Source organism: Antechinus flavipes, chromosome 5 (assembly GCF_016432865.1).
Source record: "Antechinus flavipes isolate AdamAnt ecotype Samford, QLD, Australia chromosome 5, AdamAnt_v2, whole genome shotgun sequence".
NCBI lineage: Eukaryota > Metazoa > Chordata > Mammalia > Dasyuromorphia > Dasyuridae > Antechinus > Antechinus flavipes.
In genome coordinates this window covers 188,121,571-188,257,794 of record NC_067402.1, presented here as the reverse complement: position 1 = coordinate 188,257,794, position 136,224 = coordinate 188,121,571, and the positions used below count along the sequence as shown (strand labels likewise).

The 136,224-nt window shown below is 42.8% G+C and overlaps 8 protein-coding genes, 1 long non-coding RNA gene and 2 other non-coding genes across 19 annotated transcripts in view; 3 read left to right on the top strand and 8 right to left on the bottom strand.

The window, feature by feature from the left end:
* Positions 1 to 15,032: 15,032 nt before the first annotated feature.
* LPCAT3 (lysophosphatidylcholine acyltransferase 3) lies at positions 15,033 to 41,141 on the top strand. Its single transcript, XM_051962677.1, has 13 exons — positions 15,033 to 15,271; positions 35,280 to 35,387; positions 36,496 to 36,602; positions 36,983 to 37,076; positions 37,274 to 37,311; positions 37,731 to 37,909; positions 38,674 to 38,782; positions 39,358 to 39,444; positions 39,541 to 39,707; positions 40,069 to 40,216; positions 40,295 to 40,453; positions 40,547 to 40,675; positions 40,762 to 41,141. The coding sequence occupies exons 1-12, from the start codon at positions 15,118 to 15,120 to the stop codon at positions 40,661 to 40,663; spliced, it is 1,467 nt and encodes a 488-aa protein (XP_051818637.1). The 5' UTR covers positions 15,033 to 15,117; the 3' UTR covers positions 40,664 to 40,675; positions 40,762 to 41,141.
* A 141-nt stretch (positions 41,142 to 41,282) lies between these two features.
* Positions 41,283 to 46,345, bottom strand: EMG1 (EMG1 N1-specific pseudouridine methyltransferase). 2 transcript variants are annotated; one of them, XM_051962679.1, is made up of 6 exons: positions 46,102 to 46,345; positions 42,542 to 42,643; positions 42,305 to 42,446; positions 41,923 to 41,981; positions 41,682 to 41,831; positions 41,283 to 41,544 (listed from the first exon to the last, which is right to left on the bottom strand). In XM_051962679.1, exons 1-6 carry the CDS (start codon positions 46,267 to 46,269, stop codon positions 41,431 to 41,433), a joined length of 735 nt encoding a protein of 244 aa, XP_051818639.1. In that variant the 5' UTR covers positions 46,270 to 46,345; the 3' UTR covers positions 41,283 to 41,430. The 2 variants fall into 2 exon arrangements, with proteins under 2 accessions (XP_051818639.1, XP_051818638.1); XM_051962678.1 differs by having other exon boundaries at positions 41,283 to 41,831; positions 46,102 to 46,341.
* A 170-nt stretch (positions 46,346 to 46,515) lies between these two features.
* Positions 46,516 to 51,879, top strand: PHB2 (prohibitin 2). Its single transcript, XM_051962680.1, has 9 exons — positions 46,516 to 46,845; positions 47,128 to 47,212; positions 47,542 to 47,621; positions 49,544 to 49,728; positions 50,056 to 50,185; positions 50,281 to 50,384; positions 50,819 to 50,896; positions 50,986 to 51,062; positions 51,538 to 51,879. Exons 1-9 carry the CDS (start codon positions 46,719 to 46,721, stop codon positions 51,563 to 51,565), a joined length of 894 nt encoding a protein of 297 aa, XP_051818640.1. The 5' UTR covers positions 46,516 to 46,718; the 3' UTR covers positions 51,566 to 51,879.
* LOC127539523 (small nucleolar RNA U89) lies at positions 50,444 to 50,732 on the top strand. The gene has a single exon (XR_007947956.1). It is a non-coding gene; the product is annotated as a small nucleolar RNA U89 (small nucleolar RNA).
* LOC127538875 (uncharacterized) lies at positions 51,849 to 55,691 on the bottom strand. The gene is made up of 2 exons (XR_007947773.1): positions 54,308 to 55,691; positions 51,849 to 53,082 (listed from the first exon to the last, which is right to left on the bottom strand). It is a non-coding gene; the product is annotated as an uncharacterized LOC127538875 (long non-coding RNA).
* An 8,217-nt stretch (positions 55,692 to 63,908) lies between these two features.
* PTPN6 (protein tyrosine phosphatase non-receptor type 6) lies at positions 63,909 to 85,281 on the bottom strand. Of its 2 annotated transcripts, none has more exons than XM_051963314.1 (16): positions 85,178 to 85,281; positions 81,420 to 81,542; positions 80,994 to 81,188; positions 78,183 to 78,372; positions 77,734 to 77,850; positions 77,488 to 77,601; positions 74,050 to 74,146; positions 73,711 to 73,790; positions 73,206 to 73,355; positions 71,577 to 71,708; positions 71,257 to 71,411; positions 65,979 to 66,046; positions 65,582 to 65,733; positions 65,385 to 65,473; positions 64,382 to 64,514; positions 63,909 to 64,166 (listed from the first exon to the last, which is right to left on the bottom strand). In XM_051963314.1, the coding sequence occupies exons 1-15, from the start codon at positions 85,189 to 85,191 to the stop codon at positions 64,400 to 64,402; spliced, it is 1,791 nt and encodes a 596-aa protein (XP_051819274.1). In that variant the 5' UTR covers positions 85,192 to 85,281; the 3' UTR covers positions 63,909 to 64,166; positions 64,382 to 64,399. The 2 variants fall into 2 exon arrangements, with proteins under 2 accessions (XP_051819274.1, XP_051819275.1); XM_051963315.1 differs by lacking the exon at positions 85,178 to 85,281 and adding an exon at positions 81,691 to 81,804.
* A 1,095-nt stretch (positions 85,282 to 86,376) lies between these two features.
* C5H12orf57 (chromosome 5 C12orf57 homolog) lies at positions 86,377 to 88,576 on the bottom strand. The gene is made up of 3 exons (XM_051963338.1): positions 88,255 to 88,576; positions 87,768 to 87,944; positions 86,377 to 86,634 (listed from the first exon to the last, which is right to left on the bottom strand). The coding sequence occupies exons 1-3, from the start codon at positions 88,304 to 88,306 to the stop codon at positions 86,483 to 86,485; spliced, it is 381 nt and encodes a 126-aa protein (XP_051819298.1). The 5' UTR covers positions 88,307 to 88,576; the 3' UTR covers positions 86,377 to 86,482.
* Positions 88,573 to 88,634, bottom strand: LOC127539500 (U7 small nuclear RNA). The gene has a single exon (XR_007947935.1). It is a non-coding gene; the product is annotated as a U7 small nuclear RNA (small nuclear RNA).
* An 891-nt stretch (positions 88,635 to 89,525) lies between these two features.
* Positions 89,526 to 102,345, bottom strand: ATN1 (atrophin 1). The gene is made up of 10 exons (XM_051963310.1): positions 102,235 to 102,345; positions 97,725 to 97,936; positions 97,439 to 97,576; positions 97,173 to 97,286; positions 93,823 to 95,840; positions 93,463 to 93,685; positions 92,113 to 92,809; positions 90,919 to 91,062; positions 90,562 to 90,742; positions 89,526 to 90,076 (listed from the first exon to the last, which is right to left on the bottom strand). Exons 2-10 carry the CDS (start codon positions 97,749 to 97,751, stop codon positions 90,043 to 90,045), a joined length of 3,576 nt encoding a protein of 1,191 aa, XP_051819270.1. The 5' UTR covers positions 97,752 to 97,936; positions 102,235 to 102,345; the 3' UTR covers positions 89,526 to 90,042.
* Positions 102,346 to 106,479: 4,134 nt separating this feature from the next.
* On the bottom strand, positions 106,480 to 118,348 carry ENO2 (enolase 2). Of its 2 annotated transcripts, none has more exons than XM_051963321.1 (12): positions 117,983 to 118,348; positions 116,177 to 116,279; positions 115,685 to 115,780; positions 115,411 to 115,469; positions 115,015 to 115,084; positions 111,305 to 111,438; positions 110,863 to 111,085; positions 110,011 to 110,208; positions 108,742 to 108,943; positions 108,378 to 108,486; positions 107,922 to 107,980; positions 106,480 to 107,476 (listed from the first exon to the last, which is right to left on the bottom strand). In XM_051963321.1, exons 2-12 carry the CDS (start codon positions 116,259 to 116,261, stop codon positions 107,407 to 107,409), a joined length of 1,305 nt encoding a protein of 434 aa, XP_051819281.1. In that variant the 5' UTR covers positions 116,262 to 116,279; positions 117,983 to 118,348; the 3' UTR covers positions 106,480 to 107,406. The 2 variants fall into 2 exon arrangements, with proteins under 2 accessions (XP_051819281.1, XP_051819282.1); XM_051963322.1 differs by having other exon boundaries at positions 116,177 to 116,276.
* A 102-nt stretch (positions 118,349 to 118,450) lies between these two features.
* LRRC23 (leucine rich repeat containing 23) overlaps positions 118,451 to 136,224 on the bottom strand; it is a 71,844-nt gene continuing 54,070 nt past the window's right edge. For 3 of the 6 annotated variants that reach the window (XM_051963326.1, XM_051963329.1, XM_051963327.1), the window contains 6 exons: positions 126,216 to 126,379; positions 125,996 to 126,105; positions 124,214 to 124,467; positions 123,750 to 123,880; positions 122,932 to 123,068; positions 118,451 to 118,925 (listed from right to left, as the gene is read on the bottom strand). In XM_051963326.1, coding sequence (XP_051819286.1) covers positions 118,607 to 118,925; positions 122,932 to 123,068; positions 123,750 to 123,880; positions 124,214 to 124,467; positions 125,996 to 126,105; positions 126,216 to 126,332 — 1,068 coding nt within the window. In that variant the 5' untranslated portion in view covers positions 126,333 to 126,379 and the 3' untranslated portion in view covers positions 118,451 to 118,606. The other 3 variants (XM_051963328.1, XM_051963330.1, XM_051963324.1) reach the window with 3 other exon arrangements.

The window sequence follows — 136,224 nt, the reverse complement described above, 5'->3', positions numbered from 1 at the left end:
ATTTTTTTAAGCTTTTTATTTTCAAAATATGTACATAGATGGTTTTCAACATCCATCCTTGCAAAACCCTGTGTTCCAAATTTGTCCCCCTTCCTTCTCCCCACCCTCTCCCCTAGATAGCAAATAATCCAATATAGGTTAAATGTACGGTTCTTCTGTACATATTTCCATAATTTATCATGCTGTACAAGAAAAGTCATATCAAAAAAAAAAAAAGAGAGAAAGAAAACAAAATGCAAGGAAACAATACCAAAAAGAGTGAAAAAACTATGTTGTGACCACACTCAGTCCCTCCTCATCACCACCATAGTCTCTGGGTGCAGATGGCTCTCTCCACTACAAGACATTGGAACTGATCTGAATCATCTCATTGTTGAAAAGTCACATCCATCAGAACTGACCATGTTGTTGCTGTTGTACTCATTCTTTTCACCAGAATGAAAGTGTACTGTTTCTTTCTTTACTTCCAGGCTTAAATGGTACCTATGTACCTGCCACATTTCAGCAGGAACCTGGCCAAGACTTCTTCTAGCATAAAAGAACAGGATAGAAGAGAGAGGAACAAGTAATTACATATCACTCAATATTTGCCAGATACTGTGCTAAGCATTTTATAAATATCTCATTTGATCCTCATAACAACCCCAAAAGACAGGTGTTGCTATTATCCATCCCCATTTTAGAGTTGAAAAAGCTGAGGCAAAAGATTAGGGACTTTTTTAAGGTCACATAGTCAGTATCTGTATACAGTTGGATTTTAACTCAGGTCTTCCAGACTCCAAGTCCTGCGTTTATCCACTGAATCATCACTTGCCTCATGAGAATTAACCCTACTGTAAATACTTATATAAATTATAATGATTTACATATGGAACTTATGTCATTAGACAAGTTGGGGGATCCTAACTTTCTCTATTGCTCTTAAATTACAACCATTTGAATTATGGACCTTCTTTCAAAAGATAGTTCTTTCTCAATTAATTGGTTCCAGCAGTTAATACAACATTGTAATTAAAGAAATTGTATTGAGAAATTGCCTCTACCAAAAAATTGCCTCCTGAAATAAAAGTCTTCTAGAAAAAAAAATATTAAAGAGCTAAACTACAATGATCACAATTAACCTTGGATGTTAGTTATATCAATGGGAAACATCATCTATGGCCTAGAGGGTCTCCTCCTGGAAAAGGGGTGCCTAATCTGGACTTAGGTAGACCGGAAATTCATCCTTGGGGCAATCTGATTCTACAGTGAGAGCTAAGCTTTTCCCAAACTCTCTGGATCATTATTCCTCACTCCAGAACTTTATAATGGGAGAAAAATCTCTGAAAACAAAATAAAAACAGATCATATCTAAGGTATTTTCAAAAGGTATCAATAGTTTCTATTCTCAGGAAAAGATAATCAACGTACAAAATAGATATCAGGAGCAAGATAGTTATTTCTACCATAAGAGAATGCCCAAAACACAAAAGCCTACTAAACATACACATACAGATCCTGAAATCATAAAAACGATAATCCATCATCATCATTATAATTTCCATCAAAAGATAAAGGAAAATTCTGACAAAGCCAGCACAGTGGGAGGAAGTAGTACAGTCTAGTTTTCTCCCAACAAAACCAAAGAAAAGCACCATATTAGGTGGTATTGAAGAAATCCAAGAGCAATTATAGTGGATCATTTTTTTTAACCTTTAAATAACTTTTTATTGACAGAACCCATGCCAGGGTAATTTTTTTGCAGCATTATCCCTTGCACTCACTTCTGTTCCGATTTTTCCCTTCCCTCCCTCCACCCCCTCTCCCAGATGGCAAGCAGTCCTTTACATGTTGAATAGGTTACAGTATATTCTACATACAATATATGTGTGCAGAACCGAACAGTTTTCTTGTTGCACAGGGAGAATTGGATTCAGAAGGTATAAATAACCCGGGAAGAAAAACAAAAATGCAAGCAGTTTATATTCATTTCCTAGTGTTCTTTCTTTGGGTGTAGCTGCTTCTGTCCATCCTTGATCAATGGAAACTGAATCAGCTCTCTTTATCAAAGAGATCCATTTCCATCATTATACATCCTCATACAGTATCGTTGTTGAGATATATAATAATCTCCTGGTTCTGCTCATTTCACTTAGTTCATGTAAGTCTCACCAGCCCTCTCTGTATTCATCCTGCTGGTCATTTCTTACAGAACAATAATATTCTATAACGTTCATGTACCACAATTTACTCAACCATTCTCCAATTGATGGGCATCCATCCATTTCCCAGCTTCTAGCCACTACAAACAGGGCTGCCACAAACATTTTGGCACATACAGGTCCCTTTCCCTTCTTTAGTATCTCTTTGGGGTATAAGCCCAGTAGAAACACTGCTGGATCAAAGGGTATGCACAGTTTGATAACTTTTTGAGCATAGTTAGTGGACCATTTTTTCAAGTCCAAGTTGGCATAGGAAGAAAGTCAGGGACTGTAGGCACTGAGGAAAAGGTTTTAGTCAGAAAGCCTGGTACAGAACCATCTGATGATAATGATAGCTAGCATTTATATAGTACCTACTGTATTCTAGATGGGATGTACAATGTGGTTGGAGAAGACTAGTATCACAGGTGTGAGGGTTACTGAGCTCTTTTCAAGGCTGCTTTCCATCATTGATATCCACCTAGTTCATACAGCTCTCCCTTGTGGCTCCAAGAAGCTCTAGCACAGTGGCCATATCCTGGTAATTGTCAGTAGACAGACTAAACCAGATTGAGGGTAACCGAGATGTCTTGAACCCTTCAATGAGTCAGGGGTTGTCCATCCCAATGAAGACATCCCTTGGTGAAATGAGTGAATGAGAACAATTTCTTCCAAAATGCCATGAAGTTGGCTGAAGTAGGCATTGTGGAATGTTGAGATATTGGTTAAATGTCAAAAGCACCAAGATCTCCATTGTAGTCTAAATCATCACTAATAATCTTGACTTTCTCTTGTCACTGGATTTTGATGACTCTGGAAGAGGGAATGAGATCAATGACTTCACACAACTCTGCCTCACTTAAACCCAATTTATGCACAAATCAAAAGACATGATCCATGTCATTTTACCATTTTTTACTTATCTCAAAGTCCTATCATGACAGGTATGGAATATGGGCACACTTAAGTACAACACAAAATCCAGGAAACCTGACACGCAAACAACTCTTGTTATGAGATAACTCAGAAAATATTTTATCCAAATAGCAATTCTGAGTGAAACAAGATTGGCAAGTGAAGGCTCTTTGCCAGAGTCAGAGCCGTATAGTTTTCTGGAGTGTCTGCAGTGAGGGGGAGCACTGTAAATCTGGCATCAGTTTTATAATCCAAGCTAATCTAGAAAACAAGCTGGTATGCCTCCTAAAAGGAGTGAATCAAAGGTTCATGAAAACATGATTACCACTTTCAGGAGAGCATCACCATCATCAATGCTTATGCTCCTATCAAGGTGAACCCTGATGAGGTAAAGAAAAATTTTTATGAAGACTTGGAGACCCTCAACATCAATATGCTGAAAAAGGATACGTTTATAATTCTGGATAACTTTAATGCAAGAGTAAGAATAGACTTGGCAGGGAATCCTTGAGAGGAATGGAGTTGGAAACAGCAACAGTAATGGTCACTCACTACTAGTATATTTCATGACCTTTTCATTACTAATTTTCTTCTTTTACCAAAATGCAAACATTAGCATTTAATAGACTATGTCAGTGTAAGGAGAAGAAACAGATAGGATGTGAGAGTGATGAAGGCAATATGTGGTGCAGAGTGCTGGACTGATCATAGACTTATCTTCTCCAAACAAAATATTCACATTCAACCAAAGCAGAAACTCCAAGGCGAGATGACTACCAACAGATTAGAAAGCTTTTTTGGAGTGAGAATAGCTTGTTGCTCACTTGGAGGAGAAACTGAGCCAGCACATTGCTGGTAATAATAGTGAAGTAAAAAAGGAGAGAATATTTTTCAGATATCTGGTATACAGCACCAATTTCTTTTCTGGGCCAGGACAGTTGTAAATATCAAAACTGGGTTGATGAAAATGATAGGAAAATTCAGAAGCTGTTAAAAACAAAAACTCCACTGGGATTACCAGCAGGATAGTTCATCCCTTTCTAAGAAGTGTTTAGTTGCATCAAAAGTGTAGGCAAAGCTCAGAGAGAAGCAAGATTCTTGGCTCAGCTGGAAGATAGATGAAATTCATTTTTATACTGATAGCAACAACACAAAGCACTTTTGTGCTGCCCTGAAGGCTACTTATGAACCAAAGACCTATCATATATCTAAACTATTCAGTGCTGAACAGCTCAGAGTCATACTGATTAGCGATAAGGACATAATCCTGGAGATATGAGCTGAAAACTTGCAGTGTTCTCAACAGACATTACCAATCAATGCTGAAGATAGACTGTATACCTCAGATTGAAGTCAATCCCTCTCTACCTAAATTTCCAACTGAAGAAGAGGTTTTGAATGCTATTGGGTTCCTCTTGTGTGGCAAAACACCTGATACTGATTCTATTCCAGCTGAGATTTACAAGATAGAAGGGCTACTGCTCATAAAAAAGCTAATTGAAATTATTCTATGACAAGCACAGGGGATCTCTTAGTCATTGCTGGCAAGGTTCTTGTCTGAATCCTTATTATAGGCTGGTTCTTCATGTGACTTCAGAAAGGGCCAAGGAACAATTAATACAGTGTTTGCTGACCGACCACTGCAAGAGAAAGGCCAGGAACAGAAAGAACATAGGGGTATCCTCAGCATTCATCGATGTGACCAACATCTCTGATACTATCTGTTGTAAGGCCTTGTGGAAAATTATGTTAAAATGTCAGTAATGCATGTCAGTTTCATGATGGCATGCTTGCCCAGGTTCTGGAAACTGGGTGATGCTTTTGTGCTTTCCCAGGCACCAATGGACTAAAGCAAGGCTGTGTGCTTGCTTCCATGCTTTTTAGCATGTTTTCAGCAATGTTGTCAGATTCCTGCAATAAGGAGGAAAGCAGCAACAAGGTCAGCTGATGGGTCACATTGATGGTAAATTATTTAACTTGAAAAGGCTACAATGTAGCCAGTACTAAAGTGGAGGGAGAGTTGGTGCATGATTCCTTGTTCACACGTGATTTTGTAGTCAATGCAGTATGTTTTGATTCTCTGCTACTTGTGCTAATTATAAGCTAACAATTAACACAAAGAAAACACATGCTTTCCACCAGCCAGCACCATACTGTCTGTATGTGGAGCCATAGGTTGTAGCAAATGAAGAAATGTTGAATGCTAAGGATAAGTTCACTCCCTTTACAGTATGTTTTCCAGAGATGTCCACATAGATGGTGAGGCTGATGCATGCACTGCCAGAACTAGCTCAGCTTTTGGAAGGCCCCAAAGAAAAGTGTGGAAGAGAAGAGCAGGCTGCTTACCAAAGGTAAGGTGTGCAAACCTCATTGTTGCATGCCTGTGAAACCTCAGACAGTCGTACATATAAAAGACAGTTCTCATTAACAGAATGATTTACAATAAAATTCAATAACTTATAAATACTGTGGGCACATTTGAGGTTCATATACAGCATGGAAACAGAACAGTTTATAGGACTGCTCATTTGGCCTCTTCCTTTCACCTTAGCTTTCCATTGTCCAAACACTGTCCAGTATAAACCTGCTAATAAAAAGTCAAGCCAGTTCTCTTGTCAGTGTCCATCCTCTCCAAAAGCAGCAGTTATCTCTGACTTGATATGCCCCATGTTTACTATATCCTTTGGAATTATCTTGGATCATTGTCTTGATTAGAGTAACTAAGTCTTTCACAGTTGATAATCCTTACAACATTGCTTTTTTTTTCTTTTTCTACTTATACAACTTGCTATTCCTTTTATTTTTTTTTTAATTGTAACTTTTTATTGACAGAACATATGCCTGGGTAATTTTTTTACATTATCCCTTGCATTCACTTCTGTTCCGACTTTTCTCTTCCCTCCTTCTGTAATGCCAAAGAAACTGAGCAAGGCAGAGGTTAGAGACCAATTCAATAGTTTATTAAATGGAGAGAAATATTGGGACCAGATGGATCTTGGTCCCAGGGCTGTACGAGACTATCACCTCAAAGAATTCAGGCCTGAGTAATGGGACAGCAAGCTTTTTTATAGGATAACAAGAACAGTGACATAATGGGGGAGGTACTTAGGTGGGGATAACCTAATGGTGGGGGAGACCCCTAGGATGACACAATGGAGGGAGGTTACTGATATTCTAATGACATCTAAAATGGATAAATCTTTTTCCTGTTAAACATTAAGAAATGTCTATAACCTAAAGATACAAAACCTTCATCTCATCAACTGTTTAAGAGGGAATGATTATAGCCTGGGGTTTTGGGGCAGAGCAACTGAGGTAGACGTTTATCTCATCAAACATTAAGAGGGAAAGATTATAACCTGAGGCAGAATAACTACATAGGACAATTGGTGAAACTGGGTCTGAACCTTAAAAGAAACTGGGTCACGACATTAAAAGGGAACTTTGGTACAACACCTCCATCCCCTCCCGTATATGGCAAGTAGTCTTATACATGTTAAATATGTTATAGTATGTCCTAGATACAATATATGTGTGCAGAACCGAACAGTTCTCTTGTTGCACAGGAAGAATTGGTAAAAATAACCTGGGAAGAAAAACAAAAATGCAGTTTACACTCATTTCCCAGTGTTCTTTCTTTGGGTGTAGCTGCTTCTGTCCATCATTGATCAACTGGAACTGAATTAGATCTTCTCTTTGTCAAAGAAATCCACTTCCATCAGAATACATCCTCATACAGTATCGTTGTTGAAATATATAATGATCTCCTGGTTCTGCTCATTTCACTTAGCATCAGTTCATGTAAGTCTTTCCAAGCCTCTCTATATTCATACTGCCGGTCATTCCTTACAGAACAATAATATTCCATAACATTCATATACCACAATTTACCCAACTATTCTCCAATTGCTGGGCATCCATTCATTTTCCAGTTTCTAGCCACTACAAACAGGGCTGCCACAAACATTTTGGCACATACAGGTCCCTTTCCCTTCTTTAGTATTTCTTTGGGATATAAGCCTAACCACATTGCTTTTAATATTTATATTGTTCTCCTTATTCTGTTCACTTTACTTTGCATCAGTTCATATAAGTCTTCTCAGGTTTTTCTTTTTTATTTGTTTGTTTTTTGGGGTTTTTTTTTGCAAGGCAATTGGAGTTAAGTGACTTGCCTAGAGTCACAAAGCTAGAAGTGTTGGGTGCCTGAGGTCAGATCTGAAATTATGTTCTCCTGACTCCAGGGCCAATGTTCTATACACTGCAACATCTAGTTGCCCCTTTCTCAAGTTTTTCTGAAATAATTTTGCTTGTCATTTCTTAGAGCATACTATTCTACCACAATTACATACTACAAATTGTTTAACTATTCCTCAATTGATGAGTATCCCCTTGAGTTCTAATTCTTTGCTATCATAAACAAAACTATCATAAGGGTTTTTGTACAAATAAGTACTTTTTTCTTTTTCTTTGATCTTTTTGAAATATAAACCTAGTATCATTATTGCTGGGTCAATGGGTATGCACAGTTTTATAGCCCCTTGGTCACAATTCCAAAATGTTCTGCAGAAAGGTTGAGCTAGTTCACAACTCCAGTAACATTGCATTAGTGTTCCATTTTTCCATATTCCCTTCAGCATTTATCATTTTCCCTTTCTGTTTTGTACAGCAAACTGTTAAGTATGAGATGTATCAGAGTTGTTTTAATTTGTATTTCTCTAATTAGTAGTAATTTAGATGATTTTTTAAAAGCTTTTTATTTTTCAAAACATATGCATGGATAATTTTTCAACATTAACCCTTGCAAAACCTTGTGTTCCAATTTTACCCCCTTCCCCCACCCCCTCCTAGATGTCAAATAATCCAATATATGCAACATATTTATACAATTGCTGCAAAAATCAAATCAAACCCAAAAATAAGAAAGAAAGCAAAATGCAAGCAAACAACAACAAAAAGTGAAAAGGCTATGTTGTGAACCACACTCACTTCCCACAGTCTCTGTGAAAATGGCTTTCTTCATCACAAAGTCCTTGGAACTGCTCTGAATCATCTCAATGTTGAAGAGAACATGTCCATCAGAATTGTAGATAGATAATTTTTTTGTGGCTTTTATTAGTTTTGATTTTTTTCTAAAAACTGTTCATTTCCTTTGACCACTTATCCACTAGAGAATGATTTTTATTTTTTACAAGTCTGGCTCAGTTCCCTACATATTTGAGAAATGAACCATTTATCAGAGAAAATTGCTGTAAAAAAATTTCCCATTTCTTTTTTTCTTTCTACTTTTGCTCCATTAGTTTTGTCTGTGCAAAACTTTTTAAATTTCATATAATTAAAATAACCCATTTTACTTCCCTTGATCCTCTCTATCTCCTTTTTGGTCCCATTTTCCACAGATTTGACAGGTATATTTTTCCCTGCTTTCCTAATTTACTTTTAATATTGATGTGGATGTGGTCCCTTTAAGATTCCTTTCTTTCTGATTCCCAACTCCTCCTAGTTAATGTAATTACCTTTTGATTCACAAATCCTTGTCCCTCCGAATTCCAATAGAAGATCCAAACTTGTCCCACCCGCACCTGGATCTGAGCCAACTTTGGGGCTATACCCACAGGCCCCTCTAGCTAAATCTCCCATTATAAAAGGGCCCCGCTGGGAACCCTCTTTGCAGAAGTCCCAAACATGGCAGCCTTACTTCTGGCATGTCAGGACTTTCTGTCCATTGGACCCTCTGTCTAGTGCCCTTCTTATCTCTACCTTCGCTTACTTCCTTAACTATACTTTAACCTTACTTCCAAACCCCATAATAAACCTCTTTTATTAATCTAGCTTTTCGGGCCAATAAATGCTTTTTATTGGGGACTTGAGCAGCTACTAGATTTCATTTAATGCCATATCCTTGTGTGGAATCCAATGAGGTTGCAGGGGAGCTCTATTTGACTCCCTGTACCCCGATCCTGGCACTAGACCTCAATTAAACCCTAATTTCATTTAGGTACCCCATATCTATCCCTCATTAATATCATCCTTCATGTTTAAATCATTTATCTATTTTGATCATATCTTGATATATGATATAAATACTTGTGTATGCTTCATTTCTTCCAAACTGCTTTCCAGTTTTACCAGCAATTTTTGTTAGATGATAAGTTCTTACCCCCAAATCATGGATCTTGGGATTTATCAAATACTAGATTACTAGGATTATTTACTTTTGTATAATGTGTACCTAATATATTCCACTGAGCCATCATTCTATTGTTTGGATGCTTACTGGTTTTAATACAGTTCAAAATCTGGTACTAAATAGAGCAGGCCTTTTTATGTTCTTGAGTGACTATGGTGTCACCTGAGTGTCAATAATTTACCTGAGGCTGGAGACATACAGATAAATACATATACACATAAACACACACACATACACACACACACACACACACACACACACTATATATATATATATGATATATTTTAGAAGTATATACTACATACTTATGTATAGATAGTTTTAGGATTGACATTACACATAGCAAAAACAATCGATCAGATGAGGCTGTTCAACCACTTTCCAAATGTGGAAAGTTGAGAAATAGGGATGAGATGGCCAGTGATTTGGGGGAAGATTGTGTTAACCTTAGAGTTTTAGAAGTTACCAAAAATCAACCTTCCAGTTGGAGGTTTTTTCTGTAGTTAATCTTATGAGACATCCTGCTAGGAAATCTCTAAGACAATGGAAATCTCCAAGATAGAAATCAAAAGGCAGTTTATTTCTAGTCTGAGGATCTATTTCTGTTTACATTTCCCAGTAGCTCTATACCTTTAACCTTTACAACTTTTTCTGGAAAGATGTTTCACCCAAACTCACAATCTACTTCCTCCATAATTCTTTGCTGGATCAAACAGATGATCCTCAGGATTGTGCTGACTCACCAGACTTGGTTAGTGCACCTATGACAATCTGCATTGCTGGACCTGCAATAGTACATCCAATATTTTGAGGCCCACAGTAGCATAATTTGGTCTGCTCTTTCTCTAGATAATCATTTATTTAAGACCAGGGGGGAAAAAAAGGAAGAAAGAAATGCATTAGAGAAGAGAATAACAGCAGCTCCATGTATTTATGGCTACATGAAAACTGAGAGAAAGAATGGGTTAAAGAAGCTTGTCCCATCCAGGAACCTAGAGTAATTCTTCTACCTTCTTACTCAAAAGACTGACATAAAAATGGGTCTTCATCTGTTTTTGTCTTTAGAATGCACATTCAATTCCAACTTAGAAGCCAATTAAAATACTTTTCATCCTCACACCTTAAATCAAAAGAAAATAGTTATATAATAACTGCACATTTAATTATGGACAATCAGAGGCTTCCATTAACATTTCCAGAAGAAAGCTCACTAAACCTCATTTGAGTTGACAGCAAGCACAGCACAGTAGGAATACTCTAAGGAGTGGGGTCTCATAAGCTATCTGTTAGTAACATACTTGTATGTATCTGGGGGGAAATCAGGTAGTTTATGGGAAAAGGAAAAGAATGAGTCAATTCTAATGTATAAGTTTTCCTTTCTATAGTCTAATTCAGTTATATACCAAGGGAAAGGATATTTACTAATAATCCAGTGGGTATATGTTAACAAAGGCCTCATTCTGGGACAAGTGATAGAGAGAGCACAGACTTCAGATCTTGCAGAATAAATTTCAGTCAAGAGGGAGAAAAAGGGAAATTATGGCTATATCTCCCCATTCCTCTTTAGAGTTGTCTACCCATGTCAAAAAAATTAGGCACCTTTTCCTTTCCCCCTCACCTGTCCTCATTCTTACTATCAGACTGAGGACAGACTGTTTCTCCTTCTACCCTACAAGCTGTGATGACAACTATTAGCTTTGGCAAGAACTTGGGTCAAAACTTCTAGCATGAAAGCCTTATGTGACTTGAAATGGTGTCATTAATACATTGTAAAATGCTAGAGGAGCTGTGGAAAAATAGGTACACTGTACACAAGTAAATATTCTTTCCCTTGGTATATAACTGAATTAGACTATAGAAAGGAAAACTTATACATTAGAATTGACTCATTCTTTTCCATTCTGGAAAGCAATTTGGAGCTATGCCCAAGAGTTTTAAAACTGTACATAGCCTGTGACTCAGCAATGCCACTGCTAGGTCCAAACCCCGGAAACATAAAAGAGAGAAAAAGAAAACCTTTATGTACAAAAATATTTACAGCAGCTTTTTTGTAGTAGCAGAGAATTGGATACTGAAGGGATGCCTATTAATTGCAGAATGCCTAAAACAAATTGATGTTTATAGATGTGATGAAATACTCTTATTCCATAATAAATAAATGTGGAAGGGGACAGTTTCAGAGGAACCTGGGACGACTTGTATGAACTGAAGCTAAATGGAGTGTGCTGAACCAGGAGAACAATTTTTATTATAACAATAATATTATAAAGAATATGGGCTTTGAAAGTTTTCTGATCAATATCAACCAACTACAATTCCAAAGAACTCATCATGAATGGCTATCCACCTCCTGATAGAGAGCTGACAGACAAACTAAAGAATATTTTCTTTCTTGACACTGTGGACACAGAAATTTGTTTTGCACGATTCTACATACTTTTGTGTTTTATCTTTCTTACTTCTCAGTGGGCCTAGGTAGGGGAACAATAGATGGAGAGAATTCGATTTTTTTTTAATTCTAAAATTTATTGGACAAAAAAATAGCTCACATTTCTACTTGAAAGTTCATAGAAAATCTCAATTTAGGTCAACTAGGGTAAAATATAGATTTTTCTTACTATGTAAGTAAAGCAAAATGAAGAGTTGAGGTGATTCTACAGATAATTCTCATTAAAACTATCAAAAGAAAAAAATATATACAATAAGCACTTATATGAGTCATAATGAACACAATGAACCCTGGTTGCTCTGAATTACACCAATACACAACATCCTACAAGGCCCAGGAGCTTGGATCCCTGATAAGTGACTACTCCTCTTTTGAACTCATAAAGAGTTGAGATTCATACTAAGGTTAGCCTATTTTCTTTTCTTTTTGGTTTATTTTCTATAATAGCCTCTTATTTCTCCAAATACATGCAAAGATAGTTTTCAACATTCACCTTTGCAAAACTTTGTGTTCCAAATTTTTCTTCCTCTTTTCCCTCCTCTCTAAAAAGCAAGCAATCCTATATGTTAAAACATATGCAATTCTTCTAAACATATTTCCATATCTGTCATGCTGCTCAAGAAAAATTAGATCAAAAAGGAAAAAAGAAAACATGAGAAAGAAAAAAAACCAAGCAAACAACAAGCCCCCAAAATGAAAATACTATGCTTTAATCCATATTCAGTCCCTATTGTTCTCTCTGAATGAGGATGCCTTTCATCACAAGTCTATTGGAATTGCTTTGAAACACAATCATCACATAATCTTGTGGCTAAGTACAATGTTCTCTTGGTTCTACTCACTTCAGTTAGCATCATGCAAGTCTTTCCAGGCTTTTCTGAAATCAGCTTGCTTGTTGTTTGTTATAGAACCATAATATTCTATTACATTCATATATCATAACTTATTCAACTATTCCTCAACTGATGGGCATCCATTCATTTTCCAGTTTCTAGCCACTACAAAAAGGGCTTCCACAAACATTTTTGCACATGTGAGTCCCTTTCCCTCCTTTATGATCTCTTTAGGATACAGGCCCAATAGAGAGACTGCAGGATCAAAGGGTATGCATTTTTATAAGCCCTTTGAGCATAGTTTCAAATTGTTCTACAGAATGGCTGGATCAATTCAAAACTACCAACAATGAATTACTGTCCCATTTTTCCCACATCCCCTTCAACATTTATCATTATCTTTTCCTGTCATCTTAGTCAATCTGAGAGGTATGAAATGGTATATCAGAGTTTTCCATTTGCATTTCTCTAATCAGTAATGATGTTAGAGGTTTTTTTTCATATGATTAAAAATGGCTTTAATTTCTTCATCTGAAAATTGTCTTTTCATATCCTTTGACCATTTATCAGCTGGGAAATGGCTTGTGTTCTTATAAATTTGAGTCAGTTCTCTATATATTTTAGAAATGAGGCCTTTATCATAAAAAATATAAAAATTGTTTCCCAGCTTTTTGCTTCCCTTCTAATCTTGGCTGCACTCGTTTTGTTTTTATAAAACCTTTTTTTTTTTTTAATTTAATGTAATCAAAATTATCCACTTTGCATTTTATAATGTTCTCTAGTTCTTCTTTGGCCATAAATTCCTCTTTTCTACAGATCTGAGGTAGACTATCCCTTATTCTCCTAATTTATTTATAGTATCACCGCTTATGTCTAAATCATGAACCCATTTCTACTTTTTCTAGACATAGGGTGTTGTCTATTGGTCAATGCTTAGCTGCGGGGCTGCTTAATTTCAAGTAGGAAAATTGGGTTTTTTTCCCTTTCTTGCTCTGTAGTAGAATACCAAGGAAAACCTTCTTATATAATTTAGGAATGGCTCATGGTCAAGAGTTTCCCAAGTATCAGATGGGGGTAAGGGGGTGTCCAGAATTGTAGGTCAAAGTGTTTACCTCATTTTACAAATGAGCTAAGGAACAGGGACTGATTGATTTGCCTGTTTCTTACATTCCCTTCCCCCCATATAAAAAACATAAATATAGTTTAATTCAGTAACACTGAACTCCTGGTTGTTGCTGGAATAAGACACTCACTCAATCGCCTACCTTTCTGGCATTTTTGCTGTACACATCACTCCCAAACCCAGACACGCAATTTTCTCCATCCTCATCTCCACCTCCCAGTTTTCCTGGTTCCCTACAAATCTATCTCCAACAAGTTTTTTCTGATTCCTCCTTAACGCTGAAATTAACAACCCCCAAAGAGAGAGCCATCTCTATAGATAATTCTTACAGATAGCCACTGAACCCAGGTGGTTTGGGGGGAGGGGAGGAGTGACGCTGGCGACTTTGTACAGCCCTCCATCACTTAAAATCCCTCCCTGATGACATAGTGCTCTTCAATAATGAAAAGCAACAGTCCCCAGAGATGATCCCCAATTCATGCTGTCTGCCTCACTTCTGGCTATATTACTGCTTATATCACGTTGGTACAGCTTGTGCAGATGTCCCCGTTGAGGTTAGGAACCAGTTTGTCTTTCTTGGTGCCCGCAGCCCTACACAGTGCCCGGCCCTTACAAATGCCTGCCGACTGCTCAGGGTCTCATGCGAGGCAAGTCTGGAAATGAGGTGTTACTGACTCTCCGCCCGGAGCCCTAAGCACTACACCACGCTGGTTCTTTGCAGCTTCAGCCGGCTTTGGAGACCAGCCACGAGGTTGGAGAGATGGGGGTGGGCATTTCCAAATGCAAAATCACTTCGGGGGGCGTTCTTTTTTTCTGGGGAGACGTTTCAAAGGAGAGTGAAGCACAAGATGCCCATTAGGCGGCGCATGCGATACACTAACAAGCCTCTCTCCATTTGTGTGCCCCAGTAACCCCCTCACTCAAGCGACCCAGAGTAACCTTCTTTCCCAAGAATCAATGACCCCTCCCTTCCCCGACTCTCGCCTGCTCGGATCTCAGCCAATTGGAGAACAGAGAACGAGCCGGCCTGTCCCGCCCTTTCCTTAAGACTCCTCCTCGAACCAGTTGGAACAGAATCGTAAAATCACTTCTCAGCCGGTTTGGGAATCCTCCAATGGAAATTCTAGTTCCCTCTTCTAAGCTCCACCCCCATCCTCCTAGCCTACCGCGTTGACGGGCTGGTTGGAGTCACCTTTGCCTTACAAACGCCAAACACCGCCTTCTTCCCTCCGAGCTTCATCAAACCCCTCCCCTTCTGTCTCATAGACCAATAAGAATCCGCATGTCTTCCGACTGGGCGGGCTGACAACCAATGTCCACGCTGTGGGCGGGCTTCAGGCTGGAGTTGAGGTGAAGCTGTTGCGCCTTGCCCACAAGCGTGGCGCGCGAAGTGGGGTGGGGGGCGTCCCACGGGGGCGCCCGGAGTTAAGATGGCGACGGCAGCTGATCAGGACGTAGAGACGACAGCCCAGCTAGTGGTCGGGGTCCTGCGTGCTGGGGTCGAGGCACAGTGGCTTGGGAAGTTGTCGGCGTACCTTGGTGCCTCAGAGCAGGCGTTGCGGCTCATCATCTCCATCTTCTTAGGTAAGGGGTCTCTCCTTCCTTGGGCTGAGGTGCCCTGATGTAGAGGGACACGCCTTCCCCCGCCCTCGCCCTCTCCGTCCTTTCTCCGGGGAATTGTCCCGTGCGATCCATGACTCCCCCCATTCCCCACTCCCACTCCCTCTCTTCCCTCCGTCCCCAAAATTCACACCAGCCACTTCCGGGGCATGAATCTTCCCCCACCCCCTCATATACCCCCCACTCTTCTAGGTTGGCTGAGAGCCGGTGCCCCTTGACCTTTGCACTCTCTCTTCTCCTTTCCTTCCTCTTTGGTGCGCTCCTTATGCCCTTTTCCACCCCTGCCTCCATGCCTTATCCTAACTCGCTTGTTCCTTGCAGAGCCTGTGCCTACCATCCTCACCCCCTCGCCTTAACCCTGTTCGGGGCAGTGCCTCTCTACAAGCCTGTCCAAACCCTCTCCCTGGGAGACCCCTATGCCCTGGTCCCAGCCTTCCCACTGGTTTGTGTGCAGTGTCCCCTAATGTCTCTCACTCCTCTCGTGGTCATCTCCCTATTCAACCCCATTCAGCTGATGAGGACCCCCCTCAGTCTTCAAGTCCCTTTAAGTCCCAACTGAAATCCTACCTCTTTCAGGAAACCTTCCAGATCTCTCTTAATTCCAGTGCTTTCCCTCCTGCTGTTATTTCCTAGCCTGCTTTGTGTATGGATGTTTGCATGTAATCTCCTCTAGTTTGTAAACTCCTTGAGGGCAGGGATTAGTCTTTGTCCTCTTTTTGTATCCCCTACTATTGGCACTTAGTAGAACCTTAAGGATGTGTATTGAATTGTTAGCTGCTACTTCTGGAAAGGTAAAAGAGCGAAAGCTACCCTTGCCACCTGAAGCTTCTATCTATATTCTACTGCAGCAAGAGGAATGCAATATGTACTTGGATAAGTAAACTCAGTAGTGGAAGAGCCATAACTACTGAAGTAATCAGCACATTCATTGCTCAAGAAAGGACACTTGAGCTTGACTTGGTGGACCTTGAAAGAATCTAGGAATTCTCATTTGCTCACAAGCAAAGGGTGCCCAGCAAGAGGAACTGCCTTTGCTGAAGCCTGGGGACAGAAGATAGAATCTCATTGGATATGAGGAACAGCTAGTATCAGACCAGTTAGACTTGTGTGTGTACTACATGCACGTATGTCACATGAAATAAGTCTGGCAAAGTGTCCGTTATTTTTATACTATGTGTAATTTTATATATCCCTTCCACCTAACAGCATAAAACTTGCTGGTTTTGAGGGGAATATCAATTCCCTTTAAAGATGATTCATAGATTTTTGCCGTGTGGACAGTTATGTTGGTTGTCCACATGGTGCATTCATGTACTCACAATCTGTGTTATAATTGCCTTCTTTTACCAAGAACATCAGCTCCTTCTACAAGATTACAGAACATTCTTCATGTCAGCCTCAGGTCCCTAAGCATTTTGTGTTTGAATAGTTGAATGTTCACTAGAGGGCATTTTACATAATATATTAGCCTAGGATGGTAAAGGTGAAGCAAACCTTAAAAGTCACCTAATCCCAGCCTCTTTTACCAAGAATAACAGCTCCTTCTACAGGACTACAAAATATTCTTCATGTTTATCTCAGATCCTTAAGCATTTTGTTTGAGTAGTTGAGACTGTTTGCTAAAGAACATTTTTACATTCTATATTAGCTTGGGATATAAAGGTGAAACCAAACCTTAAAAGTCATCTAATCTAAGTCCTTCATATAAAATCAGGATAAAAATGAGACCCAGAGTGATTGGTTAATGATTTGCCTAAATTAATTCAAACTCAGGTCCTTTGACCCAGGGCCAGTACTATTTTTATTATACTATGCTATTTGTAATGCTATAGCATTCTTGACTCTCTAAGCAGCATGGAGAATGCCCTCATATACTGGTTCTTATATGCCAGATATGTTCAGTGTCATCTCACTCTTCATAACTCCATGGACCATAATTCACACTACTTGTCCATGGGTTTTCTTGGCAGAGTTATTAGAATAGTTTGCAAGTTTCTAATCCAGTGGCCAGAGAGGTAAAAAAGTGATTTGTCTTTTGGTCATTCGGGAAGTAAGTGTCTGAGGCTGGATTTGAATAGGGGCTTCCTGACTATGGGCCCACTCTCAATCCACTCAGCCATCTAGCTGCCTCTCATTACACTCTTTAAAAAGTCTGTGCTTTCATCTAGATGCTCTTAGAAGCAGATAGTAGGCAACCTTTGAATTGCCTTAGCCAAAACAGAAATCATCATCTAGTGGTCAGTCCTTTGGAAATGTAACTTAGCTAGGGCTGGGCCTCAGTTGCTGGGTCAGTAGACTTTCTAGCTTACAAGAAACATCCACAGCTTGGTCTTTGCTGACATCCTTTTTGAAGAACTGACATGCCCCACCCAGAGAATTATCAGAGTAGCGCTTTTGGTGGAAGACTATACTAGAGTACAAAATGAAATTATTTCTGTACTGACAAGCTTAGAATCTATTTAGTGGGAGAAGGTTTATGTGCATGAAACTAGAGAAAAATATAAGCAATATGTAATTAAATTCTAAATTGTATGGTGTATCTGCTAGAGAAATTCAGAGGTGAGAGGTAAGGATTGGATTAACTACTTTAAAAGGTGGAACTTAAACTGGGCTTTGAAGAATAGGTAAGATTTTATTTGGTTGAGAGGAATGGGGAGATGAATGAAGTCATAGATTGGGTTGGGTTGGTGAGTGGGTGTAAAGAGTTTCATTGGAAAGAAGGCTTGATAAGGTACAGCCAGATGGTAGAAGGCTTTTAATGCCAGCTTGAGGAGTTTGGACCTGGATCTAATAAGAAATAGTATATTACTGAGGAATAGTATCAGCAAAGCAAATTTTTCAAAATCTAAAGTAGAGATCTTGAATAAATTCAAATTTTCAAGTGACCTTAATTAAAAATTAGTATCATCCTTTAGTATGACATCCAATTTCCCCTATGGATTTTTTCCATGTCACTTTGAACTTTGTTTCAAGTCATGATCCAGTAATTCTGGTGGGCCAGTTCTTATCTTTGTGGTTATATCACTTTTTTCTTATCCTTTCACTCTCAGTTATCATGGAAGTATTATTCAGCATGTTTTACACAACAGTGTTCCAAGTTCTTCAGTAAGTCATATGTGCATACACCCTGGTCCTCTATATCACTGTTTTGTGTTTTAGGCCCAGTTAAGGTAATAAGACCCATACCACATCAAACTGTTTTGTATAAATAAGTAGCCATTTTGTAATACAATTAAAATTATAGTTCAGAAACATACTTCTTTGTGGGAACGAAGGCATATAAAGACAGATACTGTGCACATGGGAAAGGTCACAGATCCAAGTGTTGGTACCCTTCCTTTCTCCTAGGCATTAGGAAGTATTGTTTATTTGATTCCATTGTGTAGACTAGCAATTAGCAAACTGTTAAGTTAGAAGTATGGTGCTAAGTTTTTTCTTTATTCTTTCATATAGTATTGAAGAAAAAATGGAAATCTATTTTACATATACATGTAAAATCCATGTACAGCTTTTTGGTATCCTTTTCCATCACCTCCAGTCAGAAAGGGAGACTGATACCACCTATTATGTAGGGATTAATTTTAGGTTCAGAGTACCTCTTAGATCTACCAGTTAGTAATATCTTACTGTGTAGACTATTTTAGAATTATTTTCACTCTCCTAACAGCTAACTGATACTTCTATGAAGGCAGGGAGAGATACAAGAAGACAATATAGACTAGTTCCAAACAAATGTTCCAGGGAGAAGTCTAGTGGTGGACAGTCTTGGGGAGGGTATCGATATGGCAGTCCTTGTATTATTTTATATTTCTGTATGTTTTGCATATTTGTACAGTTCTAAGAGACTTGGATATCTTTGGGGGTAAAGAGTAATAATAGTAAGGGTAATAGTTGGTAGTAGGAAAGAAGAGAAAAGAACCTGTGTGTCCTGAAAAATTTTCAGGGAATCTGTGAGCTCAAAACTTTTCATAATACTAATACTAAGATGTCTTCATTTCTACGGCAAATATCAATACATGTAACCCACAAAAACAAAAGCTTTGTTATATATGTGTCCTCAATCATTTTTGAGAATGTAAAGGAGTCCTAAGACCAAAAAGTTTGAGAACCATTGGTATAGGATGACCCTATTTATCTCAGGATTCACAGTTCTCCATGAATATTATCATTAATGGTAAGATAAAGTGGGGTGGGGGAATGAACTTTGGACTTGGAGCCATATCTCTGAGCCAGACATCTTACTTTGAACCTCCATTTCCTTATCTATGTAATGTGTCCTAATAAAACTTATACAGACCTTCAAAATGCCTTTTCTGAAGAGGTTGAAAAAAGGGTAAGGCAGGATTAAGATCTGTGGTTTCATTTCAGTAGGGAGCTCCCATTAAGGAATATCCGTCCCCCGGTGCAGAAAGTATGGAGTAAGCATGGAGAGTTAACTCCCGTCATTACATAACAGAAGCTGGACTTGAACACAGGTCCTCTGGACTTTGAAGCCAGTTCTCTTCTCACTCACTGTATTTGATGCATCTGTGCAATAGAAATCAAAACAATTCTCATTTCTAGAATTTATAAGTAAAGTAATAAGGTTTGCAGAGCACTTTCCCTCCTATAGCCCCATGAGGCATATAGTACAACTGTTTTTATACCCATTTTACAAATGAGAAAATTGAAGCATCTGAAGTGATTTACTTTCCTCTGATTACATAACTAGTAAATATCTAAGGCAGTCAGATTTATGCCAACATGTCCTGAATCCAAGTTCAAAATTTCATGTACACACTCACATAGACATTCTTTTTATGAAAAACACTTTGGAAATAGGGCCATTGCTCCAAAAAAAGATTAAAATTAGCTCATCCTAGACTGGATTTTTGGTCTGGACTCTTAGCTTGGGGGGAGGGGGTTAATCTAAAAATAAATGCTTTCTAGAATATCCCCCTTTTTAAGTCTTTCGAATGTTATTATGGAACTAGCATGTGAAGACCTCCCGGTTTCTATTCTGAGCTCTGGTCGCCTGGTTTAGCATAGTAGCTTTCCTGTAGTACTCTTCTTGGCCCAGAGCTATGATTTAGCAGATAACATACCAGAAACTGCAATTATAGCTTACTGAATTCACATCACACAAATTAATGACCTTTAAAGGAAATCTTCTTGTGCCCAGTTACAACTTGCAGTTTTTTTTGGACTGCAATCATGTTAGGCTCCTTAGGAAACAAATCCATGCTGTACTTGGCTCACTGTACATCCCAACCACTAAGCCCAATCTTTGTCTTCTATAATAGAGTTGATGAGCCCTCAAAAATCCTAGCCTTCTAGTTCCTCAACTTCTAAAACACATGTTCTCTGTCTCCTCCCTACTTCAACCAAAAACAGAAGGAATACCTTTAGGCTAACCAGATCTATTTTCAAATTCTTGATGTCTTACACTTCTCTACAGAAATTTCAAATTCCCAGTTTTCCATGCCTCCTATTTGTAATCCTTTCCTAAACCTCTTAGTCTTTACCCTGACTTTTCCCACTATTTTCCTAGCCTAACTTCCCATTCTTTTTTTTTTTTTTTTTTTTTAAAGTCTGGACCCTAGAGCTAATCAGTTTAATACAATATTAACCAAAACCCTTGGTCCCGCCTGTCTTTCTGCTATTCAAACTCTGCTAATGTATCCTAAATTGCCACCCTATCCACCCTGCCTTCTCTGAACTGACTGCTACTAGAAGTAATTAACTCATGATGACTGAATCCAGTACAAATAAATGTTTCTAATATCTGCTTTCTCCACCCTATTTCAGGCTATCATCATTCATCTATACTCCTACTATAGCTGCCAGATGTTAGTCTCTCCTCTTTTTTTAATTACTAATTTTTAAGAATGTTTATACATTTCATTTTCCAGTAATTATTCCCACCATAACAAAAGCAACAGTTAAGCAAAAAATGACCACTACTATGGTCCTTTATTTGATATTCTACTTTAATGTTCTTTCACCTATCTTCTGAAAGGTAGATGTTCCAACATCAGTCATCTGATCAACCAACATTCATCATTGTATTTGACTTGAATTCTGTTTAGAGAGGGGTTTTTTGCTGCTACCTTCACTTACATTATTGTAATTATCCCGTATCTTAGGTTTTGGGTTCTGTTTTTTTAGTTCCTCATCAGTTATAGTCTTCATATTCGTCATTTCTTATTGAACAGTAATCAATCACACTAATACAGCACCATCTGTTGAGACATTCTTCCAGTCTTCCTTTACACATCTAACCAAAATAATCTTCCTAAAACTCAGCCATGACCACATCACCTCCTTGCTTCCCCCAGATAAAACACCAGCTCTTTAAAATTTGCTATAAAAGGCCCATAGCAGTCTACCTCTAGTTTAGCCTCACAGCTTCATTTTGCATTATTCCTTTATACATCCTGTGTATCTGACAAACTGGACCTAATTTTTGTTTTCCCAAACTTAGAAAGTGCTTTGGCCTGCAGCCCTTCCCCCATGACTTGAATGTATACCTCTTTTCTAACTTTCAAAAGTCCTTCCCTTTATAGGCTCAGCTCACATGCCAGCCTTTCCTCTTTCCCTACGACATGTCCCAGTTGAAAGAGTTCTCTCCCTTGTATATTATTTAGCATATTTTTCTAGCTCTCCTTTACTATTTCACATTAATCTGTTTTATTATATTTAATCTGCCACCAGGATCTCATGTACACAATTCCCACCTACCAGAAGTCATTTCAGCTGGTTTTACACCAACTCTTTTTTGGCTTCTACTGCCCTGTCGACATTGCCAGGGTTATATCCTTCGCTGGAAAGTTTTTGTACTACTCAGCCCTCATCCACTGGGTTTCTGGACCATCCCCATGATCCAGTATTAAGACTCACTAGCTTTTACCTTCTGGGCCAATGCCATGAATGCCCAAAGACCCTGACCTTGACGCAGGGTGGCCTCTGGGCTAAATGTCTCCAAGTTCTTTTTCTGTTGTTATTTTTTTTCTTTCTGCCTCCTTTCCTCTAAAAGCTTTCTCATCAGTTGCCCTTGTTGCCAAATTTGCACCTGCCTCCTGCTCCTCAACCTCATTCTCCCTTAGAACCACCAGGAACATCAGCTGCCCCACTTTCTGCTCCATTGTCTGCTCGGTACTTACTGTATTGGAGGGGTTGGTCAGTGACCTCAAAAGTCTCTAACCAGCCGCCTTCCTGTCACACCAGATCTAGAAGATCTAAGGAAATCTCACATGGAGAGCCAGCATGTTAGAATGGAAAGAACATGAGCTGAGAGTAAGAAAAATGCACTTAGTAGCTATGGTTCCCCATTTTCTCCTTGCCTTTCCTTCCCTTCCTTCTCCTTTCCCCTTCTCCCTCAGCCCGGCCCTGTGATAATGCCCTCCTAAAAAATCATCTTGTATCTATTTTGTGTATATTTATATCTGCATTGCATGTTTCTCCCAAACAGATTATAAGTTCCTTGAGGATTAGGTCTGTTTTAATTTTATCATTTTATTCCTAGTATTTAGCAGTTCCTGGTACAGAAAAGTGTTACTTATCCTGTCCCCAACTCTTTCACTATCATCCCTACCTTTATGTCCTTATATGTTCCATGAGGGAAGAGACTAGAATTTTATTTTATCTTTGAATCTAAAACATTTCATTCGTGGTGGGTACTTTATAGACGAGGGGATTGTTACATGGTATTCAGAAAAATTTTACATCGATTTTTTTAAAGGGCTAGGTTCACCTGACAAGTAGTTAAAAAAGAAGTTGATAAATGGGATTTCTGGTTTGGTTATATAGCAAGCATCTGAAAAGGTTCTGCTGCTGGATGCTAACTTCTACATTTTTTTATCTTTCCTGTACATTCACAGCCACAAGTTTCATCAGTTTCTAAAGCTTCCTGTTTAAGCATTGTTTTTCCAGTTACTTATTTTTCTCTGTATCCAATGTTATAAAATCCTCAGCAATAGAACTTTAAAAATCTGAAAGGCATTTCATTGAACAGCTCTATACTAAAAAAGTCCCTTCAGAATAAAGAGAAAATGGGTTGGGAATAAAGTGGACATCTACTTGGCTGATACAAAATCTTCTTCGAATGCTTCCTCATGGCGTGGAAGGGAAATCTAATTTCCTAAAGGCAATGTCAACATGCTGTGAGTTCTCGCAGGTCTTACCTTACTGGAAAGATTGTAATTTTGGCACCAGACTGTCTGCTTTCTGAGGCCAGAATGGTCAAGTATAGAGACACTTATCAGTAGGCTGACCTCTTAATAGAGTACTTTGACCATCTTGAAACAAAGAAAAAATACAAAATTGCCCATGATCCTATGCTTCTCTTTGGTTTTGGAATGATTCTGGCAGAACAGAAGAAAGGAGATCAGTATATCAAGAGACAAGCCGGTCTTAGACATAGTATACAAATTAGCCAGACTGTTAGTCCCCTAGAGCAGTGAACAAGTGGTTCAACTGGAACAACTGGGTCGTATCAATTCTGAAATACTTTCTATAAATGAAACCAAAGGAAAATTGAAACTAAGTGGAAGTGTAATACAGCTGTTTCTTTACAGAAACAAATAAAGGAGTTAACAAGGTTGGGGTTTTTTGTGCATTCAAATGTAGTAGATTCCTTTGGTCTATGCATTCAGGCTCTTCCCCACTCATCTTTCATGCTTGCAAAAAATAATTTTGCTAAATTGCAAAATTGATTTCCTCCTCCCCACCCCTAAACTCCTGTTTGGCATTTCTATTTCTTCATAACCTGGTCACTTATAGGTTTATGGAAGGTGGAGGTATCAATATCCTTATGGTTAAAGTTCTGTTTTTCATACATTCATAAATCCTCCAAAATTTGGCTCCTGCTTGTGTTTTCAGATTTATTTCCTATTTCTCCCCTTGAGGTTGGTCTGACCCAACTGGCCATTGAAGTTCATGTCTCCTAGACTCATTAATCCATATCTTATCTTCATGCCTTTTTATCATTGATTCTGTTCCTGTTGTAAAGATGCCCTCCCTGTTCACTTACTCACCTTAACTTTTTCAAATGTCCAGCTTCCTTTTAAGATTTCATATCAAGTACCACCCTCTAGGGTAGGAACTAATCCCCAGCTATTAGTGTTTTCTTTCTTTCCTGAAATTGCCATATATTTATCTGGATACAAGTTGGAATGTAAGCTTTTTAAGGACAGGATCATTTAATGATGAGATTTAAAAGATGAGAAATCTTTTGGTTTTGCAGCCCCTAATAGTGTTTTGTACATACTTAGTTTGATAAATGTTTGTTGAATTGATTTGCCTAATTTTTTTTAGTTAATAGTATTTTTTTAAAAAATTTTAAATGCATAAAAATAGTTTTCAGTATTCACTTTTGCAAAACCTTATGTTCCAAATTTTCCTGTCTCTCCCTCTGCACCCTCCAGATAGAAAACAATAGGTTAAACATGTGCAATTCTTATACATAAACTTCCATATTCATCATACTGTGCATGAAAAATCAGATTCAAAGGGGGAAAAAATTGACAAGAAAGAAAAAAAACACAAACAAAGTAAACACTACGACTAAAAAAGGTGAAATTAATATGCTTTGATCCACATTTGGTCACCACAGTTCTCTATCTGGATGCAAATGGCTGTTTCCATCACAAGTTTATTGGAATTACCTTGAATCATCTATTGTTGAAAAGAGTCAAATTCATCACAGTTGATCATCACATAATCTTGTTGCTATATAAAATGTTCTCTTGATTCTGCTCACTTCATTTAGCATCAGTCCGTGTTAAAAGTCTTTCCAGATTTTTCTGAAATCGGCCTGGTTATTTTTTATAAAACAATAATGTTCCATTATCTTAATATGTTATAATTATTCAGCTATTCCCCAACTGATGAGCATCTACTCAATTTTCAGTTCCTTGCCACTATAAGAAGGACTGCTACAAAGATTTTTTTGTTCTTATGGGTTCTTCTCCCTTTTTTATGATCTCTTTGCAATACAGACCCAGTAAGACACTGCTGAATCAAAGGGTATGCACGGTTTTATAATCTTTTGGCATAAAATTGCTCTCCAGAAAGAATGTATCATTTCACAGCTCCACCAACAATTTATTAGGGCCCTGTTTTCCCATATTTCCTCCAATATTTTTCATTGTCTTTTCTTGTCATCTTAATCAATCTGAGGGATTTTGTGAAGTGGTACCTCAGTTGTCTCAATTTGCATTTCTCTCATCAATAGTGATTTAGAGCATTTTTTCTATGATTCTAAATGGCTTTAATTTTTGTTCATATCTCTGAACGTTTATCAATTAGAGAATGCTTGCATACTAATTTTAAGGCACTGTGATAGACCATGAATGTAATAAAATGAACACTGTCCTTGCTCTCAAGAAGCTTACCAATCTAGTGACTATGATAAGATATGTATGTCTTTAAGGATAATAGGAGATAAGATGTGTTGAGGGCAGAGAGGTTTGCGTATTGTGCTGTAACAGATTTTGAGGAATTATTTTTATATACTTTCATTTGTTAGGGATCAGGAAAAAAAGTCCCTGAGCTTGGAATTATAACCTACTTTGAGGTAGAAGTATACCTCTACACAGATGGATGAAGCAGATTGTAAAGAGGGAGGCTTTAGTATTATGGTTAGTCAGAAATTAAGTCCAAAGGAAAAGAGAATAAAATAAATAAACCTGGAATGACAGGGTCAGCATAAAGTAATATTCATATCCTTTTGAGGATGTAATATGCTCTATATCTCATCTTAGCCTTACAGTAATATTGAGATGGATATTATTATCCTATTATAGATAAGAAAATTGATGCTCTTAGAGATTTAGTGACTTGCTCATGATCATACTGTTAGTAGTAGTGTAGCAGGATTAGAGTTCAGGATTTTGGGGCTCCAAGTCTTAACTCTCTCCTATGCCATGCTGCTTTTCTCAAATCATAGGGTTTTTGAGTTAAAATATTTATCTATTCCAAATCTCTCACTTGGCAGCTTCTTTCTTTTCACCCAGATGCTGACATGAATAGCCATAGAAGCTTGAGGTAGATTCCATAGAGTTTTACTGAGGACATATTTTGGGGAAAGTGTATAGAATGGTTTGACATAAACTAAGCACTCATTTGACAAATAGTATATACCTATGGTGTACATTTCAGAACACGTGTTAGCAGTGGAAAAGATACAAAGTTTAGAAGCTCAGTCACTGTGAGTCTTAGTAGCCTTTGCCCCTTTCCTTTCACTCTGTCCCTGTCAGTAGAAAAAAGGAAGGACATCATTGCATAAAACTGAGGCTATTTTGTATTTTTTTGTTGTTTCATGAGATACTGTGACCAAAAATTTATTGCCTAGTGACAAGCTTACTAATGTTGAGCCTCTCAATACTAAATTAAACTGGTTTTTAGAAAGCAGTTAGTAGGGTCATACTTAGAAGCCTTTCTAACATGATAAAACCTGTCCTAGTGGAAAAAAGAATGACCATTTATCAAATATGATATAGATAGAGTTGTATGAGTCTGGTTTGAACTTAATAATCTCCAAAGTTCCTAGCAACTTTGTGAGATTAATGGGAAATATTTAAGTAGCAAACGATTGGGGTCAACTGGGTGTGGAAGCTAGAGGAAGAGATTGGTTAAGGAAAAGGGGAATGGCCTAAGGAACTCCTATCCTTTCCAATTTTGTGTCGTGTGAAAATATGGTAATCATGCTCTTTATTCAGATAATTTATAAAACTGTTGATCAGGTCAGCGGCAAGAACAGATCCCTGTGGCACTCCACAAAAGACCTCCTTTCAGGTTAATATTAAGGACCAGACTCTTGGTCCAGTTGTTCACCCAGCTCTAAATCTTGTACTATCATCTAATCCACATCTCTCTTGCTTTTTCCACAAAGAGACTTTATATCAAATAATAGCTAAAATTTAGGACAAACATATATTGCATTCTTCTGAACTACTAGTTTGGAACACTGTCAAAAAAATGTCTTATGGATTTTTAGTCAGCATCTCTAAATAATATGTCCTAGAATTTTTTTCAGGAATTGAAGTCACACTCATTAACTTAAGTTTACAGACTTTGTCTTCCCTTTGTTTATGAAAATCTGATTAGGTCCTGACAGCTTAAGTAATGTAGGAATAAGTAAGGCATGTTTTGCACTATTAAAATAGTTTTGGTAGTAGAACTCAAGTGAGTTTGAAAGAGAAGTAAATAAATTTTAATTCATGAAAGACATATAGTAAAAATAATTTCCATAAGCCTTCATAAAATGGCTTGTAAGTTTCTCACCTATATCTTTTTTCTGTGTGTGGCTTTTCCATTTATTTTTCTTTCAAATAGTAGTTCCTTAAGAATGTGTAGAATTCTTTCTTTTTTTTTCCTTTAATTTTTATTCATTTATTTAGTTAGTTTCTTTAGTTATAGCTTTTTATTGACAAAATGTATGCATGGGTAATTTTTCAACATTGACCTTTGCAAAAGACTTCTGTTCCTAGGACTGTTCTCCTCCTTCTCTCCACCCCCTCTCCTAGATGGCAGGTGGTCCCATACATGTTAAATAGGTTAAAGTATATGTTAAATACAATATATGTATATATATTTATAGTTATTTTGCTGCACAAGAAAAATCAGATTTAGAAGAAGGTAAAAATAACCTGGGAAGAAAAACAAAAATGCAAGCAAATTATAACAGAAAGAGTGTAAATTCTATGTTGTGGTTCACACTCATTTCCCAGTGTTCTTTCGCTGAGTGTAGCTGGTTCTATTCATTACTAATCAAATGGAAGTGATTTGGATCCTCTCATTGTTGAAGATAGCAACTTCCATCAGAATTGATCCTCATATAGTATTTTTGAAGTGTATAATCTCCTGGTTTTGTTCATTTCACTTAACATGTTAAATCTCTTCAAGCCTTCATCCTGTTGGTCATTTTTTATAGAACAATAATATTCCATAACATTCATATGCCACAATTTACTTAACTATTCTCCAGTTGATGGGCATCCATTCAATTTCCAGTTAGAATTCTTTCTTTTTTGCTGACTTCATTGGGAGTAGGGGGAAACCATGGCAGGAACCATTAGGCAGTTCTTTGACATTTAAATGGCTACAAAATGCTAAAAGTGTTAATATTCCTAATAATTTTGGATAGAATCTTACTAGAAAGGACTGGCTAGGTGGTCAACAAAACTTGTTGTATTGAGCTTATGTGCAAGGTCCTAAAAGGGATACAAGTCCTAGTAAGGGTATGAAAATTAATGAGAAGAGGAATTGCTCCAAATAATTTTTTAAATTCAGTCTTTCGTATAGTGTTAATAGGTTGCAATTCTTTTGAGGAACTAATTCAGATTTCGTTTCTGTTTTTGTTGGGTATGGGGTTCCTCATGATATTTCTGCCCTTTTTTTGAGCCTTTTTTTTAATGATGATGTTTCAACCCTACTTCTCATTTGATTTGCTTTTTCAAAAAATTAGTTTTCTTTAGTTTTAAATTTCTGGGGAGTTTTTTGTTTGTTTTTTACCTTTTTTTTTTTTTGGTCTTTTTTGTTACCGTTTTTGAGTGGGCTGTTGATAGGCTAAGCTGGATGACAAACCTCTTGTGTCCATCTCTACGGAAGTCTTCTACTGCTGTTATCTACATAGTTTTATGCTTGTTTGTCATATGCAGTGAGATAGACATGCACCAAAAGGAATGACAGATAAGAATTCCTATCTGAGAAAAATCAGAGGGCTTCTTTGAAGTGATAATAGCATATAGAAACCTGAACTAAACGAACAATAAACATAATTACTCTAGCAGTTTAAGTCCAAAGAGTGTTAAGAAGCAACAAACACAGGCCCAATACATCAGGCAGTGTGAAAAGGAGACTGTCACAGTCAGAGCACATATCCTTTTCCATTAATAACCATGAACCTACAAAAATGAAAGGTTGATGTTTCAGTGATAATTCTGCTTTTAGGTGGTTTTACTGGTTCTTAGGCATTGTACTTTGTAGAGAAATTTGATATTAAGAAGACTATCAAAAGAGTATCAATTTGGGAAGAAAAAAAATTCAGAAATAGTGAAGAACAATAGAGCTTAAATTATACACTATACTGGCTGTTCAACCAGAGATTATGATAATTTTGGTTATTTTTTTAAATTAATAACAAATTTTGTTTAGATTACTCATAAAAATCCCCAGCATACTCCCCAGTTGAAATCCCATATTATAAAATTCTCCAAAATAGTTACATAGGCAACATATTAGTGATTGTAGGTATTTATATAGTACATGGAATCTTTTTCATTTGTTTAAATAAAAAAAAAGTACACACTTTACAAGTTAGAAGAAAAACTAGACAGTGGAAACTGAATGTTGTAGTCATTTAAAGTTGCCACCATACCAGTCCTAAAGTCAGGAGGATCTGAGTTCAAATATGGCTTCAAACACTTAGCACTTCTAGCTTTGTGACCCTAAGCAAGTCACTTAACCTCAATTGCCCTGGCAAAAAATAAGTACATAAATAAAGTTGCTGCCATTGCATACATTTAACCTATATTAGATTGCTTGCTGTCTTGGAAAGGGGAGAGGTAAAGGAGAGAAGAAGAAAAAATAGAACACACAGTTCTAATAAATGTTGAATGAATGTTGAAAATGATCCTTATATGTATTTGAAAAAATAAGATACTATTGAAGTAAAAAAATGTTTGCCAGCTTCATAGGATCTGGTGAGATTTCTGCTCTACAAGCGTTCATATAATAATTCAAAAAGCAATAAGTGGCTGTTGTTTATAAACAAGTATATAAATTTGGAAACTTCAAATTTCCATGTCATTATAAGGCATCTGAAAAGGATTTTAGTTGAGAATATTTGATATATAATAAGTAAAATATTATAAAACCAAAAATAAAATAAAATTGTCTTCCTTTTTATAGTTTGGGGATGTACGTGTGTATTCTGTTTGATTCTGTCTGCATTACTTTGTCACTACATTTTTAAGTCTTTGTGCTAGGCACTGTCGTCATAAAACTCTTCCCCCATTTTTTGTATTTTTAATATCTTTATTACTTTTGTAGCAGAAATTAATTTATGGACCATAATCCAAACCATTACCTAATATTTTAGTATATGATTTTTTGTATCCTGCCACTATCCTGCTGTAATTGCTGAAGCAAATATCTTGACTCTTTTTGTTGTTGTTGTTGTTGATCCAGGATTTCTGAGTAAACCATATAATCTAGAAAGATACATTAATCTTCTCTGTCAATGGTTACTATCTAAGTGACTTAGCTTATATAGGTTTCAGTTTTCTTAACTGTAAAGTGAAGGAGTTGAACCAGAAATATCTCTCAAGTCTCTTCCAGCTCTAGAGTTATGATGTTGTGATCCGATGTATATTTCTTTAACTTCCTTTTCCTTATTGCAATAGTTGGCATGAGCAACTTTGTTTCATGGCCTTAAAAGTTAACATTTTTAAGTGTCTAAACTTCCCGTTTCTCCATTAAAAAGAATGTATACTTTTGAGCATATTAATGAAAAAAATTCTGTAACACATTTAACAAGAGTCCCTATGCTACAAAATTTTCCAAGAGAAAAAAAACAAGTCTGTGAAACATAATACCTCTAATTTCCAAATTCGAAAAGGTAAAGTAGAAAAAGCATATTATAAATCCAAATCACTAGTGAACATTGAGGCAAAAAATAAAATAAATATCAGAAAAAAGATTATGGCACAATATTTTTGAAAAAATGTTCATATGAGCTTTCATATTTAGGCCATGTATTATCTACTGTTGTTGGTATATAGTATAAAATGTTGTCTAAATCTAATTAGTGTCCAACTGCTTTCTTGTTCTGGTAAATTTTTGTGTCATTAGAAAATCCTTAGCCCAGAAGTTGGTATCTTTGGGCTTATGAAACACAAGACTACTGTGTGACTAACCTAGTTTCTCCTAATTAGCAGCTTTCATGTTTTTTAACCAACACCAAATAGTTTTGTTTGCTGCCTTATTATAGCATAGCTTGAGATTGGGTTAATAGTACTACATATCTTTCATTATTACGTTTTTTCTGTTTCCCTTAAGATTCTTCACTTTCAGCCTCCAGATAAATTTTGTCATTTTAAGTGTGGCCCTTTCATGAACAATGAAAAACTTCCTAATTTTTAAAGTAGGAGAGACTAAGGTTTACAAATCTCTTGAGCTTGGTAATTAAGAGCTTCAATTGGCTGTGCCCATCAGTTGTTCACACCAAATCTCTTCAATTAAACTTGTTTGGGAATTATCAATGTTTTCCTTTTTTTTTTTTTAATATTTTTATTTTTATTTTTTGGTTCAGCCTTTGACTTAATCTTTATTTAGGATGTTTTAGATCTTCCTTTTTTGTTCATATTTCCTCTAATGATTATAATTTTTAATGTTTTGTGGTCTGTGATTCTTTTGTCCCGTGGAAGCCTGCAAAGGAATTTTCTTTTAAGAATCTCAACAAATCCATTTTTCTAATTATGTGTTCCTCTTGATGTTTGCTTATCTTTCAAATAGTTAATGAATGAATGAGTACTATTAATCACTTATGTCCCAAGTGTACTGTAGTATTTAGTACAGTATAGTAAGTAAATAGAAGTTGGAAATTATAGAAATAGAAGTTAGATTCCCCATTTTGGCCCTAAAGAAACCTGACTGTGAGTCCCAAGTGCACTGTAATAAATACTGAGGATGCAAAAACAAAAAAGAAGACCTGGCCTCAAGTTTACATTCTAATAAGATAGACAATATACATAGGACAGTAGTTGCCAGGAAGGGATATTTTGGTTTGGGAAGTTAAAATAATGGTGAGTCAATCTATGTGAGAGCTGATTGCCATTTTAGTAAAGATGATAGTGTTGTTGATTGTATTACAATCCAGATCTGAAAGTGAGATGAAGGCAAGAATACAGCAGGCAGGGCAGATAACAAGAAAATAACCAGGGCAAAAAATGCAGCATGATTAGGGCCAGCTAGATATAACTGGCCTATGACACACTTACCGATGAAGATTTTAAGGGATGGTTGGATTTGTCTAGTTGACAGGGGACTTCATAATCACATACAATTAATGTCTTGATGTCTGAATTTGTCAACTTTTTCTTTACTCCCTTATCAGTAAAGCAATTGTTTCCTGTCCTTTCGAGATATAATCAGGTTTGGGTTTTTTTTTTTTTTCTTTTGGGGGGAGAAAGGAAAGACAGTCAGAAAGAGAGACGGAGAAAGACAGGAGATATTACTCAATGTTCATTGTGATTCTGTGCTGAGCACCTTCCCACTCTTCTTAACGAAAAAAGTATTTGTTATCTAAGTATGTCCTGTCTTATCTATAAACCTTATCCACATGCCCATATTTGCATTTAAGTCACTGAGTTTTAAAGTATATTAATTTCTATTTAAATAGGGAAGTGAACCTTTAGGAGTGTGTAATATTATCTACACTGTCAGATACAGTTGCTTTGCTGAGTGGTTTTGCTTAACTGTTACTTTTTGTAACAAGAGGATTCATTGTCTGAAGGGTGGTTTACATATGGGGAAAGACTGGGTATAAAAGGAAAAATCAACAAAACAAATATTTAAGTATACTTGGAAGATCTTAGTTCTTCATAGAATTTCTCTACCTCTTCATTCTGTACAACTGTACATAAACATTTTTTCATCGTAAATAAATAAATAAATAAGCTTATAATCTTTATTTTCCCCCTTTGGTTTTTTTACAAATGTTTCTCATGAATAACTGCAATGATCCATATCAAATGAAATGGTGTTCCTTGTTTTTGTACACATAGTATGTGTACAAAGGCTGACTGAGGAAGAACTGTGAGCCACCATTCCATTTAGTTGCAACATCCTTCTGGTTGCTTTTGTAGTAAGTGTCAATATTGATGTGAATCAATTTAGAAGTAGAACCTCACTTTTAAAACATCTCAGTTAACATTTGTAGATAGGCAGTTCTTAGCGATCTCAAACCCTTTTCTCCAAAGAGATTACCCAGGACCACAGTTACCTCTTATTTTTGTTTCATGCGTTATTATGCTCAAAGAGGAATTCATCATCTACTGAGATATTAACCTAATAATAATAAGTTGTTCCACACCCACCCAAGCCAGCTCTTAGAAAATAGACACAGCCTGTTGCTGTGACCTTATTTGAAACCTTTTCAGCCTGGACAGACCTTACCAGCGTAACCATTGAGAAGCTAGGGCACTCTTGTGTCACAATGAGTCAAAAAGTAGGATTTTGTATAAAGCTAGAAGTCCTCAAGGAGCCTATGCAATAGCTGCTGAAAGTTCCTATAATCTTACCTTTGCTTACCCTATTGAGTATGCCTGTGATTTGACCCAGATAAATCTAACTTCATGTATATCCACTTGGGTATTGAGGTTTCATCTTTACTAAGTTTTTCTCCCAAATGGTGGAATGAGTCAGAACTTCCAAAGATGTACAACAAATTTTATTATTTATAATTTTACTTATGTACACACATGTATATATTTACATCTATAATTTACATTCTCTTGCATTATTACACCCTATGCTGTATCTATGGTGTAAGCATCCTTCCCAATCAGTGTGCCTAAACTGGTCTGCACTATTGTTACTTTTCTGGATTTGTCCAAGTTTACTTACTCTTTTATTCACCAAAACGACCTTAGGCTTTGCTTGGCAAGGGTGCTCTGATGGTGTCTATATTATAGAATTGGTTGTCATTTATCCTGCTTTCTCTTTACTGCCTCTACATTTATCTAATCGCTTGTGATTTACCATAGATGCAAATTACAAGGACTCCCATATTTGGCTGCCCGTGCTTTGGGTGAGATCACTGATAACTTCCATGGATTATCCAAGTGTTAATAGTACTTAGGACCAGGATCTTTGATAATTCCTTAAATGCTCACTCCTAAAACAAACTACTACCTGCTATCTCTAGAGGGCAGATGTACCATGGTATACAAATGAGTGTTAGAACTGAGTTGCTATTGGCTCCATATGCCTTGACCTTCATATTTTAATATGCTTGTAGGTAATACAGGTTACTCTTCTGGTCAGTAAACAGTAAGCAATGACTATGTTCTACACACTTAAGTGCTGGGAATGTGAAGAAAGACAAAAGACATTACCTCACCCAAGGTGCTCACAGTATAATATCAGAGACTACATATAAAAAACTGGAAAGTAGGGAGGGGAGGTGCGTGATGAAGTTGGATGGGAAATAATTAGATGAATGCCCTGGGAACCCTCCTTAAATGAAGAATTTGGGAGGAGCAATCTCCATGTCCACTCTCTCTGTGATCTCGGGGACAGTGTATTAATAAATTTGACTTTCAGGATTGATGCAATATTGTAGGATTATAAGCTTCTAGAGACCATGATGAAGTCCAGTAATGCAGCTGGGTAGGAAATAGTTTGTTCTTTAAAATAACAATAAAGAGGCAGCTAGTTGGTATAGTGGCTAGAACACCAGCTCTAAAGTCAGGAAGGAGGACTGCAATTCAAATGTGACTTCAAATACTTAACACTTCCTAGCTATGTGACCCTGGGCAAGTTGCCTGAGGGGGAGAACTGGGGGGAGGATGTTTTGCTTCTAGGGGTTTTTTTCCCTCACATATACAACTAATATGACATACTACCATGATACATGAAACACTGACTGAAGCAGGATGTTTAGGATAAAAGTTATGGTACATATTTGGGAATTATACCATTTAGAAAAAAAAAAAAAAAGGAACAGCCTTAAGATACTCAAGTGGATCTACATGAAACTTTTATCAAGGTCCAAGTTGATAACACTCTAAAATTAATTCTTCCCTGCTAAAACTTTTTATATTAAAATTTAGTTTCTGGCATCTTGTTTCTGATCTCAGTATCAATACTTGTATATGTTTTTCTTCTATACTAGAAGTATTGTGCCAGAGAAATTTACCTAGCAAAACCTTGGAATGGTTCCTGGATAGTTGGGATAGTAAACTTTTTATCTCTTCTTCTTTCCCAGGATACCCCTTTGCCTTGTTTTATCGACAGTTCCTTTTCTACAAGGATTGCTACCTCATCCATCTCTTCCACATTGTTACAGGCCTCTCAATTGCCTATTTTAACTTCGGTAAGTGATCTGAGAGAACTAAGATAGTGTCCTCATTTGTAAAATATTACCTTATAAAAAGAATTTAGGGAATGAAAGAGAAATATAAACACAGTCACTTTAAGGAGGTTTTGGTGGATAAAGAAGTAGTCTCATTTATTCAATATTTTATTTTTTCCAGTTACATATAAAACAAATTTTTTAAACATTTGATTTTCCAGTTCCAGATTCTCCTTTTCTCTCTTCCCCCATCTTCCCCCCACCTCCCGCCATTGAGAAGGCACATGTGAAGTTATGTAAAACAATAAAGAATTATCTTGACAAACCCAGTGTTTGTGTAGAAGAGAATATGGATTCCTCCTTTTGCTTCAAAATGACTAATCATCCCTTTTTTTCCCCCTCTACTGTTTGCCAAAATAGAAACCTGAATGTTTCCTTCAGCTTTACCTCATTAACAGAAATAGAAATTAGATTTCCCCTTTGGCCCTAAAGAAATCTTGACTGTGAATCAGTGGCACTCAGAGAGGTCTACTCCCTTAGATTATAATACAGCCAATTTTCAGTTTTTCCCTCAACCGAAGCCAAAGATCATTCCATCTGTATTAGGAGGGACTTAAATAGGATTTGATTCCAAACCATTTAGTGGCAGAACTAACACCTGAAAACAGCAATCCAAGCTTAGCAAGTTACCTCCTACTGTGCCTCAGTTGGTTGATCTATTTGCTGGGCAAATTGTGGTTCCCCAACCACATAAAGGGTCTCATAACTGAGTGTGGGGATCGTGAAATTATGATTTATTATCAACAAATGCTTACATATGCTCGTATGCCTATTTTCTATACCTATATATCTGCAGTCATGTAAAAGTTTTTCAGATTAAAAAGTAGAAACACTTTAATAGGTCCTCTGGACAGGATAGTTCTCATACTTTAACTAGCTATCAATCTTTAAATAACATTCAATCCAGCCTAAATTCCTCATGGCCAATGGGAAACCAAAAATAGTGTTCTACAATAATCCAGTATCAGAATGATGTTGTATCCCATTAGCTTCTCAGATTCAGATTTTCAGGATGGATGTGAACCCTGCAGATTCATTCCAGGATTCCTATTCTCTCACCTCCATTTAGGAAACCAGCTCTACCACTCTCTGACATGTGTGGTGCTACAGTTCCTCATTCTTCGGCTGATGGGCCGCACTATAACTGCTGTCTTGACCACCTTCTTCTTCCAAATGGTAAGTTTCATTCCACAGTTCTCATTTTATGTTCTCAGGAAGAAGGTTGTGCTGGTACATTGCACTGGGAAGGAGACCTGGGTTTCTTTTTCTTTCTACATTAGCTGCGTGGTATTCAGATGTAAAGGGCAATAATTGTCGCCCTTTCCTGAAGGCAGGGAGCTAGACCTGGAGTCCCCTTGAAACTGCACATTCTAGAATTCTGTAACTAGATAAGTCCATTTTTGCTCTTGCTCTGAGAGTAAGGGAAACTGAAAAGCAGACGCTAATGTCACAAACATACTGGGTGACCTAGAGCAAATAAGATAAAGATAAAAATACAGATAAAGAACAGATAAATCCAAGATGATAGTTAAACTAATTACTGTTCCCTCTGGCAGGCCTACCTTCTTGCTGGTTACTATTACACAGCCACAGACAATTATGACATCAAGTGGACAATGCCACACTGCGTCTTGACCTTGAAATTGATCGGTAAGTGACAATGGCTTTAATCCTTTATGTCCATTTCCTATACCTATATTAGGCTCCTCCCTTGTCAACCAACAAGAGATTGTTTCTCCCCTACCTTCTTAGGATTGTGCACTTCCCACCCACATACAGTCCTTGAGCGACACATTCAGTGCTTCCCCCTCCCCCTCCGCTTTACCCCACCTTCTCTCTCCGCCCAGGTCTGGCTGTTGACTACTATGATGGAGGGAGAGATTGGGTAAGTAAATACACATTCCACAGGGAGACTGAGGAAACAACCAGCGGGAGGGGAAAAGGCTAATATTACCAAAACTTGTACCCCAAATCCCAGAAGCAGGAAATCCTCCACAGCCAGGGTTATCACTCTGATCCAGATAGCACCTGAGAAAGGATCAGCAGATCTTATTTGCCAAGGTTCGAGCTCTTGACAAAAGTCCAGAGATCACTGACAACAGGGCAACTGGGAGGAAAAGAAAAAAAGAGCTGGCTATTGTTCAGCTCCCCCAAACATGATTACACACATACAAAGGGATATCTCCCTGCTGAAGTGAATGCTTTGGAATCAGAGAAATAGGGCGCAGAGTGGAGATCAAGCTGTGTTGTGGGGAATCTCACAAGGCTATTCCTGAAACACTCATTCTCTTTCCTTTGGCACAGAATTCGTTGTCTGTTGAGCAGCAAAAATATGCCATTTTGAGAGTCCCTTCCTTCCTGGAAATTGCTGGTTTCTCCTACTTTTATGGGGGTTTTTTGGTGGGACCCCAATTCTCCATGAACAATTACATGAAGCTGGTGCAAGGACAGATGACTAATGTACCAGGGAAGAAACCCAACAGGTAATCTTATCCCCAGAGATCTTGGCTAACAAGATCTACCCTTCTAGGATTGCAGTCCCTTCTGATACAGGGATCTTCCTAGGACAAGCCTAATGAGTGCTAGAAAACATGGGCCTTTATCACCCAACCCCTAGACTGTTAAAATAGGCTATTAGTAAAGATGTGCCAGGATGTTCCACTTGGTTTGTGTAGGTCCAGTGAATCAAATGCTAATGTTTTTTCACACATCTTATACAAATTATTATCCTTCTCATGAAGATCCACACCTCATGCTTCCTCCTACCCTCCAAGTTTTTCTTTAAACAAGCATTCCTTGAACTAATAGATTGAGTATAATTAGAACTATCCATTTGCTGACAGCTTGGATAATTAAGCCAACATTTGCAGCTTTACATTCAAGTGGGGAATGCTATAGTTAACTACTTAATGTTAATGAGTTCCTTCAGTATATTCTTAAAAGTTGTATCCTATTTTGTTGAGTCTTTTAGATAAGAGTAGCATCCCTGAAGTAAGAAAAATCAATCAGGAAGATGTAATTTATTAGGAGCCAAGCCAAGGATTTTGCTAGACCTTTAACAAAGACTCTGCTCTTTCTAATGCCTGTAGATTAGCACAGGACCTCATGTCCATTCAAATCATTTATGGAAAATGTCTTTCCTCACAGTTGAGCCCTTGGGGAAAGCCTTAAGAGGCTTCCAATTGATGGTTAAGGTTCTCCATATTTTAAATTAGAAATATATAGTGACTTTATTTCTCTCCTGCAGTATTCTACCTGCTCTCAAGCGTCTGAGTTTGGGCCTCTTCTACCTGGTGGGCTACACACTGCTCAGTCCCTACATCACAGAAGACTATCTGCTCACTCAGGAGTACAAAGTGAGTAGTTAACCTGAAGACCACCACTTGTCCTCTCCACATGGGATTTCATTGCTGTGTGACTGGCTAGCCAGACCTCATTTTCTCAGCCAAAGACCAGACGGGTACATTGTACTTTCGAAGATAACTCTGCCACTGCCTTGGTGCCTCTCACCTCAGTACCCAGGGCAAACTGGGCTTAGAACTTTGTCCACTTCCACTTCAGGTTCAAAGCTCAGCTGCTCCCCTCCAAGGAAGTTCTCCTGACACCCTTTCTGTATCTTGATGGTGTTTAATGATAAGCTTCTGTGGAGATCCGAAGGCACAGGGAAAGACAAGTCCCAATTTCTGCTCTCCATCTAACCAACAGAAAACCTGACTCATACTCAGAGGCACACAGGGAAATAGTGGAAGAAGGGAAAGAGTTGTGGTCCACTTTCCTGTTAACGAGGAAATAAAGCTATATTGAACCATTAGAGACTAGCAAAAGCAAACAAACAAAAAAATCGCCAAACGGGGCAGGTCAGTCCAGAGGACAAACACTAGTGGGTTTGTTAAGTGGCATCTTTAACTCGTGTTTTCCCTCTCTCCCAAAGAACAGCCCCTTCTGGTTCCGATGCCTCTACATGCTAGTTTGGGGCAAGTTTGTGCTCTACAAGTACGTCACCTGTTGGCTGGTCACGGTGAGTGGGAGAGGGCCAGGGAAAGAAGCTTGAGCTGGGAGGGACTAGAAGACATCTCTACTTAGTCTTTTACTCGTGACGCAATTTTTCCTTCAGGAAGGTGTGTGCATCCTGACCGGGCTGGGCTTCAACGGCTGGGATGAGAAGGGACACCCCCTGTGGGACGCTTGTGCCAACATGAAAGTGTGGCTGTTTGAGACCACACCACGATTCACCGGCACCATCGCCTCTTTCAACATCAACACCAACGCCTGGGTGGCTCGGTAAGCAACCACATGTGCACTGCAGGGGTGTCATTACATCATCCTGCATCTTTCTTGCCTGAAAACTGAGCCACAAATGGAGTATGTTTGTGTGCCCCTGGAGGGTGAAATTAGAGGCAGCATGACTTCCTCCAGTGGGTATCAAGCTGGCTTCATCCTCTGCTCTAGCACAGGGTAACAATGACCCTGGAAAATCATTTTATCTTATCCCCCTACTCCCGTTCCTTCTGCCTCTACCTGCCAGCATCAATGGGGAGCACAAAAGAGCTAATAATCAGCCCAATTCTTGGACATGAGAGGGAACAGATGTTGCAGAAAGTCTTGGTTTGCCTGGAACTCATGTTTTCCTTTTTGTTTCCAGCTACTTTTTCAAGAGGCTCAAGTTCCTTGGGAACAAAGTGGTATCCCAGGGCCTATCCCTCCTTTTCTTGGCCCTGTGGCATGGGCTGCATTCCGGCTACCTGATCTGCTTCCAGATGGAGTTCCTCATCGTTATTGTAGAGAGACAGGTGGGACACATACACTAGACTGGAAAAGTGAGTAGCAGTGAGGGCCAGGTGTTGATTTTACATTCCTGTCTCTTCCAGGTTGCCACCTTAATTACAGAGAGCCCAGTCTTGAACAAGCTGGCATCCATCACTGCCCTCAAGCCCATCTTCTACCTAGTGCAGCAGACGATTCATTGGCTTTTCATGGGTTATTCTATGACTGCCTTTTGCCTTTTTACCTGGGACAAATGGTTCAGAGTAAGTTGAGGGGGGCCTGCCTGTCAGGATGGAGAACTAAAAACCAGGACTTGAATCATACCCTCAATCTCAATGATCTCCATCTCTCTACAGGTCTACAAGTCTATCTACTTTCTTGGCCATGTTTTCTTCCTGAGCCTCCTATTCATATTGCCTTATGTTCACAAAATAATGGTGCCAAGAAAAGAAAAATTAAAGAAAGCAGAGTAATCTGCCTCCCTGGTAAGTGCACCTGAGACCTTCAGCAGAAATGAGAACTTGGGTGGTAGGAATTGTTGGATTGTTCTAACCAGCCTTTTCTCTTGCAGATGGCCTAAAATGGGACTGGTACAGGAACTACTGCCTCCCTTTTCATAGGACTCCTTTGCCCTGAAAACATGCAGAAGACAAAACCAGGGACTGGGAAGGAAGGCATGGCAGCTGCCAGCAGGTCTCTTCTGCCAGCTAAGGGGAAAGAAACCTTAGGGGAGTGTGGAGGGACCCATCTTCACTCTTGGGCTCCCCCATGCACATTGCCTTATCTTTCCCCTTCCAGCTGGGAATCTGTGTTCTCTTTTCTGCTGATTCTACATGTGCGGATATCACAACCACTTCCTGGTGGAAGGGAAGGGACACAGGTTCTACCTGCTTCATTTTTCTACCTTGGAATTGTACCAGATAAAACTACTTCTGTTTGTTCAGTTTTTCATCTAGTGGCCCTGGGTGCCTTTTTTCCCTCCAGTCCTTTCCTTATCCTATATTGTTGGGGTATTAATAAGTCTTAAGTCTCCCACAGATTCATCCTGTCTTTTTAAATAGGGAACAAAGATTGGGAATTCCAAACACTCTATTTGTAAAAAAAAAAAAAATTTATGAAGTGACTATGAAAAGAACAGCACAATAGGATCCTGTAAGCAGGACTGTCCAGCAGTCAATTCCATGGCTTTCAAGTTGATAAACAGTCTTAATGTAAGGCCTTAAAGCAAGGCCATCTGCTGTTAAATGATACCCCATGCTTCCTCAAAGGCTGTCGTAAGTTTGGCACAGGTAAGAGCAGCAGAAAGGGGATAGTTGCTGATGGATACCATCTTTTCTGTGTAGTCCACATTGACCTAGGGAGAGGTGAAAAAAAACCCATGAAGAACAATGTTGCTATACCAAAAAATTCCAACATTGCTGCCAAAAAAAACGTACTCCCAAGAAGCAGCAGATACTGCCATTTTATGCCAGTCCCAGAACCATCTCTTACCGATCCATGAGCAAAGGCTCCAACAACAAAGACAATAGGGTCACCACCAGCAGCCAGCTCTTTAATATCACTGACAACAGGGACAGAAAAGGAAGTGCCAATCTTCATACATCCTGCAGGAAAATGGTCTGACACTGGATTCTTGATCACCTAAGGAAAAGAGTTAAATCTAAGAAAACAAGACCACGGATGCCCCAGACATTCTCTTTTCCCTCTATACCACTAATGATCAAGTCCTTACCTTCAACAGCTTCTGGGGGCCATCAGCTGCTCGAACGCTGAGTTTGTGCAGGAGCTGAACTATTAGAAAAAGGAGAGTTCAAAGCCATCCCTCATCCTCATAGTTCCAATTACATCCCCCAGCAAGGGGGATTATAGGAAAGCAAACATATGTCCTGCCTTTGTACTTCTTGGTAAGAAAGAATGCCACACCTGAAGTCCTAGTCAGGCTCTGCTCCTATCTATCATTTGATCAAGTCTGTAACTGAATAAACAGAGCCTACTTTGTTTCTACTCACATGGAATTACCCATTGTTAGCCATCCTGCTAGGTTCCACTTCATCTCTTCTCTTACCCCTAAGTTCCTCTTGAATTGTGTCAAAGAGAAAATCAACTTGACTCACCCATGAGGCCACAGAAGCGGTCAAAGGTCCGAGGAATACGAGTCTGGGGGTTCACCTCAATCAGAACATTTTTTTGAGTATGGATATAAACCTGAAGCAAGCCAGCACGGTTCAGGGGACTGTCCATCAGCATCAACAAACTCTGGGAGAAATAGGCATCAGGAATCAGAAGCAGTAGTACTTCACACGTAAAGTCTTGAGTGTTCTATACACTATACAGCCTGTCCCTGAGGTTACCTGGTGAGCTATGTCAGGTCTCACTTCTCCAGGGTCCCGTCCATTTTTCAAAAGTATAGATTTGTGTTTGTCACAGTTGAGCAGCTCATAAGTTTTTCCTACCTGGGAAGGGAAAGAAGTCTGCTTCATCCTTTTTGAAAAATTAAATGCAAAGATATCTTTTAAAATATCTAAATATTTAAATTTGGCCCTATGTTTATTTAGGGTAAGGTAGAGTAATTTGCATTACATGCATTACAAACTCCTACATTCAAAAATGGCTAAAACCCTTAACTGTAACTTAACTGTCAAGTGTCTTACAGTGTGATGATATGAGTTTGAGGAGTGAAGATGAACATGTATTTGAAAGTCTACTGAGCAGATAATAAGGGGAGAAAAGTAGAAAAAGTGAAAGAGGGACCTGCTAAATGTAGCAGATGCAAGAAACTAGATGGAAGTTTCTGATACAATGGAAAATCCCAGTTCTACCACTCAACATATAAATAAGCTTGGGCTTGTGAATTTACATTTCTTCATATAACTAGGGGAGAGATGTCATCCCAGATCCTATGATAGAAGTCTCTATGGAAGTTGGGAAACCAAAAAGGACAGTCTTACTTTGGGAACTTGCATTCTTCCTTTTAACAAAGCTTATTTGTCTTATAAAAGATAAACTTTTATCCATGCGGGATGGTGTCCTCATCTACAAAATGAGGGCACAATCTAGGCAATCTCTCAAAATTATTAAGTATTAAAACTTAGTTTTGGATATTCCCTTTAGTATTTTATAATATTCAGCAATGTTGTACATAAGGGAAGTGTCTGTTGGATGAAACCACAAGAGGGGGGGGAAAAAAAAAAGATCCATTAGTAGCACTACTTGTCAGAAAATAAGTTGGAGAGGATCTGGACTAAAAAACCCAAATCTGAATTTATGATTAAAAACAATCTAAAGACAAGTCGCACTTGACTGTCAGATTTGTCTCCTTCAGTGAAGGAGAGCTGATTGTTTTTTAGGTGATCTATAATAGTCAATAGCTTTTTTTTCTCCTATTACCTCATAAACTAATACAATGTAGAATAGATCCCAGAAAGCCCACTGCCTTTCCATGCAATAATGAAAGCTATGTTAGAACAAAAGGATCAATATTTATGCTTAAGTCTGATACTATTCAAGCCCTGCACAAACCACCAAAATGACATCACTTACAAGTGTGCTCAACTGGCTGGTGATACCCAATCCGCACCAGAAATTTACTGCCACAAGCCAGACACATGAATATTTGGGGTAGATTCTCTAACTTTGTGCATCTCATGTTCTTTCTTGGCTAATTCAATTCTGCTTTGTTAATACAACACATCATCATGGTGGGGGCACACCATGCTGGAGAGTCCTGTGCCACTGTCTTCCATGTCATACAATCAATTCTAAAGTTCTTAAGAGAGACCTTTTTCTGACCACATCATGAGCACTTGCCATGTGTGACTTGTCCATAAAATAACCTCTGGCATTCAAACACTGGAGTTGTGTTCTCTGTAGGAAGAGTTGGGATGCTTAGCAATTTAGTTTGAAAAAGGACCTCAGAACCTGGTATCTTGTCCTGCCAGGTGATCTTCCTACGAATTCAAATGGAAGCAATTCATTAAGACTTGGGTGCTAGGCGCTAGATATTACAGAGAACTGTCACTGGGAGTCTGAAGGATCTGAGTTCAAATTAAGGTTTAGACACTTTACACCTACACTTTGGGAGCCCAGGGCAAGTAACAATCCCAATTGCCTCGCCAAAAAGTCCCAAACAAAAAAGACTTGAGCAACAGCAGCCTAATCAGATCTGCAGACAGAAAAATCTTACTTCATAGTCATAAAATTTAATAGGAATAAGCATAAAGTCCCTTACTTGGGTTGAAATATCATGTACTAAGCAAAAACGTGATTTAAAATCCATAGGACAGTGATTTGGATCATGATTCTGAGATACTGAAAAGAATGCTGATGAGAAGTGAGCTTAGGAAGAAAGCTAAACTGTATCTGTATAAATATACTGAATTTCAGATGTCTTTGGGACATCCTATTTAAATGACTGGGCCATATTCAATGGCTCAGAGAAGAGCAGTGTATATGTGAATCATATCTTCATATCATATCATGTCTTCCTACAAATCATGGTCTTTTCAATGTCCTTTTCAAAAGTCCTTAAAAATATTCTGATGTTTCATTGTGGCATGGAGAGGACAGTGGACTTTCTTAAACTGTACTAATAAATAGCAAGTTTTAAGAGCATGTCAGTATGTTCAAGAGAGTAATTTCCCTTCTTAAGTCTGAAGCCTATAGTTGTGATCAGTTATACAAATAAATTTATGGGAGGTTGACAAGAAAAGGGAACCCATAACTTACCAGAGGAGCAGTGCTTAATAGTATTGAATGAAGCAGATAGATCAAGAAGGATGAAAACTGAGAAAAGACACCAGATCTTGTGATTTAGGGAGAGATTGGGGCAGAGAACTTGAGCCTTAGGAAAGTGGTACAAATGTGTTATTTATAATCCCCTTGGTTTACTTATCTAACACTTGTATAGTCTTTTTATTTGTATATTTTTTGCAGTGTTCTTTGACTTGCATCATCTCATTTAATCTTTGCACAAGGTCATAAACTTGAATCTATAAAAGGATCTCTGTAGTAATATTGATGGAAAAAACCAGATGGGGACCCCTCCCCCAAAAAAGAAATGAATGATTTGCCCAATGTAACACAAGTGTTCCATTGGTGGAACCAGAAATCTAGCCCTGTTCCTCCAAAACCAATTACCTGGCCCAAAGTTCTTTTCGCTAAAACCATTTGTTCAAAGTAGCAGTTAGTTGGAAGGTTCCAACAAGGATCCAAATTAACTTTCAAATTAAAGGAAACTACCAAGTGTTTACAATTAAAAGGCAGCAAGAGGTTAGGAATCTGGGGAAAATATGCCAATTTGCATAATTAAAAAGGACATAGTACCCTCTTCACCCGTCATCTCACCAACACAGACATTAGATTAGATATGAGGAAAAAAACGGTTGGGCAGATTTCCAGTTTTAGGAATACAAATCGGAGGAAGATTTTCATTTCTCTACTCCACTTTCGGAGGCGGGGTTTCATGGTCTAAAGACGTTCCCTCGGCGCTTAGAAATCTGGGGCTCCTCGGCCACCTTTCAATGCCCATGGCGGTGAAAGTTCCAGCGACATTTTCCATGGTCACAAAGTTTGTTTTCGGGGCAGGAGTAGAAATGAGGTCTTTCCAACTTTATGGGGAAGAAGAGGGAGAGGCAGAAATTGTCCCTGCAAATTTCCATGACAATGTGACCCGGACTCGGGTCTTATGTTGGCTGGGGACAGGGAAATGAACCTCTACGATACTACCCCTCCCCAACTCAAGGGGAGCAGACCAGAAAAACAGGTAAAGCTCCCAGGAAAAGAGGATAAAGAGCCACACAAGCTCCTCCATCGGAGGATTTTCTGCTACAGAAAACAGTCCCTACTCTCCAAAGCGGGAAAACTCTTCCTTCGCCCGGGATCCGCTCCCCTTCTTTCCACTCTTACACGATACCTTGACGGTCTCCAGGCTGGCCCCTTCCAGCACCACTACGAGCCGCCGGCCTCCGCTTTTGTTCCCCGCTCCGAGACGGGGCCGTTTGGGTTCTGCCCCCTCCCAATCTCGCTCCGTGTCCCGAATGCGCCGTTCACGTGCCTGGAAACCATCACTGGGGGCCGCCATCTTGCAACCGGGCACAGAATAGGAAGTGACGTAAACGTTACCCAGGATACTTCTCCAGAACCGGGCGCGGGAACGTGACGACTTCCGCCCGGACTCCGTGATTTCCTGTTACCATCTTTGAAGAGGGCACGCGAACCGAGAGAACTATGTCATAGCCGAGGTGCGCTCCCCGGAAGACTGGGCCATGGAAAGGAGGTGGGGCAACTTCCGATCACGCGGAAGCGGTACCCGAAGTTCGTGTCCTCTCCGGAAATAGGGGGACGATTTAGGGAGAGCGCTCTTCCGGTGCCCTTTCTCCTGGGAGGAGCGAGCAAGTAGCGGAGCCTCGTGCGAGAGCTGCGGAGCCCGAGAGAAGTAGCACCGGCCAGGGCCGGGGACTGCGGAAGGGCAAGGGGAGAACCGGTTGGCATCCCCGGCCTAGTTCCCCGCCGCGGCGCCAGGAAGCAAACATGGCCCAGAACCTGAAGGACTATGCGGGACGGCTGCCCGCCGGGCCCCGAGGCATGGGCACTGCGCTGAAGCTGCTTCTCGGGGCCGGGGCTGTGGCCTACGGAGTCCGAGAGTCCGTGTTTACTGGTGAGAAAGGCGAGGAGAGCCCCACGTGGACGCTTGCCCCGCCCCCCTCCGCATTCGAGCACTTTGACCTGTCCTTGAGCCCCAGCGCCCCCCACACTCGCCCCCTGCGCATCCTCACGCCTGGGTGCCCCTCTCCTCGCTGGCCCCAAGCATGCCTGTATATTTGCCGCCGCCCAGCTCCAACCCTCTTCCCTTCTCCCCCCCTCCCTCCGTCCCCGCCGATGACCGGCCAGTCTTGGCTTTCTTTGTTGATACCTTTCAACCTTCTCCTTCCCCTTGTAGTGGAAGGTGGGCAAAGAGCCATTTTCTTTAACCGAATTGGGGGTGTGCAGCAGGACACTATCCTCGCAGAAGGACTGCACTTCAGGTAAATGGTGGGACAGCAGTGCAAAATGTAGGGTTCTGGACTTTGGTCTAATCCCAGGGCAAAACCACCTGCATTCCGCGTTCTGTACCCTGTCTTCCACTCCCCCACTCCCCAAAAGGGAGGCACGAGGCGCCAATTACTGAAGGCATTGCTGAGGGTACTAGGACTGTGCCACTGGACCTCGGGCCTGTTTGGAGGGTCTCCTTAGCCTTCTCTCTGTAGCTTGAGGGGAGATTACCGGGATTCAGGTGGCTAGGATGGGTGCGGGATGACAGGCCCTCTATGAGCTCCCCATGACCTAGCTTCTTCCCGTCCCTCCTCACCCCCAGGATCCCCTGGTTCCAGTACCCCATCATCTATGACATTCGTGCCCGGCCCCGCAAGATCTCTTCTCCCACAGGCTCCAAAGGTGGGTCTAAGCACCCGGAGGCAGGGAGGGGAAGGAGGTGGGACCCCAAGAGAATATGGATGTGAAGGTGGGAGACGCTGGCATCACATGTAAACAATGTAGCACCTTCTCGAAGGCTCTTACAGCAACTACCCGTCCCCCAGCTGTCACCTCTGCTCTAGCCACACTTGTTGCCAATCACTAACCTCAGGGTCTTTCTGTCCTTTCAGGACATCTACACCTCTCACCTGGATTGTTATTTTCAAATGTAAATTTGGAGGTAGACTGATTAACTAGCCTTCCCTGCTTCTGATGCCCTCTCCTCCTTTAGAAGGCACTGATCATGTTCATTAATTCTCTTTTCAGAAACTCATTGACTCCTAGTTATCCACAGAATAAACTTTATATTCCCAAACCTGAGGTGGGTGGGTATAACCAATGTGAGGCTACAGTGAGCCCTGGACTAGTGAGATTGTAAAGGATCTTAGGGATTTATCTAGTGCAAGCCTTCATTACACAGAGACTTAGGTTATGACATTTGGCCTGAGGTCTTCTGATAACCAGGCCGGTACTTTACTCTGTCATATGCTCTTCCCCTTTCCTTCATGTTCTCTGAGCTTTAGACAAAGTAGAACTATAGGATTCCTCTTCAAATCAAATTAATTATCAAACTAAATTCCAGGAGATCTCTTGCTTCTCTTCTTTTCTTATTCCATAGTAGTTAGAGGTCTTCTAAACTAGGCTTGCCTGGACTGATGGCCTTCAAACAAGCCTGCCTGCCTTCACATTTCTTCTCAAAGAGAGAAACATTGGGCTTCTACTAGAGTATCTTCCACTGATACAGATCATTCTTTTCTCAAAGATTTCAAATGCCTCCTGAGAAAGTAACCAGGCATCATGAAAACATTATTGAACCTAGATAGGATGAGGTGGGAATGGTTCCTCATTTAATTATCTGAATGACCCTGGGTCATTTAGTTACCCCTCTGAACCTCAATTTCTTCATAAAATGAAGGTAACAATAATCCTTCCTTCACAAGGTTGTTTTGAGGATAAAACATTAAAAGTACTTTTCAAATCTTAAAGCATAATATAAATGTGAGCTTTTATTGCTGAACAATAACAAATTCCATTTAATACCAGGCTGGCACCTTTGAATCTGCCTACCCCTTTTTCAGCCCCTTGTATTCTCAGCACACCCTGGCATTTCTCTCCTCTCTCTGCTTCTGTATCAGCAGTGATTCCTCCTGTCCCTTTTCCATTGAAGTTTTTCATTTGACACTGTACAGTACTTTAAGGTCTGCAAAGCACTTCCCTGCACAAGGAAATAGAGTCAGTACAAGGGGTAAGTTCCTAAGGTGAAGTTTGGGACCTGCTTGAGGCCAAATCTGACTATTCTTCTATGTGGCCATTCTCTCTTTCCTCCTGTGTTCTTAACTGAAACTCCACCAGCTTTCTGTACAGAGTAGGGGCTCACTGCTTACACCATCGCCTCCAGTGACTTAGTTTAATCCAGCCAGTGTCAGCTGGGATCTTTCACAGTGCTACACAGCAACGGTACATGTCAAGCATGACTTGCATTTGTGTACGCATCTTACTTCCTGCCCAAGTCTTGAGAGTATATAAAAGACTTGGCATCAGGTGCTAAGTTAATGTCTTGGAATGAATACATCTGTACCTTCTCCCTTGCCTTCCTTCCAAACTTGGCTCAGAGTTCATTGCACTAAAGGTGCACTCCCTGGCCATAGAGCTGAGCTCATCCTCATGGACCTCGTCTGGGGAAGGAAGGAGGGAGTCTGGTCCAACAGGCGTGGAGTGTGGAGCTGGGAGCTGAGGGAATGCCTGCTTGGTGTCCCCAGCACATTAGGCAGGGAGCGGAAGAGCGGCTCCTGCAGCAGGGTCTGAGCCGGTCCTGGCTGATGGTTTTTCTTGTTCCTGCCAAGACCTTCAGATGGTGAACATTTCCCTCCGCGTGCTGTCCCGACCCAATGCCCTGGAGCTGCCCAGCATGTACCAGCGCCTGGGCTTGGACTATGAGGAGCGGGTGCTGCCCTCTATCGTGAATGAGGTGCTCAAGAGCGTGGTGGCCAAGTTCAACGCCTCCCAGCTCATCACTCAGCGGGCCCAGGTCTGACCTCCCCCTCCACCTGCCCAGGGCCACCTGATAGGGAAGCGTAGCTAGGTCCTCCACTTGTAAACAGAGGCTGCTTGGAAACTGGTGAATCCTTTGGACAAGTGGGAAGGAACAGGAGAGCGGGGACTAGGGGCATGAGCCCCCAAAAGCTTAGGCCTCCCCAAACTTAGGCCTCTCATATAAGCTTAGTCCCCAGATGACAGGACACTCAGGAGCCAGATGTGGATGGGAGGGTTCTTGATCCCTCTCTGGTGTGGCTTGTGAGGCAGTAGCCTCTCCTCAGTGTCCCTCCTTCAGCATCCCCCGCCTTCCCACCCCCAGGTGTCCTTGTTGATCCGGCGGGAGCTGACGGAGCGGGCCAAGGACTTCAGCCTCATTCTGGACGACGTGGCCATCACAGAGCTGAGCTTCAGCAGAGAGTATACGGCTGCAGTGGAGGCCAAGCAAGTGGGTGAGTCCCACGGGGAGAGGCGGCCAGTCAGGAGGAGCCGCCCAGGGTGGGGGAAGGCCGGCCCATGATGCCTCTTTTGTGTGTCTCCACCACAGCCCAGCAGGAGGCCCAGAGGGCTCAGTTTCTGGTAGAAAAGGCAAAGCAGGAGCAGAGGCAAAAGATCGTACAAGCCGAGGGTGAAGCTGAGGCTGCCAAGATGATATCCCCACGTGTTAGAAGTCGGTCTCTGACGGTTAGAGACTCCTCCTCCCTGGCTGGCTGGGTGATGACTCCAAGGCGAATGCGACCTCCGTGCCATCTGACTCCTGACTCCCAGGGGGGAGGGGGGAGGCTAGAGGAATTGTGATAATGGGGGTCTGACATCTTGGTAGGGGTGCCAGAGGCCTGGACCCCTGCTAAAAGGCAGATCAACAGCATGCTCGGGCCCCTTGGTTCCTAGTGGCTGCCTTCAGCCCCTGGCAGCTATACCAAGCAGGGGCCCACAGGTGGGGTCAGGGCCAAAGCAGAGGCACTGGCTGCGTTTGAGCGCAAACCCCTAGATCTGACAGCCCCAGAGAGGGAGGAAGGAGAGGCAGAAGAGGGGTGGTGAGGTTGGGCCTGGCTATTTCTGTGTCTCCTTAACCACCTGCTTACCTTGGGGAAGCTCTGAGCAAGAACCCTGGCTACATAAAACTGCGTAAAATCCGAGCTGCCCAGAACATCTCCAAGACGGTGAGTGGGGAGAGCCAGGAGGGCCTGCGGGGAGACAGGGCACAGGGCTGAGCTGGGGCCAGTGGCTCATGGCTTTCTCTTGGCCCCAGATCGCCACATCTCAGAACCGAATCTATCTCACTGCTGACAACCTCGTGCTGAACTTGCAGGATGAAAGCTTCACCCGGTGAGAAGTGTGCCCCATCCAGGAGCCCTGGTCACTCAGTGGGGAACTTGTGGCAGCCTTTGGCTGTGGGGGGTGGGGTGGGGGGTTTTCCTTGGGATATAGCTCATCTTTGCCCCAGTGAAGATTTGGATAGATCACTGACTCAGGGAGGCAGAGGTAGAAGTAACAAGTTGAGGAGTTTGAATTTCAGGGCCAAGCCCTAGTTTCAACTCATCAGCTGTCCTTAGTTTTGTCAGAGGGGAGCTGCTGGGTGTGGGGTGGAAGAGAAGTATTGTGTGAGCCCAAAGGACCTTAAATCATGTCTTTCTCTCCATATGTCTTGTCGCCTCCCTCCACGCTTCCTACAGAGGAAGGTAAGTTGTGCCTGGGAGTGGGCGTCAGATTGATGGGGGCTGGGGGCTAAGACCCTGGCTTGGGAATAGCTCCTGAGCCTGACCCCTCTCGCACTAGACCAACCACACTCTCTTCTCCACAGTGACAGCCTCATCAAAGGCAAGAAGTAGAGACTTCCTGACCTCCAGAGCAAGCTGATCTCTTCCTCCCCGAGTTAGTCTTGGACGGGCTGGCAGACGGGTCCACCTCCCTCACCCACCATCATGTGACTTTCCTCCACTGCCCCCCTCCCCCACGTTGGATAAATGAAGACTGACAGATGTTCCTTTCCCTAATCCCCCTCCCCATATTTTGCTGGGGGCCTGGGGTATAAGGACTGTGTGATTTCTCAGTGATTTCCTCTCTTGCTGGTTTCCCTCCAAGGCCGGGAGGAGATAGCAGCTATCCCAGGAATTCTCAATAAATTTTTATTACTTAAGTGGAACCTCTGCAGCTCGCGATCTTCTTGTTTCCTCCCCAACGAGGACTGGGAGCGGGGCTGACCCAGGTGCGCTGCTTCGCTTCACCAGCAGGGGGTGCACAGAGTCCGGCCTGGGCTGGGGGCCGAGGCAGGGATCTCAGTAAGGGCGGCACAAGTGAGCCCAGGCCTAAAAGAGCGAGCCAGTCAGCAGGGGCCCGGGCCCCGATGCTCCTTAACCCAGATCCTGGTTTTGGAGCTGGAACCACCCTCAGCTGCTCGACTTCTTTCTTGTGCATGAAGAACAGCAGTGTCCCGTGTTATTGGCCAGATACCTAAAACCTATATCGTTCACTGGGGAGGCCTGGCACCCTAGTCATCAGACAGAATTGTTGGAAACAAAAGGAGATTTTGGTCACAAATTGTAATTTTTTTCTGAGCCCACTTCCAAATCTGAAATCTGGAAATAAAATTTGTTGGCTTCATTAGAATTATCACAATTCTCTGCACAGCCCACCTAAGGTACAACAGTCTCTAACCTCCTTGGTAAAGAAAAATTCATAAATATTTTCAACACAGTCCCACAGAATACATAGAAGTATTTTCATTTTGTGGCTAAAGAAATGGGCTCAGTGCCTAGCAACAGTGCAGAAGCTCAGTGCAGACTTGCTTTTTTGAGAGGGGTAGATAAAGTTGCAGATAATAAAATAAAAGTGGGGCATCAATATCAAAGACCAGGTCACCTGCCTGAGCCTGAGGTTGTAGCACACCTTGTGGTCGATGTGTTCCCTCTCCTTAGAAGTGAGTGAAGGAACCTTGAAGGCCAATGATTTATTTGTCCATGTTCTCTTAGGAGTGTTTTGCTCTGTTTGAGAGAATGACTTTGGTTTGGAGTTCCTTCCCCAGGAAGACGAGACTTCATCTTCAGAAGGGATGTATATCATTCCTCCATCCTTCCTCAAGTGTCATTCAAGCCTAGGTCTGTCCTCAATTATTTTAGTATTGATGTTCCTTGGCCTGGTCCAGTATCCAGTCCACGCCTCCAGGAAATGTAACAGCTCATCTTGGCAACAGCCTTAGAACATTTAACTACCAGTTTCCATTCATCTAGCTAACCTGACCTCATCTCTGCCAATTGAAGATTTTTGAATTGGCGGGAATGTTCTCTCCTACAACCGGAACATTGTTTCCACTTCAAGGACTGGTACCTGTATTTCTTGAGAAAAAATACTAGCAAAAATAAAGTTAGATACCCTTACAGAATCTAGAATTAGCACTCTATAGAGGACCCCCAGCCTTAGACAATTGCTGCCCCAACCCCACTAAGGTTCTTTTAAAAAGTTCCTTTACCACAACAAAGAGCTGAGGGGATCCTTTGAAAGAGGAGGTAAATACAGGGGAGGATTCCAACTGAAGATGGAGGCAAAGTCCTGCCCCACCCTCGGGGTGGCCATCTTGTCTTTCCAAGGATGGTTCCAACAGCCCCACAGCTGGGATCTTGAGCACACCCCAATCCCTATCTCCCAACACTAAAAGATGAAGGTCAGAAGATGAATAGGGATCTTTCAGTGGATCCCTGGAGATCACCAGGGTCAAAAGTCACCGAAGGGAGAACCAACCCGGGGGGCATCTTTACCAGACAGTGTTAGAAGCTTCACGATTACTCGATCCAACACTGCACTGGAAGATGGCCCCAGAGCTGGGCACAGCCAGGGCCAGAGCTGACCAATCACAGTAAGCATCTCTAGCCCCTTCGCTCCTTGGGATTCTCCAGGAAGAACTAAAGCAAGGCCCAAGCACCCGGCCTGGAGAGTTCCTGGTCAGTAGCGGCTTGTAGATCCTCGGCTCGACCAACCACAGGCCTCGGACGGGGCCCTGACCAATCCCAGGAGGGCAGCAGGAGAGTGGGGGTCTCACAGCCCCTCTGGAAGGGGGCCATCAAGAGGAAAGGCCTGGACCCCGGAGAGGCAGGGAAAGAGGCTGTTGGCATCCTATTCCTAGGTGCCAGTGGGCATGGGAGGCGTCACAAGGAAAGGAGCTCCATCGTTACCCGGCAGTATTAGAGACGTCCAAGCAGCACCCAAACACTGCTGGGTAAGATGGGGCACCCGTCCCACCTGCCCGAGGCTGGGCCGGGAGAGCCCGAGGGAGGCAGGCCCGGGGCAGCCCATCCGAATGCCCCTCTGTGGGAAGGCAGGGAGGCGCCGGCCCTCACCATCAGCACGCTCGGCGGGGGGCTTTCTCCGAGGCTCACCCCCAACCCCACTCGGCGCCCTCGGAGACACCGGAAAACGCTGAAATGCAGAGCCCGCCGTCCAGAAACCCCAGGCCTTGTCTCCCTCCCGAGGCCTGAGGCCTGTTCTCCATTCTCCTCGCCCACCACTTCTGAGCCCCATCAGCCTGCACTCTCTCCGGCCAGTGGGGCCTGCCCTCCCGCCCTGCCCTCCTCACCTACCTGCCTCTGGACCCCACAGTGCACTGACTTCCGGGGTCAGGAGGGGACGACAGAGAACCTGCAGCCTTGTGTCCACAGGCCTAGCATCAGGGCCTCTGCCTAGCCACCTCCCTCCGGCTGCCTAGCTCACCTGGGCCACGCCTGCAAAGGGCCGCCACACAGGTGTGTCCTCCTGCCATAGGCTGGCTCTCCCCACCCCCACTCCACTCTCTTAACCCTTTCCCTTCCCAGGTTCCTGCTCTCCTTCCCCTTTCATCCTCCTCCTCACCTCCTACCACCCTTCCTGCCACAACTCACTTCCCCAAGCTTTAAAGACAAAAGTCTGGTTTTCCTTCATTCCCTGCGCTTTCCGCCAGGACCAGAACTAAGCAGGTAGATCTGGTCCGGTGGGACCGACGGAAGAGCTTTGTCTGTATTTCTGTTCCCTCAAAACTTTTCTCGTGGCTGATGCTGAGTGAGGTGAGCAGAACCAAGGGAACATTGTACACAGCAACAAGGTTAGGTGATGGCCAGCTCTGACCAACGGGGCTCTTTGCAACAATTCAGACCAATGCCAATAGACTTGGGATGCAGAGAACCGTCCGCATCCAGGGCCTGAATGTGGATCCCAACGCAGGATTTTCACCTTTTCTGCGGGGGGTTGTTTTCTTGTTTACTTTTTCTTATTTTTTCCCTCTTTTGATCTGATTTTTCTTATGCAGCGTGATAAAAGTGGAAACATGTTTAGAAGAATGGCACATGTTTAACCTATTTTGGGTTACATGCTGTCTAGGGGAGAAGGGGAGGGAGGGTGAAAAATTCGGAACACAAGGTTTTACAAGAGTGAATGTTGATATATAGGACTGCTTGCCATCTTGGGGGTGGGGAGGAGGGAGGGAGGGGAAAAAACGAAACATAAGTGATTGCAAGGGATAATGTTGTGTAAAAATTATCCTGGCATGGATTCTGTCAATACAAAGTTATTATAGTGAATGTTGAAAACCATCTTTGCATGTATTTTAAAAAATAAAAAGCTATTATTATTTTAAAACAAAAAAAGCCTCTCTTATATGGCTCCTTCTCTCTACTCACCTGCCACCCTTTCACAGGCCCTCATCCATCCCATAGCTATATTATAACCGCATTAGCCCTCTGGTGGGTGAGCCTGACTATAAGTCTCTACATTCATCACCCACCAAAGTGATGTTCCTAGAACACTGGTCATGTCAACCTGTGCCATCCATCTCATCATCAAATTCCAATGGTTGCCTATTATCTCCAAGACAAATATAAAATCAGATATATACATATCTATAATATAAAATCAGATATAAAAAATAAAATCTCAAGTCTTTCCACAAATTCACAAGTCCCGTCTCCTCCCTACCTTCCTGTTTTCTTAATCTTTGTATTAGAAAATGGACTTACTCTTCTTCACACAGGACATGACATCTCCTGACTCCATGATTTTCAGTGGCAGTCCCCCATTGTGGGGGGACAGCTCCCTCTTTGTCTCTGTCTCCTGACTTCCTTCAACATTCAGCTCCAATCCCTCCTTCTACACGAAGTCTTTCCCAGCTCCTCTGCCCAACCCCTCCACTGCTGCTAGGCAGTATAGATTGTATAGATTTTGTAAGTAGGCAATTGCTTGTAAATTGTTTCCCTTATTAGAAAATAAACCCCTTTGTGTCCCTGGCACAGAGAGCTTAGTATCTGTTTGCTGACCGACTTTATTATCCATCATAGTATTCTTTCCAAGGTTGTTGAATGACTAAGTGAACTGGGTGAGGTCAGGTCAGTGTTACTGGTAAGCATCAGGGTCATGCTGTTGGGTTTAACACTATTTGCAGACGGTCAGCGTGGGGCTGGCTGCTTGGGATGCAGAAATAGTGTTCTCTGCACTACACAGAGACTCCATGTGCCCATGGAAGTATACAGATGTGTGTTCCCCCTGGTTTTTCCCAAGTCTGTCTGGAAGTATCCATATCCAAAAGTCCTTCCTCACATCCCCCAAATACACACTCAGTTTCAGCCACAGTTCTGAGCTAAAAACCAAAGCCTAGCTGGTCCCTTCTTGCTTTTGTTCTTTGGGGGAGAAAAGGGGGAAAAAAGGCAAATTGGAGGGCCAGAGGGAGGTTCCATTCAATCCTTAAACATTTAAGTGTGTGTCTACTAAAAACTAACTACTAGTATTAACTAGTTAATAACTAACTAGCCAAGCTAACTACTGGGAGATACAAAAAGAAACCAAAAAAAGTCCCTCCTGTCTTTAAGGAGCTTACAATCTAATCGAGAGACCTATGAATGTATGAAAAGTGAGCTGTTTACAGGATCAATAGGAAGTATTAACCAAGCGAAGGCATTAGAATTTTGAGGAGTTGGGGAAAAAGTGAAAATAAGGGATTTAAATTGAATTTTAAAGGAGGCTAGTAGGCAAAATATTTAGTTATTGCATTTTTGAAGGTAGAAGTCTATGAGGAAATCCCTTCACAAACACAATTACTCCTTCAACATGGTCTTTTCTTCTCTGTGGGGATCCTGAGGCCCTGGAGATTTCTTTGATGTAAGATAGAACAGAATAATTTATGAGCTACCCCACCCCAAGCAAGGCCTTTCTCTCCCATTGCCCTTTCTCTCTCAGAGAAAGGACAGCAGATACTGTCCTTCTGCTAGTGCCCAAAAGGACCCGAAGCAAAATGTTAAATGAAGGGGGACAAGAACTACACACTTGACAATAGAGATGATTTCTATTCTTTCTTCAATTGAAAAAAGTTAGTTGGTTTTGGATCCCAAAGCTTTCAGAAGAATGAGGATGACGATGGTTAGATTAGGCATGACTGACTAGTCAGTAAGACCAGCATTATGGATAAGAATTTCTTATTATTATTAAGATGAGCTCTCCCAGTTTCTCACTTGGCTGAAAGTATAGCCATTCTTAAACCTAATCTCAAAGCAGATTAGCACAGATGCTTTGATCCTGTCCAATTTTGACCTGGGAAGTTTTTTCCCTCATTAAGTAACTTGCATGGTCCCCTCCTCCTGGGAACTCCTTATATTTTTTACCAGATTTAGTGACAACACTCTCTTAACTTTTATCCCTACCCCAGCTCAAAACTTCAAGTAAAATCAAGCCCAAACAATCCACCAGCCTCAGAGACCTATCCATTAGGATTATGGACATGCATCTTCAACCAGAGAAAGAACTAAGAAGATTGAATGTAAATCAAAACATGCTATATTCACCTCTTTTTTCTGTTTTGTTTTGTTTTTTTAATCTCTCCCATGGTTTTTCCCGTTTCTTCTGATTTTTCTCTCCCAACATATTTCATAAAATGATGTTATTAAAAACAAGCTAAAAAAAATTTTTTTAAAAGCATATTAAACTGAAAAAAAAGATTTATAAGCATGTATCATTGTTGAGGTAATAGGGTGCAGTCAGACTATTCTCATACCCAGGTCACCAAAATTATGGGGTGTAGCCTCCAAATGATGAGGTATAGGGTAATACCCCAAAAGCATACTGGGGCTATGCACCGGTGTCGCAAAGAAATTGGAAAGAAATTGTAGGCTTAGACATCTTCTAAATCAAGGGGCAAAGATTTTATTATGCTGCTAAGTGTGTATTGAATTTCAAGAGAAGTTAGCTATATGAGCAGATTTTTTATAAAGGAAATATAACTTCAGGGATTTGACATCATAATTTGGCTTTCTGATTACATACAGTAAAGGTATCCAGAGATCTCCATCAGTTATGAGACTGAATCCAGAGTCCACTGGAATAAAAGACTTACTTAAAAACAAAAGGTCCACAGAAGACTGGGGTGATCAGGCTGTCAGGTTAATGCCTTAGTAGCTATCCAGGACCTCATCACCACCATACTTAGTGTGGATGAGATTCTGATCCTGGAGCAGGGCTAGAGAAAGGAACCATGAGGAAGAAACATAATCATAAATTGCTAAGACTTAACAGATATTATGAATCCTATTGGAAAGAAAAGGGGAGAAACTAACTTCCATTACCATATTTCCTGCTTATTTATTTATAATAAATATTTATTTTTTATTTATCTCAAATCTTGAAGTAAGGAGTATATATGCTCTCTTCCCTTCTCTTACTCCTTTCCAAGAGCAGTGGATATACCCATGAACTGATTGGGAATCTTTCCCAAAAATATTCAAAGATCTAGGAGGTCATGCTGAAGCAAGTTTAGGAGATGGCTGTAGGGAGATGTGTCCATAGAAGAGTTCTTGATGGATTTTCTTTCTTTTTTTTTTTTTTTTAAGTTTTTTTAAATTTTTATTTTCAAAACATATGCACGGATAATTTGACAACATTGACCCTTGCATAGCCTTGTGTTTCAGATTTTCTTGGCTTTTCTTTTACATTATACCACTATAACCAAGTGAGCCTTGAACCAGGAAAACATCAATTGATGTCATTTTCTACTGCCCGGTATGGTTGGGACTTCCTTTGCACTTCTCTCTAGGGTGTGGCTTTTTCCTTTCAAACTCTGATTGCTTTTTCTTCCAATGGAAGGAAAAAAAAAAAGTCTACCACCTTAATTCACTTGCTCCTGAATCTATAAGGCTTCTATTTACCAAAACTATTTTCCTAGGAATAGGAGCAAGAGTACCTTTCTTTCTTTTATGGCATTCATTAGAATCACCTAATATGCTTATCTTTGTTGAATATATAATCTTGAACCTCCAAGGTCAGTTCCATTATACCTGAACCAAAATCTTGTCTTTAAAATAAGAGAAGAGATTCTCTTTTCTTCATTTATGTGTATGAACTTTAAATAATAATAATTAGTTTGGGTTTATATTGATCAACATTGGATCAAAGGTTAACATTTCCATATCCCAAAGAGAAGCAAGAAATCTAAACACATTTAGTTCTCTCCTTAGGGAAAGGAAAAAGATGTTGAGAGTGAGAGTGAAGGGATGAAACGAAGTGTCCCATAAACTCTCTTTAGCCATATTCCATCAACAATGTAGATTTTACTTTGGATGGAGTTTACACTTAGTTTTCTCTGTCCCAGGTAAAGAATGGTAATTGTACTGACCCAATTTCTACTGTATTTCCATGACTTTCTTTCATATCTGCTTGCTTGTGATGGTGTCCTGCTTCCCCCACTTACATTAGCTTCTCTTTTTTAGTCCAATCAGACTCCTAGATCTCAAACTTAGGGTCACAGGCTGACCACAGAACTTAGGACAATGGATAAGACCGACCTATCTAGCATATCAAGTCTTTATCTTCCCACTGCTTTATGGTTAAACTTCTGTGGGCAAATTCTAGAACTGGGTTACACTATATACAATAAACTAATTACTAGCTATTAATTTTTATAACAGTATACTGTATTTAAATCTGGGGATGTGGGGAGTGATCATGAATTAAGAGAGGAGATCCCAAAGGGAAGGAATTCATTAACTCACTATAGACCATATATGTTATATTTTAATATTTTTAGTAAATCCTATTTTATTCCTTAAATTTGCTCTAAATCCAGTCAGGTAAGATTGAATCAGACAGCAGCTGCATGACTAGCAATGAAAATAGAAATCTAGGTATCTGCAGACTGACTTCAGTCAGACAATGAGGATTCTGCTGTCTTTTAGAAAGGGTACCACAGTAAGTCCAAGAGATAAGTGCTCCTTGATTAGCAACTTAATTATTCTAATCCTTTGCTATATAATTAATACAGAGACATACTATTATCTACAGACAAGTGTCACTCAGGGAAAGAGAAGGAAAGCTTTAAAGTGAGGGATAAACAATTTGTAACCTGGGAGAGGGAATTGAAGTTCTAGTTAAAGTCTATCCCAACCCCAGGAGATATTAAGGGAAAGGTGGAAAAGAGTGCTTTGGGATTAAAGCGAGGCTAGAGGAGAATTCCTTGTTACTGCTACCATAAAGGAAAGATTCAAAGGAAATAGATCATACGGTCTTCATTTCACTGTTTTAACAGTGCTGATACTATGATTTTCTCACTCTAAAAACTACCTAGGACTACAAATTCTCCTTATACCACATCTGTCCAAAAAACTAATTCCTTAACACTAAGACATCAATGATTAAAATGACAGGATTTGCCAACCTTTATGAGGTCTTTAAATTTTTACTGGGATCATTACTTAACCCAAAGGAAGAATTCTAATACTGGTACAATATCACATATCAGAAAGCTAGATGGTGCAGTGGAAAGAGCAACAGCCCTGGAGTAAGGAGGACCTGAGTTCAAATCTCATCTCAGTCACTTAATACTTCCTGGCTGTGTGACCCTGGGCAAGTCACTGAACCCCAATTGTCTCAGAAGAAAAAAAAGAGAGAAAGAGGGGAAAAAAGAATATCACATATCTGAGGTGGGGAAGAATGGGAACTTTTTTATAAAGAGGCAACATGGTCTAGTGGATAATGCCGGACTTGAAATCTAAAAGAACTGGGTTTGAAGACCATCTGAGATACATTTGACTCTAGGTAAATCATTTAACTCAACACAAATAGATATAACACTTACCTCAAAAAATTGTTGTGAAAAACAAATGAAATCCATGGAAACTACTTTGCATACTTTAGTACTACATCAATATAAGATATTTCTATGATTTCTGGTCCCTTGAAATCATAATATAGCCTGATATAAATATATATATATATATATCTTGAATATATCTTGAATTCAAATCCAGCCTCAGACTCTTACAATCTGTGTGATCTTGTATGCCTCAGTTGCCTCATCTGTAAAATGAGCTGGAGAAGGAAATGGAAAACTGCCCCATTATCTTTGCCCAAACACGTTCAGGAAAAGCCAGACTTGACGGGACAACCGTGCTCTTGTTTCACAAATAAATAAAGGAAAAACCAGTCACAAACTGGGACTAAGTACTGTGGTTGGGTATATAACACAAATGTTTCATATTTATATTTCATTTTAAAGTCAACACAAAATTATGAGCATTTCATCTGCTCTTCACAACTTTGTGAAATATGCAGTCCTAATGTTGTTATTCTGTGACAGATAGGGGAAACTGAGCCCCAGGGGATCTAAAGTGGCTTTTTCAGAGGCACTTAGGCAGTGAAATGGATTTCGTGCTAGGCAGAGAGTCAAGTTCAAATCTCAGCTCAGACAATTACTAGTTAGGAGACCCTGGCCAAGATATTTAAACTCTGTTTGCTTCAGTTTCCTAAACTGTAAAGTGATGATACTATTTCCTTGGGCTGTTGTGAGGATTAAATGAGTTGATATTCGCAAAGTACTTTACACAGCTCTTGGTTACTTAACACAGTTCCATAGTAGGTGCTTAATATAATTTTACACCCTAAGTATGAACTACAACAACGTAAAGGGAAAGAATAGTACCCAAAAAAACAAAATTATAAAGATTACACAAGATTCAAATGAAGAGAAATGAAAAGACATCTCCAACTTTCCCCCTCAAGGCTGTGGGAGGTCCCAGATGTTACATGTTTTTCTACTTTGTCAATGTACCCATTAGTTATGCTGACTTTTTTTTCCTCTCTGGAAAGATACTATGAGTCATATGAGATGACTGGGAGGGGGAAAGGAAGGGATATATAGAATACTATGGTAATGTAAGAAAAACAGAAACTATCAACCAACGCTCGTTCTTTAAAAAAGAAAATTTCTTAAATCCTTCTTTCCTTCCTTCCTTCATTTCTTCCTTCCAAGGTTACACAAATTAATGGAGGGATCCACATGCCTGACTCCAAGTGTAATGTTCTCTTCACCACCCCACACTGTCCCTCTCAAGCAAAGATCAAAGCTGAATGACCTGAGGCTGTATTGTAAAAGGATGGCATCTAGAACAAATGAATTTGGAGTTATCAAGTGGAACATATCTGGAGTATTGTGTTCAGCTTCAGGCCCCCCAGGATATAGAGTATCTCAATCTCAATCTCATCTCTAACTTTAAAACCCCCAAAGGAAAAGGGCATTTGGAAAGAGTTGGAAGGGATCCCAAAGACCATCGTCCCACACATTTCCCTCACCTCCACCTTCTGCTTGTAGCAGGAGGGAACTGTCCATCTCCCAACACAGCCCATTCTCCTGCTGGGATGGACCCTAATTATTAGAAGGTTTATTCTGACACCGTGTCTCTGCCTTGCTTCTAGTTCTGGTTCTTCCCTCCAAGACCAAAAAGAAAGAATACATTCCCAGAGGGAGCTTGTGTCATATCTGCAATTAACTGCTTGACATTTCCCATGTACCATACACATTTTTACTCAGAACTCCTCCATCCTTTCCTGCCCCTAACTTCCCCATTTCTGTTCAGGGTATTACCATTCTCCCAGTCATCCAAATTCACAGCCTGGGAGCCAATCTTGACTCTTGACTCTCACTTGCACTACCTACGTAACCAGTTTCCAACTACAACCATTCTAGTTTAGATCCGGCCTCCCTGCTTCCAGTCTCACCCTTTCAGATCCATCCTCCCCTTAACCACCAAACTAACCACCCACAGTGGCCGGCTAAACCCACAATCCTCCTCATCCTCCTCACCTCCATCTCTTGGAGACCCCATGAGTCCAAAGCTTAGCTCAAGTAATGCTTCCTTCAAGACTTGCTTGATTCCCTAATTATCAGTGCTTCTTCCCCTAATCACTTCTGTATTTGCTACATGTGTGTATGTATACATACACACACACTTTCTATATGTACTTATCTATGAATATATTTTATTCCCTTAGGACATTAAAAGGTCTTTATGATCAGACACTATCTCACTTTTGTATTTATATCTCCAATGCCCAATGCAATGTATTTGTTGGGATCATCGGTTTCTCTTTTAAACTAATAACTTTAAACTAAATAAATTCCCTGAAGGCCAGAATTGTTTCAGGTTTATGATTGAGGGGTGCTTTTTTTCTCCTGGTATCCCACATCTTAAAGGCACGATACTAGGCACACAGTTGGCACTTAATTTTGATTGATTAAGCCTTTACATTTATCCTTATTGAATGTCATCTTATGGTGAGTTCCCTGAGAACAAGGACTTTCTTGTGCCTTTATATATGTTAGCATAGCATTGGTCATAGAGTAGACTCTCAATAAATGCTTGCTGGCCTATCAACTTTCAAAAAGAAAAGAAAGAAAAAAAAAATAATGTTGTCTTATTAGATTCATCCAGGAGCAGCTAGGTAGCACGGTGAATAAAAGAACAGCTTTGGAGTAAGAGGACCTGAGTTCTAATCCAACCTCAGATACTTTCTAGTTGTATGAACTTGGCCAAGTCCCTTAACCCTGACTGTCTCTTCAAGAAAAAAAAATAGCCCAATGCTCCATCCTCTCAGAACAGTGTGTTAACTATCCTTCCCTGATTTTTGTTATTTGCAAGTTATTTATTGATAAAAAATATTAAGCAGTAAGTGCAAGTGCAGATCTCAGGGATTAAAGTCTACTGTTTGAGTCCAGCAGTCCCAATCTCTCATGAGTCTTCCTTTTCATTTCTGGTCTCAGTTGGTTCTGTCTGTCACCCTTTCCGGATGTCTAATTACGAGGATGTTTCCTTTGCTGGGCCGGGGCCCTGCACCCCCACATCTCCACCCCCTTTCCACTACATCCCTTCCACACACACCTCACAGGAACACACAGACTGAAGAACTGGGGGCTTTATTTACAAGGATGGGGGATAGCTGGGGTCCCCTTGGCTTCCATGGGCTATGTACAGTGGCCAGCGTAGGCAAGGGGAGTAGGAGGAGGGGTGGAGGTAAAGCTATTAAATTAGAAAAGGAGTGACTGAAAGGGAGGGAGGGGGAAGCCAAGGGACAAATACCCGGATGGAAGGAGGGGAGAAGAGGCTGTGTCCTAAGGAAGTCACTAGAAGTGGACATCCTCTGCCGTTTGGGACCAGCCTGCAGAAAGAAGGAAAGTGGAAGTGAGGGGGACGTGGTCAGGAGCCAGCAAAGGGGAGGGAAGTTCCTGGGCAGGGAAAGGTCTGAGTGGGGGTAGAGGAAGTTGTGAGACTGGGGGGACCCATTTGGGAAAACAGGGGGAAGGGGAGAGGGTCGGGGTAGAAGTCCCAGAGGATGGAGGGGGCTGGTGACCACAGCACTGTGGGAGGAGTTACCCTGGAATCCCCAAGCGGTCACTTTTTCTTCAAGGAGCCTTTAGTCTTCTCCTTTTCAGCTGACCGCTGTTTCTTCATCTTTTCTTCCTTCTTACTTTTGCTCTGCAGGTTCTCATACACATCCTCCCGGTGTCTGCAGGGGCAGGGGGGTGGGCAGAGAATCATGGGGGGAAGTCAGGGAGAGGAACATGGGGAAGGGAGGGTGGAGGAGGGATGGAGGCCGGGGGTGACGGAGCTGCTGCTTTTCCTAGGGTGGGCGCAGTTTGCCCCAGAAAAACCCTGGGAACCAATGTGCACTTTAGCTCCCTCATTTTCTGAGTCTAATCTTCCATTTGGGAAAGGGGAGGAGTGAGGACCAGGAAGGGAGAGATCTTTCTAACTTAACCGGGGCAGGGGACTGGACAAGCTATGACCCAGAAAACCCTTAGGTCCCAGCTCTGACACTTTCTAGCAAAATACGACTTGAGTTTCATACTCTGTAAAAAGGAAGGGATTGATGTCTAAGTGATCTCTAGGGCCCCTTTCCAGTTAAAAAAAAAAAAATTACATGACTAAGTGACTGCAATAATGTAAATGGAAAAAAAAAATCTTTTAAGTAGTGGGGTGGGGGAAATTGATAGTGGCCAAGTTTAGTCCTGGACCAAAGTTGAAAAAAATGAACTTGCCTCCCTTCTTTGCAAAGGAGGATGCAGCGTGAGGGGCTGTGGGTATGGGAAGCTACCTATGTTGTCAGACATGACTGATAAATCGGTTGCTTCTCCCTCCTCCCCTTTCTTTTTTAATCTTTTAATTTTTTAAATAAAGGATGATTTTTTTATAGGAAAGGGGAAGGACAACATTCAAAATTAAAAATATCAATAAGATTTTTTAAAAATTTATGTGACCTATGTCTACTTTTCTTCCCTTAGACAATATTTAACTTTAGTCTTTGGAGAAAAAGGAAGCTGAGTTGGCGTCCAAAGGCCCCTAAAGGTCACGGTTAGAAGGCGGGGGAGTCACTCACTTGGAGGAGGTCCGGGTGGCCTTAGCGTGGGCATTCTTCATGGCTGGAGGGTACCCGAGGTTCCCATATTCCGACTCCCCCTGGCCTTTCTGGGAATGGGAGAATGAGTGTCATGGCTGGGCCAATTTTCGCCCTTTTCTTCACCCCCAGACTAGCCAGCTCCTGCCTGGGCCATTGTCCTGCCTCCCAGTTCTTACCTGCATGATATCTAGTTTCTTCTTGGTGGTCTCAATGAACTGCGCGATAGCCATGTAGATGAACTTGTACTGGGCCTCCGTCTGCACCATCCCTGAGCGCTGGGCCCGGACCATCTGGATGGTTTTCTGGATATCGATGTCACAGTCCAGACCTGGGAGGTGGAAGGATAACTGATGACTGATCAGGGCCCCGGACATCCTCCCTTCCTGTTAGCATAAACTGCATGAACAGGATCAGGTATTCTCATCACAGACAGGAGTTATCTATCAGATTCAACTAGGGCTGAAGAAGGGAAGGGAAAGGGAAAGCAAGTCATGAGAAGAACGATATTCCCTCTTCCTCTCCCCTAGTCCCAAGGGACTGGGGAAGCCGTTCCTCCTACCTCCCACCCCTCACCTTTTGTGGAAATGGCCTCCATGATCATGTCAATGACAATGATGGTCCCAGTCCGTCCAATGCCAGCGCTGGGGAGAAGGGGAAAAGTGGGGAAATCAGTGATGGGGGTCAGCTGGCTTGGGGGTACGGCAATGGGGTCCCTGCTGCCCACCGATGCTGATTAGGAAAAGAAAAAGGATTCGAGGGACAGAGAGACAGCAGCCTCTATTAGGAGATGCAAAGGTAGGAGCTCCTACCAATAGCTCCTTCACCCTTCCCCAAGTTTTCTGAAGGTTTGCCCTTTACCCTGTTCTCATTTAGTCTCAGTTCCCTTTACAATCATTTCTCTCTTTCTAAGGACATTCTAAGTCAGAGGTTCAGAGGGAAGAACGTGGAAAGGTTAACAGTATAATTTTTACATTTCACTCTTCTTGTTTCTTCCTAATTTCATTTAAGCCTGATTTTAGTGAGACCTGCAATCTGATTTCATTTAAAAAAAAAAAAAAAAGATATGGGGATTTGAAGAGACTTTAGAGGTAGCCAAGTCTTTTATTTTAATTTTTTTTGGTACCAGATTTGTGATTTCATCTCATTGGTATGAAAGACTTTTTACTGTGGAAACCCTCTCTTCTAATGCAGGTGAAATATAACTTAAAATCTTATTTTTTGGGGGAGGGTATGAGTGACTTTCCATGGTCACATTTGAACTCAGACCCTCCTGAATTCAGTGACGGCGCTCCATCCGCTGTACCACCTAAAGTCTGAAAAAGCTCCCCGGGAGCAGTTGGTGAAGAGTTTGCCCCTTCACATGGGGCAAGGGAAGGATATACATGGATCCTGACTGCGCCAGTACACAATGCCAGGTCCCTACCACCAAGAACAGATCTCAATCAATCAATCAATAAACATTAAATGCCAATTATATCTGCTACAGGCCAGACACTGTGCTAGAAAGGCAAAAAGAGGCAACAGACAGTCCCTGCCCTTAGGAAACTTACAATCTAAAGAGGGAGATGTACAGACAAGCTATTCCAGGACAAATAGGAAATAATTAACAGAGGAAAGGCACTGGAATTAAGAGGGGAGGGGGAAGACTTCCTGTAGCAGGTGGGATTTTAATTGGGACTTAGAAGAAGCCAGGAAGATCAATAGTCAGAGCAGAGGAGGGATCGTGTTCCAGGAAGGGGGGACAGCCAGAGAAAATGCCTTCAGCCAAGGCTTGGAGTGTCACGTGCAGGAGAACAGCCATGTTCATGGAATGGTCAATGTCCATCCTTAGAGCAGGGGTCCTCAAACTGCGGCTGCGGGCCAGATGCAGCAGCTGAGGACGATTATCCCCCTCACCCAGGGCTATTAAGTTTCTTTATTTAAAGGCCCACAAAACAAAGTTTTTGTTTTTACTATAGTCTGGTCCTCCAACAGTCTGAGGGACAGTGAACTGGCCCCCTATTTAAAAAGTTTGAGGACCCCTGTGTCTAGAGCCTAAATCACATGTGATTCCTTCCATGAAGTTTTTACTAAACTCAAGACCTCACACACAACATAGATTTTATAACTCAAAATTTTGTTTTACAATATTTTACAATATCACAACAAAAATATTTGAATATTTTACACTATTTACAATATGTATTTTGTAATACAATATTTTACTATGTATACCACACAATCTGTGTCTCTGTCTTATGCTAATGTTTTTCAGTCGTGTCTGATTCTTCATGACCCCATTTGGGGTTTTCCTGGCAAAGATACTGAAGTGGTTTCCATTTCCTCTTCCAGCTCATTTTGCAGATGAGGAAACTGAGACAAGCAAGGTTAAGTCACTTCCCCAGAGCTACACAGCGAGTAAGTGTCCAAGACTGAATTTGAACTCAGTTTCTTCTAATTCCAGACGCGGCATTCTGCCCACTTTGCCATCTAGCTGCCCCAACTCATAAATTTATCTCAACTTTGTATTTCCTTTTACTACCTGGTACTGTATGTGGTCAATGCATTTGTTTTATTAATAACAGCAATAACCTAAAGAATCACTTTTAAAAATTTATAGATAGCTATATATGTATATACATAAATATATTTATGTACGCACAGATATAGATAAGTACATAGAGAGATGGATGGATGGATATTTAGATAGATACTCAATTTTATATATAATATAACTCTTAATTATGAAGAAACTGAAATTCAGAGCTACATAGCCTACAACAGTTCTTTCTGACTCCAGTCCAACAGTCTATTCACTTACATCCACCAACTCTCTTTAATTTAAAGATGAAATCACTTCTGTTAACAGATAAAAAAACTGAATCCATACCCTGCTCTCTCCTAGTTCCTCCAGCCCTACCCCTTCAGCTTCCAAGTTTTCCCTGTTGGTATTAGAATCTCCCTAAGCTATTTTCCCTCTTCCCAAGGTCTCCTCACCAGACTTCCACCCTGCCTTATTTTACCCCATGGTTCTGTGGCCCTTTCCTCTCTAGAGTGTCTTTCTGTCTTTCTGTTCTGCCTTTGGGAATTCCTCCTTTGAAAATCTCATTTTCACAATAAATAAAAATAAAAGAAAATCTCATTTTCTCTTTTACCCCAAACTCTCATGAGAAGGCTGCTCTCTGCAGGCAGTATGGGACAATGGGACAGAAGGCAGCACTGGGTACCCAGAAGCTGGGCTCTCTGGAGTAGATCCTCCAGCCTAACTACGGGGAAGATATCCCTCCCCAGGAGTGTTAGAACTCAGGTGTTTAGGCTCCCAGTCCCTCCTCCATCATAGTAGGTCTGTCAGGCTGGTGGCCTGAGTCACACTAATTTCAAACCTAACTTGTCAAAAATAGATTTACCCACTTCCTTCCTGTAATGTCTAAATAAAGGCCATGGGGATTTTGAGAAGTTGGGTCCAGGGAGCTGGCGGGGAATGGTGCTTCCGGGAAGGCTGCTTCTCTCCCTGCCCAAGATGCTCCAAGATGATGAGGGTGGGACCTGGAGCTCGTGTCCTCATACCAATCTCAGTCCTGATGAGACCGGTTCTGCTGTTTCCTTCCTATGACCAGCATCTTTTCATTCCCACCCCCCACTTCTCATAGGAAGTGAAAATGGAGAAATCATGTAACCCTCGTAGACCGGGGGACATGATGTGGGGGTCAGCCCTGACAAAAGGAGCTTGGGCAAAATACAGTCCAGTTCTTCCCCATCTAAGTTAGATCTCAAACTGATTTCTCGGAACCATCTTAGAGATCCAAATCTCTCATTTTACACATGGAGAATACTGGAGCCCAATTCAACTCAAATGAATTCCACAGGCATTTATTAAATGCCTTCTAAATGCAAGGTACAAGCGATGCAAAAACAAAAACAGAAACAAAAAAAAAAATTCCTCCCCCCAAAGACTTTACATTCTACTGGCAGAGATGTACTGTGATTTGCTTAAGATGGCACAGTAAAAAAGTGGCCAAGCTGGGATCAAGAACTAGGTACTCCTGACTCTCAGACCAACCAGTGCTGATCCCCCTTCCTCCCCACAACTAATGTCTCTCTTTCAAGCCCTAATCCCAGGGATAGAGTACATGGCTGGAGGACCCTAGTGCTGTCCAATTCCTATTCAACCCAGAATGGCATTTCATCAAGATGAAGGTCTCCTAGGGAAATCAGTCAACCCATTTCTCCCACTGAGTCCCTTTCAGCCTTCAGTCCTATATTCCCAATAGTCAATAACTAGGATCAGTGATAATTTGACTCTTGTAGGAAACACTTCTCCCTTTTCCCTACATTGTCCAGATTAGGAAGCCTTAGGGTATGTATGGGTAAGCAGACAAAGCATTAACAGAAATTCCAAAAAGGCAGTGATGTGAACCTATAGCCCTTGAAGTTTCAGAGAAAAGGGCTGGGATCAGGCAGGAGCCCTCCAAAGAACATTTTTCAGAAAAAAGGGAAGGTTCCTCTTGGAGGGGATGATGTTTAATTAAGTGGGTACCCAAGCTCTGGGTCATAAGATTTAGCACTAGAATGGCTCCTAGACACCAGCCAGAATGACCTCATCACTTTACCTCTATTATTACCTCTAAAATTATCTCTATTACCTCTATTATCTATTACCACTAAAAAACAAGAGCCAGCTAAGGATTGTGGTCAGAACGCTGGCGTATGACCCTGGATCTGAGTTCTGACCCTAAATAATGTAAATTGTGTGACTCTGGGCTAGTCACTGTAGTCCCCTAGCTTTATAAAGAATCTGGTTTGGATTCTCATCTATATATGGAAATGGTTGTATTTATTGATCTTTTAGTTCACAATAAATTTTTTTTAATTAAAAATTCAAATCTCATATTCTGGGCGGCTCTTTAAGACTAAGAGCAGCAAGCAGCCGCTGGTCTAATTAGGTAAAAGAAGTTTCCTCACTAAGTTTCCTATATATATATATGTATATATATATATAGATGAAAGCCAATCCATTTCCACTGCATCCCCACCTCCCACAAAAACAAGATTGGAGTTCTTAATCTGTAGCCTACAGACTCCTAGGGGGTCTGTGGATAAGTTTTAGGGGGTCTGTGAACTTGAATGAGAAAAAAATTCTATCTTTGTTTTCCTTAATGTCTAACTGGAGCTCAGTATTTTATTTTATTTTATTTTTTTGCTGAGGCAGTTGGGGTTAAGTGACTTGCCCAGGGTCACAGTGCCAGGAAGTGTTGAGTGTCTGAGACCAGATTTGAACTCAGGTCCTCCTGACTCCAGGGCTGGTGCTCTCTCCACTGCACCACTCAGCTGCTCCTCAGTATTTTTTTTTATTATGATTTTTTTCCCCCTTCAAATTTTATGCTGAGAAAGAATCCAGCAGACAGTCCAAGGGATCCATAACACAGGAAAGGGGAAGAACCTTTGCTCTGGGATTCGATACAAAGTCCTCTGTTTGACGTTGATAGCCTTTTACAACAGGCTCCAAACTCCCTTTGCTACTTTACTAAATAGAACCCTTCTTCCCAATTCCACCACTCCAGAAAAACTGGTTTTCTTGCTGTTCCTCCATTTTCCAACCCCGTGCCTTCACAGTGGCAGTCCCCCAAGGCTAGAACACATTCTTTCTAACCCTCTGCCTTAGAGAATCTCAGCTTCCCTCACAGACTAGCTAAAGCATTTCCTCTTGGTCTCCTTTCCCTACCCCTCAAATTTCTTTTGCTTCTGCTCCCTTTTCTCCTTCTCCCCCACTAGTCCTGAACTTCTTTTCCCTGCACTTATAGATGTGGAAGTGGGTGGGAAGAGGAAGGGTTACTCTTTGAGGGAGCAAAGGATGGAGTCCATCCCGACTCACCTGCAGTGCACTATGATGGGTCCTGCATTGGGCAGACTCTCCTGCTTCTGGTTGATCTGGTCCAGGAAGCTGAGGACACCTCCAGGTTCACTTGGCACCCCATGGTCAGGCCAGCTGAGATACTGGTAGTGCCAGATCTTCCTCACCAAGTCCCCCTGAGGCAAGGCATTGGGGGCATTAGTTAGCACCCCCCCTCCGCTTGCACTCACTGTCCACAAGGACACCATGATCTTTTCCCTCCTCTCTCCCTCTTGGGGAGGATGGGCAGGTACCCAAGCCCTCCTCCCCTCCTGTAGAGACCCCGTGCTAGGGGAACTTACATTGTCCAGGGGGGAGACCTGCAGGTTCCGGATCTTATACTCAGGGGTATCGTGCTCTTTGCAATTGGCAACGGCGTAGAGACCATAAGACCGTTGGGTCCCAACTTCAGGCCAGTAAGGGACACATTTGTTCTGGGAAATGAAATAAGACAAAGAGGAAGTAAGAGAAGGGAAAGGAGATGGCAGGAGGAGGACTCAGTGGAACTAACTAAACTTTTATCAAGTATCCACTATTACTACATGAAAGGCTATGGAGAGCCTGGTCCTAAAGTCAGAAATTTAGATGAAAGTTGAAATTAGACAATTTTCAAAGTTTCTTTCAGATCTAAATATTTTGGGGCAGCTAGATGGTACAGTGGATAGAGCACCAGCCCTGAAGTCAGGATCTGAGTTCAAATCTGGTCTCAGACACTTAACACTGTGTGACCCTGGGCAAATCACTTAACCCAAATTGTCTAAATAAATAAATAATTAAATAAAATAGATCTAAATATTTTATGATTCTAGGAGCTGTGGAAAATACAAAAATGGAACAGCCCTTGTCCTCAACCTGGGATGTTGCTGTCTCACCCTTGCAAAATCACCTGATATGATCAACTATAGGGCAAGATCTATTATAAGGAGGACTGAAGAGGAATTAACTCCTGATTTTAACTGGATTAAAGGAATTGGGCTAGAGATATTGGATCTTCCTAAATGCCTTGCTGCCTATTACTGGGCCGGCATAAATCATCCCATTTTATACATAAGATTCACAAGTTATCTTGACTTTTACTAATTAATTTGGGCATCAATAAGCCTCAGTCTATAACATCTATAAAATGAGAGAGTTGGAACTAAATTAGTGTTTACCAAATCAGACTGAATCAAATTACATTTGGGATCTGTATACTTCCTAACTTCTTCCATTTGATGGAAGAGGAAAAGAAATACCAGGCAGAGGAGATATCCTGGAAACGCCACTGACCAGAAGTTCTATTACAATATAAAAGTCAGAATGAAGGAATGGATTCAGGTAAAGCATTTAGCTGGCAAAATGATTCCTAAATCTTAGGTTTACTTTAACTCTTACTCCAAATGACGTTTCTACGTTGTAAGCCTTCTAGGAACCAGTTACATAGTTATATTTTGTTAATAAAGGGTAATAAAAACACATAAAGGCCTTATTTCTCAAAAAAAAAATAATGAATAAATGAATTCTCTAATTCTGCATTTAGGAGTTTGGACATCATTAAACATGGGAAGCAACAGGGTAGACTTGCAGACAAGCATGGTAAAGAAGGATGCAATGAGAAGCAAGGAGGAAGAAAAGAGAAAAATGAGAAGATCCATTTTTTAAAGTCAATCGGTTTTATGAAATCAGGATTTGGGTAGTAAAAGTTTTATAGACCCATAAAATTTTAATTTGAGGGTGGCTGCCTAATTTCAGCTATTGCAACTGTCTGGTTTTAGAAAATTCCTAGGATGCCTAGTAGGTCTTAGGTCCCTCAGTTGGGAAATAAGCAGACTAAGTGAGGTGGAGAGGAGAGAAGAGGTCAGTAAGTAAGAGAAGAGAGCTGAGAGGAAGGGAAGGGAAGGAAGGAGGAGAGGAGGAGAAATGCACCACTGTTGGTGGGGAACATGTCTTACCCGGCCCTTCTCCACCTCCCGGGTAGTCATGACAATAACTTGGGAGTTCTCCTGCCACACCATCTGCCAAAAGTCATTAACGGTGGCATCCAAACAACCTTGGCTGGCAATGTATACTTTGGCATTCTCGTCGGCACTCACCAGCTGGTTCTGAGATCAGGGGGAGACAAACCAATTCCTCCATTAGATTGTGAGCTCAACCACAGTAGGGATTGTCTTTTGCCTCTCTATATCCCCAGTGCCTTGCACCTAGTAGGTAATTTATAAAAGCTTATGGACTGATGTATCTCCAGAGACAGAATCCCATCACTCTAACCTCACTCACCCCATCCCCTAACACATGAACTTTACTACAACCCCATCTTCATCAGCGGTTTTGTTTGCCCCGGGCTCACATCTGTGTAATGTTTACATATGCTGTCTCCTCCCATCAGTCCTTGAGAATAAAGACCCATATCTCTTCCTCCCCCTCTCTATATCCCCAGACATCATCTGGACCACTGACCTTGACATAATTAGCATTGATGTAATCAGACCCTGGGATATTGCTGTCTCGACCTTGCAGGATCACCCTGGTGTGATCAACTATAGAAAAAGATTTACTGTGAGGAAGTGAGACGACAAGAGGAGTTAAGCCCCTGAATTTTAGGAATTGAGGTAGAAATATAGGGTTGCCTTAAATTCCTCCTATCTTCAATTCAAATTTTATCTAGAAGAAAAGAGCTTCACAGAGGAGACTTGGAAACCTAAGAGAGGGGTTTGAGACCAATGGGAGGAGGAGAACTGTAGGGATGAATGGTAGGGCTTTGGGCAGTAAAGGTTCCCTGGGGAGGTGGGCTCTCACAAGGGAGGATGTTCTTGTATCGGTTCTTGCTCTTATTCTCGGGTCTCTGTCCCTCATGCCGGTCATACAAGTTCTTCACCTCCTGCTTCTGAAGACTCTGGGAGAGGAGGAAAAAAAGGGCTTTAGCCAGTGGGGTAGAAGGAAGGGTGGGACAAGGAAACTGGGCTGCACTGAGATAACCCAAATTGTAAAGAAATAGAGAAAGAGAGAATGAGGAAAAGGAAAAGAAAAAAGACAAAATATAGACAACCCTAGACTGGGGATCCGAGTCAAGAGCCTGAATAAAGATCCTAAATTTGATGGACTAGCTGTTTAGGACATGGTGTGACCTCCTCTCTGCCTCTTAGACTATTTTCCTTTGAGGCTGAGTATAGATGCCATCAAATTCCTCCGATTTTAATGCTTTCTCCCATTTCAATTATCCTTTAGCAGAATAAGCTTCTTCAGGGGATGTTTGAAGTATTTGGGTATTTTGTTTCATTTTGTCTCTAAAAAGGACTAAGGACCAAGTGACCGATCCATGTGCCAGGTTAGGGATGCAAAGACAAAGCTGAATAAATCCCTACCCCAGAAGAGCTTACCATGGAGCTGGGGAAGAAAACCTAACTCTATAGATAGATACAAAAACAGACACAGGATCATTTGGGGAGGAAAATACCAATAGCTCAGGGCAGGAGACAGGAATCAGGAAGGGCTTCATTTATGAGAGGCTGAACTAGCTGTGTTGGAGGTGCCTTCCTCAATGCTACATTCGTGATGCCTTGAAAAATACTGGAGATTCTAAGATGTGAGGGTGAAGAGGAAGAGCATCCCAGGTATAGGAGCCAAAATAAAGGGATGCAGGCAGGTGATAGAGTATGGCGTGTGCATAAGTCACCAATAAGGCCAGTGTGGCTGGACCACAATGTGAATGAAAAGGAGTAGAAGGATATTCTGGCAAAGTTTAACAATTGGCTCTCTGAAAAAAAAAAAAAGAACACTAATTTGGACACATATTTCTAGGTCTAATCTACAGTATGAACATTTCTTTCATTGCTTTTTTTTTTTTTAAAAGACTGAACAATTGACAAAGCAATATGGCAAGCCTTGATTTACAGCAATGCTTGTGCTAAAAATTTAACAATCAGCTCTCAGAACCAGTGATAGGAACTGGCTCCAGGATACTTCTGTGAATAACAGAAAAGATAGGAAGATAGATTAAGATTGGTCTTCGAGGAAAGGGACCTGTATGTGCATGTTTGTGGCACGTTTCTTTGTAATGGCCAGAAACTGGAAACTGAGTGGATGCCCATCAATTGGAGAATGGCTGAATAAATTGTGGTATATGAATGTTATGGAATATTATTGCTCTGCAAGAACTGATCAGCAGGATGAATACAGAGAGGCTTGGAGAGACTTACATGAACTGATGCTAAGTGAAATGAGCAGCTCCAGGAGATCATCATATACTTCAACAACAATACTATATGATGATCAATTCTGATGGATTCTTCAACAATGAGATGAACCAAATCAGTTCCAATAGAACAGAAATGAACTGAACCAGCTACACCCAGGGAAAAACTCTGGGAGATGACTAAGAACCATTACATAGAATTCCCAATCCCTCTATTTTTTCCACCTGCATTTTTGATTTCCTCCACAGGCTAATTGTACACTATTTCAAACTCCGATTCTTTTTGTATAGCAAAATAATAACTGTTAGGACATGTATGCTTATATTGTATTTAATTTATACTTTAACATATTTAACATGTATTGGTCATCCTGCTATCGGGGGGGAGAGGATGGGAGGAAGGAAGGGAAAAATTGGAACAAAAGATTTGGCAATTGTCAATGCTATAAAATTACCCATGCACATAACTTGTAAATAAAAAGTTATTAATAAAAACAAAAAAAGTAGCATTTGAAGAGCTTCAAATGTCAAAATGAGAAGTTAATTTTGATCCCACAGGTAGTAGAATTTATGGAGCAGAAGAGCGATATGATTGGACCCCACTTTGACAGTAGTGTAGATGGATTGGAGCAGAAAAACCAATTGAAGACTACTGAAATAGTCTAGGTGAGGGGTAATTAAGACCTGTACCAGGACCTAGAGAACCGGATTTGGAATCATAGAGACCTAAGCCTTCAGCCCTGTGACTCCTGACAAAGGTCAACCTCAGTTTCCTTATCTGTCTACCTATTTACTTAAAGGGAATCCTAACTGTACATCTCTCACAGGGTTGTTTTTAAGGATCAAATGATTAATATATATAAAGCACTTTGCAAACCTTAAAGTAGCTACTGTTATAAAATAGGATGGGAGATATATGAGTAGACAGAAGAAATAGATGCAAGACATGTGGAGGTAGAAGGAATTGATTGCATGTGTGGACTGAAGAGAGCAAATCCTCTTTTCTCATTTTTCTAATGTTCTTACATTTTACATATCATCTCCCTTCCTGACCTCCCTAATTTCCTTCAAATCCCAGTGACCATGTCATCTTCTACAGAAAACTTTTTTGATCCCACTTAATTCTAGGATCTTTCCCCTGTTGTATTTTCAATTTATCTTATGTCTGTAGCTTGTCTGTACTTATCTGCCTCCCCTATTAGAATGTGAGCTTCTTGGAGGTATCTTTCTTTGTATGTTCAATGCTCAGCGGAGTGTCTAACACAAAAGAGCTGCTTAATAAATGTGTACTGACTATTGCCCATTGGTGACCCTGCTGTTACAAACCTGGGTGATGAGAACCATGAAGGTGCCCTCAACAGTAATAGAAAAATTTGGAAGAGGGGAAGATTTGGAGGAAAAGGGGATAAGTTCCATTTGGGACATGGACGTTTCAAGTGCTGACATATGACATCTATTTTGAAGAATCTATACAGGCAGTTGATAACATATGCCTGGAACTAAGGCAAAAATCTGTGGCCAGTCATATAGATCTAGGAGTTATCAGCGCAGAAATAATCATTAAACTCATGTGAGTTGGTGAGGTCACTAAGGGAAAGTACAGAGAAAGAAAAGATGGGTCCAGAGAGAGTTTTGAGGAACATCTCTAGTTACAGAGCATAATGTGCCTTGCAAACAAAAGGCTCAATATTTAGATTCATTAATACACTTAATAAATAATAGATAATAAATTTTGTTGAATTTAACAACCGAGACTCCAAGGACAGCCACTCACAGGGCACAGAATTTTCCAGCCTTGTCTGGGGCAAAGCTTCTTAAATTGTGGGTCTTGACCCCATACAGAATTGCATAAATGAATGTGGGGGTTGAAAAATTATGATTTATTATCAGGAAATGTTTAATTTGTATGCCTATTTTGTATAGCTATTTAGCAAGGATCACGTAAAAATCTCTGGGGTGAAAAGGGGTTGCAAGTGGAAATAGTTTAAGAAGTTCTGCTCAAGGGCACAACCCTGTGCACCAGCCCTTTCTTGCACACTCACCTCAAACTCCTCCCAGAATCCAGCCTTGGATGTTTCCTCTGCCTGCAGTTTCTTATTCAACTCCAAGACCCGGTTCTCGATGTCGGCGGCGTTCACTCGTGTGGCATAATATGGCTGGGGAGTCAGAAGAAAAGTGGGCAGTGGAAAAGGAGAGTGAATGTGAGTCAGGGGGTCCGGAGGTCTGAAGCACAGCAGGGAGGAACTGGGGGGAGGGGGAACAGACACAGGGGAGAGCCCTCTGCTCACCTGGCGCAGATAGACAAAGGTACCTGAAGCCTCTTCAATCCCTGTCTTCTTGAAATGTTCCACCAGGTCTGTGAGGCTGTCAAAGGTCTCAGAGCCACCCACTGTGTAACGGCCAGCCTGCGACCAAAATCAGAGGTGTGACGGTGGTGAAAGCGGAAGAGAAATCCCCTCCAAACTCGGACGACAAGGGCAAACAAACCTCCTTCATGTCCTTCTTCTCATCTCCCTGACCCTGAGAGCTAACCCTGGAACTCCAACCCCTCCCAGCCCTGTTTCCCTTTAAGCAGGGAGGCAGTGCCCTGGGAGTAAGATGCAGGCTTTTCTCACAGGTTTTTGGAGAAAATATCCCCATTCATAGTCTTTCCAGATGAGAGGCGCGGGCTCTCTGAGCCACCCTCCATCTGCACAGACCCCAACTTTTGCCCCTGCTGCCACCACGTTCGTCTCACCTCACACATCACTTTGACATGAGTGACCCTGAGTGGGGAGCCGGGCCCAGCCTTGGGCTGGTCATTGAGGATGGACAGCACAAAATCACCGGGCTGGCTCAGGCTCTCACGGACCAGAAATGTCCAGGGTTCGCCCTTGGCCTGAAGCAGCGTCTCGGCCTGGGCCCCAGACATGTGGCCATGGTACCACCTGAAGGGACAGAATAAGGGAGAAGGGCAGAGAGTTGCAGGGAGAAATGGGATCAGACAAAGGGAGAAACTGGGACTCGGAGAGAGGGAAGGGGAGAAGACAGAAGTTGGGAAAGTCCAAGAGAAGCTCAAAGACAGGAAACCTCTGATTAGGGAAGAGAAATGAGGACATTCAGCCTGAGAGGAGATGGGAGACAGGCTAAGATGGAGAAAAGTGGAGATAGAAATAGATTCAACAGGTAACCATTGAATATTTCTATGTGCCAACTCGGAGTAATCTCTGTCAAATAAACAGAGATTAGGAAAGACAGGAAGTCACATGAGGAAGAAAGTCCTGGAAGATAGCCCCAGGGGAGAGCATCCGGTGCCAGGCTTGGAGGGGATGCCAAGGAAGACCCCCCAGATCCCATCTCAATGGAGAGAGGGACAGGTTGGGGGCTACGGGGTGGAGAGGTCAGGACAGAAAGCAGAACTGGAACCTTCCCCCCACCCCCCAAACCTGTTCCCTAAAGGAAATAGTTAACCCCAGGGCTGCCCAGCCCCACAGGAAAACACGTGATGGAAAAAGCAAAAAGCTCCCTCTGGGGAGAGAGTGAGAAGTGAGGTTTCCTCAGCCTAGGGGGATGAGGGGGGGGTAGAGATTTTCCAACCGCAGGGATGATGGGGGAAGGAGGGGGAGGGTAAGACAGACAGAAAAAGAAGTTAAATTTTTTCAATGCTTGTCTAGAGGAGGCCGGAGCTACAGTGACCACTGACCTAAGGACCCAAAGATTTTCTCTCCAGTCCTCATCCCCCTATCCCACGACTAAGCCAAGAGGATTCTGCTCCAGAAATAGACCTGCCCCGCCCCCCAGATTGAAGAGCAAGGGGCTCTAATGTCTGGTCCCCAACCTTCAAAACAGGATGAGGAAGTGTCCATGCAAATAGTGACTAGCCCACAGGCTGGTAATCAAGTACAGAAGGAACAGATGCAAATTCCCAAGAGAAACCACTCAGAAGAGAAAAGAAAGGGAAAGGCAGAAAAAGATGATAAGGAAGGTTGTTGGAGTATTCTCCCTTTTCTATCCAGAGTATTTCCTGGGACAACTTAGACATCCTGGTTGGGGAGAGGGGTAACCAACCATTGGTGGTCATCTCTTTGAAGCTCTCCCTTAGTCTGGTCTTTCTTAACATCCAATCCTTGTCCCAGCTTCTTTTAATTCCTTTTCTTGCATGCCTTGACTCCAATGCATCTGCCACAATTATTCCTATGGTTGATTCAAACTCTTCTTTGTTAAGTCCCTCCATAGCACCCACTGTTCCCGGCCTTCATGACCATGGTCCCTGATCCCTGATCCCTGATTCCATATTTCCGTTCAAGGTTGGGATGAGAAGAAGGACTAAAAAAAGATGGTGGATGTGTAAAAAAATAAAAAGCCACAGAGAGGGAGCACTATGGAATTAATAAGGAAGGAGGGAAAAATTGGGATTGGATATCAAGTCTGAAACTCCCTAAAAGGTAGTGAATAATAGTCATATCTATTCTCTGGGACTCTATTCTTAACCCTATGCTGGTCTATATTTTAAATCAGTGACTAGGAATAATGGTATAGAAAGCCTACTTAACTAGTTGACACATAACGTATACATGACAAGAAGAGCTAACATACAAGATAACAGAAACAGGATTCAATATGTGCTCACCAACTGGTTGCACAAGAAAAGGACAAGCCAACATGACTTGGCAGAAGCTAATGTGAAAGAATAGGATATTTCAGTTGATTCCTACTTTTGTTTCCGAATCATGAAATCTTAGGTTTGGAAAGACACAAGAGGTTTTCTAGTCCAACAAAAACCTAAATACAAATGCTTTCTGCAACATAATCAATAAGTGGTTATCTGGCCTTCCTCAAAGACTTCCATGGACCAAGAACGCTGTAATACAGCTGTTTTTAATAATCTAATGCAAAAAAAATTACCCTGGCATGGATTCTGTCAATATAAAGTTATTATAAAATAAAATAAAATGAAATGAAAAAAAAATCTAATGCAAAATGATAAAAGTAGTGATCAGATTAAGATAGGAAATGGTTCCCTGGAACTCTGATCAGGTCAAATCTGGTACACGGCACTCAATTTTAGGCACTACATTTTATAAGGTAAAATATAGATGTTGTATCGGTCTACAAATAATGTCAGAGGAGGAAAGATTAACATAACTGGGGATATCTAGGAGAGAGAAGACTGAGGGAGAATATGATATCACATAGGAAAAGAAAGAAATGTATTTCGTGTAGTCTCAGATCAAAGAATGAGCAATAATCGATAGAAATTACAAGATGGATTTTAGTCCAAAAGAAAATGAACTTTTTAGAAAGCACTAGAGCGGCCAATCGATGGAATGCTAAGGTTTGGAGGTACTTAAGTGTCCGATTGGAAAGCAGACAGCCATCTGACAGACATGCTGTAAAGGAATTCTTGCATTGGGGGGGAGACTGGACCGATGGTTTCTGTGGTGGAGGGGTAGGACGGGACAGCTTTGCTGTTTTTACATTAGATTTGCCTTCCCTTACCAAGAGTCAAAGGTCAAGGCTACCCTCACCTTTCAGTGGGATTCAGAAGATAGGGGTAAGGTTGCCTCACCTCTCGCTGGTGGGGTCAGAGCAGTTGAGGGGGTACTTGAGGTGGATAATGGTGCCATCACGGTCCTGCAGGACGCCCTGCTGTTGAGTGTAATATTCCACCAGCTCTGTTAATGTAGCAAACTTCTCTCCTCCATAGAGATCATAGAAATCCCCTGAATTCTGGATGCGGATGTGGGTTACTTGATCTCCTACCCTGTGGGACACCAACCAGAGTCAGTGAGAATGGGAGCAGAAATGGAAAGGGAAAGAAAGCAAAGGGATAGAACAAAACCAGAGGGTCAGGCAAGGAGCAGCTTGGAAGCCCAAGGCCCAAGGGAGCCCTAAGGAACATCACACAGACAGGGGGAGGTGACCTGGAAGTGGGAAGGCCAAGGGATGAAGGGCAGGAGCAGAGACGCCAGGGAAAAAGGAACAGGGCACCAACCTGACTGAGAGGGAAAAGTCTCCCTGGTTCTTTCGGCTGGGCCGGGCCAAGAAACTCCCATGGACTCCGCGGCCCTTCAGCAGAGTCTCAGCATCCAGCCCACTGAGGTCTCGGTGAAACCACCTGTGGAAGGGAACCCACAGCTGGGGAGGGGGCCACGAGAGGCCTGGACAGGCCGTCCAGAGCCCAGAACTGAGCCTCCCTTTTCTGGGCACAAAGAAGCACCTGCTCCCCTGGGCCACCCCCAGCATTCTGCCCCCAGGGTCCTTACCGCACCATCCTGGGCAGATTTCCTGCAGTGAAAGATGAGTGAGGAAGGAGGACAGAACAGATGGGGGGTCCAGCTTTCCCCAGTACCACAGCTCCCGGCCCCTCCTTGCACTGGCCCCCAGCTCCCTGAGACACCACTAGTACAGGGCAGCTGGAGGGGGGGGGGGAGGCGGGGACAGGAAGGGGCGAGGCCAGACCCCCAGAAGGAACTCACTTCTACTTCTCCTTTTGTGGACGAGCTGAGAAAGCAGAGCTTGGCGGTGGTGATAGTGCTGGAGCCCATCTCATACGAATGTGTGATTTCTTAACACACATGCAGCATGTCACACATACACGCGAGTGTGTCATGACAATATGAGCACAAAAACGCAGGCTCGAGCACAAAAACGCAGGCTCGTGCACACACCTGCCCACAAAGGTCCCACACGTGATTGCACACGGAAGAGCGTGCTCATGTGCATGGGAGACAAGTGCATCTAACAGAGGAACTGATGGCTTCTCACTTCTCTTCCCTCCTCCAAATCCCTCCTCCAACTTGATTGATGATCTCCAGGCAGGCTTCAGGGCAGAGAGTCCAGTAAGCAGCAAAACCCAGAACCCTGCCTTTCCTGACCCCTAAGTCAACTCTTAAGACTATGGGAAGGATATAATCAATCACCAGATGGTTAGGAAAACATAATTCCCACACCAAGAAGGGATTGCACTCTGGGAGAGAAATTGACCAGAGCATCCAGAACAGGGAGCCGGGCATTCTGGGGGAGAAATTGACCCAGAGCATCCCCAAACAGAGGGCCGGGCATTCTGGGGGAGAAATTGACCCAGAGCATCCCCAAACAGAGGGCCGAGCATTCTGGGAGAGAAATTGACCAGAGCATCCAGAACAGGGAGCCGGGCATTCTGGGGGAGAAATTGACCCAGAGCATCCCCAAACAGAGGGCCGAGCATTCTGGGAGAGAAATTGACCCAGAGCATCCCCAAACAGAGGGCCGAGCATTCTGGGAGAGAAATTGACCCAGAGCATCCCCAAACAGAGGGCCGAGCATTCTGGGAGAGAAATTGACCAGAGCATCCCCAAACAGAGGGCCGAGCATTCTGGGGGAGAAATTGACCCAGAGCATCCCCAAACAGAGGGCTAGGCATTCTGGGGGAGAAATTGACCCAGAGCATCCCCAAACAGAGGGCCGAGCGTTCTGGGAGAGAAATTGACCCAGAGCATCCCCAAACAGAGGGCCGAGTATTCTGGGGGAGAAATTGACCCAGAGCATCCCCAAACAGAGGGCTAGGCATTCTGGGAGAGAAATTGACCAGAGAATCCAGAACAGAGAGCTGGGCATTCTGGGAGAGAAATTGAGCAGAGAATCCAGAACAGGGAGCTAGGCATTCTGGGAGAGAAATTGACCAGAGAATCCAGAACAGAGAACTGGGCATTCTGGGAGAGAAATTGACCAGAGCACCCAGAACAGGGAGACAGGCACTCTGGGAGAGAAATTGACCCAGAGCATCCTGGGAGGGAGCCAGGAAAGATTGGGACAGGACACCAAAGGCTATAATCTCTATTGCCTAAGGACCAAAAGGAAGGAAAGGAAAGTGTTGACTTTGAAGGAGATCCACCCCAGTAAGACTAGTCTGAGAGATTCCCACACAAGATCATATTCAAACTATGTTACAGCATATCACTGTCTCCATTACCAAATATTTGTTGAGCAACAACTAACATATATATATACTTGAACTAGGTCCTGGTGCTAATTACTTCTCAGTTAGTTAATAAGCACATATTATGCTTATTATGGGCCAAGCACAGAACAAAGAGCTGGCTATATAAAGAGGGGTGAAAGGACTGTCTGCTCATGGAGCTCATATTCTAGACCAGTGGTTCTCAAAGTGTAGTCCAGAGAATCCTGGGGTATCTGAAAACAACAAATTCAAAATTAGTTTTTATTTCTAATATTTATTTTTGTTATAATAATGTAATGGGGAAACCTCTAGATACTTCCTTAAAATAAGGTATTTAAAGATAGAAAATTATAAAGAAAATAGAGTTATAAAAAATAATTTTTTTAAAGTTCAGGGAGCTTAGATTAAAATCTTTAGTACTGGGAGTTAAATAAATGCTTATTGACTGATGATTCTGTCTTAAATTATTGTGTTAAAGATTTTTGAGGGGAGCAATAGAATATACACAAAAGCAATGCTTTCAGAAGGCTGACAAAGTAACACTGTATATGTAGGAAGCTCAAAAGGAAGGGGATAAGAATTTATCTAGTGCCTACTACATACTGGCATTTTACAAATATTATCTCATTTGACCCTCAAAACAGCACAGAGAGGAAGATGCTGTTATTATTCCCATGTTACAGATGGTGAAACTAAGACAGGGATAAGTGATCTACACAGGATCTCATTGCCAGTAACTGCCCAAGATGGTCTTTCCTATCTCTAGTCCTGAAGCTGTTATCTCCCATGCCGCCTAACTTACTCTAAAAGAAAAAAAAGATTGCAAGCAGAGGAACTGTTTCAATACAAGCAGGGGAGAACAAGGGACTGAATTATAGTAATGAGAGAGAGTGTGAAAAATTTATAGACAGTGGCAGTGCTTTTAGGCCAAGTCCTTCTTGAAAAATCTCATTTTTTTTAATAGACTCTTCTAGCACTTATAACAGTGCTATATGCTCAATAGGTGTTTAATAAATGTGTGTTGAAATTTAAACAAAACAAAACAAAACACTGAAAGGCATTTGTTACTATTCAAAGCCCAGGGGAGGAGGAATCAAAAGATGATTCTGAGAGTCTGAGCCTAAGTGCCTGGACGAATGACAGAAAGAAGTTGAGTTTGGGGGACAGTTTTAGGTGGAGATGCTCAGGAAGCAATTAGAGATGTCGGGAGATCATAGTTTTGAGGAGTGTCCCGTGCCCCCTTCCCCCTCCAAAAAGAGGCAAAAGCTACACAGGTAAGATGAATGAATGGGTGGATGGAACTAGAAAAATAAAACCAGGAATCTGAATGCTTGAGTCCTGAGAAACACTCACATTTGGGGAAAGAAATAGGAAGTCAGACTGGCAAAAAGATGTCATAGAAGTTATCAAAATTAAACTATGTATCTCCCCTCCCTCTTTTCTCCTAGCTTACATTGAAGTTTAGTAACCATTGTTTTGTATGGAGGACAGGGGTTGAGGGGGAAACTGAAGTATATTGAGGCAAAGCCAGAGGGGATATGTAAATACAAATCTCTCAAGAGCAAAAATCCAACTAGCCCTTTATTTTTTCTCAAATAAAGTATCCTAGTACAAAGCATACCAGCTAGTTAATGGCCAGGCTGTGTTGACCACCACTTAGAAAATTAAGACCTGCTCCCTCTCTACTCCCCCACTTCCTGAATTCCTCTTCCTCTAGGTGATAATACTTTTCCTCCCTTGTTTCATCGATTCTAACAGTACTCAGGCCCAAATAGTAGAAGCTGGAGGGCACCAGGGACTGGGGGACTTACCCCGCGGACAGCATCTCCCCCAAAAGCTGGGTCTGAGTGGGCAGCCAGAGCCGGGGCCAGGTGAGGTCACTGAGCTCAGTGACTAGTACAGCCCACACAGGCCTGCCAGTCCAGGTAAGGGAGGAAACTCTGGAAAACTGGAGATTTCCTAATCCCAGGTCGGGGCAGTGGCAGCACAAAGACAGCCCACTAAGTTAATGATCCAGAGAGGGGACCCGTGTCCGGGGGCGGAGCAGCACAGGGACCGCCCTACCTGGGCAGGTTTTCCCTGAATCACCTACAAATCCTGGCTTGACTCCTTCCGCTTTTTCCTTCCCCCTGTTGAGCAAATCCACGGGGATTGAGAAAGAACTTGGGGGAAAGCCAAGGTAATACCGGGAAGTCACCTTGAATTTTCATCCCTACCTGAGAGAACTAAGATAGGGAGAGGGGAGGCGTGTTCAAAAAAAAAAAAAAACTAAGGTCCATTTTATTTTAAGATTTAGAGCTGGAATTGAACTTCAGAAATCTTCTAACCCAGTTTTCTTATAGTGCAGATGGAAACACTGAGGCCCAGAGTTGAGAAGATGGCTTAAATTTGCAGTTAAATAGCAGAGTCCAAACATAGGTATCAAATTAAGATCGAACTTTATAAATCTATCCCTCCTCTAACTACAATTCTACATCTTCTACTTCATTCTCCACTCTACCTGTAATAGACCTCAGCCTAATGCTTTTTTCCACAAAGATTTCAATCTATTTTCCAGAATCAGGGTTTAATCAACGTATACCTAGGGAAATAATTGATTGGATGGGAATAAGGTCCTGCTTCTTTTCCTAGGAGAACTCTGCTTTTCTTTGTACTGTGATTCACTAACATGTTCCTTAGTGGTCATTTTAATTATTTCCTATTTATCCTGTACTTTGTGTATATTGGTTTGCATTTGTCTTCTCCATTAGATTATAAACTCCTTGAAGGCAGGGACTGTTTCCCTCCCCCCCCTTTTAAAAATTCCCAGTGCTTACTTAGCACAGTGCCTGGCACTGGACAAGTCCTTAATGTTTACTGAATTGAATCGAATATATGTATCTGGGAGTTAGGGGTTGAGCAGGGAGAATGCCTGATCATTTTGAAAGATTCAGCAAGTTTTTTGTTTGAATGTAGAAATCACTCAAGTGAGCAAGCCTAAGAAATTGTACAGTAACAACTGGCAAGACGGTGAGACCAAGAATTAGCAATATTTATTATCCTCCAGGGACACCAGCAGTTCGGGGATGACTCGTGTGCCTCCCCTCCAGATAAGTCATGTTGGGGCAGGTACTCCCTCAGGAGGCTGCCACACTGCCCCCTAATCCAGGCCCATGGGGGGGCAGAGTCATAGGGGGCAGAAACAGGGCCTTCAACTTCCCAGACAAGCTGGCAATCTCAGGATCTTGAGCTTCATAGGACTTCACCAGTCTGGCAAACTTCAGGACACCTAAAAATAAGAGAAGTCAAGCCCATAATTTCTGTCCACACACTGGCTTCTCTTATTGATTGGAGGCAGCTATGTGAAAAAGTAAACCATCTCCTCTGGCTTTTCCCCGTCACCTAAATGTCTCCAGAGCCAAGACGGACAAAGAGTAGTAGCTGACAGGGTCAAACCCCACAATGCATTACAAGCTTTCATCATCCCTTCTCCACCTCCAATGGGGTGGAGATTACACTAAGTCACTTCCTGTTCCATATCATACATAACCCAGAAGTGAAGGGATTTCTAAACTCTTGAGGGAAGGAAGGAGGGAAGTGACTAATTTTCCCTTAAAGGGAAAAATTAACAACTGAATGGAGCATCCTGGTGCAGGGAAGTATGAATGGAGCAGGGTTTCTATATACAGTGGAACACACACACAAACCTCTATTCCACCCGTGTACCGATCAGGGGAATTAGCGCTCTCTCACTTTGCACATCTCACCTCCTAATCTTTTAGGGCCAAGGTCTAGGTTGGCTGAACCCTGGCTGCTGAACAGTATATAAAGGAGAAATCTAGAAGCCACCCCGAGCGAGGTGAAGGGGAAAGGAACATTTGAGCTCCAATCCTGGCTGCCCCCGCGTGTCCGAAGAGGGGACAACACTTTCAAGCAGGTCCTCAGCTCCCGGGCCCCTCCTTTCTACCCCCCTTCCATCATTAACTTGGGTGTGCTATCATCTGGAGAACGTATTTTACGCCTCCTTTTTAAAAGCTGTAATCTAAGTAAAATATACTTATCGTTCTTTATTTTCGTTTAAGAGTATTTTTAAAAAATAAAGTAAACGAAAGGCAATCATAGAAAAGAGACAGGCCTGAAAATCTGAAAGACCTGGATTTCGGGTCCTGCTTCAGGAACGTTGCAGACGAGTCGGGCGACCCCTGCGTAGGTCATTTCACAGGGTTTACTGCCCTCAGGCATCGAAGATGGAGTAACTAGGGAGGGACGACTCGGCACCGGTGGAGCTCCCCGAACAAATAAAATCACCGGCCTAGCATAATTAGCTAATTCCATTTTCCGGAAGCCCCCTCCCCGCGCGCGCCCCGGCACCGCACTCCATTCCCACCCCGATGCGGATAGGCCAGGCCTAGCCAGCCCCACCTTCCCCATCGCAGCTGAAGCCGTAGGCTTTGAGGACCTCCTGCTGGATCTGCGTAGCCACGGGAAGCACGAACTGCAGCATCTTGCCCATGTCATTGCAAGCATTGTCCCGAGCCTCTTCCATACGTACGGCGTTTTCCGGGGCTGCGAACGCCTGGATGACCTCAGCCAGGACCACTGCCCCGGCCCAGGTGTATAGAAGGGGGAGGAGGGAGGATGCGCAGGGAGAGAAGGGCAGAGAGCAGCAAGGACTGTAAGAAGGAGGCAAACCCAACTACTCCCCCAGCAAGCGTTACCCCCCACAACCACCCCCCTTCCACAGCCGATAGTAAATCCAAAGAGCTTCGAGAAACTCAGAGAGTGAGTCCCCACTACACCACCCCCTCACCCCACTCCCCCGGGTTACCCGTCAGTGCCTTCATTTGAGTAACCTCCTCCATAGGTTTTCCTTCCCCTTCCCCTTTATCCCCTACCGGCCAACGCTCACCCTTAGCCTGCTCGGCGCTCAAGGCCGCGGGTTGCGCGGGACCTGACGCCATGGGCTACGAACGAGAGTTGCACGCTAAACACTAGCTTCCAGAAGCCGCGGTCGCCACGCTCCGAGAGAGGAAGCTGTTCTCCGCTCCCGGAAGCTACGCATCAGCATTCAAGGCCTACACGCAGCGAATTTGTTACCAGCTACCGGGCTTGCAGGGCGGAAGCAGAAGTATACGCAGCTCCTACCCACGAGCCCGGCTACCTAGCAACAAGGCATCAAATAGCCCTGAATACTTGCAAAATGAGGCTCTTTTCGTAAACATATACTGAGGGCTTCCCGGTGAATACCGGAAAACCTACTAGACAAATTCTAAAAGAGCTGTAACACTGCCCGAGTAACATCGGCAGTGAGTTGAGGGTATTAAGGGACTCCACTTTCGGTGAGGGTGAGGAGAGAAAGTCGTTATTTAAATCATCTTCTTCCCTAAGTTATGTGGAAATAAAGTAGATCTACCTACTAGGACCTGTGATTTAAGGTAATATACCTACGTTTGCTTTCCAAAGTCATTAAAGTTTTGATAAAATTCTATGCAAATACTCTTGGTGTTGATTGGATAAAGAGTCCAGGCACACCCCCTCGAGTCAGAAGGCAACCGCGTCACGGAAAGCCAGGGAGAAAGGCAGCCTTAGTAACCCTGGGGAAGCTGGCAAGCTCGCGAAACTTTCGCTTTGGGCTAACTGCTTCCTGACCCCGAACTCGGGGTGCTGCGTGGCCGGCTTCAGGAAAACTAATCGAGAGTTGTCTGAGCACCATTCTTCCAACAGCGCTTCCCAACCCTTTTCACTCGGGCGCCGGGAGAGCTTTTGCCACGGACCCTGGCGCGTCGCGGCCCTTCCCCCACCCTGTTCCACCCGCCCGCCTTCGGTGGGGCAGGAGCCGCAGCCTTCACTCCCAGTTACTGAGGTGGCGTGCAATTGCAGGCACTGCCACTGACCTTCTCAGGGCCCGTTTCCTGATCCGTAAACTAGATTCTCTGTATTTTTTGAGAAAAGCAAAAGGGAAAACTGATGGTCATCTGATAGACCTCCCGCCCGGGCCTCTGCTGACCTAAATGTCCTCCCGAAAGCCCTCTCAAAGTGACTTTTTTTGTGTGCAGAGGAAAAAGCCCTGTAGTGCTAGCCCATCCCCACCTCCAGCATCTTCCGACTGCCAGTCCTATCCCACGTGACAGCCCGTCACCCCACCCTCAGGCCCTCAAATAATCAGCCTTAGGCATCCTGGGGGGTTGTGAGGATTTTTTTGTTGTTTGGTTTTGGTTAGGGCCTTTTTTTTTTTTTTTAAAGAGTGGCATATAGATATTTATATATATATAAATTATTAATGTGGGGGAGGAATTGTGGGGGGTATACAATAGGGGAGGCGCGCTGCACACAGGTTGGGGAAGGGGCGGGGCAGCACACGATGCTACGCAAAACAGCCACGTCTAACAGATGAAATAATCACATCAAAGAAGGGGAGGAGAGGAGGGGGCAACTGCTCCCCCCCAGAAAGCTGGGAGGGGCAGGAGAAACAAGGAAGGGGAATCCTGGCCCGTGCTGCTGTGCGCATTTGCCTCTCACCACCTCTCTCCCCCCGCCCCCCCTGCTTCAGCCAGGGCCACCCCCCAACTTCTGTCTTCTCTCTTGGCTGGGCTTCTTCATTTTCGGGGGGGGGGTGCCTCTGGCACTGCCTGGCTCTGCCAGAGAAGGCTCTCCTCCCCTCCTGCTGGTCCCATCACAAGGGTATACAGCTGGTGCTCTACAGAGGCTTGTCGTTTTCCTTCTTCAGATGACTGAAAATGGGATAAGGAAAGAAACAGGAGAGGAAAGGAATGGGAAACAGAAAACAATGCATTACCCTCAGGTTGGGAGGGGCTTGTGTGTGGAGAAGTATAGGGGCGATCTGGAGACTCAGATTCAGAGCTCAAAGGAGGGGGAGAAATGATGCCCCCCTTTTTCCGAACAGATGAGTGGCAGGGATCCAGCTAACAGCTCTTGTGAGGACGATTATTTCTGGGGGTTCACTTACATAAGAACCTTTGCTGGGACAGAGGGGATAAATCAGGGCCTTGCCTCCATATTGGTTTGAAAGGTGTCTGACTGTGACTTCTCTGGAGGTGAAGGGCTACTTTTGCCTCTCCTGGTGTCCCTGGTGCTTGGCAGGCTCCGGAACCCAGTGAGTGTTTACAAATGGCTCGCTGACTGGACCCCCTTGCTGCTCTCGGGGTCGGGGAGCTCCAGTCCCAGCCAGCCCCAAAGCCCTGCCCACACTGCGTACCTGTAATAGTCCTCCTGGGCAGGCAGCGGCACACTGTGCAGGGGGTGGTGCGCATGTAGCCACTGCTGCTGCTCCAGGGCCAGGCGCTGCAACTCGGCAGACTGCGCATGCATGGCCTGCAGCTGGTGGGCCGCCGACATGGGGGCTGAGAGTGAGGCTGGCAGGTCCCGGTAAGGGGTGGCTAGACAGAAGAAAGTGGGAAGGAGAAAAGGGGAAACAGCCGTCAGCTGGCTTTCCCCCACACTGCCCCCATCTCCTCCAAGCATTTCTTCTTCCCTTCTAGTCAGCTTTAGCTCTTCCTTTCCCCATTCCTTCTCTAGGGACCTCGTCCTTTCCCCATCCACCGAGCTTCCTTACCGAAGAGCTGGTGACGGAGAACCTCATTCTCATGCAGGGGGTGAGGCAGGAGGGGGTTCGGGAGGGTCCCAGCCGGGTAGGGGATCCGGGTAAGATGGGACCCTGAGGCCAGAGGGTCGATAAGAGGATGCACAGAGGCAGAGGCTGGAGACACAGGGAGAGAGGATGGGCAGCACAATTAGACTGTGCCAGATGAAGTCACTAGGTGCCAGAAGAGTCAGGGTAAAGCTAGAAAGGAAGAGGCCAGGCTTGGAAAAAGAAAAGTGATTAACTAGAAGAGGGACATGTGAAGAAAGAGGCCAGGAAAGCAAAACTGCCAGGTGGCTTTCAGGAAAGGAAATAGACCCAGAGAGAGATGGGAATGGGGTGAAATAAGAGGAGGGGGGCTTAGAAAAGGGACAAAGCTGATGGGCAATGGACAGGCTGGAGGGACTGGCGAGATGGGCAGGGACAAAGGCTGCATCCCCGGGTTTAAGATGAGACAGCTGGAAGCAAGAGAAGGGAAACACACAAGTCTCACTCTTCTCTGTAATATTAGCCCCTTAAACACAAAGGTCCCCCTTCCCTCCCCAATCACTGATAATCTTGGGAAAGGGAGTGAAAGAGAATCAGTATCTTCTGGTATATTCCGTTTAGTCCACAATGAGCATTTGACCAATCTTGTTGAAAGTGATAGGAAAGAGAATAGAAAGGGGGGATATAGTCAGGAAGAGATGTCTCCAGACTCTCGGAGAAGAGCTCTGTGGACTAGTTTGAATAAAGCATATATTTTTCAGTCATGGCCAATGTATTGTTTTGTTTTGCTTATGAAAATTATTTCAGTTCAGTTGGGGAGGGCAGAATAGGATTTTGGAGTTACAAAATAACTTTATATCCATAAAAGTTATATTTAAAAAGTAGAAATTGAGAAAAGTTGGGTTTTCACCAGCAAGTGAAGATGTGATGGGTTTATAAACGTAGCTAAGTGAAACTCTTATATGGAAGTGCCCTTACAGGTACATGGAGAATGTGGGATGGGGAACAAGGACAGGAGCAGAAGGCTGGGAACAAGACATGGAAGGTGCCAGGGTAGGAGAAAACATGGAGAGGGAGCTGTGGTGGGGTAGAGAAGGTTTACTTTAGAGAGATGTTCACTAGCTGAGCAGGATGTAGAGAGGGGAAGAGAACACAAGAGATCTGGAGCACAGTGCTCACCTGCATGGATGGCATCCTGCTGGTGCAGATGCAAGTGGGAGTGGATGTGGGAGTGCTGGTGGTGATGGGGAGTCACATTGAGCATCTGCAGCCGGGCCAGGGGGTCATTGCCCAGGGCTGCCACCCTCTCTGCATGCTGCCTTTCAGCTGCTAGCCGCTCTGCATATGACATATCTGGCCGCAGGGCTGGCCCAGCTGCCAGAGCCAGCCGCTCCCGCTCTAAGGGCCCTAGGCCTGGGTGGAACGGGAAGGGGTGCAGGCCAGGTGGGGCGGGTTGCAAGGCCAGACCCCCATGCCGAGGAAAGGGATCCAAGCCCGGCCCAGGGACCCCATGCAGAGGCTCCAACTCTCCAGGCTTCACCTCAAAGCCAGGCTTGAGGCGGTCTCGAAGGTCACGTTCCCGGGCTTCACGCTCCCGTTCCCGAGCAGCTGGGTCACTGCTATAGAGGGCTGGGACATTATAGCCCAAGAGCCCCGGGTCCACCGCACCCAGGGGTACATAGAAGGGGTGGTTCCGGTTACCGGGAGACATGACATGGGGCCGAGCATACTCGCTGAGCGTGCGCAGGGCGGGCGTGTCAGGCCCCAGATAAGGGGGCACTGTGGCCACTGCACTGCCGGGCTCAAAGGGTGGGCGGTGGGGCACTGGGCCCAGGGATGGGCACTCCACTGGGGCACGGCCCTCTTGAACCAGCTTCTGCAGGGGGAGATGATAAAGCAGTAAGAGAGGATATTTTCTGGCAGGGGGATTTCCCAAACTCCTCCCTGATTTATTTCCCTGGGAATCTTAATCTTGGGAAGGATACAACAAATCAGGTATGGGCCCCAGACACTGAGCACTAACAGGACCTAAAGGGGAATCATTTTTATCATCTCTAAATTGGAGCTGGCAGTAATCATGGTGTAGACTACTTCACAGGATAGTGCCAGAAAAGGTGCTCTAGGGGCAGCTCGATGGAGCGGTGGTGCCGTCTTGGATAAAGCATTTAACTCATTTGCCTCAGTTTGCTCCTCTGTAAAATGGGGATAATAACATCCACCTCCCATGGTCGTCGAAGACCAAATGAATTGGAACCTGTAAAGCTACATAAACACTAGCTCTCATTATCGCTATTATCCCAAGAACGTCTCTGCTACCGAGCACAGATGGTCAGGTCCGACCCATTCCCTAGATAGAAGAACTCCTCCTGGTCTAGGGATCCCATCTCCCGAGCTGCAATGGTTCCTCCTCCCCTGCAGGTGGCAGTGTGACTCCGGCGCCCTCCTCTCAATCACCCCCACCCTCCACCCCCCAGCCCGCGCAAGGAAGGGAAGGAAAGAGGGAGCCCCTAGCGGGCGTGAGCCACTGACCACGCTGCGTTCGAGCTCGCGCTCCTTTTCGCGTTCGCGCTCCTTCTCGCGCTCCCGCTCCCGCTCCCGCTCCTTTTCCTCGCGCGCCCGCTGCTCCGCCTCGCGCCGCACCTTCTCCACCAGGTCCGCGCGCTTCTTGGCGAGCTTGGAACCCTCGAGCGGCACGAAGTACAAGTCGCTGCGCGCGCACGAGTTGAAGCCGCGGTCCAGGTGTTTGTTGAACCTGTTAGGCGGTGAGGAGGCGCGCACGCGCGCGGCTCAGCCCCAAGCCCTGTACAAGGCATCCTTTCCCCACTTCAGACATCCCCTCCCCCACCCCTTCTTTCTTGGGCTGACCAAGGACCCAGCCCTGCCGCTCACCGGGCCGACTGGCTGGCGTGGCTGGGCACATCCACCACCTTAGGTGCGGGCGAGGGGCTTCGGGCTGGGGGCGTGGGGCTCTCGGGGGCCTCGTACTCTTCGGCCGGCTCCTGCTTGATCTGGGCCGCGCTGAGCGGGGGTGCGGTGGCCGTGGCGGCGCCCGGGCCCGGGGGTAACGCGGGCAGTCCGGGGGGCCCGACGGCTGGAGAACCCGGCTTGAAAGCCCCAGGACCGGCGGGAGGTGAGGCCCCACGGTAACCTGGTGGGGTCCCCGTACGGAAAGCTGGGGGAGAGCCTGGCTTGTAGCCCGGCGGCGTGGAGGTCTTGTAGGCCCCTGGGGATGGGGCCCGCTTCGCGTAGGTTGGAGGGCCGGGAGGAGAGGCCGTCTTGTAGCCGGCCGGGGAGGAGGCCACGGTGGCGATGACCGTGGAGAGCGTGGCCGAGGCCGAGGTGACCGGCGGGAAGGCGTACGGGGCGGCCCCGGCAGGGCCCTGGGAGGGCGACGCGTGCGAGCAAGGGTAGGGCCCCTGGGACGAGGATGAGGTCGAAGAGGAAGACGAGGATGGGGTGGCTGTGACAGCAGCGCCGCCGCCCGGGCCCACCTGGCTACCATAGGGACCTGGGCCCGGGCCTGGGCCCTGACCATGGGGCGGGGGCAGGTGTGCCTGCCCGGGAGCGAATGGCCGCAGGGGTCCCAGGGACGGGGACAGCGAATAGGGATGGCTGTGGTGGGAGCTGCCTTCAAGGCCATGCGGGTAAGGCCCGGGGGCGGCCGGGGCCGCGGTACCCCCCGGCGGGGGATGCTGTTGCTGTGGGGCAGCCTGTTGCTGCTGGGGGGGCGGCGGGCCCTGCTGCTGCTGCTGGTGGTGGTGGTGTGCCGGGGGTCCCGGGGGGTGGCCCCCACCCTGGCCCGAATTGGGCGCGGGGAAGGAGGCCTGGTGGGCGTTGCCGTTGTTGGGCAGGAGTCGGCCGTAAGGGGGCGGAGGGGGGCCCTGGCTCCACACGGCCTGTGAGGGCAGTGATGGCTGGGTATATTTGGGGGGCTGGCTGGAGACTGACAGACTGGTGGGCGGCGGGAAGGAGTGCGGGTAACTGGGCAGCGCCTGGGAGGCAGGGTATGGAGGCCCCGAGGAGGAAGAGGAGGAACTGGAAGAGGCAGCGGAATTGCAGGAGGAGGCATAGGGATACCTCAAGGGGGGGGCTGGGGCAGAGGAAGACACAGGAGGGATGGGGTGAGGGGAGGGGGCCAAGCTGGAGCCTTTGTCAGGGCCAGGGGGCAGTCCGCCCATGCCTTGCCCCATAGCATGGGGGGAAGGGAGGTGCCCGGGCAGTGGCTGGACCCCAAGGCCAGGAGATGAGGCTGGGGCGTTATTGAGGGGCCGAAGGGCGGGTGGAGGAGGAAGGTTGGGGGCCACATGGGGAAATGGGGCTGGGGGAGCAGGAGGTGGATTACCCACCCCCCCAGGGGTGGGAGGTGGTTTAGGAGGTGGTCCACCTGATCCAGGGCCTGATAGCGAAATGGGGGTAGTGGGTGGAGGGTGTTGTTTAGCTCCACTAGGAGGCCCCACAGGAGGGGCAGCCCCTCCCCCCTTGGGACCTAATGGGGGCCCAGACAAGATGCCCCCTCCAGTTCCCCCAGAATAGAGCTGTGAATGAGGTGGGGGCCCAGATGGGGCCTGGAACATCCGAGGACCTGGGGACTCCATGGTAGAGTGGTAGTCAGTGGCCGGCACTGAGGAGTGAGGTTCAAAGCCAGGCTCTGGAGGACGGGGATTGCTATCTGGGGGTAGGGGAGAGGGTGGAAAGAGTGGGGGAGGATGATAAGGGTGGGCAGGACCCTGGGATAAACCAGAAGATGAGTCAGAATCATTTTCCACACTTCCAGGGCTGTAGATGCTAGGGGATGTGCTTCGGTTGTCCTGGTCAATGTCCCTTGGATCACTGCTGGCATCATCATTCAAACTTCTGCCATCCAGGCTGTCTAGATCAGAGGGTGACTGTGGCCTTGGCAGCTCCGGCTGGGAGGGAAAGGAAGTGGTTACCCTCTATCAACTATCCTTCAGTTGCCAATTCTCCCAGCTACTCCTTGTCTTTGTTAAATCATAGCCATTCTCTTTTATTTCTTTATGCACTTCAATCTTTCTCAATTCAGTATATTCCAGGTCCCTGAAATAGTTTTTCCTTATCTCTGATCCAATCACATCACTTCCCTATTCAATGCATTCCAGTATCTTCAAATTTCCTCTGGGATTAAACATGTTTAATTTTTAAAGCTCTTCACTACCTGACCCTGACCTCTCTTTTCCACCTCTTTGTCCATCACTCTTGCTCCTTCGGTCTTAGATCTAATAACCCAGCTGGCCTTTCTTCTTCCTTTATGTCACTTCACTTCCTGTCTCTGTGTCTTACTAAGAGAGAGTACTGGGCCTGGAATCAACTTGAATTTAAATCTGGCCTCAGATACTTGTTCCATTCTGGGGAAGTCACATCTGCCTCAAGTGTAAAACAGTTATTCTTTAAGAATCAAATGAGATATTTGTAAAAGATGTTTTCAAACACATAATAGACTATATAAATGCTTATCCTCTTCCCTAATCCCCTTTCTCTTGCTCCTTCCTGATAGAATCAAATGACTTACATGAAACTTTTCCCAACTCTGGGCCCACCCTTCAAAATTAGATTTTATTAATGACTCCATTTTTATGTAATTTAGACTTGATATAAACCCCTTGAGAATAAGGATTGTTTGGTTGTATTCCTAATTGGGAATACCCCTAACAAGATCTGATATAAGGTATTTCATTTATGATCACCCCTTCAGTTTGTTATCCTGACACCATGCTCCTAAATTTGAAAGAGCACCTTTTAAATATTCTCTTATTTCTCATAGGAAAGCTTCCTAAAACCTTACACACACACCCAAGGAAAGAATGAGGACCTGAAAAATAAGCCAGGCTCTATTGGGTAAGGTTGCTATCTGGGTTCTCCTTTGTTCCTTGTCTTCCAACTCTGTATTCCTGGAATGTATCTGTTCATTTCTTCCTCTGAGGAGGAGCATTTATCTATCCAGATACCTAGAGACTCAATTCTAGTGCTACCTCCTTCCTCTCACCACCAGTTTGTGCTTTATTTTCATTGTACAACTTTTTGTGTGTGTGTTCCTTTCCCTATGCACCCAAAAGGGCAGGGACTTTTTGTTTTTGACTTTGTATCTCAAAGACTGGAACTTGGAAGGATTTAATAAATATTTATTAGATTAAATTTTGTTGACTGTTCCTCAGGAGAACCAAAGAGGACCTAAGAGAGCAACCTAGCTAGTGGGAGTCAGATGAGGGCAAGTAGACTCCTACCTCGGTTTTGGTCTTCTTGGGCGCATTTGTCTCCTCGCCTTCACTCTCTGAGATCTCCTCATTACGACCCTGCTTGCTGGTCTTTGGGGTGGAGCACTCCTCTGCTCGGGCCTTCTGTTGAAGAGAGCTACTTTTCAGATCCCATAATTCCCTTTTTGTATCATACCTTACAAGTCCTAGGCTCTGACTCCACCCCTTTGCAAGAAAGGAACACCTCCCTCCTACCCTCTTTCCCCCCCAACCAGAGGGCCCCAGGGACAGAATACCTTGGCAGTCTGCCTGGATTTCTCAGCTTTGCCATCACTGCTGGAGGTACTGACCCCACCAGGGGAGGCCCGGCCTCTCAATCTCAGCTCTTCCCTTGGCCCAGGGGCCTCTTTCTTCCGTCCACTCCTCATTGACATCTTAGGGAGAGAAGGGACCAGGTTAAATTCCTTGCCTCTCGCCCTCACTTTATTCCCATAGTCCCAAACCTGCCTCCCTGACCCCTAAACTCAAGTCTTGCCTCCCTAGTTCCTTTACTTCCACACCCCCAGTTCAGCTGTCACTCACTGAATCTTTGTTCTGTCGAGTCTTCATTCTTCAGGCTGTGGAGACCCCATTCTCCTCTGCCTGGGCGGCTGAATACATAAATGGCTGTTTTACCCCCAACTTCCCCACAGTTTAGGCCTGAGCAGGAAGCAGGCCCTCCCAGGGTTCAAGTGTAGACACCTGAGGCTGAAGCCTCAGAATGAAAATACTCCTAGAATCTCTTCCAACAAGGCCTGTCAGGGGGGAAAAAAAATCAAAACCACAAAAATGAGACCAGGATCCTAAAAGGGAACCCAGCTGGCCTAACTGTGACAAAATCGTATTTATCTGAAAAAAGACTGCTTGGGCTTCATACTAATGGTAATTTTTAAGGTGAAAGATGAACTGGAAAAAATATGCACGATACTATGCATATCCTTGCACTTCCTAAAGTTACTGAGAACCTCTTGAAATGCCTTCTGCTGAGGTGCTAAGCAACAAACAGTTGGGATTTACAAGATACTGGGTGTCCTGTGCCATTCCATAGAGACCCTGATGGATGGACATGATGAAAATCACCTTTATCTGCCGTCAGATAAAAGGGCCATACCTATATGTGAGGAAGATGTGCTAACAGTAATCTTCCCATCACCAAGGAAGCTACTTTGAAGCAGGAAACCCTAGTCCTAAGGACAAGCCTGGCTCACTCTTCACTCTCCCTAAAGGGGTGTGAAGGAACCAGTAATAAATGAGACCTGAAGGGATGATTCTGGTTGGGGGAGAAGGAGGGGAGGAAAGGGGGAGAAAAACAGAACCTGATGGGATCTGAAAAAGTTTCTAGAACCATTTCAACTCTGTTCCCAAAGCCAGAGAGGAAGTAAACAGAATGAACTGCTATATTGGGGGCAGGGGAAGGAGAGATGGATGCACCTTTGGTGAACATACTCATATTTGTAGACTCAGACCCCTGATCACAAATCTCAACCTTTTACTGCATTTTATCAACCCTTACACTTGGTCAAATATGACTATATTTGAGCTGAAATGAACCTATTCCACAATGAGTTCCCCTCATAGCATTGGCCAATAGTACACATTTGCAATCGAGCAATCAAAGGGTTAGAATAAGTCTGCATACCCATAAAAATTGTAGATCATACCTTTCCACCTGCTTCAGACACTTACTAGCTGTGTGACCATGACAAGTCACTTAACCTCTGCCTGCCTCAGTTTCCTTATCTGTAAAAAGAGGAAGTTGATCTCAATGGACCCTATGGTCTCTTCCAGTTCTAAACTTCATAACCAGTAATAAAGCCTTCCAATAATCAAACATAATTTCATATTTTAAAATTAAATATTTTTTCACCTAAATATTTTTAGATTTATATCCTCCCCTAAATGTAACTTATTTCCTCCATTAGCCTTGTCCTACGAAATCATACCATCTTTCCCAGCATTCCAGTGCCATCAATTACTAGCTATGTAATAGCTCTCCTAGTCTCATTTTCATCTGTAAAATGGGCATCATACTTGTACCATCTGCTTCTAAAGCTTATAAGAATGTGCTTTGAAAGCTTAAGGTATATAAAAGTTAGTTATCCATCTGCCATTCAAATAGGGGATTTTAGAGTAGCTGCTCAATCTAGGCAATTGACCTTCAGGCCCTTGCCTGAAGGAAATAAAAAGGAAGCCCTTTAGAATCTAAAGAAATTATTTTCCTTTCCATCTTTGCTGGTCTATGAAAGGAGACAAAGTTCCCCACCCCCCTCAGGCAACATCTTTAAAATCCCATAGCATCTTAGGCCAAAGGATAAGAGCACCTACTTATCAGATGTTCTTCTGCTTCACTCTACCTTTCTCAAACCAGGAAGAATGAATAGGATTCATCTCATTTTATAGACGGGGAAAATGGGCCTAGAAAAGAATACCAAGCCTTGCCCAAAGTCACCTAATGCTATAATCTGATGTTTAGCAGCTGGATTATGTCTTTCTTACCTTCAACCTGCCAATTAATTTTTAAGGGTTTTTTAATTTGGTTTTCAAAATACTAGATATAAACCTAGAAAATGTAAATCAGATACTAGGTGGGACTAGGAAAATTTCAAACCCAAAACACAAAGAGGAATCTTTTTGCCAAATGTCATCTCCACTCTAAATGGTCCTATTTCTGTTGGTATTTTTGGTTCTTGACTATCAGAACTTTATTCCTCAGCTCCTCAAATTAGGCAGAGGTAGCATCAGTTGTGTGTCCTCATTCCTGATGTTTATACAAATAAAATCAAGTTGGAGTACACACCAATGGCAGCCTTGAAGACTGAGGCATTCGAAAGGTTCTTTGTTGGATAAGCAGTAGGGGGTGTTCAATTTATGAACCTCTTTTTTAAGCACCAAATCAAGCCACCTTTTCCCTAGCCTTAATCATCTGGGCAGAGAAGGGAAAGAGACATTCAGAGGCCAAAGATGGGGTAGCACAGAGAAAGAGCAAAGGCAAAGAAATTGAAAGAACAGGAAAACCCGAGGAATCAATGTAGAAAGGGGATCAAGGATAGAGGATCAAGCTAGGAGACCCTGGTGGGAAGACTTGACCCCGGCCTAAAATTCATTGCTCAATCAGGCTGTACTGGAATGATAACTTAAACCAGCCCTTAGAGCAACTTTCCAATGACAGTGTGACCTCTATGTAAAGACCAAACATTGACCAGGGCTTTCTGACCTACAAATAACCCTAGCAACTCACTTCCTGTTGCTCTCCCCAGGGAAGCTCTCACCTGACAAAGGTGGGAAAAGTGAGGTGGAGTCAATGGTAGAGATTCTACTATGGGAGAAAATTGTGGAGTTGGCCTAGAAAGAAAAAGGTCTCTGAGCTAAGAGAGAGTTAGTATATGAGAAAATGGAGGGAGAGCAGTGTGGAACTAGTTGAAGTCCCTGAAGCCATAGAAAAAGGGTAGAAATGACTTTGGAAAAGCTCATCTGCTTTCAACCCACTGTGCCTTAGAGAAATACAGCGAATCCATGTATATTTTCCACTTTTACTGCAGGCAGGGACCATCAGAAGGCTGGAGAAAACTGATTCAAAGGGAGTGATCCTTTCTGTGGAGTCCTTGCCCAAATTGAAAAGGCCCAACCCAATGGCCAGAACAAAATTGGGCCAGGTAGGCGTTTGTGGGAGTATAAAACCCTAAGGAATAAAGCCACCAATTGTTGGCTAACTTAAGTCTCCCACAGACATGACCACCCCATCGGACCAAATGAGAAACTTAGCTGGAGGTGCCACTGCCATGGAAACTCAACAGTGGATTCCCACTGAGAGCAGGCCCCAGGGGTTCATCTAGGAGCCTGGCTGCCAGTACTCCAGAGTTGTCATAAACAAGAAGTCACTGGGCCCACCCCCAACTCCTGCCTTCCAGGGAAAGAGGTTTATAAGGTGTCTGGCCTTATTAGGAAGGAGTCCCTCATGGGTCTTTAGAGACCAGGCTATGGTAGAGAAGCTCAGTGCTATGGCTGTTGAGTACAGAACGGCACCTTGAGGAAGTGGGGGCTGGGAAGATCAGGTTGAGTATCTGAAGACTCCGATACTACCAAGCCTGCCTGCTTCCCTTCCTCCATACCCCAGATCTTTCCCTCTTTGCTCCTGACTTTATTGATGAGTTTTGGGGAGACCCTGTTCCCACACCCTGGTGCCCCTCTACTTAGTAAATATTTGGAATAGGAAAAGCTAAGGGTACAGATCACTCTCAAATTGAAAGCCAAGCATGGCCCCCCCAAAAAACACCTGACCTGAGGAAAGGACCATCCAGTTTCCTTTCCAATCTCTGATTTTCTCTAGCCTATAAAAGGCTTCCAACTCCTTTTTTTATTCGATCCTCATTTAGTCTATCCTTAATCTCATCTTCCCACCTACCACACCCCCTCCCCATTTGCCCCCTATAGCTACCTGCTCTGAAAAACCTTTCCGGGGTCCTCAAATCTTCCTTGTGAGCCTCCCCATACAGCCCTACTACCCCACCTTCTCCCCAACCTCCTCTGCGTTCACCCCAGCACCCTACAGACCCCCCCCATCTTCCTTCTATTCTCCCTCTTTACATTCCCTGTTCTCCCTTGCACCCCACCCCCCCTTCTGGATCCTGTCTTCCCCCTCCCCCAAGATTCTAATATCCTTTCCGGAGCCCCGACATTTCCAAGCTCTTTTCACTTTCATCTCGTCTATTCTCCCCCTCATCCTGTGTTGCCCCACCCCCGCGTTCTCGGGGACCCCACAACCTCTCCCCTCCCCGCAACCTCTGCTCCCCTCCTCCCCTTCTTTCTCCCTCCCTCCCTCCTTCCCCCCTCCCCCCCGCTCGGGACAGGCAGTGCCTGCATTGGGAGGAGGGGAGGGGGGGTTGAAGGTGGAGGGGGGGGGGTGGAAAACCTTAATCGGAGAAAATAACAAATGGAGACGCCGGCGGTAGCGACTGGGGGTGGGGTGTGCGGGGAGCAGGGGTGGGGTGGCGGGGGAGGGGTGCAGCAGGCCCGGGACCGGGGATCTAGGGACCCGGGCTACGGCAGCTCTTACCGGGTCCTGGCTCCAGACGGCAGGCTCCTCTGGGGTGGCACTCAAGGCTCCGGGGGGCGGCGGCGGCGGCGGCTCCCCCGGCCCCCTCTTTCCCCGCCCCGGATTCAGTCGCGGCGGCGGCGGCGGCGGCTCCGGGCCCCCGCGGGGGCGGCCCCCATCCCCCCTGGCCGATCGCCCGCCCTCAGAAGCCCCCCGCCCTTGACTCCCCACTTTGCTTCGCTCCCCCCGCCCCGCGGCCGCCTCCCCCCGGTTCCGGCCCCCGCTGGCCCCAGTCTGCCCCTCCCGGGGCCCTCCGCCGCTGACACCGCTGCCTTCCCGGGCCCGGGGTCCCGGCCCCCTCCGAGCCCGAGCCCGAGCCCTTCTCCTCCTCCTCCTCCTTCTCCTCCTCTTCCTTCTCTTCCCCTCCGCCCTCCGCTTTACCGCCCCTCTTCTGGGCTGATCGCTGCCCCCCTCCCGAGCCCTCTCTCGGATCCGATCCTGCTCCCCAACCCCCCCTAAAATGTGTCCCGGAGAGAGGCCCCCGGGCCGGCGCGGGCTGCGGGCGGGCTCCGCCGCGCGTCCGGAGACTCGCACAGGAAAGCGGGAGGCGAAGGGACGAGGAGGGGAAGGGAGGGAGCAAGAGAGAGGGGGATGGGAGAAAGGAGGAAGAGAAGGAGAAGGAGGGAGAGAGGAGGGAAGGAGGAGAGAGAGGGAGAGAGAGGGGGCAAGGAGGAGGGAGAGAGGGGGGAGGGAAAGGGGGAGCGAGGAAGATGAGAGCGAGAAGCGGGGTGCAGGGCAGTAGGCAAGGAGTGAGATGGGGAGAGAAAGAAAAGGGGGGCGGGCAGGGGGAGTCTGGAAGGAGTTTAGGGGTGATGGAATGTGAGGGAGAAGTGGGAGTGGAGGGGAGCCATGGGAGGAGTTTGGAAGGCAGCGATGGAGTGGATGTGGGAGAAGTGGGGGGGTTGTAGGAGAAATTTGGGGTGAGGTTTGTTGGGGGAGAACAGAGTATAAGAGGAGTTCTGTGGGTGATGAGGTGTGTAAGAGTGAGATGGGGGAGTGTGGGAGGAGTTTGGAGATGGGTGGGGGCGAAATTGGGGGGTGGGAGGAGTTTGGGGGTGATGGGGGTATGTGAGGAAGAGATGAGAGACTGAGTTTGAACGGTGAGGAGATGGAGAAGTTTGGGGTGATACAGCTATGTGGGAGAGGGATGGGATAAATTTGGGGAGTATTAGGAAAATATATGGGAGAAATAAAATAGCATGGGAAGAATGAAGGAGATCAGAAAGGAAATGAAGAAAAGATAGGGCCAGATAGGAATCCTAGGGAGATGTTAGGGAAAATAGAGAAGGGAAGAATAATAGAAATACATTGGGGAGATAGGATACTAGGTAAAGATGGAAGTATAAATAAAAATGATGAGAAAATATTGATGGAAAATGGAGGCAAGAAAATGAGAATAAGGGGTTGGAGGAAACAGGAAAATAGGCCAAGAAAAAGGGAAAATGTAAGGTTTGGGGGAGGGAGATGGTGAAAGTCAATGGAAAGGTGAGGTGGATGGGGAAAAGGTAGAATTTTAGGGGAGGTTGGGCCACTAAATAGATCTCCCTTAAAGTATGACTGCCCTCTTATCCTCTCCCTTTTCTCTGGCCTGCCTTACCCTGTCCATAGTAAAGGTCATTCAGGCCACGAGAAAGGACAGAAGTTGGGTGGGGGTGGGGAAGAAAAGTGGAGGATAAACATCACTTTGAACCAACCTCCCATTTTCATGTCCCAGAAATGTCTCTAGCAACTTCCAGTCACTGTTCTGCCCCTCATACCACCACCCCTCCTTTTTACTAGTCCTAGAAATAATCTTTTCATTCCCCCAACATTCAACCCTTCCAAAATCCAACCTTCTGGTTTCCCTTCTCCTGTTGCCAGTCTGTTTGCCCCAGTCCCCCTCCCCCTCCTCCTCTCTATCCGCCCCCCCCCCAGCGATCTGTCCCCATTGTGCCCACAGGTCTCCTATTGCACCCCATCAGTCCCTCCCAACCATCTCCTCCAGATTCTTTCCTCCATCCCACACCCAGCTGTCCCATCTCCCAGTACAAAGGACCTAGAAACACTGGGTGATTTTTTGGCTGCAGAGACTGAGAAGGCCAGAGGGAAGTGGAGGGAAGGAGGAGGAGGTAGCTGGGAAGTAAGAAGAGCTGGACCTGGAGTTTCTGGATTTGGAGTTCACTCCTCCTCCTTGGATTAGGGGTGGGAAGGCAGGAGAAAAATCAGTGGGACCCGGCCCAGGCAGAGGCCAAAAGTCAATTCCTGGCCACCAGGATCGGCTCTCCCTGCTAGGGTAAGGAGGATGCCCCCTCGGACCCCTGCCCAAGGTTCTTCTCTCCACTTTCCCTTGGCTTGTCTAAGGGCAAGCATGATGGTGCTAGTGGGACGAAAAATGCCAGGCAGCATTCCTAACGGCTGGGATGCACATACAGCCGAGGAAATGGTCCAAAATCTAGTAAGTCAATTGTATACTCTCACCCCCACACATTTTCTCTCTCAAATCTTATTCTTCCTCTTTCTTCTTCCTCTCCTTTGGGATCTGATCATATTTCCTCTCCCCTATTCCCCTTCAGTCCTATGCCCTTGGACAGAGCTTACTTCCTACCTTACATATTGAAGGGCTCCTCCCATTACATATACCTAACTTCCCTCCATCCCTAACATATTCTGCATTTTTCTGCTTAAACTGGGCTGGGTCTTTCCTATCCCACTTCCAGTCTCAGCTTCAAGCCCTCTCTCCAGTCTGTTTGCTCTATTGACCACAGAAGGGTAGTGCAGGGGGAGAATAGAATGATGACTACTTCCAAGATAAGGATGGGAAATTAAGGCATTTTGGGTGGTGGGTGTGTTGGGTGGGGATGAGGAATGATAAAGACCTATCTAAGATCCTAGAGCTTGAAGAGAAAGTGGTAACCAGCTGCACAAGCCCCCCATCCCAATCCTTCACACCATTTTTCTTCACCCCCACCCCCAGCCAGTGGTCACCAAGCAACCACACAAAGGGAAAGTTGAGAGAGGGGCCTGGGAGGCCCAGCTAGCGCAGAGTTAGTAACCCAATCCTCCCTTATACCTGGGAGGGAGAGGGAACAGAAAGGCTTGTGGAAAAGGGATAGCTGCTGGAGGGACGGTCCTGGAGCAGCAAACGGGGAACTAAGAAATGGCTGGGGGACAGGCAGGACAGAGAGAAATAAAATGTGGAGGAGCGAATGAATCACAGGAAGGGGCAGCCGTTTAAGACCAGGGCCGGGTGAAACATGTGAAGCAAAAGACAGAAAACTAAGAAACACAGAAGATAAGTCGGCAAAGTCCCCCACGTAGGGGCCATGGGTGGGTGTGAGCCTGGCTCGAGCCGGGCAGGAGCACCCAAGAAGGGAAAACCGAGCCTGCCCACCAGGAGCTAGAGCCCCTCTTTGTGCGGCAGGCTGAGAGAGGAAGGTGAGGGAAGGAGCGACCTTAGGCAGGAAAAGGAGAGATGAAAGAGGGAGACCAAGGTAGCCCATACAATAGCTCAGAATTCCCTGGAGCCCTCCAGGCCTTGGTCCCCAGAGCGGGTGTTTTGTGAACCCTGTCTCCCTCTAGTGGTCACCTGACCAGCTGTGGCTTGGGAGGCGCCCTCTTAAAACGGGCCCTCGATTTAAAAGGTTTTTCATTCTGGGACCCTCTTGTCCGGGGTATCCTCAAGGAATCCAGGAAGGAAAATTGGAAGTGGTCGAGGGACATGTTCCGATCCTCCTCAAGAATCTATCTCTCTTGTCTGTGAAGGGACTCAGACTTCGGCCCACCTCCCCCATATTCTGATTTATACAGACACCCCACTCCCCCCCCATCAGGGAGCAAAAGGGGATGGGTTCTCCAAGGGACAGCTGGCTCTGGGACTTGCGCTGTCCTCCACACTTCCCCTTCCCAAACCCCTTCCTCCCCCCCCACCCCCCCCAGGGCCAGCTGTAGTCTTCCTTGGATGGGAGCCCAGTGAGGGGGCACTCCCGGCCAGTGTCTCTGAAGTAGGTATTATGATTGAGAAGGAAGAAGGGTTTCAGGTGCAGCTCTCCGACCTCATCTGGACCATCCTGATCATTCTCCCCCCTTCACACGCATTCACACCGGCACACATACTTGTCCACCCCCCAGTTGTAATCAGGGATTCTCATCACGTCTCATTTCCCCAATCCTCAGCCCACTCCCTTCATATGTGATAGTGGGGTACAGACTTCTCAGACACACAGGGGCTGTGATTCAGACTTTAATGACAGTGGTAATTGTGGGGAGCATGGAGATGGTGGTGACTTAGGTAGGTGGTGGCAATGAGGGGAAGGAGAGGCAAGGCTCGGCTACAGCTGGGGAAAAGATGGGGGTGTCTAGGGAAGAAGCTGAGGATTGAGGGCTAGGGAGGGATCTTCAGCTGAGGGAGGGGTCCCCACACAAGGAGGTAAAGCAGAGGATATTTCCTTTTACCCTTCCCATTCCTGCCATACCTCCTTACCCATGATCACTATGGCACAAAGCTGAATGAAACATGGAAAAAAAAAGACATGCTCAGTCTCTAAAAGTCCCAAGGAAATAATATGTAAACAAAATAAATATTACATAAATAACTTCAAATTAGTCCTGCCCCATATGCCAACATAAGTAACATGCCAGACACCCACAACACACATCCAACAATCAACACATAGAATGCACACATAACATTCAGTTCATGGAACATACGCAAAATGGCTAGCACATAGAACCAAAACATACCCACACAAGCAGAGAGCATGTGTAATTGCTATCCCAGCCCCTCTCTAAGCATCTCACATAATGTCCCTGATCCCATCTTGGAGCCCAGTGCCCACACTAAGCCCCTTATAGAGGCTAACCCTCTTCTGCAATTTATATTCCCCCCCTCCAACTCTGAGAAAGGAGAGCAAGTAAGAGGAGAAAGGGGTAGGGGACTAAGAGCAGTATGACCCCAGGAAAAAGTCTATTCAGGGAGTTGAAAGAGAAGGCCAAGCGAAGGGGAAAGGGACTAGAGAAGGTGGAGAAGGAGGACAGGAAGTCAGGGAGAATCAGGACACATTCCAAGGGGCTTGAGGGTCCGGGGCACAGCTTGGGGAAGTGGGAGGTCACAGTTCACAGAGTTGGAGGAGGAGGGAGGCACAGGAGAGAGAGTGGTCACAGCACACTGGGGTTACGGAAATTGTGCCCAGCAAATCGAGCTTCATCTCCCAGCTCTTCCTCGATCCTGTAAGAGATGGTATAAGAAAGGATTCCTATTCATCAAAAAATCAAATTTTGATATCATGAAAGATATCAAGACTCAAAAAGAAAATTGAGTAACTCCTGTTTTATATTCCTACTTTCTCATTTTTATAAAATCTTTTCATGAGCATGATTTACTTGCTATTTGTTTTCTTTGTAAAAATAAAAAAGCATCTGTCCTTTCAAATGAATTTTACAGCAGAATACATTTATAGTTGCATTTTGATTAGAAAATCCAGAAATTAAAAGAATACTTAAAAGAAACTTTATTAATTTGTAGCAAGCATTTGTCAACACCATCCCCACCACCATTACTACCACCACCACCACCAACTTGTCCTCATGGTTTCTGGGATGGCCATAACCCTCCCTATCCCAAAATTCCTCCATTCCAAGGGCCCAGAGCACCACCCTTAATTTTTCCTCACCTCATGAGCTGGTTGTACTTGGCCAGACGCTCAGAACGACATGGGGCACCAGTCTTGATCTGAAAAGTACCGTACCAACCCAGGGAAAGATTCTATCACTATCTTCAGAGGCCCTCGCTATACAATCCACCCCCTTAAATTACCCTAATGTCTTTATATTCCTAGAGAAAAATACCTTGCTCTGGATCTTTCAACAAACTTCCCTTGTTCCTTCATGCCAATTCTCATCCAATGTGGCACTTCTAGGTCAGTCTCATGCTCACCCAAACTGTCATTTTCCTCCCCAAACTTCCAAAACAGCTCCCTTTGTATCATTTAAAGCTCAGCTCAAAGACCATTTCATCCATGAAGTCTTCCCAGAACTCTATCCCCAGTCAAAAAAAATTTTTTTAATTGTCTCCTCCATAGTATTCTCATTACCCCAACAGGCACTTAGGAAGTGTTAAAGGTCCACACCTGGCCTGTGCATAGCCCCACTACCAGATCAGCGATGAAGGTGTCTTCTGTCTCTCCAGAGCGATGGCTCACCATGACACCCCAGCCATTCTCCTGGGCCAGCTTACACCTGCCACACACACACACAGAGCTCTATCACCAACCTCTAGGATCAGTACCCCTTCCCCTCAACCCTCGGTGGGTACTACTGATTCCCCTCGCCTCATAACAGGCCCCTTCTGAATCAATGATTTAGGAGATCCAGGGATTGTATGGAACTGAGAGGTAAAAGGAAGAGTTTCTCTCCCCTCCCTCTTCATGACAGAAGAGTGGACATGAAGCACAGGGTCTTGAAGGTCTGGGAAAGGCCAGGGGGCTCACTCACGCTTGGATAGCCTCTGTGACAGAGCCGATCTGATTGACCTTGAGCAACAGGCAGTTGCAGGCTTTCTCTTCCACTGCTCGTTCAATTAGCTTTGGGTTTGTCACGGTCAGGTCATCACCCACAATCTGGATGCCCATGTTAGCTGTAAACTTGGACCAAGCAGCCCAGTCATCCTGATCAAATGGATCCTCAATGGAGACAACTAAGAGTTAAAGAGAACAATGACTCTCATTAGCCATTAGCCCCAGCCAAGATATCTTGGCTTTCCCAATTTTCCCAACAAGTCACAAACTTCTGAATTGGAAAAAATGCCCAGAAGCCAATATATCATTCTCATCATGAGGCAAATCTACCTTTCATTCATTCTTAATTCCAAGGAAGCTTCCTTTTATACATTCTAGCATCTCATGCGCTTGTCTTTAAGGCCGCCTTTGTATCTAACCCAAATTACCTCTCCTTATTTCTATGTCAATCTAATTTCTCCTGCTTTGTACTTAGGGAACTCCCTCTATTTCTGGAATAAAAACTCTGGGTCTCTATTTCATCATTCCTTACATTATGTTGCTCTATAGTTATAGAGCCCAAAATGGCCCCATGATTTATTTGATTCAAGATTTTTACTAAAATGAACAAGAGACATATTTAGTTTCTACAAGTACAACCTAGTTTCTACATATTGCATCCATTTTCTTATGCAGACCCACATGCAATATCTTCACAATACATATAGCTACATATATATATATATGTATATATATATTATATATATGCTGTATATAGCTAGATACAGCATAGTAGAAAAAAATCACTGGACTCAGGAGTCAAAAGATTTGAATTTAAATACCTGGTCTACCATTTACTGGTTTTGTGAAATAGGCAAAAATCACTTAATCACCCTGAGCCTCAGTGTATTTATCTGTAAAATGGACATAATATTTGCATTTTCTTCTTAGGCTACCTGGCAGAGTTGTGATGAGAGTGCTTTGTAAACTGTGGAATTCCATTTAAATGATTAATATTATAGTAGTCTATACATTGGTTCTACATATTCTGTACAGTCTTCTCACACTGTCACATTCACATGGCTCCTTCGTACTACATAGTGGGCCTATGCTCTATGCTTTATTTTTCTCTGTACACTGGCTTCCAGATTTATACCATGTTTCTATACATCACTGTTATGTCTCTATAAGAAAAACTTTAAAAACATTAACAATAGCTATGTTGGTGTTAGCTTTAAGTCCCCCATCCTCTTCCCTGAGTAAGCACCTGGGTAGTCTCTGACGAAGCCCCGGTAGAGGGCACCCAGCTGGTCCCCAGAGATGTATCGAGAAGGGTCAGGAGGGGACTTGAAATCTAGGTCATATTTGCCATCACGGTAAAATTCAGAGGCAGCCACATCCATGCCAATGACGATTTTTTCTGTGTAGCCGGCCTTGTCAATGGCTTCCTTTACCAACTCCAGGGCTGAGGAGATCATGTAGGAGAGAGAAAAACAGAATTAGAAATAGAAGATACCAGGTGGGAAGGAAGTTGTCAAAGGAGGGGAAGAGGAAGAGAAATGTATAAAATAACCTTCTCACCCCTAAAGCTTTGGATGGGATCTCCTAATGTCTCTGATGGAGACATAAGTTGGGAATTTTGATTATTTGAAAAGGAAAAATCTTGAGAACAGCAAATCTGGTGGCAATTTTCTGGAGGTGGGATGGTGAAAAAGGGATTATGGAGACATGGAATCGGGGGGAAAGATGGTGCTTCTGGGCCTGAAGACATCAGATTCTTGTGTGTAGATTTTATAAATCAAAGTCATTAAAATTTGGCTAGTTTTATCAAACTAATGTGTCTCATGAGCCATGAGCCATTCATGTAGGATCTAGGAATCTTACAGATAGTAATCTGGGTGGATAAAAACAAGTTCTCCTTTAGCTGGATATGCATTTAGAGAACTTCCAAAAATCAGGTAAAAATTCAGAGTTTTTTTGATGCTTCCCTTAGGATATAGTTTGAGAGACAATGTGAATGGGTCTCCTTGATGGGAATGATATCGGTGGGTCTCCATTCTGCATAGGTGGACGATCTTAAAGGATTATGAGAATGGCTCTCCACCACTACTAGTCTCACCCTCACTGTTCTCCAGTATATTGGGAGCAAAGCCACCTTCATCCCCCACGTTGGTAGCATCCTTGCCATACTTGTCCTTGATGACACCCTTGAGTGTATGGTAAACCTCAGCCCCAAGCCTCATGGCATCCCGGAAGCTCTCAGCCCCCACAGGAAGGATCATGAACTCTTGCATGGCTAGCTTATTTCCTGCATGGGAGCCACCATTGATCACATTGAAAGCCTGGGAAGTAAAGGGAAGAAAAGGGCATCAAAAGACCCTATCCTATATTCCTCGATCCATACATCCCTCTGCTTGAGCACCCCTCCTCCTCAGCATTCAGCTGCCTACTTCAGTCATTTCCTGAAGTACATCTCTTTCATGGCTCCCCTCCCCAAAAGAAGCTATTCTTTACTGTCCTTCTTTATCTCCTCACCTCCAATTCTGGAAGGTACAACTTACAGGTACAGGTAGGATGAGATCCGAGTTCCCAGCCAGTTGGGCAATGTGGCGATAGAGAGGCAATTCTCGTTCGGCTGCCCCAGCTTTGCATATGGCCAAAGACACACCCAGAATGGCATTGGCCCCAAATTTGGCTATAAGATTTAAGAGATGTGGAGTTTAGGACAAAGGCACAGAAATATATACTCTTCTCTTTTCTTGCTTCCTCTCTTTTAAAAAATATGAAATGTTTTATGAGAAAAACATTAAAAATCAAAGCAAACTTGTTTAGTAACTATTTGTTGTTGCTGGGTTGTTTTTCAACCTTGTCCAACCTCTTCATGATCCTATTTGTGGTTTTCTTGGCATAGATACTGAAATAGCTTGCCATTTCCTTCTCCAGCTCATTTTTTACTGTGGCAAACTGTGGCAAACAGGGTTAAGTGACTTGCTTAGGGTCACACAGTAAAGTCAAAAGTCAGATTTGCTAGAGTGACAGGGAAAGATAATGCGGAATGTTGGAGGGGATGTGGGAAAACAGGGACACTGATACATTGTTGGTGGAATTGTGAACACATCCAGCCATTCTGGAAAGCAATTTGGAACTATGCTCAAAAAGTTATCAAATTGTGCATACCCTTTGATCCAGCAGTGTTTCTACTGGGCTTATATCCAAAGAGATACTAAAGAAGGGAAAGGGACCTGTATGTGCCAAAATGTTTGTGGCAGCCCTGTTTGTAGTGGCTAAAAGCTGGAAAATGAAAGGATGCCCATCAATTGGAGAATGGTTGAGTAAATTGTGGTATATGAATGTTATGGAATATTATTGTCCTGTAAGAAATGACCAGCAGGATGACTACAGAGAGGACTGGCGAGATGTACATGAACTGATGCTAAGTGAAATGAGCAGAACTAGGAGATCATTATATACCTCAACAACGATACTGTTTGAGGATGTATTTTGATGGAAGTGGATCTCTTCGATAAAGAGATCTAATTCAGTTTCAATTGATCAAGGATGGACAGAAACAGCTACACCCAAAGAAAGAACACTGGGAAATGAATATAAACTGCTTGCATTTTTATTCTTCTTCCTGGATTATTTATACCTTCTGAATCCAATTCTCCCTGTGCAACAAGAAAACTGTTCGGTTCTGCACACATATATTGTATCTAGAATATACTGTAACCTATTCAACATGTAAAGGACTGCTTGCCATCTGGTGGAGGGGATGGAGAGAGGGAGGGGAAAAATCGGAACAGAAGTGAGTGCAAGGGATAATGCTGTAAAAAATTACCCTGGCATGGGTTCTGTCAATAAAAAGTTATTTTAAAAATTAATTAATTAATTTTTTAAAAAGTCAGATTTGAACTCGGAAAGCTAAATCTTCCAAATTCGAGTTCTGGTACTCCATTGTACAATGGATTATTGTTGATATACATGTTGACTTGTGTGACTTAGCCAAGCCACTTAGTTGCTAGTGTTCTGGGAAACTCTAAGACTAAAAATTTCAAAAAGGGAACTTAACTGCATTGGCAATTTTTCAAAGGAAAATCCTCAAAGTCACTGGTTCAGTCCCTAGATGCTCCTTAGTAACTATATTTAAATTACTCATTTTAAAGAAAGAAATTATAATATTTTCCTCCCTAGTCCCTCCAAGATCCCTTCAGGAAACTTCATTCATCCTTGATTACTTTTCTTTATATATAAAAATTAATGTATATTCTATTTTTTTAGTTCTTTTTTCACTCCCCTAGTTAGATTGTGAAGATTTCTCAGGTCCTCGAACAGAAATCTGTCCACTTATGATTGAAAGAACCTCAATCTGTGCAAATGTAACAGAATACTACTATGCCATAATAAATACAAAAGTGATGTTTTGAAAGAACCCTTAGAAGATTTCTAATAACTAATGCAGAGTAAAGTGAACAGAACCAGGAGAACAATTTATAACAACAGCATTATAATGACAAACAACCTTGAAAAACTGAAAAACTCATCAATGCAATGACCAACTATAATGCTAAGGGACCAGTGAGGAAGCAAATTACTCGACCCAGAGAAAGGCAGAATGAGACATATATTTTTGGACATGGCCAATTTGAGAATTTGTTTTGATTGACAATGCATATTTGTTTTTTAAAAAGGGTTTGTTTTTGTTTGTTTTTCAACAAGGAGAAAAAGAGGCAAAAGGGACAAAAGAAGAAAAAGCCTCAATCTACTGAAGGAGAAAAGTGAAAGAAGGATTAGAACAGATGTGTTTATAATTAAATAAGTAGGGGCATCTAGGTGGTTCAGTGGATAGGACACCAGTCCTGAAGTCAGGAGGACCTGAGTTAAAACTCTGGTCTCAGACACTTAATGCTTCCTGGATGTGTGACCTTGGGCAAGTCATTTAACGCCAATTGCCTCAGCAAAAAGTAAAATATAATTAAATAAGTAAAAAGTAAAAATTGACCCTATTTCTAGACATTTAGGACACTAAATGAAAGAAAGTATTCTTTCCTATTATTATTGACTTTTTATAGTACCTGACAGTTTACAAAGCATTTTATAAGCATTCCTTAACTTGATCCTCACAACAATCCTATATTATGGGTAATATTGAAATAGGTAAATCAAGTTAATTTGTGCTGTGTTTAATGGTTAGATACATGAGAAACACTTTTATAAGAAAAAATAAAATTACAAAAAATATTCAAATAGCTATTGCCCTCTATTGCTTCTCTATCAATAAATATCCCACCTTGACATAAGAAGTTTGAATCTTAAATGCTCATAAAAATTCTCATGGAAAATTGAAAGGTCTCCTTAATTTCTGTTTAAGCCTTGTGTATTACTTAATTTTAATATAGCTATAAATTTGAAATCTTATGCCAGAATTATGTAGCAAACACAGAAATGACCTTGGATACATGTTGACTTGTGTGACTTAGCCAAGCCACTTAGTTGCTAGTGTTCTGGGAAACGCTAAGACTAAAAATTTCAAAAAGGGCACTTAACTGCATTGGCAATTTTTCAAAGGAAAGTCCTCAAAGTCACTGGTTCAGTCCCTATTTCTATCCCCATTTTACAGACAAAGAAACTAAGAGGCAAGCAGGGGGCACAATGGTTAAAGTGCTGGGCTGGTTGCAAGAGATCTGCATGTCAGGTATTAGTTGGGTGACCCTTGATAAATAACTTCTCTGTCTTCTATTTCTCTACTTCTGCTTCAGTTTTGCCATCTGCAAATGAAGTAGATTTAACTTGATAGCTTCTAAGGTTCCTTTCAGCTCCAAAGTTATGGTCCTATGACAATATGGTAACCAGATGGTAACTTTTTCAAGTTACCCAGTTAAGTGTTAAGATTGAAGACTTTTCTAACTCTAAAACCACTTATTTCTTTCTAGTACACTGCAGCTCCTTTGGTACTATGTCCAGTCTTTCCATACTTTATCCCTTTCATCTTGGACCACTGGAAAATTCTTCATTTTGTCTACCTCATCCATGTAACTGATCACAGAGGATCCCTTATAACTAATAGATCTGATGGATCATCACGTTGAAAGGTCACTAGGATTATGAAGCTAACACAAAAGGGGTGAAAAGGAAGGATGCTATAGGGATAGGGTCAATGAGAAAGGAAAGGACTTTTACCTATCTTTTTCCTCCCTGGAATGAAGCTTTCACTTCTGCCCTAACTCTGCTACTTTTTGTATCTTCTACTCCCTTGTCCAGGACCCCAACTTACATTTGTTCTCAGTCCCATCCAGCTCTAACATCAGGTTGTCAAGCTTCTCCTGCTCCACCACGGAAATGCCCTATGGATAGACAGTCATTATTATACCCGGGGCTTAGACAGGGAGGGGAAAAACAGGCTTTCTTCCCAGGATCAAATTCCGATTCATCACACCCTGATTATCCCACTCCATTTGGTAACAATTTGTCATAGAGACTACTGGGGGACAATCTGGGCATCCTCTGGTAGGATTAGTGTGCCCCAACCAAATTTTAGCAGATCCTTCCCCAGGTCTCATCTCCAGAGTGTCCAGGAGACAGAATGGTCCCTTTTCTCTGAACTGAATGAAAGCCTTTGGTACATCCCTCTCCTCCCTCTCCCATCCCCCAAGAAAGGAAAAAGCCTCACAGAACTGATCAATGCAGGAGCGATGGTATTATTGATGTGATCCACAGCTTTCTGTACACCTGAGAAGAGGGAAGGAAGCCAGGACTAGGATTGAAGAGTCAGGAGGAAGAAAGGGAATTCCAGACAAAGCAAAGATAGATATGGTGAGACAGATAATACAAGAATATGGGACTCCCTGGGATAATAACGGGGTGAAGAAAAGGTGCTAAAAGGAGAAAACCTGGAACAAAGAAATTAGTCAATATAAGGGAACAAATAGGTAACAGGGCCTCACCTTTGCCCAAGTAACGAAGTTTGTCCCCATCCCTCAGCTCTAGTGCCTCATGAATGCCAGTGGATGCCCCACTGGGCACTGCTGCCCGAAAAAGACCTGAGAGCAGGAAGAAAGGGAGTGACAGCATAGAACGGGGAGTAGAGATAGTATAATACGTGAAAAGGGATCACTTCCTTTTTTCAGAATCTCAACACCCATTAGCATTTCTCCAGCCAGCTTAGAACCTCTACTGAACATACCATTTCCAAAACATGGAAACATAGGGAAACACAGATATACAAGCCTGGAAACAGCTCCTGACTTGGATGACCAGGAACACAACTCATATCGTCCCTAAATAACCAGGAAAAATCCATCCATGGAGATATCCCAGGACCAGAGCAGACCATTCAGTTTACCCCAATAGTTAAACCTAAAGCTGTCTTATGTTGGAGACTTTCAGGATTGGGTTGGGAAACAGCTTTGATAGGTGATTCAATTCTTATTCATTACCTTTGGCTATGTGGAGATCCACCTCCACGGTAGGGTTACCACGGGAATCCAGGATCTCCCGGGCGTGGATGCGTTCAATTGACATGATGGCTAGGATCTACTACTGGAGAAAAAGAGGAGAGGAGTTAGATGCTGAAGGGGTGGGGCTAGTGTGGGAGGGGCAGGGAAAGGGAGAGAGACTGGGAGGAGGTCACTGCAGTAAGGGAGGAAAAAGCTGGCTGCAGTGAGCAGAGGGAAGAAATGGAAATACCCCCAACCTGGGGAATGGGGAGGAAGGAAGGTCCTGCATCACACACACACACACACACACACACACACACACACGCACACACACACACACACAAATGTGGTGATGGTGGGGAGAACATGACTATAGGGGAGAGAGTCCTGCAGTGAGGGGAAAGATCTGGCTGCAGTGAGGAGAGAGGAAAGGAAGAAATAGCCTCTTGGGGGAGATGGAACAGAAGAAGGTCACTGCTTTGGCAGTTGAGACCCTGCAAGGAGGAAAAGAGGCTTGGTGAAAAAGCATTCCCTGGGAAATGTGGACCTTTCTAAACCCTGTCAATGGCATACTTACCAGCCAGTTGGGATTTCTCTAAGGTATACCTAGATTGGGAGTGGCCACCAAGCCAGCATCTCCTCTGTGTGCTAAGAAAAATGATCTCCCCCAGAAGATGCTAAAAGCCCCTAGTTTGAACATCTGTGACTCATATACTAAGACTGTAAATTCCCCCACCCTTTTCCCCAGGAAAAAATTTCTCCTACTCCTCAAAGCAGAGCATGAGGGAAGAGGGGCAGGAAGGACATGGGAGATCTGGGAAATCAGATTCTAATCTAGTGGGGGCTGTACTATAGTTGAAAAAGGAGCAGAGTGCCAAGGTTGGAGAAGACAGTACCCAGATGCACATCCCCAGAAGACTGACTGTGATCATAGAACCCCCACCTATTACATTTCCTGCAGAGTCAAAAAAAAAATGGGAAGAGGGGAATGGGGAGAGGGAAGTTGAAAATCAGGTAATGTGATAGACTGAAAAGGGGCATCCCCAAAATTCTCATAGGACATCCATCTATTACATTACCTACAGAGTTAAATAAAGGGGGGAAATGGGGAGAGGGGAGTGGGGAAAGGGAAATTGAATCAGGGAGTTTGACAGACTGGAAAGGGTCATTCCCCCCCCCAAAAAAAGGGTTCTCATAGAACCCCCACCTGTTATATTCCCTATCCAGTCAAAAAAAAAAAAAAAAGGAAAAATGGGGAGAGGGAAATTGAATTAGAGGTGTGGCAGACTGGAAAGAAGCATCCCCAAAATGCTCATAGGACCCACACCCATTACATTCCCTGCATAGTCAAAAAAAGAGAAAAAATTGGGGAGAGGGAAGTGGGGGAAAGGAGAGTTGAATCAGGGAGTGTGACAGACTGGAGAGGGGCAGCTCTTTGCAGAACCAAGGGGTTGTGTCAAGATGGAAAGAAACAAAAATAGTAACATCAATAAAAATTTAGTTAAGTTAAAAAGAGGCAGAAACGTAAGAGATTTATGACATGGGTTATGAAACAAGCATAGAGATTTTCAATCAGAGACAGCAATAGAAACACAGACGAAGTAAGCAAGCAGATAGAAAATAGGCAGACATTTCCATGGGGTCAGAGAGACTATATTGGGTGGGTGGGTAGGAAAGGGCTGGGCTTTGAGAGGAAGATGATGGAGCAGGTGCGCCGAGCCAACCTGGAAAGATGATGCAGGGATGGATGGCAGACAGGGGATGAAGGACCGAGGAGAGATGGCGCAAGGGGGGCCGGGGTCTCACCTTCCTGCGGCAGAGCGGGTGGCAGCGCGGAGGGAACGGTCGCCAGGAGCGGGGCGTGGGCCGCTGCAGATCCCGGGCGGGCGGGCAGCCGGCAGAGAGAGGACCCGATAGGGCCTGCAAGATGCATGTGACCCGGAGCCCCGATGAGTCAGAAGGCGCCCGCTGAGCCGCACGTAGGAGCGAGCTCAGGTGGGGGAGTCGGGAGGCAGGAGCGGGCTGCTGGCGAGGCGCGCGCGCGCGCACGCCGTAAATACGGAGATTCAGACAGGGTGGTCCCTCTTTACTGACCCTGCCTCACACAGAGGACTAGATTTTAAGCGGGGCTGACACCCTGGCAAAGAGACTGGCTAATTCGGCGATGCAGAACGATGACATTCGGGCAGACGGTCGGGAAACTGGCAGACACTGATACACTCCCCCAGAAACTCAGGGTCACATGCTGACAACGACGTACAAAAGTCACAGAGATACCAGCGGCAAGAATTTCTTTATTGGAAAAAGAAGCAATTCGGTCCCCCAGGTCACACTCCCGTGCACCATGCCGCCTCCTCCCCCCTCCCCCCAATTCCTATCACCTTGGCAAAATTCAGTATTTAAAGTCCCCTGGATCTGTCCCTTCCCCCTTCAGGTTTGCCTGGATCCTGTTAAAACTACCGACTGTTCTATCCTCGATACCCCCACCATTTTTGCTGAGAAAAATAAAAATAAATGTAAAGTAATTCCCTTTAGGTCTGCCTGCCTTCCTTTTTCTGCTTTCCTTGTCACTCCTTTCACAAATGCTGAGCTGGAGGTGCTTCCAACTCCCGGGATCCAGGGGAGCAGGAATGAATGGGTCCTTTTCCTCCAAGGATGGACTAAGGACATGGTCTTTCCAAGAGAAAGAAAAAAGTGATGGGGAGACCAGTATCGCACCAGCACCTCAGAAGGCACTGTCGTCGATGTCCTGTGGGGAAGAGGACAGAGGTTAAGATTTTCCTTCCTAGGCCTAGCTTTGTCCCTGTTTCCCTTCTTGTTCCTGCTCCTCATCCCTATCTGCATCCTTTCCTCTGTCTTCGGATATTTTCTACCTCTCCTTCCCCTCTCATCCATATTCTCTTCTCTAACCTCTACTACTGATCCCTCTTCTCTTATTCTTTCTTCTTCTCTTCTCCCCCCCTCCTTACATGTCTTTCTCCCTCTCTCTTCTTCTCATGGTTATTTTTAATTTCAGATTGTTAGTCTTTATTTTTTCCCCTCTCCTGCCTGCCTTCTTCACTAGGCCCAGCTGTGTTCCTTTCTGTTCCCCACCACCTCACATCCTTTCTCTCATCTTCTCTTTTTTACTTACTCCTTGCCTATTAATCTACATTTGCATAAGAATCCCCCAAAATTCACTTGGCTCTTCATTCTCACCTCCGAAAGAATCAGAACAAAATTGTAGAATTAGGGATTATCTAGCCCAACTCTTTTCATTTTATAAAACAATTAACAAATCTATGCAAAGATTAAGGGACATGCCCAAAGTCACAAGCAACAGAGCCAAGAAGCTCAGATTGCAGAAGCCATGTTTATATAGGGGTAAGTGGAGTTAGAGGTTAAAGAGAGGTGAGCCAGGGCACAGAAAGCTGGGCCTGGAGTCAAGAAGATCTGAGTTCAAATGTGACCTCAAACACTTCCTAACTGTGTGACCCTCAAGCAAGTCATTGTACATCTCTTTGCCTCAGTTTCCCCAAATGTAAATTGGGGATAACACTAGCATCTACCTGACAGGTTGTTAAGAGGATGATCAAGTGAGATGATATTTGTAAATCACTTAGCTTTACAATTATAGTGCCTGGTTCATGCTATACAAATGTTTAGTCCCTTCCCAGAACTCACCCTCACTTTATTCCAATACCAAACAGCTTTCTACTTTTCTTCTAGCATCATCCTCAAACAAACTTCTCAGAAATCTTCCCACCTCCCTCTCCCTTCAGACTCTTATATCTCTCAAGTCCTACTTGTCCCTCATATAACCAGTGGGGTTTCCTGTCCTCTCCCACCTTCATTCCCCCATTCTGAGACCCCAGTCAAGTCCTTTAAGGGTTTCTTTGCCTAAAACCCTCTTCTCTTCCTCCCCCTCCTACCCTGTTCTTCCCAAGGAACCACCCCTTTCTAGCCCCATTTACTTTATTCCTCTCCCTTTGAAGAACCACTTCCCCTAGATTTCTTAGTTATTTCTACTATTCTCCCAGCCAGTCTTGCCCCCAGCCCTGTCCTTACTTCTGCCTCCTTATCTGCGTAGGCATCCAGGTCTTGATCCATTTCCTGTTCTTGCTCTTCCTTTAACCTCTGTCTAATTTCATCAGCCTCTGCCCGTTCCTCTTCCTCAAAGAATTCCTTGTCCAGCCGTTCCAGTTGGGGTAAATGTACCAGGACATCTTGTCTGTAGTCAGTTTCATCTGTGCATGGATTCTCCAACAGGATCAGGGCCCGAAGTTGAGGCAATTCTTTCAGTTTAATCAATTCTGACATATTTGTCACTAAGTTTCCTCTATAGAAGAGTTTAAAAGAAATTCCTTGTCTTGGATCATATTACTTTTTTTTTTTTTTTTTTGATACAGTTGCCAAATTTCTATCAGGGATTTTCTTTCTTTCTTTTGTTTTTTTGCAAATTTTTTTAATAGCTTTTTATTTACAAGTTATATGCATGGGTAATTTTACAGCATTGACAATTGCCAAACGTTTTGTTCCAATTTTTCCCCTCCTTCCCCCTACCCTCTCTCTCCTAGGTGGCAGGATGACCAGTAGATGTTAAATATATTAAAGTATAAATTAAATACAAAATAAGTATACAGGTCATATTACTTCTGCAGAGAGTAGTTTTCCTATCATGTTATTCCCCTCCTCGAGAAACTCCAGTAACAAGCTTTTTTCAGAATCAAATACAACATTTCTTTTTCTTTTATATATTTTCTTTCTTTATATAATTATATTTTTGCTTTTATATTTAAAGCCCTTTCCACCCAATTCCAATCTACCTTTCTAACCTTTTCCTTCATGAACAAACACTACTACTTCAGCCAAACTGGTCTGTCTCTCAACTTGTCAATTCTATCTACTATAGTCTCAGTTCCTTTGTAGAGACCTGGAATGTACTTCCTCCTGTATCTCATAGAAGTCATAGTTCAGCTCAAATGCCATATCACACATGAAACTTTCCTTAATCCTTACCCCCACTTCTCCAGCTAATGCTTTTCTCTAAAAATTAACTTTAGTGGTTTTTTTGGATATACTTTTATACACACATGTTGTTTTTCCAGGTAGAATATAAACTCCTGAAGGGCAGGAACTCTTTTAATTTTGTCTTTGTATCATCAGTATTGAACACAATGCCTGACTGGGAATAGGCATTTAATAAAGGCTTGTTGGTTAATTGTAGCAGAGAATAAAGAGCCATTTGTGGGCTGGCCAGAAGGAAAAGTGATGAATGGTAGAAGCTGTACTTCGTGTACATCTCCAGATACTGAACAGTGGTTCCTCCAAAGACTGATCAGTGACTGGACATCCTGAAGATTTGCTGAACCTGCTGCACAGATGCAGTCTGACTCTCCTATACTGATTCCCACTTCTTTAGGACAGGATGTCTCGTTTCTTTTAGCCCAAATAGCATTATCCCCTTGAAAGTTAAAGGGTTAGAGAGATAAGATCTGAAGGAAGCAGAGGAAAAGTTTGGAGAAAATCAACAAGGAAAGAGGCAGGAGATGGCCCAAAAATTTGGGACACAGGAGACAAGGCAGCAGGGTGGATAAAGCCAATATCATTGTTTGACCTTCATTTTCTTTTCTTTTTTTTTTTTTTTTTTTTTTTTTTGCTGAGGCAATTGGGGTTAAGTGACTTGCCTAGGGTCACACAGCTAGACAGTATCTGAGACCAGATTTGAACTCGGGTCCTCCTGACTTCAGGGATGGTGCTCTATCCACTGCGCCACCTAGCTGCCCCCTTGACCTTCATTTTCAAAGAAGACCAATGACATCATGGGATGATGTCTTGACTTACTCGTGAATTGGATTTAAGTGAGGCAGGGCTGTGTGAAGTTATCCACCTCATTCTCTCTTAGTCCACTGAGGACAAAAATTATGCTTCAGCAGCCTTCATGGTCATTGGAACAAATTATTCTTATCTGCCCGTTCTACCAGGGTGGGGAGAGGTCTTCACCTGCTTGGGATAGACATCTCTCTAACACACCAATGGGTTTTGAGGTCTGTTGGTTACCTTCAACTAGTTTAGTCTATCTTGTATTTTATAAGGGTATGAGTACTGTATCAAAATAAGGAAAGAAGGGGAAGAAAGGAAGGAAAGAAGGAAAAAAGGTAGGGAGAAAAAAGGAGGGAGGAAAGAAGGAAATAGAAAAAGCAAAAACAAACAAGGAAAGGAAGGAGGAGGAAAGGAAAGGAAGGGAGGAAAAACAGCAAAGGAAAGAGGGAAGGAGGATGAAATGTGTACTATTTGCTAGACACTAGACAGTACTTTATAGATATTAACTCATTTGATCCTCACTATAACACTACTTCACAATTAGGGAAACTGAGGCAGAGGTTAAGTGATTTGCCCAGTCACACATATGTGTCTGACACCAGATTTAAACTAAGTTCTTCCTGACTTCAGGCTCAGTGCTTTATCCAAAGGGCCACTTAGCAGCTCATAGAAAGGATTATCTCTGGGGAAGTTGAAGGTTTGGAGGATGGGAATTAGAGTTGGAGAAGGATTTTTAAAATCCCAGGCCAGGGAGGTTTTTAGCAATAAGATTACATTTGGAGAAAGAAAACAGTGAAGCTCCAAAAATTTAGGATTGAGAAGGGAAGGTACACAAAAGTATCATCAGATTGGATAAAAGTGAGAGTCTAGATAAGAATCAAGGTGAATAATCCAAATCTGGGCCAGATCCTGAGAGAGAGCAGAAGTCAGAGGTAGGAGGGAGGATAACTTACCGAAGATTAAGGTACTGCAGCAACTTCATTTCAGGAGAGAAGCCATTCAATTCACTGATTTTGTTGTCCCGAAGATGCAAAGTACTAAGTTGTTGTAGATTTTCAATTCCTTCTATTTTCTTCAGCTGGTTCTGGGCCTACACAGAATAGGCTGGTTAAAGAGAGACAAACTGAAGGGAATTCGCGGACAGAAATATGCAAAGAAAGAAGAAAAACCACACAGAAAGACAGAGATAAAGAGAAAGAGAAGTAAAGACAAGAAAAGGTGGGCAAAGGAGATGAAGCAAGTGATAAACACTTCTCCCTAGAGAAAGCCAGTATCCTCTAGAGCTGGGTCACTAAGAAATTCTAATTTCTCTTTCTACTGTCCTCCTCCAAATTCTCTTACTTAGGGAGCCCTCTGCCCAACACTCCTGCATTGGTGCCTGAGGAAGAGCTACCAGAATATCCTTTCTGTGGACCATGCACACATTACAGGCATAAAAAACTGAAATCTGGATACCTGGATTCCCAACTCTGTAACCAAGGGCTACTGCCCTGAAGGATATCAGGATTATTAATGTCCTGGAAATATGTCTCCCAAATCCTCTCAGGACCTATGTAATGCCATGCTAAGGACGAGGTCTACACAGAATAGTCCTAACAGAGGCTCAGATAGCCCTGCACCAACCCTCAACAATAATGTAAGTCATATAGTAAGATTCAGAGAGTAAGATTCTGTGATTTCTCCAAAGAAACACAAAAAGTTATTCAACACAGTTGTATGAGAACAGTCTGGGTGCTTTCAGTATGCTCTCTACCCAACCCATGAAGGTTACCAAATAGAGACTCTTCAGCTTAGGAAGATCAAGTCCCAGTGTAGTCTCCAGCTGGTTCCCTCGAAGCTCTAATGTGTGCAGGTTCGAGAGCTTTTGGGGGTCCAAACCTGTTACCTTCTTGATGTTGTTCCCTGAGGAAGGCAAAGATCAAATGTCAAGAAGCACTTGAAATGGTCCTGTGACATATACCCTCCAACCCAGAATCACAGCAAAGGAAGGAGTCTAGACAAGCATACAACACAATGTGGTGAATGGAAAGAGTCTTGGATTTTAAGTCAGAAGACTCTGAAATTTCTGTTACCTCTCTAAATCTCAGTTCCATATGTAAAAGCAGGTAGCTAGTCTAAGATGACCCCTAAGGTTGCTTCCAGATCTAAAGCTATGATGCTATGACCTTGGACCTCAGTCTGTTAAATAAAGGGACTGACTCAAGACAATATTATACTTCTCCATTCAGAGAACACCTTTGAGATCCAGGCTAGTCAATTTGGGATGGGTGATGCCTTCGGTGTCAATGATTTGGTTGTAGGCAAAACTGGCGATCTGCAAGTAGGGCAGCTCTACCATCCGGGCACTCTGTAGCCGGTTGTAGTCAAGCTTGAGCCAGAGGAGGTGAGTCAGGTTGTTGAGCGGTGACAGGTCTGACAGCCGGTTCTCAGACAGATCCACATAACGCAGGTGGATATAGGAGGACAGTAGAGAAATGTCAGTCAGTTCCCTGGACAGTGGTGAAGGGAGGGAGGCCAGAGCTTCTGTTAGAATTAGGGACAAAGCATGATCACTGGAGTGGGCAAAATTGTAGTTGGATGACCAGGGAACTGGTTTGCAATGGGGGGGAAAAAGCCAGAGGGAATGAGTTGGGGAAAACAATTCAATTCCATGCAAAAGAATTTTTTAAAAACAACACACTATCAAATGCAAGGCAAGAGGCAGTCTAGCCTAGTGGATAAAGTGTAAGCTTGATACCAGAAAGACCTGGATTCAGGTTCTGCTTCTGACATATACTGTGTGACCGAAAGCAAATCATTTAGTCTCTCAATGGTCTAGGCTGAGAAAATGAAAAACTGTATTGGAGGAGCTCCCTCCAGCAATGAAATTTTAAGTCCAATTCATATCCCTATGACTCTATACAAGGCACAATGCTAAATCCAGTACAACAAAGTCAAAGAAATAATCCCTTCCCCTAAGGAACTGACATTCTACTGGAATGATAGAACTCCTAGAAAGGTCAATTCAAGGTATTTTGAGGAGAAAGCAAGCATTTTCAACTGAGAGCAATCAGAGAAGGCTTCCCTAAGAGGTGCTATCTAATCTGAGTCTTGAAAGGAGATACTTTCTGAATCAGGGTGAAGGAGTTTATTCCAGGACAAAGAAGCTTGTGATATAATATTATAGTTGACTATATATAGACTAGTTGTCTAGTTTCAGGGGGCACAGCAGGACTGAAGTGGAGGCTAAAAAGATAGGTGGGTGAAGTCTATATTTTATCATAAAGATGACTGAATTGAAAGATAAAATAGATTCAATAGGAGGTAAGGGAAAGCTCAAAGGAGAGTAGAATGTGTTAGGGAGAAAACCCGGTCCTGTGACTCTCCCACCTCCTCATTCCTTCCAAAGCTCCATATCATCTAGCCTCAGTTCCAGGAGAATCTCCAGCTCAGAGAGAGTGGTCTATGTTTAAGTGAGGTAAGTATCGTTTTGCTGTTTGCCGGATTTCCCATCTCCTCTCCAGTTTATAGAGAGGTGGAGAGCAATAAACAGTGCCTGAGGTGGAGAAAGCATGGTAGACCCCAAACCTTTGGATTATTCCAACATATTTCCAAGTCCTCATCATCAGTGAGAAGGAGTTTGGAATGCAGTAGAGTGCAGTGTGGATAAATGATGGAAAGCAATAAGTAAAGAGACAACAGGTGAAATGAGGTTGGGGATAAGGGCTGCATCATAGGCAAAGTTAGTCAAGTGAGGGAAGGGGAGATGCAATGAGGGAATAGGCATTAAGAGCCAGCATGAAAGATGGCTAGGAAATCAGCACAAAAGGAAACTGTCCCTACACTTCCTTCCTTGCTTAGGAAAAGCTCTTAGTGACCAGCTCCATTATTCCCTTCCCACAGGACTAGAACAAGAGGAGTATAACCCAAAGTCAGAGAAACCTGGGGCAGGAGGGTAAGAGTGAAGATTTCTGTATTAATTGCCACTTCTACAATGCACTTCTGCTCCCCCTTCCCCTTCAACACATACACACTCACTTATCCTTGGCCTCCAGCTTCACATAAGCATGAGAGAGTCCATTGCCTGTCTTGCAGAGCAAAGAGAGACCTTCCTTCATTATGTCCTCTGTAATGGGTTTGGGGATGAACTGAAAGAGGACATAGGGTCAGGTGTACCTTTTTTTTCACTCTCTAGGAAGTTCTGCTCATCACCCTCCTATTACTTCTCTTTAGGGTCTCTCCCTGCCTATGCCTTTACCTCTTCAGCTTCTTCCCCTTCCTCTTTCTCTTCTTCATCTGTCTCTTTTTCATCTTTTTCTTCCTCTGGTTCCTCCTCCTCGGGATCATATTCTTCCATGTCCTCATCATCAGACATCTTCCTTCCTGGTGCTGAGACTCCTTAAGGCAAAGGTTGGTCAAATCCTGGAAAGGAACCCCGATCCTGTGATTCCTGCACCTCCTCATTCCTTCCAAACTTTCATCCCATCTAGCCTCAGTCCCAGGAAAATCTCCAATTCAGGTAGAATGGTCTATGTTTAAATGAGATGAGTCCCATTTTGCTGTTTACGAGGCTTTCCACCTCCCCTTCAGTTTAAAGAGAGGTGGAAGGCAATAACCAGTGCCTGAAGTGGAGAAAACAGGCTAGACCCCAACTCTTTGCTTTATTCCAACACATTTCCCTATCAGAACTCCCCCTCAATCCCCCTTTTTTTTTTCTCTGTTGGTGAATTTTCTGAAACTTCTTAGTACTTCATTCTAACGACCCTTTTTCTTTTCATCATTTCCTCCCTGTTGCTACCCTCAACTCTCATATCTCCCTTTCCCCTTCAACCCTTTTCTCCTTGTTCCCCAGGAAAAAACACACAAACACACCAGATCTGACCCCCAGACCCCTTAAATACCCCTCTTCCACCCCCCAAAAAAGGAAGAACTTCAGAGTTGGAAGTAAGGATCTGAAGCAAAGAAAGGAAAGAGCAGTTGGGGGAGGTTCAGGTTGTTGCGAAGGGTCAGGTTGTTGCGAAAGCGGTGAGGATTTGTGTATTGTTACTATAGCAACGGGGACGGACCGTTGCTGAGACTGTTGCTGGTGGTAACAGGCAAAAAAAAAAAAAAAAAAAAAAAAAAAACCGATGGGCAACATCCAGGGAGAATTGCCCCACAGCCCCGAGCAGGTGGATTTTTGGTTGCCTTGGTTATTGGTTATACGCCTCCCCAATCCCGGGGATACGAGAAGAGGACGGGAGGTAAATCATGACGTTGATTGGCCGAGGGGAAAGGCTTCAGGAGATTCCCATAGGATGCAGAGGCAGAGGGAGGTGCTTCGAGACTAGTCATTACGTCACCCTAGTCCCTTAAAGAAGTATGCTTTCAAAATAAAGAGTACGAAATCAATTTAGGTACTAATCGGGAGGGAGGGAGTGGTGAAATGGATCTCAAGGTAAGGGGATTCTTAAGACTGACCCCTAAAATAGATTTCCTCTTATCAATCAATCGATCATCTGTTAATTTCCAAATGAGGTTGGGTCCGATGGCTGACTGGTGAAAGATATTTGCTTTAGTGAATAGAACATTGAAATTACCAACTTTGTTATTGTGGGATTCTGGACAGTTCATAACCCTCTCTTAACCTCAGGTTCTTCACCTAAAAGAAGGTTGGACTAAATGATCTTATAGGCTTCTTCTAGCTGTTACAATATATGAATTCATGATTAGATTCTAAGGAGCCCAGCTCCCCTCCTCCAAGAGTCAACATCCTATGTATAGGTCTCATTCTTCATTAAAAAAAAACTGGGCCTGGGATCATTTGAAGGAACTCATTACCCAATGTCCCAATATCAGTTTCGAATCTTTGAGAGTATGAAGGATAAAGGGAAGATACGGAGAGGCAACCTTTTTCTCATGTTATCCTTCTAACCATAGTACTACTGAATTGCAACATCTCACTGTTGGAAGGGATCTTAGTCCAACCCTGACTTGAAGAACAGTTCCTTCTCTACACCATTCCAGTCAAGTGGTGGTCATTTAGCTTCTGCTTGGATGTCTCTGGTGGTGAAGAAATCATTGGGAAAGCCCATTGTGCTTTGGAATAGTTCTATTTGTTACAAAGTGCTCCCTTAAATATAGCACACAATCTCTAATTCTGCCCTCTCAAATCAAATAAGATAAATGTAATCCTCTTCTATTTATCTCTCAAATGTGTACTTTCCAAAATTAAAACAATTTAATTTCCTTCAACTAATTCTACTATGGTAAGGTATCCAAGCTATCACCATCCTAATTGCCCTTTTCTGGTTCTGTTCTCATGTGTAGAATTGAATACAATAAAATAAAATCATAACATATGATCTGGCTGGGTACAGGACAGCAAGACTATCATGCTCCTTGTTTATGACACAATGATTTTTATTAATGTAATGTACGAAATTTATAAAAATGTAACTTAAGACAGCATTTTTTAAAAATTACTGTGATACATTATTAGTGAGCTTGGAGGTCCAACAACACCCTTAAATCTTTTTTCAAATGAACTGTTGTTCCCTTATCCTTTTTTATTTAATTAAAAAAAAGTTTTATTGATAACTTTTGTTTTTACATCCTCTGTATTTCCTAATATGTCCCTCCAAGAATCATCTCTTTTTAAAATTTTGATAATAGCTTTTTTATTTTCAAAATACATGCAAAAATAGTTTTCAATATTCACCCTTGCAAAACTTTGTGTTCCAAATTTTTCTTTTTTCCTTCTCTCCACCCCTCCCCTAGATAGCAAGTAATCCAATATAAGGCAAACATGTGCAATTCTAAATATATTTTCATATTTATCATGTTGCACATCAAATCAGATCATCAAAAAGGAAAAAAAATGATAAAGAAAAAAAAAGTAACCAAATAATAATAAAAATGGTGAAGATACTATATTGTGATCACATGGCTCTCTCCAGAGTAAGTCTATTGGAACTGTCTTGAATCACCTCATTGTTGAAAAGAGCCCTGTCCAGCACAATTGATCATCACATAGTCTTCTTGTTGCCGTGCACAATGTTCTCTTGGTTCCATTCACTTTACCCAGCCAGATCATATGTTATGATTTTATTTTATTGTATTCAATTCTACACATGAGAACAGAACCAGAAAAGGGCAATTAGGATGGTGATAGCTTGGATACCTTACCATAGTAGAATTAGTTGAAGGAAATTAAATTGTTTTAATTTTGGAAAGTACACATTTGAGAGATAAATAGAAGAGGATTACATTTATCTTATTTGATTTCATTCACAATAATATTCTATTATATTCAAATACCATACCTTATTCAGCCATTCCCCAACTGATGGATATTCACTCAGTTTCCATTTTCTTGCCACTACAAAAATGGCTGCTATAAACATTTTTGCACATGTGGATCTTTTCCCCTCCTTTATGATCACTTTGAGATATAGACCCAGTAAAGACACTGCTGGATATTTACAGTTTAATAGCCTTTGGGGCAAAGTTCCAAATTGCTCTCCAGAATGATTAAATCAGTTCACAACTCCATCAACAATGTATTAGTATCTCAGTTTTCCCACATCCTCTCCAATAATATTTTATCATTATCTTTTCCTGTCATCTTAGCCAATCTCAGAGGTATATACTGGTACCTCATTTGCATTTCTCTAATCAATCGTGATTTAGAGCATTTTTTCATTGAAGTCATCTCTTTCAAAAAAGAGGAAAAACAACAATAGTTCAACAAAGCTAGCCAATAATCAACCACATACCTAGTTCTCCTCCCACCTCTACAAAGAAAGAAGGGAGGTGTAAAGACTTTTTTGTTTTTCTTTGGGCCAAATTTGGTTATTATAATTTATTAGTATTCAGTTTCTCTTGTTCATTCCATTGACAATGTTGCAGTAATGTTGGATAGTTTTTCTGATTCATTCACTTTGCATGAGTTCACATGTCTTTGCATATTTTCCTTTATGCATATTATTTTTTTATAGCCTAGTACATTCATATATCACAATTTGTTTAACCATTCCCTAATCAATGGGCGTTTGCTTTGTTTCCAGTTATTCTACAAGGATATTGCTATGCATATTTTGGTACTTATAGGACTTCTCTTTTTATCATTAACAGCAAGGGATCTACACAGAAAAAGGCATATCTAAGTAATAGGATAGGAACATTTTTAGTAATTTTCTTAGCATAATTTCTGTTTACTTGCCCCAATGGTTGGACATATTCACAGCTTCATAATACATAATATAAGGATATATTATATCTTAAAAGAAATTTTTTTATTCTTAACGTAAACACCAATAGAACATTTCTATACATACAACAGAACCCCCCCCAAAAAAAGGCTTCTCTATGAAACCTTAATTTTCAATTTCATTTCTTGCTTTTTTAAAAGTTTATGAAATCAGTGTTACTTTTAAACTGTTCTGCTTATCTGAGCTTCCTTATGAACTTCCCATTGTGCAATTTAAAAAACAATTTCAATGGCCCTGCTTTTTTGGCATCATCATTGCTAACTATTTTCCCCACTCAACACCTCCTTTCCCTCCCCCCAACCTCGTTAAAAATAAATGAAGGAAAAAAACCCTGACTGATAAATGAGTCCATACAATGGCCATGTCCAAAAATGAAGTAGCTAGATAGCATAATAGTGCAGCTAGATGGAACAATGGATTGGGTTATAGAAGTCAGGAGGATCCAATTTCAAAAACTGCCTTAGATACTAGTTTTGTGACCCTGAACAAGTCATTTAACGAGCTCATCTGTAAAATGAACTGGAGCAGGAAATGCAAACCATTCCAGTATCTCTGCCAAGAAAACCCCAAATGGGGTCATGAAGAGTCAGATAGAACGGAAATGATTGAACAATAACGAAGGTAGAATTGTAGATAAGAATACTGGACTTGTGCAATCAGGAAGACCTGATTTCAAATCCCCCCTCAGACACTCAGGGGTCACTGTATGATCCTGGGCAAGTCACTTCATTTCTGTTTTTATCACTTTTTTCAACTGTAAAAGGAAAATAATAGTGGCATTTACCTCCCAGGATTATTATGAGGATCTAAAGAAATAACAATATGGAGTACTTTGCAAACTTTAAAATCCTATATAACGTTAACTATTGTTATTATAAACGTAAGTCTTTCTGCAACTTGTGCCCATTATCTCCCAGTCAAGAGCTGGATAAAATGCTTCATAATAAGTCTTCTGCATACAAGGCTGGTCATTCCATTGAAACAAATTCTTAAGTATTACAAAGCTATTTTTCTTTACAATGTTGCTATTGTATAAACTGTTCTCAGTTTGCTATGCACCTGTTCATATCATGCAGAATTTTCTAAAATCTCTTTCATAATTTCTTTTGGTGTGATAATATTCCATTACCTTAATATATTATAATTTGTTCAGCTACCCCAAAAAATCTAAGAAGCAATTTAAGGGACTCCTTTTAATTCCAGTTCTTTTCTTCCCCCCATCTCCATCTTTTGCTCTTGTCTTAACCATCAGGAAGTTTGTTTTTCTTGTAATTATTTCTTTCCTGATATTTATACTCCCCTAAATTTCTCTAAGCTTACTTTAGCTTAGCCTTAATCTAGTTTTACTTATTTAGCTTAGCAGGATGTGTTATCCTTGGTTATAAGTCTGTTCTTTTTGCCTTTTGGAAGATTGTATTACAAGATTTCTTTCATATATAGTAGATGCTACTAGGTTCTTAACTATGATTTCTTGGCACTTGAAATGCTTTAGAAGGAGCTATATATTTTCCTTATAACTTTCTTATAGAATTTCTTTCAGAAGGTGATCTCTAGATTTTTTTTTTATCTTCATATTGTTCTCTGTGGATCTAGGAAGTTTCCATTTATGATTTCTTGAAACATAATATCCATTTTTAAAAATTTATCATAGTTTTGAGGAAATCCAATGATTCTTCAATTGTTTCTCTTTTAGGAGTTTTCCAAGTGAGTTTTTTCTTCCATTTTTTAATCATTTGATTTTTGTACTAATATTTCTTGTTATCTAATTAAATCACTAATTTCTTTTTTATCTAATCTGGTTTTCAGGATAGTTTTAGGGAAAAGATAATAAGTTCAATTTTAGACACATTAAATTTAAGATATTTATGGAACAATCAGTTCAAGATGTCTAAAAGACGACTGGAGATGTGAGACTGAAATTTAGGACTAGATAAAAAGAATTAAGAGTAGTCTTCATAGAAATGATAATTGAATTCATGAGAACTAAAGAGACCACTTAAAGTGAAAAAAAGAAAACCCAGGTCCCTGGAATTCAAACACAAATAATGTGAAATAACATGAAATAATAATGATAAGGACATGAAAGATAATTCAATAAAAAAAGGCAGAGGAGTAGTCAGATGGTAGGAAGAGAACCAAGATATAATGGTTCAGATATATATAGACACAGACAGACAGACAGACACAGATACACACCAGAAAAGGGATATTACCTAGAAGAGGGTAGCTTGTTGGTAAATGGTACAGTGTCAAATGCTGTATTAATATCAAATGCTACAAAGAGGTCAAGAAAAATGAAGACTGAGAAAAGGTTATTGTATTTAACAGTTAAGAGATTATTTGTAATGTTAGAGGAGTTTTAATGGAGTAATGGGACTCCATGTGCCAGGAAAGACATGATGCACATAACATTTTGCTGCATTAGATCAGTCCTCTTTGCCTTGGATAACTGGTGATAGAAGCCAATACCTTTATGATCCTTGGAGACTCTAACTTCTTTCCCCAGAAAGCATACAGTTATTAAGGGAATAGCAGAATTTGGAGCTATACAATGGAATACTATATCAGACTGTAAATTTGCACTCAAGGTACCAGATTTATAAATGGTGTTACCTAAAACCTTCTGCTCTTTGGTTCCAAAAATGCATTATCCTGGGGTTGTCATTGGGTGTAGTACATTGGATTTTTAGTCAGAAATACCTCTCCTATTTCTGAGATTTAGTATGTGACCACAGGCAAGACACCCTATTTGTACCTCAGTTTGTAAAATGAAAAAGTTAGATTCAAGATCCTTGTCAGCTCAAATTCTTGATCCTACTATCCCGTAAAATTGTAGTAAGTACCATAAGAAATATAAGATCTATGCTTAAAATGATCAAAGGATAGTGTTATCCTAATTGTATGTAAAATATAGATGCCACATATATTTCCATATATGGAAAAATATGAATATGAACAATATCTTAATGGTGATGAATTACTTTCCATGATAGGTGCCAGCCATACCAATCAGGAATCAGAAAGTTTCTAGAATTGTTAAGAATTGTAGGAAAAGTATTTCTTGGTGTACAGTTTCCTTGAAAGAAATAATTTTCATCAAGATAATGTCTTTGAAACAATCTACTCATATAAATATAAGCTTTATCTTGAATCAAGAAATCTACAACTTATGTTGTGCTAAAAGGTATATTCTAAGACCTGATTTAGGATTAAGTTAGTCTTTCCTTATACCTATATTGAAATGTTCTTGAGATTTAATTGACTGGAGCCACTAAGGCAATTGATGTTCTTTCCTAGTCTTCTGAAATTAAAAATAGCCAGGATACAAGGCTCAGGGCAACAGCAGCACAGAAAAAGTGTGTTTACTTGAATTCTTTATGAATAATATCTTTCTAATTGTATAAATATATATGCATATATTATATTTAACATATTTCTACCATATTTAACATATATTGGATTACTTGCCATCTAGGAGTGAGGGGAGGTAAAATTGGAACACAATTATCCATGCATATGTTTTGAAAATAAAAAGCTTTAATTAAAAAAAAAAGAAAAAATAAGATAATAAACATCTAACAAAAACAAAGAAATAAACAAATGAATAATATCTTTCCTTTGTGCTTGTCATCCTATCTCTGGTGAAGTAGATAGAGCACTGGACTTGGAATCAAGAAGACTCACCTTCCTAAGTTCAAATCTGGCTTCAAACACTTGGCTAGGTGACCCTATGCAAGTCACTTAACCCCGTCTGCTTCAATTTCCTCCTCTGTAAAACGAGCTGGAAAAGGAAATGGCAAAGCATTCTGGTAACTTTGCCAAGAAAAACTCAGAAGGAATCATGAAGATTTAGACACGAGTGATCAACAAACTTCATTTTGTTAACTGATACACAAACTACAATTGTCTCGTTTTATTCCATTATTAAATCTCAGCCACCAGAGCAGCCTAACCATCTCCGGACTATTAACACACACCGAACCATCTCTGAAGAGATCCATAACTAGATCGTGACAGTTATATACTAATGAACACATGGCGACGCTGAGGTGTGAGTAGCAGATTCCGTGGAATTAACATGTTTTCTTTCTTTTTCTTTCTTTTTTTTTGCTGAGGCAGTTGGGGTTAAATGACTTGCCCAGGGTCACACAGCTAGGATGTGTTAAGTGTCTGAGGCTGGATTTGAACTTTGGTCCTCCTGACTTCAGGGCCAGTGCTCTACTATATGACCTAGCTGCTCAACATGTTTTAGTTCTACCAATGTACGTAATGCTTCCAGGAATGATACCACAGGCTCTATCTGACACCTGACACCTGCTCCTATTTGGGCAAGAGTAACAGTTCCCCACTTTAAGTGCTAAGTGGCTTTGTGCCTCACTATTCTGTTCCTAATCAATAAGCAGCAGCAGGTTCAGGAGAAGGCCCCATTTTTACCCATATGTACATATATGTAGATAGATAGATGCACATACACATGCACACAATACGTTATTTAATTATTATAATGTATATATGAACTCTATATTATATATGTACATAATATATAGAAAATCTATTATCATATATTTTGTGTATATATAAAATCTGTATTATATATGTATATAATCTATAATCTATATTATATGTAGCTGATATGTAATCTATATTACATATGTATATATAAAATCTATAGATGCATATGATATATATTCTAGATTATATACATTTATAATATATAATTTATTTCATACATGTATATGATATATAATATTATATTATATATAATCTGTATTACATATGTGTGTGATATATTCTATATTCTCTCTATATATGATATATATAATATATATAAATATTACACGTGTGCATATGTGTGTGTCTTCTTACATTTTACTCCCTTTCACATACTCTGAGATGCAGTGAGACTTGGTTTCCTGCTGTTCTTGGCACAAAGACTTTCCACCTCACTCTCCCTTTTCACTGGCAATTCTCCATGCTTGTAATACTCTCCCTTCTTATTTTCCCCCTTTTAACCTTCTTGAAAACTCAGTTAAAATCTAGCCTGCTGCCAGAAACCTTTCTGGTTCCCCTTAATGCTAGAAAGCAATTTCTGAAGTTTTTTTTTTTTTTTTAATTTTAAAAAATTTATTTATTTTTTAACACACATTGCTTTATGAATCATTTTGGGAGAGAAAAATCAGAGCAAAAGGAAAAAACCATGGGAGAGATTAAAAAAAAACACACAGAAAAAAGAAGTGAATATAGCATGTGTTGATTTACATTCAGGCTCCTTAGTTCTTTTTCTGAATGCAGATGGAATTTTCTATCCAAAGTCTATTGGGATTACTTTGGATCATTGAACTACTGAGGCTTTCATAATTGATCTGGCACACTCTTGCTGTTCCTGTGTACAAAATATTCTTGTTTCTGCCTGCTTCTTTCAGCATCAGTTTGTGTAAATCTTTTCAGGACTTTCTAAAATCAGTTTATATATCACTTTTTATAGAACACTACAGAAGGGGACAAGTTATAAATGGCTTTGAAAGCCATGCAGAGGATTTTCTTTTTGATCCTGGAGATAATAAGGAGCCATTAGAGTTAATAAATAGGAAATAGGGAACTTTAAAAAGCTCACTTTTGGAATCTGAGTGAGTACATAGGTATAGACATATCCAAATAGGCACCTATGTGAGTTGTTTGCCTGTAGTCTCCCCATTAGAATACAAACTCCTTGAGTGCAAGAGTATTTTTGTCTTGCTTTATATTGCCACCCTTTCACATAGAGCCTGGTACATAGTAAGCCTAATATGCCAGACACTGTCCTAGGCACTGGAATTACAACCACAAAGAATGAAACATTCATAATCTTGAGCTTACTTTTCAACCAAGAAGACAGCACATGTTAAGTACCTGCAGAATAAATATAAGGAGAACAAATGCAAATACAAAATACATGCTTTACATTTTCCTGACCAGAAGTGACTGATCTGTTATCCTGAGACTGATGGTTCTAATCATGCTGCTTTCCTTATGAAT

Bases quoted from the DNA above. Each gene is read 5' to 3' on its own strand.
- EMG1 (XM_051962678.1), bottom strand. From the start codon at position 46,269: ATGGCGGCCCCCAGTGATGGTTTCCAGGCACGTGAACGGCGCATTCGG. The intron at 41,982-42,304 runs GTGAGTCAAGTT...TTTTTCTAATAG, and splicing joins CCGCTTCTGTGGCCTCATGG to TTCAGCTCCTGCACAAACTC. The intron at 41,832-41,922 runs GTAAGGACTTGA...TCTTTTCCTTAG, and splicing joins GCCCCCAGAAGCTGTTGAAG to GTGATCAAGAATCCAGTGTC.
- LPCAT3 (XM_051962677.1), top strand. From the start codon at position 15,118: ATGGCGACGGCAGCTGATCAGGACGTAGAGACGACAGCCCAGCTAGTG. The intron at 35,388-36,495 runs GTAAGTGATCTG...ACCTCCATTTAG, and splicing joins AATTGCCTATTTTAACTTCG to GAAACCAGCTCTACCACTCT. The intron at 37,910-38,673 runs GTAATCTTATCC...TCTCTCCTGCAG, and splicing joins CCAGGGAAGAAACCCAACAG to TATTCTACCTGCTCTCAAGC.
- C5H12orf57 (XM_051963338.1), bottom strand. From the start codon at position 88,306: ATGGCGTCAGGTCCCGCGCAACCCGCGGCCTTGAGCGCCGAGCAGGCT. The intron at 87,945-88,254 runs GTGAGCGTTGGC...GGGCCGGGGCAG, and splicing joins GAGCGCCGAGCAGGCTAAGG to TGGTCCTGGCTGAGGTCATC. The intron at 86,635-87,767 runs GTGGGGCTGGCT...TCTTATTTTTAG, and splicing joins CTTCAGCTGCGATGGGGAAG to GTGTCCTGAAGTTTGCCAGA.
- PTPN6 (XM_051963314.1), bottom strand. The intron at 81,189-81,419 runs GTTGGTGCCCTG...GGTGTCCCACAG, and splicing joins GACTTTTCCCTCTCAGTCAG to GGTAGGAGATCAAGTAACCC. The intron at 71,709-73,205 runs GTAAGACATGTT...TTCATTTCCCAG, and splicing joins GGGAGGTGGAGAAGGGCCGG to AACAAATGTGTCCCTTACTG.
- ENO2 (XM_051963321.1), bottom strand. From the start codon at position 116,261: ATGTCAATTGAACGCATCCACGCCCGGGAGATCCTGGATTCCCGTGGT. The intron at 115,085-115,410 runs GTGAGGCTTTTT...GTCTATCCATAG, and splicing joins CTCCTGCATTGATCAGTTCT to GGCATTTCCGTGGTGGAGCA. The intron at 107,981-108,377 runs GTGTGGACCTTT...GGTACTTTTCAG, and splicing joins TGGGGCTATGCACAGGCCAG to ATCAAGACTGGTGCCCCATG.
- ATN1 (XM_051963310.1), bottom strand. From the start codon at position 97,751: ATGAAGACTCGACAGAACAAAGATTCA. The intron at 92,810-93,462 runs GTCAGTGGCTCA...CTCCCCCTGCAG, and splicing joins GCGAGCTCGAACGCAGCGTG to AAGCTGGTTCAAGAGGGCCG. The intron at 91,063-92,112 runs GTGAGCACTGTG...CTGTGTCTCCAG, and splicing joins GCAGGATGCCATCCATGCAG to CCTCTGCCTCTGTGCATCCT.
- PHB2 (XM_051962680.1), top strand. From the start codon at position 46,719: ATGGCCCAGAACCTGAAGGACTATGCGGGACGGCTGCCCGCCGGGCCC. The intron at 50,186-50,280 runs GTGAGTCCCACG...TCTCCACCACAG, and splicing joins AGTGGAGGCCAAGCAAGTGG to CCCAGCAGGAGGCCCAGAGG. The intron at 51,063-51,537 runs GTGAGAAGTGTG...TCTTCTCCACAG, and splicing joins CAGGATGAAAGCTTCACCCG to TGACAGCCTCATCAAAGGCA.